Source organism: Diadema antillarum, unplaced genomic scaffold (genome assembly GCF_040938485.1).
Source record: "Diadema antillarum isolate AM-2024a unplaced genomic scaffold, OU_Dant_1.0 seq00000786_RagTag, whole genome shotgun sequence".
NCBI lineage: Eukaryota > Metazoa > Echinodermata > Echinoidea > Diadematoida > Diadematidae > Diadema > Diadema antillarum.
Genome location: NW_027271674.1, coordinates 76,618 through 220,796, shown reverse-complemented (window position 1 = coordinate 220,796; position 144,179 = coordinate 76,618). Strand labels below are relative to the sequence as shown.

The following is a 144,179-nucleotide window of genomic DNA, read 5'->3' as shown; positions in this document are numbered from 1 at the left end:
TGATGGGACAAACTACCACTTCCGAGACGATCTGGATGTAGCTATCTTTCCGAAGCGCAGCTGAGGAAAGATAACGTACACATTCAGATCGCCGAGGAAGTGATAGCTTGTCTCATTGCCTGAAACTAAAAGTTGATTATTTGCTTTATATTCCACATCTAGGGTCCTAGAAATTCCCATTTTATTCCACATCTGAAACCGTTTTAGCTGTCTTTAGGTATCCCTAAGGCTTAGGCTACGTGTGCGCGTAGATGACATAACAATGAATTTGCTGCGAGCACCGCGCGGCACCGAAGTGAAAGTGCGTTGCACTGTGTACTATCAAGTGACCTAGGTCACATGATAGTCCACAGTGCAACGCACTTTTATTTCGCGCGTACTCATCTTGCGTTAGGACTGTGTGGACTGTGTGGACTGTGTGGATCAGCGAAACAAAAGGGACTATCAACATAGAGTGTAACGAACTTTTCTTCTCAGGTGATGTGATGGGCAAAACTACGCTTCATCACGTGATCAGCTCTGGACCAATCCTACTGCAACATTCTTAGTATGTGGAATATAACAATGCTTATATCTATTGCACTCTTCTCCTAGATTGGACTGACAACAGCGTACCGACTTCTGATAACCGGCTCAATGGTTTCGAGCATGAGCGTTCTCTACGTCGCTCTCTACAGGTACATCAATGTTCGGGTGGATCCATTCGGAACACGCAAGCTAGTTACCAATTTCCGTTGCGTAGCAACCTGCGCTGCCGCCTGGTTGATCTTTGGTTCAGTGTTCGCGGTAATCCCTATTCAAGACAAGGGAACTATGTTGCTGATGTCGATTACTCTTACATGCATCATCCTACTTACTGGAGTGGCCTACTGGCTGATCTATCGCGACATATCGCGCGATATCCGGAAGGAGAACATTCATCGCAACAAACAAAAGTTGGCCGAAAATCGACGCGTGCTCCGCACCTTCGCGCTAATTATCATTACCTCCGGGCTCTGCTGGAGCTTGGCGTGGGTTTTCACACTGGTGTCACTTGCCAATCCGGCCACACTCTTGTACATGTGGATTGTCTGGCTGACCCTGCTTGCCATATCAACAAAACTCCTCATCAACCCGATGATCTTCTGGTGGCGCTCTCATGAGTTCAGAGCGCTTTTACCGAGATGTCAGCTTCTAACCTCTCAAAATGTAGTTGATGTCGCCGTGACCCTGGATCCGGTTTCATCATCTCGTCGCTAGATTTAAGCTCCAGCTGAAGAATTGCATCGTCGTAGAGAAAACTTTACTGCTAAAATAGTATTTCTTAGTTATATTTGCAAGGGAAACATGACTCAGTTATAAACAGTGATATAGGCATTCAGGTATAGGAAAATCCTCAATTTGAATGATATCGTTTCAATGTTCCACAACTGATGTCATACAGCATTATAGAAATAAAGTTTAAGTTCTCTTGAATACCTAAACTTTAATCGTCTTCACGTAGTTGTCTACTGTCAACAAAGAAAACGTTACTTTGAAGATTCATTTTAATAAATGTACTGGTACATGTACTTGAAAATAACGGATTTATTTTTTTTTCACCATTACAATACAAAATAACACCATTAACAATTATTATTTTGATAAAGAATAACACCATTGATAATATTTTCAACATTACGGACAACAGAATATACAGTGTAAATAATATTCTTGCAAATCTATGTATACCAACAATGATTATTGAAGTCAAATAAAAAGAATACTCGTTAAAAAAAATTGTGTCAGACCACATCGTATGGTTGAAATGACAGCGGCCTGCGTGAGAGAAAGTGGTAGTCAAAAAGGGAAACGGCAGAGTGAAAGTGAAAGAAGTAGAAGTACAAGTGGAAACATTGTGCCTGAAATTGTGCAAGGTGAATCGTGTCACAAATGATCAAACTGAAGCATCGAATCCTGTGCAGGAACTCGTGGGTAAATAAATCGAAGTTGAGTAAACCATCATAGAGCTGCATAAAAGTATACATATTTTTAGTTCGTTATGCTTGATAGTTTATTCTTTACGGTACGTATAGTGATGCTGAAAGGGTAGTGTACTCGTCATAAAGCCTACAGTAGCACTCTTCAATTCTGCTAAGTTCTTACATTGTAATCTCCCTTGCGTTTCTGTCACATCTCCAAACAGCCGAATGAAGCTATGACATTTTAATTGATAATTTGCATATCATCTCAGCTATAACCAAGTCCGATGTTCTATACATAATTCTTACGACATAGACCTGTTTGTTTATACGCTACATATTCCCTAAAACAGGATTTGTTGCCATGTGAGTAAAAATGCAATATATCTGTCTCTCCCTCAATGAGCTTGTCAAAGACCGTACAGATAGGCCGTGATTTTTTTTCCTTTTAATATCTGTGCAGTATTGTAAAAGATATTGTTTACTTCAATTATATTTTAGGAATATTTTATACTGTAATATTTACACCTGGATTTTTGTCTGTTTGTTTGTTTGCTTGCTTATTTTGTTTTTTGTTCAGTCAGTAGAGTTCATACTGCTTAGTCTCCTCCTTATAAACTGTCTGAATAAATAATCAGCAGAAAATTTAAATGAGTTGACTCTTTTAAATTTGTATTGCCGTGCTAAGAGGCCATATACGATACGTAGTACACGTATATATGCATATTAAGGGACGGGGTTCAACATGGGAAATAATCCTTTCTGAAGGATGCGAAGTGACGGAGAAGGATATGGTTTTGGAAGGTATATATATATTTCCTCCGGTAGAATGAAAAAAAAAAATATTATGGCCATTAAAAAGCTGGATTATAACCTTCACCAGTCATGAAGGAAAGTCTCTGATCTACTTGGTGCCTTTACTGACTTTTTCTTTTACTCGTATACCTACCACCTATACCGAGTTTAGCACCATCCTTCTTGGGTTAGTGTTGCTAAAGATATCAGTCATCTCTTCCAGGTTGATCTTCTTTTCTTTTTCTGTTCTTTTTGTTGTTGTTGTTGTTGCTATAATAATAGGTTTGTGTGACTAAATGAGCGCAGGAGACGTTGGTCGATCTAAATCCCAAATACGCAAAAATGTTTTATTTTTGGTTGCAAGCAAATGTTCAGTAAAGAGGGAACATACAAGCAAGGTCCATAGTGACCAAGAAGAAGGGAGAGTGTTCCTGCTTATTTTCAATAGAAGATCAATAATATGATACATTCTGTGGTTCAGGTATTACGGACGTAAGAAATATGCTGTGCACTTCTTTACTTGTAAAAAAAACAACAACAACAACCCAACAAAATACATGTTTTCTCATTCTAATGTACTGGTGAAATAATTTCGAAAATTTATACTTAGGCACAGCGACCGAGCACGGGAAAAAAATGTGTGTGTGTGTGTGTGTGTGTGTGTGTGTGTGTGTGTGTGTGTGTGTGTGTATGTGTGGGGGGGGGGGGGGGGGGCTGACTCTTCCCACGGAAGGGACCTTTGGGATTCGATGATATGATACATAGTTTTGGTAAGATATCTTTTGGGAAATTTCAATCCGAAAAGTACGCCTATTCGTCGGGTTAAGATCTCAGGTAAGAGAAAAGTTTGAGGAAAATGTAAGGGATTTAAATTTTTCGTAATTTTCTTGTGTATCAAGTATGCATTATCCAATTACGTTATTTTTATCCAGGCATCGGAATATCGGGGCATAAGAGTTCAGCCAATAGCTGAAACCTACGGCCGGCTGATGTTATGTTTTCTTGCCCTTATGTTTGTCTGTCTGTCCGTCCATTTGTCTGTCTGTTTGTATACATTCAGTAAATGACGACTTACATTATACCCGATTGCCATTTCTTTACAATGAAGTCGCCTTCCATTAGAAAAGACCTTCAGTCAGTTTTTCTTTCAAGAACGGTTAGGTTTATTTCCTTTCCATCTGTATGGATACAATAAAACAATTTTGGAGACTAGAATGGCATTAACAGATTTGTTATACAAGGGGCGTTTATGGGGACTTTAAGTGCATGGGGGAAACCAAGGGACCTGAGAAATGGTAAAAGTATGAAACACCACTGCTTCGTTTTCGGTTCAATGGTCATTTTGCTCCATTGTGCTATACAGTCGCAGCAGGCCAAATTCAAATAAAGATTTCTTCTCGAACTCCATTAAATATTCACCAGGTATCGGTTATCTACTTCTGTCCTTATTGGCACGAATTTGCTGGTACATTGTGTATTTCTGACTGACATTTTGGCTGGAAATTACACTCGTCATATGAATTTTAACCTGAATCAAGGTACCTACATAACTAATACTAAGATATCATATTCTAGTGCCAATAGTCACAATAATGTTCACTAGTTGATTGATAGGCAAAACTGCAATTTACTGTCAATAGACGCTGGATGAGGGGGGGGGGGAGTTTTACATCGGTGAGCATCATGATTTTGATTGGCTATATATCTCTGCCTTGGCCCTTTTAAGCGGCAACGAACAAGAAAAATGTCGTTGCCAGCTCTCAGAGATCTGCTTTACAATTTGATTCTTATTACAGTTGAATGACAACTAGGCCTATTTATAATGATTAGCCGTCACATGTTGACAGGCAAGCAAGCCCAATAAATGAAATGAAAAACCACCAGGATTATTATTCAACATGACATGAAATTCATTACGTTGTCAACTGCTGTGATCATTACTCTTCATTTGTGGATTTCGAATGTGCTCTTGCAGGTTTTGATGACAATATGACTAGTCGACTCTGTACAGCCCCAGTGAATATTTTCATTTCTCTGGTTTTCCCTTATTTTTCTTTCTTTCTTTTTTTTCAGCCCTGCAAGCAAGAGAAATATCAGTGATTGGCAGTCAATAAGTGGTATACCGGTTTATGCATTATGAACAATCAAAACCAGCTACCGTGCTAAACATTCAAGTAAATGAGCATCGCTCATCTGTACTTGTCCTATTCTGTCACACGGTGTTTGAGGGTTGTTGAAAAGACAGTGGGCACAGCGGTGAAATAATTTCTATTCTGCTTTCTTTAATTCTTTCGTAGAACATTTTTGTTTTGAGTATGGCTTTTGATAATCAATCTGGCTACAGTTCAGAAAAGTTTGACGTTACAACTTATGCTCCGGATATTCCTTTCTCCATTATCGTCGTCATTGTTGCAGGGGGCGTCACCCTCAATGTAGCCATTCTATGTACCATCATTTTTCGTAAACCGGCGCGACAACAACACAATATTTTTGTCGCTAATATGGCCATCGCGGATGTTCTAACTGGAGCTTGCTTAGTACCAACTGTGATGATAGCTTCAGTAAGTAATAGTCGCATGATATTGAGCGCATTAGCGTTCGTTTTGTGTGTCATTTTTTGATCTGTGATGGGTGCCGATTATACACTGTGCACTTTTTTTTTCGGGTGGGGGATGTTCCTTGTGTGCATCTATGACTACTTCGTTGTAGTAAATCACGTCTGTGTTTACCGTGTGTAATTAATGTGGCAATTGCATTAGTGTGTCAAGTGAGTGTGTGTTTTTATTTCTCGTATTTGGAGTGATAATTTGATTTATCATATTGTGATACTGTTTATAGGCTTATTGGTTCAAATTTTGTGTATACATGGTATATGGAGTTTGCATCAAGTGTTATTGACAAGGTTCCATGACATTTGGCCTTGCAACAATAGCTACCTTGAAATTGTACTATTCTGCTCGCTAAGCCGAACAGAAATTCTACTCTCAAACGTAACCCTATAATAATCTTAATTGTTAATTTCTAATTGGAGTAAACATCATGTCTTGGGACCATTTCAGGGCCGGCGGAGCGTTTTTAAAAGTGGGGGGGGGGGGGGGCAATTCCGGGTTTGATGAGCTAACAAGCCAAAAAAAAAAAAAGTCCTCAGCTCATCTCTCACCTTCCACTTCCGGGTTTCTTCGGCTGACAAGCAAAAAAAAAAAACAAAACAAAACAAAAAAAGGGGGGGGGGGGTCTTCAGCGAAAGACATAACACCTTACCGCACTCACACTTCAAGATCTCTATCTATTTCTTTTTAGTGCCACTTACGTACTTCAGGATTAAAAAAAAAAAGGAGGGGGGGGGGGCAAAATGATGCCACCTTATATATTCGTTTGTATGGTGCACAAAAAGTGGAAGGAGCTCCCACGCCACCCCCCCCCCCCCCCGGTTCCGCCGGCCATGCATTTATATCTAAGATTAAAAAACGTTGAAAAATATCACTGGAGAAAATAAGACTTGAGCAATTGTCGCAGGGGCAAATGTCATGTCACCTATTGAAAATGTCTGAGGAATACTTATTGAATTGTATTGCATATCAATGAATGATGAATTATTATTTTCTTCACTTTTCATAGATTGCACTAGAAAGTGCGTACCGACTTCTATTTATCGGCTCGATGGTTTCGAGCATGAGCGTTCTCTACGTCGCTCTCTACAGGTACATCAAGGTTCGAGTAGATCCATTTGGAACACGAAAGCTAGTCACCAATTTCCGTTGCGTAGCAACCTGCGCTGCCACCTGGTTTCTCTTTGGTTCAGTGTTCGCTGTAGTCCCTGTTCAAGGCAAGGGAACTATGTTTCTGATGTCCATTATTCTTACATGCATCATCCTATTTACCGCAGTGGCGTACTGGCTGATCTACCGCGACGTATCGCGCGGCATCCGAAAGGGAAATATTCATCGCGACGAGCAGAAGTTGGCCGAAAATCAACGCGTGCTCCGCACCTTCACACTCATCATTACCACGTCCGCGATTTGCTGGAGCTTGGCGTGGGTTTACACATTGGTGTCGATGGCGAATTCCGCCAAACTATTATACATGTGGATTGTCTGGCTCACCCTGTTTGCCTTAGTCGCGAAACTTCTCATCAACTCAGTGATCTTCTGGTGGCGTTCTCATGACTTCAGGGCGCTTTTACCGAGATGCCGCATGCCAAAACTAACTCCTCGGAATGTCGTTGAGGTCGCTGTCACACGATATGGCGTCATCTCGTCGCTAGACTGTTATAAAATCCAACTGGATGAATACTTTGTCGTAGAGATTATAATTTACCGGTTACTCCTATGTAGCTCTTACTTGAATATTTGAAAAAACACTGGACAAAATTGTTGAAATAAACAGTGACACGACTGCTAGGAAAAACATCTGCAGAAGGACAGGCAATTTGCCCGAAATTTCACGTTCTTCGAATATTTTAGTTATTATTACAACTGTAGGTCTCTAAACCTCTTTTTGACTCTTTGTGCGAATAAACTCTTCAATGTGAAACGTCCTGGTCGGGCCCCTGAATCACCTTTTTATGATTATTATAGTATGAATGAATAAGTATAATAAAGCATAAGTCGAATATATGCTCTGCAGACATTGATTAATCTTTAATTAACTTTGTGTATGTATGTGTGTGCGTGTTTGTATGTATAGGCATCAATGCACCCATCATATATACGTCGGGTTTTGGCGTGGGATCAATGGTTGTAAAATGGGCTATGAAACGCATTAATGTCATCCAAACTGAGAACGTGTACAGCGCCACCTGCTGCCGACATTGTCGCTGCTGTACAGCGTTCTATACGACAAATGAAAGGTCGGCAACTGGACGATGTGAGGATATCGTGTTGTAATTCAGTAACACAATGAAAGATGTACTGCCTGTTCTGCTTGGTAGACATGATATATGAATACATGCACTAGAGTATTATAATCATAGCATACATATTCATTGATACCATGAACTGGTTTTCCTGTATCCCACTATAATATATCCATTCTCTAAATGGATCACGGCTGCCAGTGGTAGATTCAAATGTTGAATGTTAAACCCCTTCACAAGAAACACCCTAGAGGAAAAGCAATCAGCCAAATAAAACAAAACAAATAAACAACAACAAAGAAAGACATTGGCCTTTGAAGACTATTCTAAAGAAGATTTCTGGCAGGCTTTCTTTACTGCAGAAGAACACAGGTTGAGAATTGACCAGTACTGTTGTCGAAAATTTCAAAAAAGTCTAAAATGCAACTAACACAACAAAGCATCGACAAATAGCATCCTTAGTATAAAAGTATAAAAGAATAAAAACAAGACAAAACAAGCTAAAACAAAGCAAAACAAAACGAAACTAAACAATGATAGTCTAAATTGACAACAATAACAACAAAGGCAAAGCTAAAACAAATTACTCGAGTAAACTCAGAGGCAGATATATGGTCCTAACTCGGTGATTGGTGTTTTCGAGATAGACTCTTTTCAATGTGATTAGAGTGCCTTGCATTGACGAGTGAAAGATAACCATGAAACGGAACCGTACTTTATATGCATAATATAATCACTGCGCAAGATATCGCTATAATACACCTTTTTATGTGGTTGGATTATGGAAGCTTTATATCAAACACTGCTCAGAAGAGAAGATGGCTTACGAAAATTTTCGCAAAAGTCATGGTTTGAATGAAGAGCAAACAATGCAAATAATTGTGAACCATAATGTGCAGAATGTACAAGCAATCAATGCAAAGTATGTTAGAGAAGTTAAAATGCACTGGAAGAAAAAATAGGCTCAGTTTCTTGCACCTTTACCAGTCAGACTGGGAGCATCATGCCGGTGCCATTTTGTACCTTTCAGAGGAGAGAGGTGCAAAGTACACTGTACACCTTTCACGGACAAAGTAGCTGTAAGCTAGCAGCACCTTTGACGTGCTCCCATTGTGACATTGTTCTAAAAGGTACAAGCTGTATTTTTTCATCATCATTATAACATCTTCTTCCCATTGTTGTCCATGCATGACACTATGGACTGTTTGGCTTTCTATCCAGCAATGACGGACCGAAATTTTCCATTAATTGCTTCAATACTGCTTTCAGCAGTGTCAAAGTCATCCTGAAAATGGAACGACATTGCACTGTGCAACATATTTGAGGGTAAGTATAATATTTCGTTTGATCTGGTTGTTTTGCTCACGCCGTTGAGAGGTTTCCCTGCTAGAAAGAACACAGGGTCCTACAGTGTAAAACACAATGTGAAACACAGTGTGAACACAGTGTGAACACAGTGTGAAATTTCTTCACACTGTGTTGAATTCGAGCGTTTTGAAACCGTGAACACATTGTGCATCGTTGATTAATAATACTTATTATTATGAATCATCAATTCACAGTGTGAACACACCACTTCTATGTGAACTCTCTGTGAAAACTCACAACACAGTGTGACATCATGTTCACATTCACTGACATTAGAATTGGAGTGTTTTCACATAGTCGACTATAGTGAACACATTGTGAACACACTGGAACATTGTTTTCTTTCCAGCAGGGTTTTCGCTGGTAGCAGCTGATATTGCTTTTCATTACACTCTCTTCTCCAGTGTAAAAATTCCCTACATTTATTTATTTATTTTTTGTTATATAGTGCAAAATGGTAAAATGAAGATTTCGATACGGTAGAAACCTTGAGCCAGAGTAATAAAGGAAGATAAAAGAACTTTTAATCCCCTGTTGCAAAACCATTTAATGGACATAATAACAAATAGTGAGCCTATTTTCGATTGGAAACAGAAAGAATGGCATAACAAAAAAAAAACAACAACAACAACCATACACTATCGAAATATCGGCCTTGTGTCTATGTATTTTGGCGAAATATTCAGTTGATTCCTATTATATTTAGGACAGCGTGGAACTTTATCAAGAATGGAATATTAAATGTTCTTTGCCTCGAAGATAACTTTGCTCGACAGGGATGATGGCAGAACTCTAGTCAGTAAGAGTAAGCGATATTGACATTCTTGATAGTCTCTAAGGATTTCAGAGCATGGTTAAAAAGAATGCAGTTACATGTACTTGAAAGTATCAGTGCAACTACCAACTGCTTTCGAAAGACTATGTCGGATTTATCTTCGCACTTCCATACACTTCATTGGTGGAAACGGAGATGAAACAAACTTGTAACACTGGTGTATGAAAAAACTTGTTTATTTCCTTTACCAAACAGTTACGGGTAATTATGCTCAGCAGACTAACTAAAAAAAGTTCACCGAAGTCACAATTTAATGTAATTTCACTGCATTCTATTCCATTTCGTTTCATTTCAAGTCGTGTCATGTCATTTCTTTTCAATTCATTTCATTTTATACATTTCTGCGTTTCATCGTATCAGCAGTACTACAAAAGCTAGCAAATTTGCTGTATAATTGTATGCATATTGATGCATTGTCATTCAATACATAATGCAGCGTACGTCTTACTGATTCAACACTTTAGAGCAAAGAGAAAATAATTGGAATGTAGCGGACCGTATTCACTCTCCTTATAGGAATAGCTTCACTGAGAAGATGATCCTATGTAATGACGTTCGAGCACGAAACAAATAAACTATCGTAATGTAAATTGTTGATTTTGCCACTCATTGAGAGACAAGAGGGCCAGAGAGCAATGAGGAAGACCGGCAGGTAGTGTATTTTAAATCTGCATGATGGTATGATTTTATTTAATTCTGTATGCTTGATGTGTGTCTACCTTATGTAGTTTTGAAACTTCTTTGTCCATCTTATGCTGTTTATATAATATATACAGAGTGGCCTGACAGCATAAAATGTACAAATTATGTATATTTTATACTGTCAGGCCACTCTGTAAAAAGATTTGCAATAAATAAAATCATAAATAAATAATTAAATAAATTAATCAATTAATCAATTAACGTAAAATGGTGTGTGCGTTGAATATTTGTGATGGTGTCTTGTTGAGTGATGGGGTTGAGCGGAAGCAGCGCAAGCTGTATAATACATAGGTCAGTATGATTGTCCAGGGTGTGATGGAGCAAACGCACTGTTTTAAGCTCAAAGTGTAGAGTTCGCAGCCCACGCAATAGCTTGTTAAGCCTATTCACAACAAAAGAAGTGAATTTCTGTTTTATATAATATTTCAGATATTTTATATTGATATGTATCCTCAAGGAGAGCGAGATTGTGACACTAGCTGTCTTCACAGGGGAAAATCCGACATATATTGATAACACAAATCTTGGTATGGTATGTTTATGGTATGGTATGGTTTAATGTTCTCGCAGCCAAACGGATGAATTGCATTATTTTGCTCACAAAAGAATAATACAAAACAAATTTGATGAAAACAGAATATTTCCGAATTTGGAATTATTCATCACTAGTGCTCTAAATATGACTAATTAGTGTCATTTACAATCATTATTGATTACTAACTTCATTACATTTACTACATTCAACACACAGTGATGCATAAACACAAACTGAAGAAAAAGAACCCATTTACTTCTTCTCCTCACATTCTAGTCACATTATCCCCTTCCTCCATCTCTCTTACAAACACATACACGTATAGGTACACTCAAACGCACATGCACATAATCATTCTCTCTTCCTCACCCACCACGTAAACGCATACAGACACATACAAATTATCATTCTCTATCCACGTGGTAATTATTGATCATAACTGTACATTCGTCATGCGTAAGCTGTATTTGGTCTCATAAAACTTACACACAGTCAAATGCAAATGTAGTGAATGTTTTGTTGGAGTAGCTTCTTGAGTGCATGATAATTTCATAAGCATAAATATCATAAAATAGTCTGATTTACTTTCCAAAGTAGAGAAATCTCTTAACTAGGGACGTTCTAAATACCAAAACTTATTTTACAGAGAAAATAAAATACCCATAGTGTTTTATATGTTCTTAAGGACGATAACCCGACACTATATTTATTGATTTCTTCTCTCTTTCTCTCTCTCTCATCCAAGAACACATTACTGAGATGGATGATATCATTCGAATCGAAAAATTTTAATCGGACAAAGTGGCTGGTTTGCACTTTCAATGTGGCTAGCAATAAAGCACACTGACATTAAAAAAAAAGACAAATGTTGTGTGAAAATGTGTCAGTAACGATCATGGAGATGAATTGCATTTTTAATTGTCATTCCACTCGGTTAGTTCTCATATGGTCATAAGACCGGGGTAATTTTGAACCTCCGTTAGTCTCTGTATCGTTAGCCTTTTGTCAAGGCCGGGCCTTTTCGTGAAATACTTTTATTTGTAATTTAGCATTTCATACATATATTATGTATATATATATTTTTTTTGTATTGAGTTTGTAAGCCATGTGTTGTGTTTTTTTCTCTCTTTTTTTGACTTACTGTACTTTTGTATTAAACTTTGTATGTACTGTATTTTGTATTGTTTTTATGCAGGACCCCTTTGTAAATCACTTCTTTGACTGAAAGGGCTTTCCCGTGAAAATAAAACGGAATAAATAAAGATTAATAAATAAATATGGCCCTCTTGCTGTTACGGGCGAGTGATACGAGCCCAGTCGAGCGCGACAGCGAGAAGGCTTTTTGGGATTTGTTTCACACGTTATTTTTCATGACACATGAACCCTACTGAATATTCATATTTACGGCGTTCCGGTCGACCAATGGAATGGCGCGCTCCCCACATTCTCCACCTTGTTCACAGTAAAAACATCGGTGTTAGATTTAACACCACGACTGTTAAATCTAACACCGATCAAACTTCAATAAAGGACCACACCCACAGGTGTTAAAAATGCACTGTGATGGTGTTGAAAAGTGTTCACCTGACACTTCGTGGTGTTAATTTGACACTGTACCTGGTGTTATTTTGACACTGTACTGGTGTTAATTAAAAAAATGACACCACATGGTGTTGATTTGATATTTGCTGGTGTTGATATCAATGGTTTAACACCCGTCCAGCTTCAATAAGGGACCACACCAGCTGGTGTTACTTTGGTGTAAATTTATTTTCACATTTTTTCAAAAATCTAGTATTTTAATGTAGAATTCTTGATCGTCTTGTTTAAATTAAAAATCAACAAGAAGTGCAGTTACTAAGAAACTCTTCAAAAAACAGTTTAAAATTTGGAAATGACACCCGTTGGTGTTAATTTAACACCATAAATGAGCACCGAAAATTTAACACCAGCTCGGTGTTCACTATTCAACACCGGACTTTTTGCAGTGTTGTTGTCATGCCTCTTCGCATGCATCACTGACCACCCGTGAAGGTCTGCGGCAAGCATACAATTTCGCCGTAGGCCCTATGCAAATCGGGCTCCGGCAGACAGATACCGTGATTGGTCGATTGGTCGGGGAGCAAAAGTCGGTAATTCAAAGGGCTAACAAAATGATGCGAAGCAGATCTCAAAAGGCAATCGCACTACCCTACTCAGCTGGGCTCTCTTCATAAAACAGGGAGAGGGCCTTGACAAAAGGCTACAACATCGATGAATTGCGCTCTTGAAATATTTGCGTTCTTGAAATATTTGGGTGTGATTGTGCGTGTGTGACAGCACTCTTTTAAGTGTGTGTGTGGGGGGGGGGGAGGTATGTCAATGATGTGGTTTCTTTTGTTGTGGAATATTCATTCCTTTCTGCAAATATTTAAAGAATACAATGACATAATGGAAAATACAATAATGATGGTAACATAATGTTTTCGGTACAATTAGATTTTTCATTCAATATCTTAGAAATTTCTCATATTTTCTTATTCAAAATCATGTTGTAAATAATGTTACACAATAAGAGTACAAATTGTATCCCAATGGCGCAAATACAGAAAAGCCCTGATACTGGGTGTTATTACCCGTGTCAGACATCGGAGCTGTAGTTCTTCGAAATTGTATTCCCCTCGTCTTACGCACAGGATTGCGCACCAGCAGGGATAAGAGGAGTGAATTTCTCTTTTTATTCTCCTCTTTTGCAAATGCCTATGGGATATGCGTGTAAAAAAGCGAAGGTGATATAGCATCCGGGCACTTAAAAGCTTCCAGTGAGAAAAATTTGCTGTTGATGACAGTTCCTCGCAGAGTAGTTTCGCGACGAAGGAAAAATTCCCAAAGGGTTACCACGTAAAAATAAAGGACGATCCTTGCGCGTACACGTGAGCTGACTGTTTCTACACACGCCGCGTACCTGAGCTGTGCATAGGGGTGTATAGCGCGCAGTGTGGTGTGGAGTTCGAGCTGGCGCCGAGTGGAAATTCTTACCGTGGATTGGGAAGTTGTTAAAAGTTTACTTTTAATGATTTATTTTGCTGCTCAAGATGCCTGGAATGGGTCTGGGCCTGGACATGGACTGTCTACGTACTTTCGGGGAATACGACAGTAATTGCCCTCACTAGAATTGTATTGTCTTTGTCTTCGAATCGGGCAATGCAATTCTAGTTCAGGCTAGGACGTATCCCCTTCAAGGCCAGTCCATATTACTATTGTTTTATCCTGCCAAAATTAGCAAAAACGCGTGCTGCATTACATGCATCGGAAAGGTTTGCACGTAGAACAAGCATTGTTTGCTGACTGTTTCTACACACGCCGCGTACTGAGTTGTGTATAGGGATGTATAGCGCGCAGTACAAAGTGGTGTGGAGTTCGAGCTGGCGCCGAGTGGAAATTCTTACCGTGGATTGGGAAGTTGTAAAAAGTTTACTTTTAATGATTTATTTTGCTGCTCAAGATGCCTGGAATGGGTCTGGGTCTGGGCCTGGACATGGACTGTCTACTTTCGGGGAATACGACAGTAATTGCCCTCACTAGAATTGTATTGTCCTCGTCTTCGAATCGGGCAATTATATTCTAGTTCAGGCTAGGACGTATCCCCTTCAAGGCCAGTCCATATTACTATTGTTTTATCCTGCCAAAATTAGCAAAAACGCGTGCTGCATTACATGCATCGGAAAGGTTTTGCACGTAGAACAAGCATTGTTTGCTGACTGTTTCTATACACACGCCGCGTACTGAGTTGTGTATAGGGGTGTATAGCGCGCAGTGTGGTGTGGAGTTCGAGCTGGCGCCGAGTGGAAATTCTTACCGTGGATTGGGAAGTTGTAAAAAGTTTACTTTTAATGATTTATTTTGCTGCTCAAGATGCCTGGAATGGGTCTGGGCCTGGACATGGACTGTCTACGTACTTTCGGGGAATACGACAGTAATTGCCCTCACTAGAATTGTATTGTCCTCGTCTTCGAATCGGGCAATGCAATTCTAGTTCAGGCTAGGACGTATCCCCTTCAAGGCCAGTCCATATTACTATTGTTTTATCCTGCCAAAATTAGCAAAAACGCGTGCTGCATTACATGCATCGGAAAGGTTTTGCACGTAGAACAAGCATTGTTTGCTGACTGTTTCTACACACGCCGCGTACTGAGTTGTGTATAGGGATGTATAGCGCGCAGTACAAAGTGGTGTGGAGTTCGAGCTGGCGCCGAGTGGAAATTCTTACCGTGGATTGGGAAGTTGTAAAAAGTTTACTTTTAATGATTTTTTTTTTGCTGCTCAAGATGCCTGGAATGGGTCTGGGCCTGGACATGGACTGTCTACGTACTTTCGGGGAATACGACAGTAATTGCCCTCACTAGAATTGTATTGTCCTCGTCTTCGAATCGGGCAATGCAATTCTAGTTCAGGCTAGGACGTATCCCCTTCAAGGCCAGTCCATATTACTATTGTTTTATCCTGCCAAAATTAGCAAAAACGCGTGCTGCATTACATGCATCGGAAAGGTTTTGCACGTAGAACAAGCATTGTTTGCTGACTGTTTCTACACACGCCGCGTACTGAGTTGTGTATAGGGATGTAATAGCGCGCAGTACAAAGTGGTGTGGAGTTCGAGCTGGCGCCGAGTGGAAATTCTTACCGTGGATTGGGAAGTTGTAAAAAGTTTACTTTTAATGATTTATTTTGCTGCTCAAGATGCCTGGAATGGGTCTGGGCCTGGACATGGACTGTCTACGTACTTTCGGGGAATACGACAGTAATTGCCCTCACTAGAATTGTATTGTCCTTGTCTTCGAATCGGGCAATGCAATTCTAGTTCAGGCTAGGACGTATCCCCTTCAAGGCCAGTCCATATTACTATTGTTTTATCCTGCCAAAATTAGCAAAAACGCGTGCTGCATTACATGCATCGGAAAGGTTTTGCACGTAGAACAAGCATTGTTTGCCAGAGTACTAAAGTCAAATTACGCAAAAGTATTCTACTAAAGCCCTTTTTTACACTTGTGTTTCTTTACCCCGGACTTTCTCTGACCCAGGACTATCGTTAGTCCCGTACCAATTTTTTTCAGCTTTTTACACTGGCCAATAGTCCCGTACTATCTCTTGTCCGGGGCTAAGGAGAAAACTGACCTTTTTACACTCATATTTCTTAGCCCCCGCCGGACTTTCCAAACCACCTGAATATTCATGATTACGCTGTGTACTGTACACGTACACGCACGCACCGGCAGCACTTGATTACCTCGTTTCTGATTGGTCAGTGAGGGTCGGACTTCGTCTCCGTCGCTTAGCCCAGAATTATTTGTTCGTTCTGTTTACACTCACTTGCTTGGCACCGCAATTGCGGTGCTAACCCTGCTATTTTGCAGGGCCAGATAGTACCGGACTATCGGTGGGGCTAGCCCACTTTGGCAAAAACGAGTGTAAACAGAAAGTGGGCTAAGGATAGTCCCGTACCAACCGTAGGGCTAAGGGGGGGGGGGGAACTAAGCAAAAATTTACAAGTGTAAAAAGCCCTTAAGAGAATGAAGGGAACGTATCAAATGAATTGTACTGCATTTGCTTTTTTCAGAAGCAAGATTGTACACACACACGCGCACATACACACACTTGCATATATATATATATATATATATATATATATATATATATATATACATATACACGCATTCGTATCACAAAGCACATCAAGATGCCGATTGACCGAGTCCTTTTGGGAAAAGCAGTTTGTTGTGATGTTTATGCATACCAAATTTTAATAAGGCATTATGATTGAATTTTAATTCTATGTTGATATCAAATTGGAAATTTGCGATCCTACACAATGGTCATTGCTGGATGATGACTTGGGCTTCAAATAGGCAACTGCATAGAGATTAAGAGTCATACACCATCTTAATTAATGACATATTATTATGGAGAGAATGACCAATGAATAGTTTTATGTAAGTGGCTCATTTTAGAAGGAATTGCAGTTTTCACTTCAGTTATCTAAATTCTCACAAAAAAATATTACAGTAAAACATTTACATGGCATTGTGAATAAAAGAAGGTTTACACTTTACTAGAAAATGACCGTTTATGAAAAAAAAGGATGTACGGAAGGTTATCATAATACGTCTTAAAAGAGTGTTTTATCTCAAATCATTTCGTATCATTAATGTGCGTGGTTTATGTTTGTGCGTGGATATTACAGGAGACATTGTTTCTCTTACTGCAAAAATCGTCTTACACGAAAGTATGATAATGTCAGTCTGTCATGGGACATATGCACTCTCTGTCATTAAAGTGAAAACATAGTTCTGGTTATATAGGGTTTGAGAACCCGTCTTGCATTATTTCATATTTGCTTGCAATATATTAAAAAGAGTCTACCAAGAAACTTACCTGATTGACGTGGTTTGCCGGGACGATGAGTTGTTTTCGACAAGTGTTGGATGGAGTATTTTGAGATCAAAAATAAAAGTCGATATACCGACTTTTATTCCGGAAGGATCCAGGCAAACTCTGTCTAAGGGACAATTTGGCCCCATTTCAGACAATTTACACACAGTTCGTGATTGTCATTAATTATTTCATACATAGGCGCAAGCTCATTTTGAATGCCCGCCAAAGAGGTGCGAGTTAGCCTGACCCCGATCGGGTAAGTTCTGATATTGTGAAAGTTTTTTTGGTTACTATTTCGCATTTTCGTCGTTACCCAATGAATATATTGTTATTGCGGCATTATTCCACACATTTCCTTAGGCATAAGGCTTCGGGTACATTTTGAAGCGAAATTTGACAATTCTGCAGACGTTTTTACCTTTAAAAAAATAAGATCACGATTTCGGGCTCAAATGACGACACACCGTGCTTTCTTCATTCAGTGCTTATGTGATGCCTGCCAAGTCAGGGCATATTTCGAAGCACGAGCTTAAACACATAGACAATAACCTGTTGAAAGCAACCATCCTTTCTGAATATCTCTATCCATACTTCCATACTTTTCATCTATTCTGGCAAGTTGTGTCATGTTGTTGTGTTTCTTCTGTTTTGTCCCGTCCTGTCGTATATCATATTTTGTCACAAGTGTTTGTAGTAATTCATAAGTTTTGTGAGTGCTTCACAATCTACAAGCTTTGCTTTTTAGTGGACCTCTCTATTCTTTCTTCCTTTTTTTCAACTGAAGCATGACTTTGTATTATTATTTCATTTGCCAGTATGCGCTCTTATGATTATCGATATCATTTGTTTATTGCAAAGGCAAATGTTTTTGTTTATGATGTAATACCTGATTTATCTTGTGTTATGTTTTTTGTTGAAAGAAAAAAAAAGAAGAAGAATGAAAATAAATGAATTGAATTGAATTGAAATTGAAATCAAGTGCTTATGTATAATATGCTTTCGGTAAAATCAAGCAAGGTTTCTGAGAACAAACGCATTATTACATAGGATAAAAACACAAGAAAGCTGTCATTCTTTGTAAATAAAACAGACATCCAATGACTATTTCTCTCTCATTGTTTTAAGACTGTACATGACTACACAATTTGTCAAATTACCCATTTGAAACCAAGACTTCACTATGTCATAAACATTTCAGTAAAATTGAAAATATCCCACTTGAAGTGAAACGGAATCTAAATTATGTTATTAAGCCAATATGAATTGTTTCTCCCAAAGGACTCATTTAGTTTGCATTTAGCCATGATATGTAATGCGAGTGTGACAGTTTGTGTAACGCACGTGTGTTTCAATATTGTGAGTGTTTACTATGTTTGTGAATGTGTAATGTGTGTGTGTGTGAGAAAGGGCTCCTCGGAGGACGACCGTAATAATAAACTGAACACAATGAATTATCGTTTCAAATCAATTGTGTCATCCGACTCTTTTATTTGAATAAAGTCGGTGCAATGTGGGATATTGTCTCCCGAATTGTATTACAAACTCACCGAAAATGTTCTTTCCGGGGAAGAAAAAAGGCAAGACAAAAAAATATAAACAAATTGCTTCACAATATCCTAAATTCTGATAAGTCCGTACATAAAGCACGTGCATTTCTACGAACGAAAACCCCCTATGAAATAAAGTCCCTATATTACAGGCACGTTCACGTTGTCGATAACTGCGCGATGACTGTATTGCTCAGGCAAAGCCGGATACTGGCGTCGGATAACCGGTTCACGCCAGGTGGCTAACGCCAGCCTGCTCCTGCAGTCCGTCCTGGCGTTGAAGCGTTTACAGGTAGATTCAAGATTCAAGATTCAACTTTATTTTCACTTCCATCAAATAAACAAAGAAATTATATACATTGCATATGTACAGGATATTTGACTTGCACAACGTAATTTGACAAGGTACATATGAAAATGAGAAGTAGATGCAATTACTTCTTTGTTAATATATACATTTTAAAGCGTATAATATACAAGTCAACTAAGGATGAGGATGGAAGTGGAGGGTCTCACTAAAAAGCAGAGCTTGTACGATATGGGACCCTCAGAAAATACACAAGACAGCAACATAAAACAAAATAAAATGAACCGATGTCAACTGACATCAAGATGATTGGGAAGGGAAAAAGAAAGAAAAGGGGAAAAAAGAGGGGAAAAAAAGGGGAAAGGGGGGGGGGGAGACTACAGCACGTGCCATCGTGGACGCAAGCAATCTAGATTCCATGATGTAAAATAAGTGATGAAATACAAGCTGGATTGAATATAATGCAAAACATTTTTTTTATACGTAATTATGTTGGTAAGAATGCAGGATAAAAAGAGAATAAACACATCATTATATTTACAACACTTAGAATATTTAGGTAGGTGTGGCAGCACACGCGTGGCCCGATACACACGGTCGATAGTCGTGGGCAGAGCGGGTTGATAGATAGAGTTGCGACACTGGGGTACAAAGGTCACGTCAAATAGTTCCCCCTGGTCGTCGATGTCGACGAATTATTTCTACAGGGTTTTCACATAGGCGCGCAGTACCCGGACCCAGCGGCAGTGTGGAGATACCATTGTTGCTTGCGACGGGAGTGTGACTTGTTGAGAAAAATGTCCTGTTTTTACGGCAATCATGTAAACTTAATGAAGTAGAGAAAGGAGTACTTATTGTCGAAGTTAAGGAAACGGATGTAAACAACCGGAAAGGATGAAATATTTTCAGAGTTGTTTTAACACTCCTGGATGATGTTGATGGGCGAACGTCAAAATGTAAGGACGGAAATATCATATAATCCCACTCCTTTACAATTGTTGTTGTAATTCAAAATCCCGGGTTGTGGGTCTTTATTGTTGTCATGACGACAAGGGGAAGCTATTTTGCACTCTCGCGCAAAACCCATGCGCAGAGCGCGTAAGTCTACTTTGCGCGAGCCACGGAGCAAACTAACAATGAATGCATTGTTTGCGTCATAATAGGGTACGCGGTTTTCTAAGGTCTTATCGACATCATACGACCAGGGGGAACTATTTTGAGGGATTGACCAATCAGCAAGAACTTCCGGTGTCGCAACTCTATCTATCAACCCGCTCTGGTCGTGGGTATGTTTTAGTTCGGTGGTACCGTCCTGTCCGGTTCGCGAAAAACGCGTCCGGTTCGCGGGTGTCTGCCTGTCTCTGTCTACAGCTGGGTGTGTGATTACTCGATGACTCGATGACTGGGCGGTATCCGACTCCGGATACGTCCTCTGGACAAGTCCGGATACTCAGTGCCTGGATAACGGACGGCTATGAAATATAGCAACAAATCACTTGTCAAAATACCACCCTATCTGTAACTTTTGATCCTCAACTCCTAATACAACATTGGTGCTTACCCCTGCACTAATGTATTAAGATATATCCAAATATAGCCAGCTGAAACTATCGTCACAACAACTTCCTTCTTACATATTCACTTTAATCTTTCTTGCGGAAGAATCCAAAAATTTGTGTCACTTTTCGGCTTCCTGTGCAATAAATTGCTATACAATGAAATACAAAGGCAATATCTTAGCAACGCACAAAGCTATCGCAACCTCTGCAACTGATTGGAAAATCACATTATTGATGGGGTGGTTACTGAATATCCAGCGATCAAATTAATCTACCAGGAGTACAAATCTCTCCCATTCACAATCACTTCTTACTAGCTTCCGTTTCTAACTTCACATGCATGTTCTTTACACTGTGTCTCTCGTGTTTCTAAAATTCACATCCTAATTTCACAGAAAACATACTTTCTCTTAACATTTTTTGTTTTGTTTTAAAGAATATTTTATTCTTCACCAATGGGAAACATAATATACAAACAAATTTAAACAAAATTCTCTGGACCAATTTCATAATAATTTTCATCAATGGATACAAAGTTTATACCGAAACTTAATATCAATGTAACACATTTTGATACACTCTGATACATTTTTTTTTTCACAATCCATGTACACAATCCATTATACACATCTCTTCTTTTTATTTTTACACTACTAATCCCTCATTCTCTTTTTAATTTCATTCCTTCATTACATTACAAATTTTATTAACTAAATCACTAACCCAAAAATAATTTCTTTTCAACATTCATTCAATCCAACTTAAAATATCGATATCCATTGCTTGAAGTTTATTGTTAAAAAAAACACACTCACAGCCCCCCCCCCCCCGACCACCCTATACCCCGTCCATTCTTCCTCTTACTACCCTACCCCATTCCCCCTCCCCCTTCCAAAACCCTCCTCACAACAAAACCTCAAAGGCAACTGAAACCTGCGTGTCCTGACATACATTATAACACGTGTATTTCAATACGAGTGCGTGGAAAGGCATATTCTGTTGGATGTGCAGCAGACCCCACTCTATTAAATAAGAGCAAAACAAATTCTCAATTCTTTTTCCAGTTTTCCCACTTTTGAAAAATGTATTGACAACGTAGTATACATATAACTGCTAACTTTTTTTCTTCTAACTTATCCTGCTCTACAGACCTTTTAATAAAATGTTCCGATGGGGGTGTCTTATTTTTCCTTCCCCAAAAAGCAATTTCTTCACCAAAATTATAACATGGTTAACTAAATAACTAATTAACATTTTTTTTGTTTTAAGGAATATTTTATTCTTCATCAATGAAAACATATACAAATAAATTTATACAAAATTCTCCGGACCAATTTTATAATCCTTTACATCAGTGAATACAAAACTAATACCAAAACTTTACACCAGTTTAACATGTTTTGATACACTCTGGTACATTTTTTTCACAATCCATATACACAATCCATATATAAACATCTCTTCTTTTCTAGTTTTACATTACTAATTCCTCAATCTCTTAACAGTTTTATTCTTTCATTACATAATAAATTCTATTAACTAAATCACTTACCCAAAAAATAATTTCTTTTCAGCTTTCATTCAATCCAAACTAAAATATCAATATCCATCGATTGAAGTTTATTATTAAAAAACAAAACAAAACAACCCCCTCGCAACATTAATTTCTGAATCGATTCACAACTACTCCTTATCGATCCTCTTACGTGTCGTATCATTATATGAACCACATATCATATACGTATATCAATATAATTATGCAGATCGTAATAATCCGTAATATCGTAGTTATTAAGATTATCGAAAAAAAAAATGACCATCGTAGCAATATTACCATAAACAGAAATCATCGTTACGGATTAGAATCTCATTGCTATTTCTTTTACTCAAACGGTCTCACTTTTGGCGTAATGCAAACAACATAACCGTCTCACTAATATCAGACCAGTTCTCTTTCTGGCTTAAATATTTTTGGCTCATTACGTACACAAAACAAGCAACATTTCGAGATACTTTCGAGATCATCATGTGGTGTATGCTTTATACTCTTTAACTTTAACATTTCTTTACTGCCATTCTAATCAATTCAGAAAAAAAAACCTCTTCTTTCCTACCGGGTACTAAATTGAGTAATAATACCAAAGTCTGCAAAACGTACAGTTTCTCGATCCCTTTTTCTTTTTGAATGTCCGGCAAGCGGTGTCCACGGGCGAGGGGAATGCACCAAGCGACGCAGCCGAATTAACGCAATGATGCTCAGGCCCTGGTCTTGGCGTGTCAACCCGTCTGCACCTTCTCGCCAGCACGACTCACAAACAACTGTTCACTCTCTCTTCGATCACACTTCACAACCGCACCCTAGCCACACATTCCTCTTATACATAACATTCAAATTTGTTCGCAAAACCCGATAAGTCCATTTTTTGAAGATTTTGAAGTAAGATATTTGTCATAAGTACAAATAATACCTTTTCGATGATATATTGGTCACTACATATGAAGGTACATTTTTGAAGCTATGATAATAATAATAATAATTGATATTCAATTCAATTCATTTATTTTCATTTATTTTCATACTTCTCATTTATGAACATTACAACAGAAACCAGACAAGTTCTTTTACCTTGTGAACAATGTGCAGAAAACAAACAATATACATGGTGATAACACAGTAATTACATGTAATGATAACTGGTCAAAATCGAAATCGAAATGGGGTTGATCAAAGAGAAGTATGACGGGACCTACATGAAAGCTAGCTTGTTTGGCTGTAAGCCCCGAGTAATCAGTGTTTGTGAAAAAGAAACGGAGAACGGATAGAAGATAAGACCAGAATGATGATGTAAGGTTGCCAAATTTTATGTAATAAAAAAGAAGAAGAAAAAGAAGAAGAAGAAAAACAAACAAACTATACATTAATATGAACTTACTGTGACCGAGCCATCATTATTATACAGCCTACTTTGGTATATATACTATGAACTATTGTTGCATTAAAACTTTCACCAGGATATGATCAGTAAGACACAAAAAGTAACATGTACAACTATTAAGCCATTTGGTGCCTGCCGTCAAGCTCTGCATAGAAGGTTAGAGAGGGGTATAAAGAGGGAAAGAGGAAGAGAGGGAAACGAAGTAGAATGTGGAATTGCTAATGATGAATTCAGAGAGCCCGATGGCAAGACCCTAAATGGAATCTGCAACGTGTTGACAAAATGTTTGATTGGACAATAACATACCACAGTATTACATAAGACATTACGACTGTTCAGTGTCTGCAAAATATGCACTCAATAAAAACTCTTTTAATTTACGTTTAAAGGAATATAAGGACGAGCAGCTTGTTATTTCGGGGGAGAGGTCATTCCAGTATCTAGGGCCCGTATACATTATCGTTTTTTTAGCGAAAATTGTTCGAGTACGTGGAAGGTGAAATGCGTCACTTTGGCGGGTAGGATAATTATGAATCAAATAGTTTTTTCTGAACATGCTAGTAAAAACACCCGGTAACTCGTTGGCAGAAAATTTGTACATAAATATGCCGACGTTGTAACTGAACAGATCTGATATTTTCAGTATTTTATTTTTCAAAAATAAATCATTCGTGTGGGACAAATATCCGACATGGTTGATATTTCTGATGGCACGTTTTTGAATACGGAACAGTATATCAAGAAGATTTCTAGTTGCATTCCCCCACACAAGAATACCATAATTAAGGTACGGAGTAATCAAAGTAGAATAAAGATTAAGCAGAATTTGACTTGGAAAAACACTCTTAAGTTTATTAAGAACACCCGTATTTTTAGAAAGAATATTACTTAAATAACTAACGTGGGATTTCCAAGATAAATCACTATCAATAAAAAGCCCTAAAAATTTTATACTACTGACTTGATTTAATTCAGTTTCATTAAACTTAATATGAAAAGGAAGGGTTTTAAGACTATTGCTAAAAAGCATACAATGAGTTTTATCAATATTAAGTGACAATTTGTTGGCGTATATCCAAGATTGCACAGATTTAAGTTCTTTATTCACTGTGTTAACAAGAGTATAAGGATCTCTGTGTGTAAAAAACAGATTGGAGTCGTCAGCAAAACATATAAAGGAAAGAATTGGCGAGGAACTAGGAAGATCGTTAATATACAAAATGAACAATAGTGGGCCTAGTAAGGAGCCCTGTGGAACACCACATGAAATTAACTTTAACTGAGAATCACGGCCATTTATACTCACAAATTGTTTTCTGTTTGATAAATAATCTCGAAACCAGTCCAAAGCCTTCCCACGTATACCATAATGTCGTAGCTTGTAAATCAAAATATCGTGGTCAATTGTGTCGAAGGCCTTCGAAAAATCAAGAAAAACTCCAATAGTGTGGGAGACATCATCTATAGCATGAGCAACTTTATGGATAAAAGTGAGTAAGGCATGGGTCGTATTTATATGATTTATATAGCGCCAAATCCACTCTGCAGAGTGCTCTAGGCGCGGAAGGAAGAGAAAGTGAAGGAGATAAAGGACATACAAATATCAAGTACATGTAATGAGTAGTCAAATTGAGGCTTTAAACAAGTGAGTTTTTAGACTGCCTTTAAAGGAGTCTGATGAAGAACAATTTTTTACGGCTGAAGGTAAGTTATTCCATAAAGTGGGAGCAGCATGGCCAAAGGTACGTGTGCCCCATATTGTAGTGAATCTTGGAATTATCAGAGAACCGGAGTTGGATGAGCGTAAAGATCTAGCAGGGATGTAATTATGGAGTAAGTCAATGTTATACTGAGGAGCAGCGCCCTGAATGCAATGAAAAGTCAAAAGTAAAATCTTAAAAATAATGCGATCTTTGACTGGTAACCAATGAAGTGATCTCAAAATAGGGGTGATGTGAGTGTGCTTCTTGGATAGTGTGATGATGCGTGCTGCCGCATTTTGAAGCCTCTGTAGCATGGAGAGCTGAGTTTGTGGTAAGTTAAATAAGACAGAGTTTCCAAAATCGAGCCTAGAGGATATCAAGGCATGGACTAATTTTTCGGTAGAAATATTTTCTAATGAAGCCGATATTACGAAGTTGGTATCTTACAGATCTACAAATGCTAGAAACTTGATGAGACATAGTCATATTACAATCTGGCATTACACCCAGGTTGCGACAGGTTTGGGACACACTAATTGACATGCCGGAAAAAGAGATGAAATTAATGTCAAGTTTACCTAATTGTGTCTTCGAACCAAACATTAAAAACTCAGATTTATCCGTATTCAATTTCAAAGAATGTGAGTTCAGCCATGAATAAACATCGTTCATTGCATTCTCAAGCTGACTCAAAGCATGTAAGGCATCGGCCTGGTTAGGTTTGAAAGACAAATACAATTGAATGTCATCAGCGTATATGTGATAATTAATTTTGTGCTGGCGCAATATGTGTCCCGGCTAACAAGATAGATGGAAAACAAGGTGGGCCCGCCCACAGAGCCCTGTGGAACACCGCATTTGAGAGGCATAGCATTTGATTTACAGCTGTTGACATACACTGCCTGTGAATGGCATGAAAGGTAAGATTTAAACCATTTGTATGCCTGACCTTTTACACCAAGAGATTGGAGGGTGTTTAGCAAAATTGCATGATTAACAGTATCGAAGGCGGAGGACAAATGAAATAAAATCAAAGCAGTGACATTTCCACGATCCATTTCCTGTAGGATGAAGTTCGACACATTGAGGAGAAGGGTTTCTACGCTATGGTAAGGACGATATGCGGATTGAAAAGGATCAAATAAATTATTAACCAAGAGATAATCTGTAAGTCTGGAGAAAACAATCCTTTCCAAAATTTTAAACAAAAATGGAAGGTTACACACGGGGCGGTAATTTTGGAGTGAATCTGGGTCTAAGGAAGATTTTTTCAAAAGAGGCGATGCAGATTTCAAACATAAGGGGACGTAACACTGATCAATACTTAGGTTCACAATCATTGAAATAACAGGAGCGAAAATGGATGAACAATCTTTTATCAATACAGTGGGGACTGGATCTAAAGAACATGACTTGGGAGGTAATCTGCGAAGAAGAGCTTGGACCTCGTCGGGATCAGTGGGCTTCAGGGTTTCAAGGGAAGCTGTCGTGAGGGGCTCCTGCGCCGATTCGTCTGGACAGAGACTGTTACTGATAGTCTCTACCTTATTCCGAAAGTAATCGATGAAAGTCTGGGCCATTGCAGAACTGTCCGTGTGGGACGGTAATGGTGAAGATTGCTTTCGATTGAGAAGGCGGTTGGCAACGGAGAAGAGCCGTTTGGAATCTTCGCCACAGTCTTCGATGAGGCCCACGTAATAAGATCGTTTGGCCTTCTTCAGCAGGGAGTTTACCACATTCTTCTGAGCACACAATAATTTCCTGTCAATTTCACTTTTACCGTTGGAAAGCCATTTGCGCTCGAGTCTCCTACGTTTCCGCTTCGCCGCTGCAATGTCAGAGTTGTACCAAGGACAGTCAGTGCGTTTCCTGATCTTTCGAGTCTTTGCAGGAGCATGTATATTGAGGAGTCTGCTGAGCACTGAGTTGTAATTTTCCACAACGCAGTCCACACTGTCAGTTGGGGAAGACATCAATTTGCAGCTGACAATATCCTCGGCGAATGCTGTCCTGTTGATTTTCTTGATATTGCGGCAGGTGAATTCAGACATAACACGAGAAGGCTTTACAAACTTGAGCAAGCAGGAAACTGCAGAATGGTCTGAGATACCGGAAAAGACCTTGGGGCTGGAGTAGAGAGCATTATCAGAGTTTCGCACCATGATGACATCCAGAATATGACCCTTATCATGGGTAGGAGATGAGACGAGCTGGGAAATGCCATGGCCACTGATGAGATCATTGAACCTCAACGTATTTGGGGATGATCAATAGAAGCAAAAAAAAAATATTATTCTCTTTATTTTTCTTGACCTTTAATCGCAAATATCTCCATTTGGCAAATATGGACTTATCGGTTTGTGCGAAGAAACTCTTCAAATCATATTCAAATCATTTTCTCCAAAATATTTGTCTATCTATCATAAACTCCCTCTATTGGCAACAAAACGAAATCTTATCTCTCATCAATGACAGATTCATTTTGACAGTGTGTTAATTTTATTCCTTGTGTGTTTGTCTGTTGCGACTTTTCTTCTGAAAAAAAAAAACCCAGAAAGAAATAAACAACATATTATGTAATGCCTCTCGTTTGAGACATTAAAAAAAAAATACACTTCCATAATGAACAGCTTGGATTTATTGCGTTTTGCAATAAAAAGACATTATGAATTCATTGCATTTTGATAAAATATCATTAAAATTCATTGATTTTCCTAGAAATCTTGCATACTTAGATTTTAGCTCAATGTGTGATTTTGATATTTTCATAGAGCTCAACAATCAAGAAAAAATATCATGGGTTTTATTCTTCAAAAAATATTCGAAATAGAAAATCTTATTTTTCTCTATTCAGTGAAAAAGGATTTATCGCGTTTTGCAATCAAACTCTTCATTAATATCCATATATACGTATATATACGTATATACCGGGTGTCCCAAAAAAAAAGCGGAACGGTGGATTTTCAGTACCTTGCGTTCTAAAAGTGAAGAGCATCTTCCGTAGAAGAACATGATAACAAAATCATTAAATTTGGTTAAGCATTTTTTATTCTACGCCAATTTCTGTAAATGCAGTCATTTTCAATTTTTTGCGACTTCTGAGATAATAATTTGGATGTGACACGCGTTCCATAAGGTGAATTGTGTAAGTACGCTGATCCATGTCAACAAAAGATAACGCTTTCATATTGGGCGCGCGCGGGCACACACACACACACACACACACACGGCCACACACACACTGTTTTTTCTTGGCCCGTGCCCACTGTGAAAGCTGTATTTTTTGTTGACATGGATCACCGAGCTTACACAATATTCACCGTATGGATCGCGTGTCGCACTCAAATTATTATCTCATAAGTCGCAAAAATCCGGTGAAATTTGACAATGACTGCATTTTCAGAAATTGGCGTAAAATAAAAAGTACTGAACCAAATTTAATGATTTTGGTATCATTGTCTTCTGCGGAAGATGCTCTTTTTAATGATGTCAAAAAATATATCACTTTTAGAACGCAAGGTACTGAAAAACCACCGTTCCGCTTTTTTTGGGACACCCGGTATTATATATATATATATATATATATATATATATAAATATGATATATATATATATATATATATATATATATATATGTATAACATATTAAGAGCTTGCTTCTAACAGAACTAAATCCATCGTTTTTCAATGGATTTAGCTCCTGACCTTTTGGATGCAAGCTCTGATTTTACTGTATATGTATGTATGTATAAAAGCTATAGCTTTTAACGTTACACAATTGAGAATAATTATGGACTATTCGTGTACGAGAATGAGTAACTGGGTGCTTCTTCAAACCTTGCATAATCATTATCCTAATGATATTAAAAAATTAATGATCTAATCTTTATCTATACTGTGCGGATAGCCTCACATTATCTAGCAAACACGATCCATCTCGAGCCCACCAAACAACGATGACTGGCCGCAGATGTCAGAGCGATTGTCTTTGTAGCCTGGAATGAGGGCGTCCTGTACATGTTTCCTTTTGTGCGTCAGATCCGCCACTGCATTGTAGCTCCATGCTTACACATAAAACACACACACACATACACATGATGAGTATTAGTATAGTGATGAGGGACATTGTGCTATAGTATTATAGGCAACTACATTTTCGGAGGCCGTACAGAGTAAAAGCTGAAAAAAAAATTATGCAACTCTTTTACATTCTTTTTACCGTATTTTTATACCATCAATACAGCAAGCCTACTCAGTATAAGTTTATGATTCAAAAGAACGACGCTTGTTAAGTCCATAATTTAATTATGATTAAAAGAAAGCAAACGACCAAGTCCGTCACACAAAATGAACCCTCAACAAGTAATGTAGGCTTTAAAAAAAATGATGTTAATTTTTATAATAATAATTGACATAGTAATGATTTGTATATGCAATGTTGCCATACCATCATAGTTAAATAGAATATTATTAAACAAATAAAAAAGAAAATAGGGCCTATGAAGTTTTAGGGTTTTTTCTCACAATTTACTCGAAATGACCTCCCATGGACTTGGGTCGTTTTTATATTCAGATGAAGTGTTTGTTCGCAAAATCAGATAAGTCCATATTATTTGCCAAATGGAGATATTTGCGATTATAGGTCAAGAAAAAGAAAATATAATAAGAAATGTTTTGCTTCTTTTGACCATAACTTCAAAAATGTACCTTGTTATGTAGTGACCAATATATCATTTAAAAGGTATTATTTTGTACTTTATGACGGAGACCGTACTTCAAAATCTTCAAAAAGGGATTTATCGGTTTTTGCGAACAAACTCTTCAGATACTCTTACCCATTGGCGGATCCAGGCCAGCAGCTAGAGGACCTCACCGGGCGCATGCCCCCTCCCCCTTTCTATTTTGTTGAAACAGAAGAAATGAAGAGTTTGTTCGCAAAAACCGATAAGTCCATATTTGCCAAATGGAGATATTTGCGATTAAAGGTCAAGGAAAATAAAAAGAAAATGTTTGCCTCTTTTGACCATAACTTCAAAAATGTACCTTTATATATAGTGACCAATATATCATTTAAAAGGTATTATTTTGTACTTTATGACAGAGACCGAACTTCAAAATCTTCAAAAAAGGACTTATCGGTTTTTGCGAACAAACTCTTCAAATAATGATTTATTAGTTTGTGTATTTGTATTGTAAAGTATTTTTTTGTTTTGTGTTTTCTGTAATAATTGATATGAGTAATTGGATTTGGGGAATTGACGTTAAGTTCAGTTAAAAATGAATGCAAACACAGTTATTTGAGTATCAAGGTGTTAATGGTTAATGAGTTGTTTTTTTTTCTAAACAGATGATATGCATAATATATTTATTGAATTTTTATATTGCATTGAATCAATCATAGGGAAATGTGGTGTATTTGTTATTGTTAAAATGTTTACATAATGTCTGTTGTTTGATGTAATTTATACGTTTTTCATGTGATGCATTATAATTTAGCCTTCGGGCTACTACTTTGCATGTTTGTTCCAATAAACCATTATCAATCAATCAAAAAAGATAGGGGAGGGGTGCGTGCCCCCCCCCCCCCCCTTGATTTTGTAAACGCGCCCCCTCTTTACGGACATCTGGATCCGCCCCTGCTTAAACATGGCTAAACTGTATAAACTGCAAATCATATGGATTAAAACGTATTCAAATAATGTGGTTGAGTATTCGATTTATTTTTGCGTAGTATCGAATTACATTAATGATTGATACTAAATACTGTTGACAACAGCTTACTGTGTTAACAGCTCCAGATTGGGGATTCCCGTAAATGTGGGGCTTGACCAGAGTTCTGTCGGCTGTGGGCTTGACAAGTAAAACACAATTGCGCCATCTAGCGGTAGGTCATAGACCGTCTTTTGTCAACAAAATGAACCCTGCCCATATCGGCATACAAGGCACGGCACATAGGAGGCTACGACCATCATTTAGTTTTCCTCTAGAGTGTCTTTCGGCGTATCTAATGGACTAACCAAATGGTCAGGAAAGGTGAATATCGTATATAATGCAAGATGCATCACACATTTTAGATGTTTGACTTTTACTTAGCTGAAAGGAAGGTCAACTACCAATAATGTCGGAACTAACATTCCTCGAATTCCATAGTCCCACCCGTAGATGTGCGTATTATTATGCTGTCAATGAGCAGCCGGGAATTTCGACACACAAATGAAAGTAGTCTACTGAGTACTGTATGCTGTTGTTTAATAGCAGGACGTATTTGTTAGAATATTACCCAGGCAAGTAATTAATTGGCTGCAAATGGATATATTTGACGTCCGCATGATTTGTTTTTCTATGTTGATTTAGGATAGAATGATGATTCTCATGTTCTGAATTAAAATGGAAGGCTGCCTGCTGTGCTGTTACCTAGAGATCTTGTTAGTTAATTTAGTGGTAGCTCATGCATGCATCGTCATGATCACCAATTGTCAATTAGGAATTAGCGTTGCCTACTGTAATTTTGATATGAAGAAGATGAGTGACACTGACAATGAATTCTTGGACTTGGCTAGACTAAGCAAGTACGTGCCAGGTGTCTAGCTAGTGTACTTTTCTAGTTCATAGTCTGTTTTTAGGTAAGGTCAGAGATCTTACTCTTTGTTTTTGACTTTAGCAGCTAGCAGTAGCAGCGGTCTACTCTAAATTCTAACAATAGAACCTATGTGTGCGCAGTACCAGTACAGTACAGCCTGTAGTACAGCACAGCAGGTAGTTTAGCTGTAATAGCCTGACCGGATGCCGTGCAAAGCTTGTCGCGACTCTGTACAGCTGCGACAGGGCTGTGCATATAAGCCAGGTTGCCTAGTCATGTTCATGCAACAATTGTGCACTGCACTGCAAGAATGATCAATTGTTGGCCCCTGGATAAGTGAAGATTGCAAGTAAATTTACAAAATTGTGTCATTATTCTGGTTTTTGAATATTAAAAATCTCATTTCTATCAGAGCTTTGTGTAGGCTGCTATCATTACAATCACAAGTGCTAATGCATGCACATATAAATGCAAAGAGTTCTAATCATATTGCATGCATGGAAAAGTACAGGATTCTCAGATTCTGGGACACAGTAGAAAGCTTGTCTTTTTCCTTCTGAACTCCCAGAAAGCTGAAGCCAGTACCAGTAGAGCAATAAACTCTGCATAAGATGCTGACTTTAAAGGGATAGTACAGTATTGGTGGAGATGAGTATTGGGCTTCTATTTAAAGTTTTTGCAAGATATTAAGAAAATACTTATGAAATAGTACAGAGCATACCATTTTAAGAGGAATTCAAAGTTTATTTGATGAAAATCGGGTTTGGAATGACTGAAACATCCAAAAACAAAGTAAAACAAAGCGATCGTAATAAAATGTGGGTCCCACACTTACTAGAATCGCTCTGTTTTGGATATCTCAGCCATTTCAAAACCAATTTTCATCAAATAAATGTTGAATTCCTCATGGAATCACATGCTCTTTCATATTTTGTAAGAGGTTTCTCATTATCTCACCTAAAAATATAGAAACCCAAAATTAGGTCTCAACCAAAACTATACGATCCCTTTAAGTGCATAAGTATACTGTGCGTACCACTTACACTAGATCTCCATGTGCTGTGAATGCCCCTTGAACAATGAAGCTGTCTAGATATGATGCTAGAAGTAAAGTTGTAGTTATTTTTATTTTGTTCCATAGTCCTGTTCTACCAAAGAGTGAGTTAATCTTTCATTCTTCCTTCTTTTTCTCCTTTCTTGTATTAAACAAAGGTGACTCCTTTTACAAAGAAGTCCTAGGGACTGACAGTTTTCTTTGGTTGTCAACATTTTGTATTGCCACACAAGCTAAATGCATGTAACGGTACATCATAGGCCAGTACCTTCATAGTTCTTTGGTACAAGCAAATGCTACTATAATCAGTTATCCAAGGATCATTCACAGCTTGAATTACAGCACACATTAGATCTTTATAGATGCACAATTGATATAAAGAAACACTTGTGTGGCTGATACAGTGCCAATAGACAATTAAAAGCACTCGGAAGGGAAGAGTTTCTTCATTCGCAAAGCCCACCGTGGTGGCCAGACTAATTCATGAATTATTTGTGAGCAGCTAAATTTGATTTAAGTAGATGTACAGACTGCATTCTATTTCATGTTTAATTTCTAAGCCTGAAATAGACTTTGGTTTTACAAAACCTCGCTAGCAGAATGAAAGCTAAACCATGAATGAGTCTAAATTGGGTTAAAACTTTGGTCTACAGTAGAATATGGGCCATTGTTTCTGTAAGCTACAGCTGGAAATTTTATGTGTGATCATCGCTGTTGACACCACTTTTCCACATATATATGTGGTTTTTCAAAATCTCCAACAGGGCAGGTTCATGCTGGGCAGCTGTCACACCACACAGGAGCAGGATTGGTTGGTGCAGAGGAGGACGAGGAGATAGCAGAGAACCTCCCAGTCCAGGGAAGTATGGATCCTCGAGATGGGGGCCCAAGACAACTATCCCACGACACCCAACCATACCACCACAGTGACGAGAGCTTGCTCCGCAGAAGTTATGGAGGATTCGGGGTCAGCATGCACCCACAGGGCTTCCCAATCAGCTACCGGACCAACGAAGAGGTGGCCCCGCGGGAGGACCCACGTAACTCGATGCACCGGCCGTACGAGCAACGGGAGATGATGAACATCCACCAGCCTGTGGACACGATGAGATGGACACGGGAGGAGGAGCAAGGGTACGAGGAGAGCACAAAGCAGCTAGCTGTTGCGCAGATGATGGCAGAGATGCACCAGGGAAACATGCTGCAGCCGCGTGGGAGCAACCTGATGATGATGGCCAGCCAGATGGGTCAGGGGCGATACCACCCAGAATTTCTGCAGACTGGGGGAAGGATGCTCTTTGGTGCCCCACCTCCACGGGTTAGCTCAGAGGAGAGGTTCCCGTACCAGGCTGAGATGATGAGACAAAATCCAGCAATGATGTTTGGCATGGGTGGACCTCCCATAGAGAAAGGTAGGTTCGAAGAACTCTTCCAGCAGCAGAGGGGAATGATGTTTGATATGGCTGCAAGAAGCGTTGACATGGCCAGAGGGAGTGTTGGGGAGTCCCGGATGCAAGATTTTTATCTGAGCAGAGGTAGTGTGGTTGATCCCGGTATCCGAGAGGGAGTGCACACAAGGAACCATGCAGAGTTTAGTCATCCACGAGTGGGAATGATGATGGGTATGGGACAAGAAACTTGGAGAGCATCAGCAGAGAGTGCTAATCATGGTACTCCTGAAGAACTTGCACATGATGTCGCGCTGGAAGTGGTCCATAGGGACCATCCCAAGGTTGAGGAACATGTCATTGAACATAGTACAGATCACTATATTGAGGGTCCAAGCTTGCCACCAACAGAGGAACATACAAGTTCCGACAGTACTCGCAGCTTAAGCATTATTCAGCCTAATCACAACCAGGCTCCAGAAACTGTTGTTCCGGAAAGGGTGGTCGTGCAAAGAGTTCCTGAGGAAGTCGCCAGTGTCGCCAACCCTGTGCCCATCCCATCTGTAAGTAGCCTTGGAGTGAGGGACAGAGTAGCGGAGATGGTGCTGGAGATGGAGAGGCGAGACAGAGAGAAGATGCAGGAGTTGAGTGCATCTGATGACAGCAGTAGTTCAGAACAGTCAGATTCAGAATCAGATGCTGAAGAAACGGAGGGTGTTGATAAGTCCAAGCACAGTAGTATTCCAGCCCAAGTACCACCCATTCAGATGGACGAATCAAGACAGATCGTGCATCCCGTCGTGAATGAACCCAAAATAGAGCAAGATGGATACTCCCAGGAGAGTGGCAGTGAAAGTGACGATTCTTCTAACGCTGGTGACAATGAACTAGATAAAAACCCATCTTCTGTCAGTTCTAGATATGAAGCTGATTCACCGGCAGCGTCTCCTCCACATAGCCAGGCTGCCTCGACCGCAAACCACACTGTGTCCCATGTACATCCAAGATTGCCACTTAAGAAGGAGCACAGACACATTGTGACTGAAGAACTGCAAGCATCGGAGTCCTCTTCCTCCTCCTCATCCGAAGAAGAAGAAGATGATGAGAAGGAGGAAGACAAAGAGGTACCCCCTGCACCCCCAGTACCGCTGAAGAGAAGGGTGACGCGGAAACTCGGCCGGCGAAAAGCCCCCAACCCAAGACCAAAGAGCCCCAACAGCAGTGACGATTCCATCCACATCCAAGACATCAAGTCAGTCCGCATGCCGATGTGGCGCTGGATAGGTCCCAAGCAGACCAGGAGCACCCGCGTCACCAGGCAGAGTGTACGAAAGGGCAAGCTCACCATCAGATTGGTCAAGAGGAAAGCAGCCTCAAAGCCCCGGGGTAGGAGGCGCAAGGCGCCAGCTTCCAGTGTTCCCGTTACCACCGAGTCTGTTCCGACTGCGGTGCCGTGTGCACATCCGACGTCCAAGCGGAGAGGAAAAGTCTTCCAGAGAGTGGTGATGGAGGACATGGTGATGATGGATGGACAGATCATGACTGTTGCCAAGCGAGGGCGCCCCAGGAAAATCAAACCGGAGGAGCAGGGTCCTCCGAAGAAGGTATAATTTGTCTGTGTGTCTTCGTACACCGACTTATGTGTATCCAAGAATATACATCAAAGGTGGTTACATGCTTACAGGGAATGTCTAGTTATTTTGAAACTACATGTGGGCCCATGGAACTGCAGATCCATATTTTCTAACTGCATTTTAAACGATGTATGTTCCGATGTGCGCATAGTGTACAAAGTCTATGGTCTCCTCTGAAATTTAGTGCATCTAATGTAGGTAAATCAAAGTGTGCTTAATAAATGATGTGCTAAAATCAATGTATCAGGGCACCATTTCATGAAATTTGTCAGCCCTGACAAGTTGTCATTTTCTGACACTTCCGTAAAATCCGTAAAATTGGCTGAGAAGCTCTGCTGTCTGACTGGTTACCATGATGACTGTCAAAAACTGACAAATAAGTCAGGGCTGACAACTTTCATGAAATGGTGCCCTGGTCAGTGTTCATAATTTGTGAAAGTATGGGGTGGGGGATACTGTATACGCTATAATTTTCGCGTACATCTCAAATTTTCGCGAATTGCCGCTGTCACACATTTTTGCGAGTGGTTAAATTCGCGATTGGGGGACCAGAGAAAATATGAAGTGGCAAAGAAAGTGTGAATTTTCAACTTACTAGCAAATAAGAATGATACTAGTTATACACTGCATGAAAAAAAAAAAACTTACCAAACTCTGCTAACTAGTATCAAAGTTAGAATTCAACATTTTTGAAGTGGTTAAGTCCATCGCTCTAGATTTCTGATGAGTGGTCCCCTTGCGATAATGGATTAGCTCTCTACAGTATTCGTAAGTAGACGTGGACGTGCTATATGTACGTAAACAAGCTTAGCCAGTACAGCAATTCTAGTATATGGTCTGTTCGGTAAGCCATGACATGGTACAGTTTACTACTAGTACTGAAATTTTCGTAACATCAAGGCAAGGGATTCATTTTGGAAGGTAATATTTTCGTGTGTTGTTAAATTCGCGAATAGCTCCCGACTCGCGAAATTCGCGAAAATAAAACCCCCGCGAAATATATAGCGTATACAGTAAATGAAAAAGGAGAGAAAACAATTACTGATGGTAAATGCCAGAAAGTTGTTATTGGTGACACTATTCCTGTGAAGTTTACAGCCACAATTCTTTGGATCAAAGAGAGATAATGGTCCATGGCTGCTGTTTGACAAGCAAATTGTTTCACTTGGCACTTTGCTGGCTATCCTTGGTTGCTGTTTTTAAGTGTGACTTAATACTTCAACGTGGCAGATCCATCATTAATCTGTTGAAAATGAGCGTTGAGTATACTCGGTTAGATGTCTGTGGCAAAGGCGTGTTGTAGCAAAATCAGCCCGTCCTCAAAGGGTTAAGAAAATATTCACCAAGTGTGAGACACTCTGGCTTTTGCTCATCATGATGCAAAACTTTTTCCCCTCTTCCCTGTCTCAGGTTGGTAGACCAAAGAAAGTCAAAGTAGAACAAGGCCCACCGAAAAAGGTAAGTACACACGTGAAACCATTGTTACCGATTCCTTGCAATACTGTAAGCTGTTATTTTCACGTACAGATATTTTCAGGAATGGGGAGGTCACAGACATTTTGCGAGATGTTGTTTTCGTGAATTGACACTGAGGCTTATTGTGAATACGCTAGTGCCCTAGCGCATGGCGATTTTTTCGTGTGTTGTTAAATTCACGGCTCTACTGTGAATTGCGAAATTTGTGAAAATTAAACCCTCGCGAAAATAACACATTCACTAATTCTTTCAAGTCATTTGTTTGTTAGTCTGTTGTTTTAGTTACTAAAACAAAATGGGAATTCATACACTGTATGTGTCACAAGTGCCACGTATATACTATCTGCATTGGTATCATTCAGAAAACATTTATGATTCAGCAAATTTTGGTGCAACAGCAAATTATGATATGAGGTAGATTGTAATGAATTGGCAACACTTGTAAACAGTTCAATGATCTGTCAGATTCTGTATTATGCCAAAATATATTCAATAGTGGGTCTTTTTTTTTAATGAATCAGGACGTCTTTGAGCATCAATTCTGTGAGTGGTCAAACATCTGATTGTAAAGTACAGTACTAAATGGAGATATGCATGCACTTCACATTCCTGGCGAGATCAGAGTTAATATTTTTGCGTGTAAAATTATGGACATATACAGCATAAGTGACAAAGACGATATTAGAAAAGTGAATGCAGAAGATATTTTAGTGGCAGGGTTTTAAACGAGGCAAGTCTGTGATGTACACTCTGGCAAGCAAAGTTATTTCCAGTGAAAGAGAGATAGATAGAGATTGGTCAGTCCACGGGGTTGGGTCATCTTTTGTGACATGTACTAGAACTAAAAATCAAGACCTCATTAACCCGTTGAGGACGGACTGATTTTGCTACAACACGCATTTCCCATAGACACTTGCCCGAGTATACTTGTGACGCGTCCTCAACGGGTTAAAACCCAGCAAATATCTGCTGGTAATGACTTCAGAAAAAAAACAGTATCATACCAAGTTGTACGTACAATTTGCTGCTCAGGCATTATGGGTACTGCAATGTCAGACCAGAGAATTTATTGCCAATGCATAAATGTGTTGTCCATGTAACAGAGGTAAGAAAATTAATTTGCGGAGCAGCAAATCCATGAAAGATTTCTCATTCAGACATGAATCACCATAGCAGGGGGCAAAGTTCATATTGCCTCAGCAAAAACTGATCTTCATTGTGAAATTTATGACAAAGTTGATACAATTGTACCTCTGTTACATGGACTTCATGCAATTTGTAGACCCAACCCAATGGATTAACCCAAACAGAGAGAGAGAGAGAGAGAGAGAGAGAGAGAGAGAGAGAGAGAGATTACCAAAATGATCAAACTTATATGACTTTGTTGAATGCCATGCACAATAATGTTCAGATAAATGAAAAAAAAATAAACACTCCAGATAACCAAATGATTCAAAATTTGTGCAGTCACCATCAAGATATCAGTGAACAGATATCACCATGCATGGTAAACAATACATTTTCAAAGTTGTTTAGTTTTTTTTTTTTTTATTGCAACTGATTGAGAAATGTTTACATGTATACATCAACATAGATTTATTTTTATACCACTGCCTGTGGTAAACTTCAGTATGGTACATTTTGTAGGCTTGTTCACTCATTTGTCATAGACTGCTAATGTATTCTTACACAATGCAAAATTGTTCACTCATTTGTCATAGACTGCTAATGTATTCTTTCACAATGCTTTCATGGACAGCAGAATCACACATGGATCTGTAGGGCAAAAAACAACGACAAAAAAAACAGGAGTTAACATTTCGTCATTGCAGCTGCATTTTGATAGTGGAAAAACAATTTTATTCTTTGTTTGTTTTCTCATGGTTTTACAGAGAGGCAGACCTAGGAAAATACAAGCTGATGGGGAACCACCCAAAAAGGTAAACAGTCTGAAAGGAAATGAAGGAACTTACTTGATACTGTATGGTGATGCTAGACGATGTTGCTCACAGTAAAAATAATTCTCTATTTCAAATCATGTAATTGTATTTTTCAATAAAAGAAAAAAAAATCATGAAGCATTTTTGTTGTTGTTTTTGTATGTTTTGGTTCATTAGTGCCTAATGGCACATGTACTTCTTATGGTATATTTTAAGTTGCAAAGACTCCCTCTGTTTCAAAATGCAATGCAATTTTTCCATCATCACCAGCACCGGAGATTACTCGAGGGCTTCACACTAAACTCATTTCCCCTATAGACTGGTCCTGTACTGTTTTTTTCAACTGCCTGCGACAATGTTATTTTTGTTATTTTACATGTCTTCTCGGACCAGTAAATTTAGGGTCCCTGAAGAGTTGCTGGTCCCATGGTGATTTTTACCAGACTGGGACCGTCGGACCAGTGGCAGTGCCCAGCGTTGGATGACTCATTCAGTGTTACTACTTCAGTGCTGTAGAATGATTCTTCTGGGATGTCTTGAGTCACGGTGCCCTTTTTCCTCCCTCTCCGCTTTTTTTCCAGAAGCCAAAGTGAAGCCCTCTCCTGCAGTGTTATGATGTCACAAAGAGAGTGTTCAGCTATTCTTCTTTATTCAAAGAAAATGCAAAGAAACCAACAGCATGGGTCATTTTAAGTGTCACTTGCATACATTATCTGTAAAGTAGGGAATATATAAACTGGGAATGGAAAATTTGACGTATCATTGCCCTGAAGGCTTCACTGAGTACCAACTATTTAAAGTCTTAGCGTAAAGGAAGATGCAAGTTGACGGGAGGGAAGGAGTTACATACGCTGTATGTGTCAGATTCTTGGTTGGATTAAATTCCAGCCACCGTAGGTGTGATATTCCATTGACTTTGATGACATATCAGTTAGGATTCTTCATGAGATGAGTGGAAAGCTGTGCTCTTCTACTCTTCTACCCTCTGTGTGCTTCCTTCATTTCATCTCCATAGGTTTCTGTGTGAAATTTATGCACATTTGACCCATTGGCTCGAAAAGGGTTAACAACAAATTGAAGCTGGACCTCAAAAGCACATCCATATACAAAGTTTGCAATTGCCACCTTGAAAGATTTAAGTAGTCTTAGTGATGTACGCTGTATGTTGTTATCGCTCGCTTGTGGTGGCTTCATTTTTGTGATTGTCCTTGAATTTGCAGATGAGGAAACCAAGAGAAAAGCGAGCCCGGAAAGCTCCCTTGCAGAGGAATATCAAGCTGATTAGGTAGGTTGTGCGAATGATCTTCAGCATAATGTAGATGTAGTAGCTTCACAGACACTTGCAAGCAAACTCATGCACCCAGATGAAGAGATGATAATCTGTAAAGTGAAATGTTATTGTTATTTGAATGTTAAAGTGTTAACACAAGAATGGGGTCAAGTGACAATTAGGATCAATTTAGCCCATTCCTTACTGGAACCTGGTATACCAGGTTCCCAAAATGTAGGCAAGAATACCAGCATTCATGACCTATTCATGTTTATTTGTGTTAATATGCTTCCCATAAAAATGGCTTTGAGAGAAATATTAGAGTGTCTTCTATCAAGATCACTGTCCTTTCGGTATGAAAACTGCATTTGCTGCGATTGTAAATGCATTTTCCAATGTAGTATGCGCGTATTTTGCTATAAACCTCATATATGAAGACATACAGAGTACTTAGCAATCAAGGCTAAGCTCTGTAGATTTTCACGGTTTCGCTGACCCCATTACGGTGTCTCTTCTTTGTAGAACAAAAGAGTTTTAAACACATCAGTGCATTCTCTATTCATACCACTCACCTGATCGATATTTTACATTGTTCGATGGCACATGTAGTTGACTGTGGAAAGGGGGTACATGTATAATGTATTGCTTGACTGCTTTCGCACAGTAGGCAGATTACCAACCTGTCCATTCTCTGTCGAAGAGCAAAAAGAATCTCGTTTGTAGGCATTGAAGGCGCTCAGAGAATGGCAGGAGGAACGGGTTAAGAATGGTTACTGGTATCATTCAGAAACTGACAAAAGAGGAAAATCAAACTGAAGATCATTCACATCTCGGAAGATAAGATTAGGAACCAGGAAGAGACAGATTATGGCTTACTTTGCTTATTCCGTTGTTCCTCTCATAAAGAGAAATTCAGTGTTGGACAGCATCCATTTCTCTCTGCCACAAATTAATGCTTGATCAGGTTGAATTGATGTGGGTAGCATCCTCAGTTTGGCACCCACCCTTCTTCCAGAGAGCTTTAACTTATCATTTCACCTCCCCTGTTATTAGAGAGCTTTAGATTTTCGCGACCTGGACATTCAGAGGATAAAATCCTGTTCTGTGTATGCACAAAATTGCTTATCGAAATCGATCTCGCATCATCTAAGTTTCCACTAGGCGTTTTGGGCCATTTCTGTGTCTGCTCAATTCACTACCAGAGAGCTTCTTGATGCAATGATCATATGGGGATGCCATTTTACTTTTCACAGCTTGCATCTTTGCGTAAACTAAAAATGCTTTGCAACACGACGCAATGAGAGAGGAAAATGCAATAGTTGTCTAAACGTCTTCACCGCAAATCTAAAGTTCCCTATTAACCCAGATCTCCCAGGTAGCCTTTTGTACACTTTGTACACTTTAGTTGAAGAGGGGACAGGGTGGATGGAACATTTTGAAAAGAAGGGTGTCTGAATATGCAGGGAAGGAATCAAACATTTGCTCATTTTACACTGCACCATCGTGTGTCCATTTTGCCATTTTCTTCCACTGTACAACATTCCTACCTGTGGCTCTACATTCTCATTTGTTTGATGTCTGTTTTGATATCCATTCTGGACTTCTTTGTGTTTTTATAACTTTAGGTGCATTCCCCCTCTCTGTCTGTCTTCATCCATTTTTTTTTTCTTTCTTTCTGGTTTCTCAGTTTCTCTAATTCTCTCTTTTGACCGTGAGGTTTGCGCCCATAACGAAGCAACTCTTGTGAAGCTCCGTTAAACAGTTGTTGTACCTTCAACTATTAGACTTTTAACCAAGCTTTTATTCAATGCACTTATTTGACCAGCTGATAATCCCTCTTTTTCCCCCACCTTTTTCTTTGTTGTTTTCATGTCGGTCTCGCAAAGTAGTGTGGAAGCAGACAAGGAGGAGACAATCGAGAAGCCCACAAAGGAGGGACTGCCATCACACAATGGACCCGGTGGGAAGGACTTTGGCTGCCCCTTCTGCGGTAAGGAGTTCCGCTGCGGCTTCCGCCTCAACAAACACATGCAGACGCACATCCCACAGGACGGCTCTGAGGAGAAGGACAAGGGTACCATCAAGATGCAGCTGGCGCTCACCCCGGATCGTGAGAAGCGGATGGTGCGCTTCGACCAGTGCAGCTTCTGCAAGCAGCTCTTCATGGACCTCAAGGCTCATGTGCGGCGGGTGCACAACGAAGCGGAGGAGCACCTGTGCAGCATCTGCGGCCACGTCCTGCGCAACAAGGAGAGCCTCGTGGCCCACGAGAAGCGGCACAAGGTGGTGGCTGCGGGCAAGAAGGAGTTTGTGTGCAAGATCTGCGGCGCCGACTTCTTCTTCCAGACGGGGCTCAACCAGCACTCGAAGCGGCACCTCGTGGAGCGGGCCTGCATCTGTGAGATCTGCGGCAAGGCCTTCAAGACCACCAAAGACCTGGAGAAGCACAAGCTGGTGCACACCAAGCCACACTCATGCCCAGTCTGCAAGAGGCGCTTCGGCCAAAAGTCCAACATGAAGGCCCACATGCGCCAGCACTCGGGCGACAAACCCTTCAAGTGCGACCTCTGCAGTGCGGCGTTCACGCACAACGTCAGCCTGAAGACGCACAAGAAGAACACGCACGGCATCGACTGGTGGAAAGAGCACGGCAAAGTGGAGGAGCGCACACAGAAGGTAGAGAAGCTTGCCATCATGAATGCCTGCCTGGACTACTTCGGCAATACGACTGGCGGCAATAAGTGGGAAGGGAGTGGCCCGCCCCCGCCCCCTCTTCCCCCAAGTTCCAACCCCAACCCCAATCCCCTCCACCCTCTCAACCCCGCTAATCCGCTGAATTCCATCAACTCCATGAGTCAGTTCACGCCGCTCAACCACAGCGTCATGGCGCACAACCCCGTCAACCACCATGACCAGCCACTTCACCAGTTCAACCCGGTGAACACCCTCACCTCCCTGCACCCGTCACACCGGCCTCACACCCTCGAAGACATCAAACCCATTATTTAGGTGGAGTCAGCCCTCCTCTGCATCCCATTGTGGAATACTCTTCGTGGGTCTGCAATAAACAAGCATACAAGCCACCATGTACAGTAATAAATCATTACTATGATTGTCCACCAAGTTTTGTTTTGTTTTTATACTTTTACAATAAGAGTGCAACACTTACCCCAGTACAACCTCCGTCTGCCCAGCTGACGTTACCATTCCAAATGTATATGAATGCAAAAGTTGAGTGGTGACTATTAAAATGACCTGGATGTTAATTTGTGTAGATATGAGATGTAAGCAAGAACAAGATGACTTCTTGCATAGAACATCTCATGGTAATTACTGACGTTTTTCATATTTTGGTTTAATATGTTATGGTGTTTTTCATGGTAGGGAGCCACTCACACTTGTCCGAGAAAGGCGGCAATATTTTCAAAAAAGTTTTTCTTTTTTTTGATCCAATGTGTTCAGCATGCCCAAGCGTGCATGTTTTAGAAATTAAATTTATTTTCAGAAGTGAGTTTGTATTGTTTTGTTCTTTTTCAATATATTTAATACACGTATACAAGAATGAATGCTTGGCAGCATCGGCTGATTGTAGACGCGTGTCAACTCATGACACCCACTGGCCCACGGAGATCAGAATTTAGTTGTTTCTATTGAGGGGTTCTTGTTTTTATTGTACTCGCGTGCTCCGAATGTAACCGGGAACAGGATGAGTGCTTAACAGAGGCTTTAAAAGTGTTTTCCTTTTTTTTTTCTGATCCACGCGTGAAGTGGAATGAGATCAAAACTCAAATCTTGCAAGGGCCGTCACTGATTTGCTCCAAGCCAACATGAAGAGGATCTCTCCGAATTCACAATGTCTTGACATAAGAAGGGTTGACAGTTCTATACCCAACACCCTTGAGCAAGGCAACCTTAATAGTGGCATAGTGGATAAAACTCCCGACTCTCAATCGGAGGAATCCAGTTCGATTCCCGCCCAGTGCTTGTGTCCTCGGACAAGATGCTTTTTACCCACCATGTCCCTCTCGACCCAGGTGTATTTTATAAATGGGTACCTGGCAACACTGGGGTAGGATCCTAATGATAATGGCAGGGCCCTCCGGTAGAGCAGTTGCAACACTGAAGAAGCTACCCTGGATAGATAAGACCTTATTATTATTATAATTATATTATTATGATACAACTCTGCACTTGTCCAACTGTAGACATCATTGACTAATATATGATTGCAATGTTTTGGCCATTAAAATAAAAGGCACACACACACACACACAAATAAAAGCAAATCTAGAGATCAAAATGATTTGATGTGAATTGACTCCACTCAGCTTGTATCAAAACTTCGTTATGAAATCTTGGGGTAGTTTGCTCCTCCTTTACAAAGTTTTTGGGATGCTGTAAAAGCACTCCATCTTTGGCAAGGATTTTTAGGTGGGATTGCAGAAGGTACATGTAGCTTGGTGGCCTGTTCAAATTACATGCAGTTTGCAAATACATTGTAGTACATTTACTGCTTCAAGTTGTCATTCAAGACAAGATGTCAGACAATTTGCAGTGAAATCTTCTTTGCCACCGATTTGACACAGGAGATTTGCATCCAAACTTGCAAGCCAAAGGCTAGACAGTGCTAGCTTTGAAGTTGACTGAAGATACGTCAGATTTTGTCTGTATTTGTTTCTTTGTTTGTTTGATTTTACTGTCAAACTTAAAGCACAACTCATACAGACAGGAAATAGTCTGCTGAAGAAATCATTCGGCCAGACTTCAGTAATGGTTGAATTTACATTCTGTGATATAAAAGCGTGTTACAAAATCTTGATACAGACAATAGCTTTTGTATGCAAAGATACAACTGACATTGATTTGTAAACATGGACTTACTTTTCTTTTCTTTTTTTTTCTTTTTTTTTTTTTTTGGAGGGGGGGGGGGGTTGATATGATGTGAAAAGGTGATATGTGATTCGTCAGTTCATGTTTATTGCCAGAGCATGGGCTCAAAGTCACTCAATATCCTAACCTTATCTGCACATGTGTTGTGTAGCGTCCTTTTTTTCATCAGATTGAGAAGTAGCAGCGTGTCTTTGAATACAAGATTTGCTGTGTGGGCTATGAATAAGCTAAGTTCTGAGTGGGTTTCAAATTCAAGAGTGTAGTAATAATACCCCTCAAGGAGTTTAGAAGGCAGCAACTGGGCACCGTATCATGAAAGGTGTCAGCCCAGACAAGTTGTCAGTCTCTGACAATTACCATAGTAACAGTCAGTGACCAGAGCTTCTCAGCCAGTCAAAGCAAAGGATTTTACTGAAATTGTCAGAGACTAAACAACTTTCTCATGAAATGGTGCCCAGAACAGAAATCCAGAAGATTTTCTTCACTGTGCCAAGCATTTTGATATAAAGTGAATTGACTATATATAGGAAGGTTAAAGTTTAAAGGTTAAATGTTAGACTTTTCGAGAGTTAGAGGGAAGTGCAAATAAAAATAGATATCTGAATACAAACTCTATGAGGCTGTTTGTCATGACATTTGAGAAAATTGACATTAACTTTTCTGTTTACAGCAGACAGCTGTAATATGTTTTGTGTTCTGAGATTTTTTTTTTTTTTTTTTTTTTGGTGTAGTTATGGCCCCCAAAAAGAGTTGGAAGTAAAATATTCTGATTATTCTTGTCGTTTTTCTCCTTGCCTTCACTGAAGAGAGTTATGATTGCACTGTTTACTTTTCAGTATCAGAGCGTTCGTCAAAATCAGTGAGCGAGCCTTCTGATAGATTGTTAGTGTACAGAAAGGCTGTTGAGTTGTCTATTTTGCATAACTTGTGTGACAGTACACTTTACTGGAGTCAAAATATGTTTGTGTTCAATGAATTTTTATCAGAGAAAAACTCTTCCTTCTACCAAGACAAACAAGCAACTCCTTTTCTTTTTTCCCCCTTGTACAGGGAGCTTGTTCATATTGGTGCATGTAGCTAGAATTCAGTGTTTTGTTTCGTTGTCTGTTATGGTGCTAGTAAAATTTTATTATTGATGTAATATAGGAACACATGTTGACTATTTATATTTCATGTTATATTAGATTTTCTATTAGACAATTTTGTACATTCAAAAGTAACAAAAAGTTACTCTAAACTCTTGCATGAGCTTTGCATTTATATATAGTCATACAATACTATGTGTTTTTAACTTGATTTTCTTGCATTTGAATTAACATAAAGAGTAGGCAAAGTAGTTATGAAACAATGGGCAATACCGCCTACATCTCAAATACATTTGTGTCACAAACATGTATAAAAATAGAACTGTAATGACATTTGTATACATGCACTTAAGTGATATCACATATAACTTGCATGAGATAAAGCCATGACTTGCGCAACCTTTTTCCAATTTCACAAACTCATCTGTGTCTCTGAGCATGTGTAGTCGTGCATGCAAATGTTGTTTGGAGGATGATAGCCATTTCTTACAACGATGTACATAGAGCTCGTCCAGTATAGGCTGCTGGCTTAGGATTCACATTGGATTATTTCAACCAGTCATGGAATGTCCTTTTTTTCAGTGTTTGTTTTTGTTTTTTGTTTCTGCAGAAACTCATGTTACCTGTCACTGTGACCTATGGAAAGACTCTCTCAATACCAACTGAGCTGTAAAAATTGAGTACCAAAGTGATGATGTCACAATAGCCTGGGTTCAAACCAGGTGTGAACATGGTTAGCAACAATAGTGTTCTAAACTATTCAGTGAGCTTGTGTAGAAACACTCACCATGGCAATGAAAGGCTATGACATTGCACTTTATTACTCTATGATGGTCTTGTAAATGAAGCAAGGATTCAGACATTTCAAAACTTATGCTGTTATTAATATTATCAAGAAAAGAATATTACGTCACCATGCCAGTAAGCTATTTCTAAAATGGTTTATTCTGTAAAACATGACTGTCATTTTTTTTATTATTATTATTATTTTTTTTTTTTTTGTGGGGGGGGGGGGGATTGTAGACTTTTTGTAGACTAAGTCACCCACAGATTTTCATTGTCTGTAAGCCTTTAACAAATATTTCAACTACACTTTCATCACAGCTTCAGTTACTCTCAACCTTGAAACCCCACCAGCATGTAGGACCATCCTGCTTTGATTTTGTTTGCTTTTGATATTCATACTGGAATTACTGTTCATCACTGGAAACAGATACCAAAAGGTAGACATTGGCTCTGTCTATATGTTGTTTGCCAATTTGGCTTATGGGTGCGTGCATGCAACAGACTGCCAATTTTTTTTTACTTCCATTTTTCCCATCCCTTTCCCCAATTACAGACAGAAGAAGGTCTACAGTCAGTAGAAGTAACTCAAATTTATAGTCTTTCCATACTCATGCTTTGGTATTGCAACTGATTGACAAGTAGTTGTCCTACATCGACTTACGTTGTAATTAAGCACTAAGTTGATCAGTGTCTTAGTAGTACATGTAGCCATGAAAATAGATGACATCTCGACGGAAGGATCTCATCACTTTGGATTATGCTTTGGTATGCTGTTCAATAGAATAATCCATGTCCAGTAGTTTTCTGTGCCACAAAAAATAAGAAAAAAAAAGATCCATCGACCTTCCCACTCTTCCTTACTGTGGATGCCTTGAGTTGAAAATCCACTGAAATGACATCTATCGAACGTCACATTCATTTTTCCTTTGGTCCCAGTGAATTTGAATTTTATGATGCTGACTGGAATACTGCTGTCTGTTTTTCTGTGTATACACTCTTCTTTGTTTAAGCTTATGTCTGTCAAGCAAACCAGTAGATTGGTTTATTTATGTTTTCATTCTTACGTAAAAACAACCCTTGCACACTTATGATATCATTCTCAATTATCCTGATTTCCATTAACCTGTGATGGGCAAAACTCTCTCTTAAGCTTAAATATCTTTAATCAAACCAATTGATGGGTTCATTTAAGTTTTTATTCTCAAAATCAACTCTTGCAAACTTATGATATCATATTAAATTTGCTTGATTTCCCTTAACCCATTGAGGACAGTTTGATTTTGCTACAACATGCATTTCCCATAGACGCTTGCCCGAGTATACTCGGGACTCGTCCTCAGCGGGTTAATCAATGATATGCAAGGTTGCAATACTTCATTATCTTGTAAAAAACCACAACTTCAGTCAAGCTGCTTGTCCTAGGTAACCGAGTGTGTCAAGTTTGACAGTTTTGGCAGCTCATGTTCACAGGGACAAAAATGATGAAGCAAAGTTGGTCCACGGCGATTGTTCATTTCGACTTTGCCAGTTGATATTGCAAGCTCATCTTTACAAAAGCGACTGTACTTCTTGCCAAGTTGGTCCATGACGTCTGCAAATTTCATCTTGCATGGTAACAGTGTGGTATTTCACTTTAGCTACAACAGAGTTACAAGTGCAGCCAAGCTTGTCCATAACACTGCATTTGAAGCTTGGCAATTTGACAGTTCAAGTCTTATCATGGTCTGTGGCAACTATGCACTTCATGTATGTTAGGCTGACTGAGACCATCAGTTTCTGCCAGAGTGCACAATTTCCCTTTTATGTGAGTATTTTTTAATCATATTGATATAATGATTTATCTGTTACTTTTTCGTGATGCTTTTCTCCCTTGGTTTGAGTGAGTCTTGACTTTAGTTTGTCCTTGCTTACTTCTCCTTGCTTTACTTCTCTCTGGTTTTGTATTCTTGGCGATCAAGGAGTTTAGCCATACATGTACAATTATAGTTATCTGTATTTCATTCTTTTGTTGACTTCATGGGGACTGGGATTTCCTTGCTCACAAGAGTTTGAAAGAAGAACTCTTCTTATTATATATTCCCATCAAGGAAGCCTATAATTAGGTGTTATAAAGAGTACGCTGATACACATCATGATGGCCTGTACTTAACAGAAGAAGAACGATGTGTGATAATCACTTCATCCGCACCTTTGGAATAGATTCCACAAGCTCCGATCAAACCCGATGTAAAGCTCTCCAAAGAAGACTACACTATGTCATGCGCAATAATCTTTAAAATTTTAATCCCTTTAAATATCCTGTCTCTCCTCTCTGTCTGTCTGTCTGTCTGTCTGTCTGTTTGTCTGTCTGTCTGTCTGTTTGTCTGTCTGTCTGTTTGTCTCCTCTCCCCCTGGCATGGGTGTTTTCAGTTTTCTTGGGAGGCAAGCCAGGGATGATGATGAAGAAGCTGAAACTTTAACCCATTGAGAACGGTTTGATTTTGCTACAACATGCATTTCCCATAGACGCTTCCCTGAGTATACTCGGGACTCATCCTAAAAGGGTTAATTAAACAAGATGAGGTGACTCCTCAAAATGTCACAATCCACCATAAATTGCCAGTGAATAGCTTACTGAGGGGAATGTATTAAAGCAAAATTGAATGGGCAACCACATTGTTAGCAAGTGAAGCTTTTTGTTTTCGTTTATCAAAATGCAGTTGCGTGATATGTTTCATGAGAGGTTGTTTTCTTCACCCTCGCCTCCCTTCCCCCCTCTTGTTTCTCTCTCCTCTCTCTCTCTACCTTTTTAATGTGCACAGTCTTGCCTTGGTTGTTAAACAACATAAAATTGTAGCCATAGTGAAACTATATTATGCTCTCTATTTTTTTTTTTTTTTTTTCATAGGAGGTAATAAGTAGGAAATGTAAGTCACTGACATATTTTTTGTCTGGTTTGCTATTCAACATGTTGCAATTGTGTGTATGTATGCCAAAGTGACAATGAATACTAGATAAAACTACATGTACTTTGATAGGGCAGTGAGTGATGACAGAGTCTTGTGTATCATAAGCGCATATTGTAGGTGTGTGTGCATGCCTGCTTGTATTCAAAATCTAAGGAATAAGTCTTCTGTCGTTGTCTCTTCTGCAGTAGCATTGATGCCCCCCCCCCCCTTTTTCAGGGCCCTATTATGTAACCATTTTAACCCCTTTAGGGCAGGCTGATTTTGCGATGACATGCATTTCCCATAGCCACCTGCCGGAGTATATTTGGGACCAGTCTTCAACAGGTTTTACCCATGGAAGACAAGTCCCGAGTATACTCGGGCAGGTGTCTATGGGAAATGCGTGTTATAGCAAAATCAGTCCATTCTCAAGGGGTTAAATTTCTATTGGCATCAGCTTGGGATTCTCTTGCGAGTTCAGATGAATGACATTATTGCAAAGCCACCAGGCATCGGGCTCTAATTGGTGCCAGCAGAAGTGAAACCTGTCTAGAGTGGCCACCTCTCTGGTAGTGGCCACCTGTCGCTACAGCCGTCCTTGTGATGGGGAAGTGGTGTGTGAAAGACTGTGTCCCCACGAACCACCTGCTGAGTGCGGCCATGTAATATGTCTTCCCATGGTTAATATTTCACTACGTGTAGTGGCCACTTAATTCTGCATTGGCCCCATCAGGTCTTATATTGGGACAGCCCCTATGGGGACACCCAAAATGTTCAAACCAGCAGAAGAAGAAGGAGAAATAAAACTGGCAATTTATAAAAAGGCTATATAACAAAATATTTGGTTTGTGTAACGGTATGGAATGGAATCAAACCCCCTAACATTGCAATGGTTGGCTAAAGCACAGCCATGAATAAGGACACCTTATGAGAGAAGTTAAAGAAGTTTAGATGGAGGAAAATAGTCATAACACTGTGTAGAAATTATCTTACCGAGCTTCGGATGAGAAAATAAGAAGACAAAAGAATTGTGCTTTTGCCACCACATACTACACACTGTTTGTAGGCTGTATTGATTTTACAAAGTCTTCAAGAAGTTTTTCTGCTGTTGACCACATTTTTTGTTTTTCACAAGGCATGATCCAGGAAGTATTGATTCTAAAAAAATATATGCCATATATTTTGCGAGTCTAAATTTTCACGAATCGGGACTTCTCGACGAATTCGCGAGTGGTTAAATTCGCGATCGTGGAGTCCTGTACTGTACGGAGAAATGTGTACACGTACGTCACATTCATATCGGCATCAGAGTCAATATTTTCGCGTGTTTTTAATTTTGCGAATAGCAGCTGACTCGCGAAATTCGTGAAAATAAAAACCTCACGAAATATACAGCGTATACATTAGTAACTTGTTCAGCAGACATGCTTACAGTTTCTTAGTTGTAGTTTCTTTATATTCCATGAATTGGTAACAAATGCTTGTGTCTGCTTCACATTTTGATTACATATGTTGCACTTTGTCCAATCAACTTGTTAGTATGGCCTTTCTTTTCTGTTGAAGTTTTGTTGTCATCAGTCATGAATGAATATTTCATTATTAAAAAAAAAAAAATCATACGAGGCAATAATTTATAGATAAGCCACTATTTTCATAAATGTCTGTGCCTGAATTCATTCGGTTAGGTTGTGTTTTTATCTCTTCCAATTTTTACTGCGTATCAGCCAGTTCTTTCTGTAGGTTTCTGTTTGTGGCATAGCCTTTTAAAGATGAAGGGATCCCTGTGTAATGCAAGAAAAAAAAATCCAAATCCATTTGTTGACATACTGTCATGTGTGTATAGGTGGCATATGCATGTATCAGAGCTAACCCCATCTTTCATTTGAAATAACAAGAAATGGACAAGTTTTGTCAGTTTGTGTTCATTTCCTGCAAATATAATGAGCTGTATGTCTTCCAGTTGCTGTAGAGTTAAAATAGAAGCCATTTGTTGCCAATCAACACACAGCAGTCAAGCAAAATGTTGTAAAATATGAATGGATGGTGAGAGTCGGTGTTCCTCATCAAATCTTAGAGACAAATGAAAGGGGGAAAATGAAAAGTATGTGGAGGTCCTAGTGATTTTGCAGACCTAACAAAACCTAATGACATTATTGCTTTTGACCATGTCTTCTAGAATCTTGGGAAGAAAATCAAAGCTTGTATTATAGGGGCATTGTGCATCCCTCATTCGCATTGTAGAATTGGGACCGTCCCATGGTAGCATCAATCTTGAAGTTCTTTATGATTTGCTTTCTGTAATTCCTAGATACAGTGTATTAGCTCCCCCCCCCCCCCACAAGAATTATCTCCTAAATACTTTTTTTTAAAACCTCCAATGAACTTTTCCTTCTTAAAAAAACACATCGGTTTCCAAAGGTGGATAATTTGCTGTTGGGAAGTGATTGCTTCCTTTGACTGGAATCACTGGCTACCAGCTATGGTGTAGTATGCAATCTCAATAGACTTAGATTAAGTCAAAGACTTAGATTAAGTCAAATTGTTGTGGAAGTCTACCTGGTGATGCCTTTTTTTTTTTTTTTTGGCTAATTCCAAATTCCAGCTGCTTCATGTGCTTTTACATGCCATCCCAGATTCTCCAACTTTCTGATGTGAATTATGACATAATCCAGCTGATGAGCTTGTCAGTCTCTGTTTTAAGTTGTTCGTATCTCCTCTCATGTTTTATCAGGGAGGGGACAACTTTTCAAAGCCCGAGATGTGTACTTCTTTGCTCCTTATGCAAAATATATTCTTCTAAGAGAAGAAGCAGGACTTGGACTAAGGGACAACCTAGCTGTTAGTCAAGGCCTTCTGAACTACATGTTGTACACTGGTATGCTTGTGTCAGAGAATAAGATCCTTGCCACCTATTTGCTGACAAGAGACACATGAGACTAGGGAGCCATATTGCAACAGAGAGCCTTGGCCTAAGGCTAAACATGCCCTGAAATTTCTTTTGACACCCAACTTGAGTACAGCTGCTGATACATTTGTGAAATTTCCATGACATTGGGAAAAGGAAACTCATAATTATCATACTGTTCTGTATTCTACACTCGTGATTCCAGTGTTTTGTGAACTGTGTGTTTGTTTCAACTTGATTGCTACCCTTGAAAAGTTGAAAATTGTACTCTGCTCACAGAATTTAGATAGCATGTGACTGAATATTGTGTCACAACTTACACTGTGCGCCAAGCCTTCCATTTTCTAGACGAATAAAGTGTGTACTGTTATGTAATATATATCTGCTTATGAATATACACTATGCGTGTCTAAATCTTTAACTTTGTTTTTTATGGAAGACCGATGTAAACTGTAGCTTGCCTTGTGGCAATGTGGGTGTTCAACACTTGTGACGTTTGGTTGTTATAGATGCATGTAGGCTACTTGACTGGTTGTATCGATTACGTAGTCTTGAAAAGTAAAAGGGGAGAAAGCTAAATTATTTCCAAGGCAATCCGGAGATGGCACTGTAACTAAAATGGTCTGTAGAGAAATGTATTGAAACGAAAGCTTTAAAGACTTTCCTTCTTTTTTTTGTCAGTATTATAGATATTTTTATGATTTTTTTCCTTGTAATGTCATGCAAACTTTGTCTTAAGCAATCATGAACTGTCTCTTGCCACGATAGAGAATTTATATCCTTGTAGATTCTTTATTGCCTGTAGAGTATGTGATGATAGATCATGTGAACAGCATAGAAGAAGCGTGGTTAAAATAGCAATATGTATTTAATGTACAAGTAGCAGCTATGGTGGGATGTGTACACACTGTTGGGTATATCGTGTAGCATTTTTTCATGACATGTCACTCTTAACAGCAAATCTTCATTATTAGAAAACTCTGCAGCTGTGCACTGGTTGAGCTAGTTTCAGTTTTGTAGTCTTACTGGATCAAATCAAGCCCCTTTCAAAATGCACACCTGTGATCCGGTAACTTGCCCATTTCTTCAATATTGTTGTCTTATCCAATTTTAGGTTTCCCCGTCATGACAGTGATATCAATGGTGAAAGAGTGTAGAATTTTTCTTGCGTTTGTAGTAGCTGGAAGAGGAATAAAAAAGAGGAAGGTGAAATTGAATGAGGAGAAAAGGAAGAAGAAGAAGAAGAAGGAGAAGAAGAAAAATTTGAAAGGAAAGGAGTAGAAGACAAAAAAAAGGAGAAAGGTTTTACTTCTGATTTTTACTGAAAAAAAAAGAAGGAATTGTGGGAGCCGTTATAACGGAGGTCCTCCACAAAAATGTTTCCCAGGCTCATTTGTGTTTGCATAACTTTGCATTATGTGTGTCTGTCAGTCTGTATCTTATCACAGTTTTAACTCTTCCAGTGTTCAAAAATTCCTTGATTGATTGGATGTATGAAAGGAAACTGATCAACATTGTGACCTGTGTAAGTAAAAAAAAAAAAAGTGGATGCCGATTGGTGCAAACGTAGGGTCATTCAAAATGTTTTTGCATGTATCAGCACATCGCTATTCACCCATGGATGAATTATGTAGGGCCTATACACTGTACATTGTTTAAGAAATTGCCAAGCAATTTATCCATGTAACTCAAGCAGTATTTCATTGTTTCTTGCTTTCTGTTTTTTTGCATAGAGGTAATGATCATATTTCTGCTGCGTTCTTGTCAATGAAGAGATGAAAGGTAATGATAAAATGCAATTTTTTCATAGGTGTGCAGAAGGTGGTGATTGTTTTTTTCATTATTTCCTTTAAATGGTGAAGTAAAGGTAGCCATTATATCTTGCATGTAGAATCTTCGTGAACTACTAGATTGACTTTTCATCATGGTATTGAGTAAGACTATTTTCACCTTCAAATAAATGTAAATGTCTTAACCATGGATATGTCATGCCTCTGGTGCTTTTTCTTAATTTCTTTAAGCAACAATGTGCTTTGCTTGCTTGTAGTTTCTCATTACAATCTGAAATCTTATCGCATAGGACATATATGAATATATATATTATATATATATATATATATATATATATATATATATATATATATATATATATTAATGAATCTCTGTCTTCCTCTATCAGACTATCTGTTTGTATTGCTATCTCCCTCTCTCTTTCACTGTATATGTCTCTGCTGTCTGTATCGCTATCTCTTCCCCTCTATCTCTCTCTCTCTGCATTTCTGTGTATTGCTGCCTTTCTTTTACTGTATACTAGTATTTCTCTCTGTATTTTTATGGTTATCTCCCTATCTCTCACTATTTATATCTCTTTCAATGTACTGTATCTCTCCCTGTCTCTCTGTGTATCTCTCTCCCTCTGTGTGTTGTTTTTTTTTTTGTGTGTGTAGATATATAGATAGATATATAGATAGAAGTAGATAGATGAATAAATAATAAATAAATAAATAAAGAATGAATGAATGAATGAATGAATGAATGAATGAATGGAAGAACAAATAAATGAATGAATAGAATAAATGGGATTTCTTTTTCATTGGGGGGTTCTTTTGCCCCAGATCATTACATGCATTATTCCTGTATATTATAAAATGGGTTCAAGAATGTAGCCAATAGGAAGCGCTGAAATGAGACACACCTCCTTCCTTTACTTCAGTACAATTGCACTGCCTGTAATCCTATGGTAGATTGCCGATCGTCTGTGCGCGCGGCGGCTCCTTTGATGAATTGCATGCATACGCGCTTGTCAATCCTGTAAACAACTTCTAGTTCGGGCTGCCGGCCGGCCGGCCTGTCTTCCCTTGTGCATAACATGTGTGGCGTACGTACGTATACTCTACTATACGTACACTTTGTACAGTACAGTAGACCAAGCGTTATGGGACCGGACGCGTACATGGAGTCACTTTGAAGAGCAAATCCAACGATTTAGCAGGTTAATTCTCACGCCGTTTTCAGAGTATGTTGTCTAGTAGGCCTATATGAGGAGTCTATATCAAGTCTTTAACCCGTTGAGGACGGTTTGATTTTGCTACAACACGCATTTCCCGTAGACACCTGCCCGAGTATACTCGGGACTCGTCCTCAACGGGTTAAGGTAAAGGGTGCATATTCTATGTAAAATAAGTAAGTTTTCATGCGGGAACTTGGGTGTCCGGAAACCCAACCCCCCATTATACTTACACTGTATGTGCGGGACTTCCGCGAGTGCGACGTGCGTAAATGTTTGGGATGAACATCTTCGGACGTCTTGACCCACAAAGGTACGTGAAAAACGCTGGAAAATGATGTTAGTCTTCGAATTTTCGACCCATTTTATAAAACAAATGATGCACAGGATTATTTCGTGGCGTTAGTGGAGGCGTAGCTCACTCTCGGGTATTTACAATGTAGTGCAACATGCACTCGGCTTCGCCTCGTGCATGTTTCACAATTGTAAATACCCTCGAGTGCACCACGCCTACACTAACACACTCTATCCTGTGCATCATTTGTATATTAACTGTGGATATGTTTGAGCTTATGAAATCAAAACATTTTTCACATAAAAGATAACACATGTGTATAGTCGTATTGAATAGTCCATTATGTAAAAGATGCAATACTGTTTGTGTAGGGCCTTTAGTTTGCTCTTCATACAGTATCATACACACACAAAAATCCACTTTTGAATATTAAAGATTTTTTGTAAAACATATAACGTATTTATAATGAAAAAACGATTATTACAGTGCACTTTCACACAAATCATGCAGTTCAACTCAATGGCTGACGTACAAATATTCACTGTATGCGCAGTCATCCATTCTGCAGATACGTTATTGACAGTAATACATGTACTACGTAAGTCATATACAATGTACTTCTAGATACCTGTACATGTATAAGAATTAAGCAAGAGGCAATACATGTAAGTACAAACAATGAAGTCCATCTGATATAAGTGGTATTGGCAAATCATGATTTCATGCCAATGATGTCATACTGGTAAATCTGTAAAATGCCCATTATGAACATAAAAAAGAAAGAAAGAAAAGGCTTGGCTGCCATTCACTTGTATGGTAAATGAAGCAATAAGGCCTACTTGCATGCCACAAGAGATTCAACCCAATTTTTTTTTTTCACAGCATGGTTCATAGGATGAGATGAGTTGGTGTTGGTAGTCTTACATTTCATTAAGAATTTTAACATTACACTTCTTATGTTAACAATCTTTATTATTTGTATATATAATGTATATACAACACACCGAGGCATTACTCACTTGTCAAGGCATTTAATGCAACGACTCTCTTACAGCTGACAACATAAGGCACTTGAGGATGAACTACACTCGTACATGCCTGACTATGATATTAGTCATTGATTTCAAATGATTACCAAGGTATAGTGTTCAGGTTTTTGTTTTGTTTTTTCTTTTTCTTTTTCAGCACAATGCCACAGGATGAGAAAGGATGCATTCATTGGAATGCCAAATGACAAGATGCACTAATTTGTTTGTTTGTTTGTTTTCTTCACTCTCCCCCACTGTGCTAAAAGGACAGATTAATAAAACAAAAGCAGAGTTGTCAATGCCTAACAGAAGCATGTCTTCACATATTGTCAGATCTCATTGCCTTTATTCCTTGATTGCTAATTTACAACCTCTGCAAACAGCCACTTGTACCAGCAATGCTGCACATGACTACTGTAAAAGTGGTTTCTTTCGTGGTCGTTTTATTTTCGCGCTTTTCGCGCTTTGAGGTTGAACCGCGAATTTGACATCACACGAAAATGTTTTGAACTCGCCGCTTCTTACAACGCTATTGCGCACAGGCACACACAAAGATTCTGCGCATTAAGTGTATTGATGGTCAACACACACACAGCGATACCGCGCAATGTAGGTGCAAGCATGTTATAAAGTACTCGAGAGACGGGATTTCAGGTAAGCCTGCCTTTATTGTAATTTCTATTTGATAAACAAAAGAATAATTGGATTATAGTTTGGGTTTTCATGTGCAAAATAAAACAGTTTTTGCCGACTGTGAATTCACAGATTTAGCCGACCACGAATTTAAACACACGCGAAAAAGTCAGCACTGTACGCGAAAGAAACCACTTTTACAGTACTACCTAATTGACAACCAAACTACATAATTGACAACCAAATTCACCTAAAATGTAAACATAATAATCTATTCATAACGACAGTAGTGTATGATATAGGCCCTAATGTAATCTTTGAAAAGAATTATGCATAAGTCTCACTGGAAATAAATCACCAATAATCACGACCAGCAAGTCTGCCCTTGTCCAAATATATTCAATATGGAAGCAATCTTTGGGGTACATCTTAAAGGAGGTATTACAATCATATGTAAATTACATGAAGGAATAAAAAATGTAAAGCAACTGACAGCATCAAAAAACAACATAAGAATGTCACTTATATTTCACAATAATGGCCTAAAGGTGGTCAAAATATAAGACCTTGGACCATTTTGAAGACATCTGAAGTAGATGTACCAGGTTTTAATAGCACTTTATCAACAAGTTGTGTAGGAGCAGCAGAAATGAGTGGCATAGGCAGACATCCAGCGGTCTCAAGGTACATGTACATTAGGTCTATATAAAGATGAGGGGTCTTTGGTATTTAACGCATTGTTGGCTTTAACCCCTTAGCCACTTACAACGTACTTGCCTGTGGCTGCCATCTTGAACAACATTGAACCCCCTGCACACTATCTTGCACACATTGTGTGTGTGTGTGTGTGTGCGGGGGGGGGGGGGGGGGGGGGGGGGGGGGGGGTCATGGTTTATGAAAACTGGTGTAATTCTTTGGTTCCCCATTCCACACTATGTTGGAATTTGACCTCCATGAAGGCAAAAACCACTTTGTCTTAACCCATGAAAGGTAGGGTGTAATTAAAATGAATAGATGTTGACAATGCAAGACATTTCTAGGTTATAAGGGGTTAAACATATAAATAATATATATGAAACAGGTATAGTAAGTGGGCAAGAAAAGAAAAAACTAGCAGCTTGGTTATTGCAACTGTTCAGCAGCTCTTACACGGAAACAGAAATGCTTGCAGCGTACATCACATTTTACAAAACTTGCACATAAAAGAAAGAAGAAATAATTCTTTGGCCATCTGCAGGTCGCTAGCATAATACAATATCAAACATAATATCTCAAGTGGAATGCAAAATATTGCACTTGTTCATGATAAATACTGTATAAGCTATTATTTCCACTAACAGATATTTTCACATACGATGTGGTCACAGACATTTTTGAGATGTTATTTTTGCGAATTGATACCAAGGCTATTGTAAATGCACAATTATCCTTGCACAAGGTGACATTTTCGGTTGTCGTTGAATTCGCGGTCCAACAGCGATTTGCAAAATTTTCAAAAATTATACCCTCGCAAAAATAACAGCTTATACATCAACTCTGTATTCAAAGACTCCAATAGGCTTGTGTGCTGAATGACGGCTATGTCTGCAAAGCAGACAGCAAATAAATTGTGTCATCATCTGGCAGATGTCTGATAAGAGTCAGACCTTCTCTAGCACTAGTCTCACTCAAAAGGTGTGAGACTCACACCTCAAAAACAATAAAGAAAAACACTAAAGAATCCAAAACATCCATTTTCGATGTATTTTCAGCATTAGATATGGAATGGGTTAAGATAGATATCAGTATTCTAGTCCCTCACAAGCCTTTTTCCAAAAGCTAGCATTCAAAGGAAACTATGGATTGCCGGGAAATGATCTAGACCATGGAATCAGTCATACACACATTGCAATCTGCAAAAATCAATCAAGCACTGACCTTGACTAGACTGCATACAAATTGTGATAAGATATTAAAGTACATGCCTCTCCTGATGAAAGGTCTGCTAAAGGATCAAAAGCTCAGGCCCCTTTAGACTCAAAGATATGAACATCTGTATCTTTTTGAGTGCGTAACATGATTTAGACTGACTGAATGTTATGATATACTTTAATTGTCAATAAAATGATGATGTCAATTTCAACACACTTTTGTGTCCTCATCAACCTCTTTTATATTTTGCTCTTCGAGGACACCATACTGGAAGATGAGAAGAAACATGGTGAAATGGCACACCCTGAATGCAGCTAGGAGGGTCAAGGTTATGACCCGCTTCCTCCTACATCCACCCAGGGCACCCAGCAGTGGTCATGGTACTTGGGGTCACTGTTGGGGTCACTGTCCTTTATTTTTGGTGGCACCATAGTTTGACGGTACTCTTCTAGTCTGATCAGAAGTAACTCCAGGATATCTGAGAGGGAAGAAACACAAATATGTATCCATACACAGATAATATTTGATATGGCAGGCCATGACCCAGTGTAAATAAACCCAGTTACAGCATTACGTAGTGCCATCTTGTGTGAATGTACGTACACATTGGCAGCAGCTTATGATACTTTCAGTAAAGTACAGAGAAACTTTTGAGAGATCTGAGGTTAAGTCCTACAAAAGTTGCTTACCTATTACACTGTTGCAGTTTAATGATACTAAACCAGCAAGTCAAAATGCCACAACAACTTTTCTGTACTGAATACAATCATCATAATTACATCTGCCAAGGGAGGAGGTTATGTTTTCGTTACTGTTTGTTTGTTTGTTTGTTTGTTTGTCTGCGTGCAAAATAACTCAAAAAGTAGTTAATGGATTTTGATGAAACTTACAGGAAAGGTTGAGAATTACACAAGTAACAAATGATTAAATTTTGGTACTGATCCGATAATTTTGGGGGAATTTATGAAGGATTTATGATATTTTGACAGGGTCAATGAACTTGGGAGTTCAAGCTACGCATTTCTGAGGTTTTCAAACACGCACTAAAGTGTGTGCTCTAGTTTCTGCTACGGCGAGATGTGCCACCCAGCTAAGGGTTTATGACGTAACAAAGGTTTTCTATATTGGAAAATCGGGCGATTGTTCAGCATGTACAGTGTATACCTATGGGTGGAAATCACAGATCTCTATGGAAGAGCCCAAAGAACTTTTCCCCAGTGGTTGAGAGGAGAAACATCTCTTTGGGAAGAGCAAAATCATCAGTGGAAAGTAGCTGCTTGGCAGAGGTCTGCACTCTTAAAGTGCTTTTCTAGTTGTATTATTTTGTATTCATCACTGACCATCATTCATGCTATCATCATTTTCACTAGCATGAGACATGGTACATGTACAACCATGACATACCAGTACCTTACATTCGTGATGAAAGATAAAGTTTAGGCCTATGTATTTTCTCTAATTTCCAGAAAGAAGTAGATTTCTCTGTTCCTCCCCGTTTTAAGTTCCTCTCGTACCAGCACTGGTAATCATCTAAAAAGAATATCAAACACATATTAAGTTTATTGCTCTTCCTCATTTCTTTGTTCCATTTTCTACTCCTCCTGAAGTGGTTTCCTGGAGGATTTTTACCAAACTAACCTTGGTTCCAGTCTGCAATGTTATAATATTCACATGGGTCATTGCGGATGTTGAAGAGACACGGTTTCTTCAAAGGCTGGCAGTTTTCTGATGCGTTGGACGGCTTTGGCGGACAGCTGACAACGAAGGAGCCAGGGACAGGCTCTCTGGTTTCAAGCTCCTCTGTAATAAAAAGGTAAAGATTAGGTTTGCCTGACATCTAAGGGGAATAATTGTGACCCTGCATCACAAAACGAACAAAAAGTTGCCAGATATGGAATTTTAGTTGAGGGCAGATTCTTAAAGAGCAGACTCTAACCTTTAAAATGATGTATAACTAAAGTCAAATGGACTTCCCTAAGCTATCTAAATACTAGAAAGGAAGTACACACTCTGGAAAAGTGTGAACTGAGGCTCTGAAGTACAGGGCCTATTCAAGCGCTTAATCTTAACCAAGCCATGCGAGCTGTGCAATGAAAGGGACAAAACACAGGAAGTAAACCACTGGAGGAACAACAATGAAGGGATTACCAAATTAATCTGATATTGAGCATGTTCTATTAACACATTCAGTCTGTATAATTAATGCTAACATTCAAAGCAGCAGAGTTATCCTTTCAAAAGTTATAGACTTGAAAGGGAATAGCAATTTCAGAATGTCATGGTCAAAGGAGGGATAATATCCCGATCTGATGGCATACGAAAAGACAGAATCTTGGCTCCTTGTGAAATTCATGAAAATTTTTGGTTTTACAGTTTCTATCAAACACACATAATTCTCTCCTTTGGGATGCAAAAGACCAAGCTATATCCACAATAATCTTCAGAAGAATTAAGAGGAGAATCAAAGAAGTCCCCACTGGCCCAGTACTTACCCAGTGAGACACCCTCTGGAGGATACCAGCTCCCCCAGTAGTCCCCGTAGGACATTCCAACAATGACCTTGTACTCCCCAACAGTCAAGGCTGAGAAGTTCCTAATAGGGTCAATATTGTGCAACACCTCTTTCCTGGGAGACGGCTCCCCGCTGCATTTGTCAGTGATCAAAGTTAGAGAACGATTCATAATTAATTGATGCGATTATGACATTTATATTCATTGGTGTTTATCATAATCAAGAAGGTTGTGGGTGTCAAAAGTACCATTTTGGAATATGGTTTCTTTGATTATTTTTGTAGGTATGGTGAAACTTGAAAGTGATCAAACTTTATGCAGCTACAAGCAAGATACTTATTGAGGAGGAAGAAGAGGAAAAGAAGGAGGAGGAGGAGGAGGAAGAGGGGGGAGGAGATGGAGAAGGAGGAGGAGGAGGAGGAGAAAGAGGAGGAGGAGGAGAAGGAGGAGGAGGAGAAGGAGGAGGAGGAGGAGGAGGAGAAGGAGGAGGAGGAGAAAGAAGAGGAGGAGGAGAAAGAGGAGGAGGAGGAGGAGGAGGAGAAAGAGGAGGAGTAGGAGAAGGAGAAGGAGGAGGAGGAAGAGGAGGAGAAGGAGGAGGAGGAGGAGAAAGAGGAAGAGGAGGAGAAGGAGGAGGAGGAGGAGGAGAAAGAAGAGGAGGAGGAGAAAGAGGAGGAGGAGGAGGAGAAGGATGAAGAAGAGGAGGAGGAGGAGGAGAAAGAGGAGGAGGAGGAGAAGGAGGAGGAGGAGGAGGAGAAGGAGGAGGAGGAGGAGAAGGGAGGAGGAGGAGGAGGAGAATCTCTAGCTGTGCACATACCGTGATAGCATCCCCCAGACGTCCATCCCGTCCAGATTCCTGAGCTGACCAACGTCGCCCCCCGCCAGCCCATAGAGCGTTGGTAGCCAATCACACACATGCATCATTCCCTCGCTCATGCGGCCCGGTTTCTCAATGGGGGCGCCCCAGACGAAACCCACTCCCCTCACACCCCCTTCCCACGTTGTGTCCTTGACTCCCCTTAGCGGCCAATTATTGGCGTGATTGTAGTCGAAGCCATGCGCTGGACCCCCATTATCCGTGGTGAAGACTACAATAGTGTTGCCATAGAGGGCACTCTCCCTCAGTGTCTGGGTGATGTTGCCTATCGAGTCATCCAGTGCCGCCACCATTGCTGTTGGGGATGCAAAATAATGTTAGGAGATGTTTCCACACACATGATTAATTTCACAATCTTATTGCACTCTTTTGACAGAGACAAAAAACAGCAATTACAAAAAATTATGCACATCATTATTTTTTTCTGTTTATCATGCAGTATTAAACATGAATCATTTATCAATACAGTGTATATGCTGTTACATGACAATTCTGTTCATATGATGATATGCACATGATCCTAAAGAAAATTGGTACTCTTCTGTTCATTTGATTCCACTTTTAATAATCTATGACTTTAACCAATTAATGGGATGGGATATATCAACCTAACAACAGAGTGGGTTGTCAGTATTTCAGTGGAATCTCATCGTAAAGATGACAGATATGTGATAAAAATAACCGTTAACAAGGTAATTTTAGAGATCCCAACTCTCTATATTGATTTCAATAATTATTGTACTTTGATACAGTAAGAAACCTGATACAACAACATATTAGGCAATTGATGGTTTTTGGCTTCCCATTATTGAGTATATTTCTGTACTACATCAAAGTGTATGTAGATCTTGGAATTTACTTTGCTCAATTTTCACTAATAAATTATGTTCATTTCTGGTCAATTTTCCTTTGTTTGAATATATTAGATGTTATTCTGTAACATCTTCTCATTACACCGAGACACAAGTTTGTCACATATTTCGTACGTAGTACATAACATATCCATCCATATATATATATATATATATATATATATATATATATTTCTTCTTTCTGTGCCTTGTGTCTCCTGCTCAATCCATGTTACATTGTTCATTAATGGATAAAGAATGTTGAAAAAAAAAAGAAGAAAAAAGAAAAGCTTGAGCTTTCCTAGCTGTCAAAATCTTTTATTCCCATTGGTAGCATGTTATTGTCCAATGTCTACAGCATTTTACGACAGCAATTTCATGAGGGATAATTATACACACCTGCAAATATTCTCCTATTCTCATCTGTGATGTTTGGGAACTTGAGGTAGTAGCGGTGGGGGGCCTGTAGGCGATGGCCTGGATAGTTAGCACTGTGCACAGCTTGTTGGGCGAGGTAGATAAAAAGTGGCTGTAAATGAATAAAAAAAGGCAAGAAAGAAGAAATAAATTACTATACCGTGTACAGGGGCGGATCCAGGAATTCTGTAAAGGGGGGGGGGGGGGGGCGTGGCTAATATTTCTGGTGCCACTTCCGGGTTTCATTTTTTTTTTTCTTTTTTTTTAACGAAAAATAAAGGAGGTGGCGTGCGCCGGTTGCGCCCCCCTCTGGATCCGCCACTGCATGTATGTTAATTTAGATATGAAAATACATTGGTTATAATCACAAAAATATGTCAGGTTTTGAAACTAGTTGAGTATTGCAGTAATCTCCACTTTCTTCATCATCATCTGCAGCAAATGCTACTAACCTCTTCTGGGTTGTGGTTCCGAATGATGTCTTGGGTCCTTGCAGTGTAGAGCTCCGTTGAGTACTGGCCAAACACTGGCTTGTAGACTGACCCACTGACATGGAAGTCAAATCCAGTCATTGTATAGTTCTGCCAAAGTGGACAAACAAGCAATTGTTATATAAAAGCTGTGACTCTAACAAAATAAGACACAAAATAAAGATAACATAAAGATAAATACATGCAAACCATTCTGGACAGTATATAACATATTGTAGAATGCAACTTTTAGAAAAGGCTCAGAGTATCTACCGGTATGCACAATATAACAGGTCTTCCCTGTACATACAATGCAATAACACATAATTTCAAACCTTAAATCAAGGGTAATATCAAGGTTTTTGAAAAATGTAAGAATTTTTTTTTGAAAAAGGAAAAAATTCTGGTGATTTTAACACATAGTCTGAGCAACATGTGCACAGACTTATACAGAAAAGACAAACAGAAAATCAGACTAAAATCAACAGCATATCATGGCTGTTTACAAGTAAGCTTCAAAAACTTACTAACTACATGATTTCTTTTTTTACTATTTTTTTTTTTACTCTGAGTTTTGCAGGTTGTGAGTCTTTAAATCTTGTACTGTAAACAAAACCACTGTTAGATATTCCATAGGTGACAGGATAAACATTTGTTGACATTTAAGCATCTTATCTTTTTTGCTATGAGCTTGAACATGGCTTACTTTGATAAATCAGACAAGAAACAACTGCAAAAGGAAGAAAAAAAACCCAACAACACAAGAGCAACAAAACCTAGAAAAGTTTTTTCCTTACACTTCGCACAACTTGAGTTTCATGGGTGTAGTAGTCTTGCTGCCCGGAGTAATATCCAAAATATGACTCAAATCCACGTTGGCTGGGTATGTGCTCTCTGGTATAAAACCCTAAGTGCCACTGAATGTGGGAGGGGGGACAGACAAAATCAATGTAATACAGTGTTAGTAATACAAATCTGAGAAAGGCTCTCTTTCTCCTTTACTCTCCCCATAGCATTAAAGGCTGATAAGTTGCATTTTATATTCCAGGATGACCATCACCCTAAATCAAAATGTGACAGTGCATCACAAACAAACAAAAAGTTGCACCCCTTGATTTTACATGAGGACTCAAAAATGTGAAATGGGTCAACCAAGTCAATATTGGGTTTTTCATATTTTCTGAAGGAACTACCCTTCTTCTACACTGTTTTAAAGGTTGGGATCATAAAATGAATGGGAAAATACATTTTCCGCAACTTTTCCACAACTTTGAAGAGTAGCGAGACGGGTATTGACGCCCATTTTCATTTCCTGATAACCCCTTTGCACACTCTTCACTTTCAAGTCTAGTAACTTTTGAAGAGATAATGCTACTGCTTTGAAAGTTGACATTTATCATGGACAGAATGTGCTCTTAGAGCATATTCCATTTCAGCCTAATCTGATAATGTCTTCATTGTTGTTGCTCCAGTGGTTTTACACCCTGCTTTTTGTCCCATTCATCAGATTTAGCACAGTTTGATGGAGATTAGGGCTTGAATAGACCCTGTACTTCAGGGTATCTTTTTTTGAGTTCACACTTTTCCAGAGTGCAAGCTTTCTATCCAATATTTAGATAGAGTGGGATAGTCCATTTCAATTGAGCTATACATCATTTTAAAGCTTAGAGTCTACTCTTTCAGAATCTGCAACTTTTTGTTGGTTTTGTGATGCGTGGTCACAAATACTAGATAAAAGGGAGAGAGAGAGAGGGAGAGAGAGGACAAAGAAACAGGGTGGAGAGTTAAAGGGCCCTTGATGTTCCCCTTGACTTTTACATTGCATTGTACTTTAAATAACCTCAAACAATATACAGTCTGTGAAAATGTGGTAGTGGTTTGGGCCACATGCTTTGCTGTGAATACTGTCTTGTGATGTGTTTCTCATAATGTAATGTCTCCCACATTTCATTAAGGAGGCTAGCTGACCTGCTGGACTCAGAAAGAAAATTGTCTTCTGACATGTTTTTCTATCTTTATGATTGTTTTGTAGATCATGTAACGACATGGGTGTTCACCCTAACTAGGCCGGGGGGGGGGGGGCCTCCGAGGCCCCCCCTCGACGTTCCGCGCGATGTATCGCAATCGCAAAAAGGTATCGCCGCGACGTTTCATGACTTTTTTCTTTCGAGTCTCCCGCATCTTTTGACACCAAATTTGCGACGCCCGGGCGCGTGGTTTCGAAGTTGCGCATAAATATGTACATGCATGTCAGATAAAAAATTGCTCAAAAACGTTAATTCGTGTACAATTTCAATGCAAACTGCGCGTACTGGCAAATTTCATAAAAGCATGATTATTTGGGTGTTTTATTGATTGAAATCAATGAATAACATATTTTCTTGTTCGAAGCGATGTCGCGGACACATTTCATCGAAAAAACAATGAAAAACATAAAGTCGAAAAAACAACGAAATACATAAGAAATTCAAAAAAACAATAAAATACTTCAGAATTTTTCTGATATCACAATCTTTTTTTATTACATTTGCTAAGGACACTAAAAAGAATATTTACACAAAAAGTGTGCCTGTTTTGAGCTTTTTTGTGTGATTTATACCAAATAATCTGATTTTATGCATCATCATGCATAAATTAGCATAATTTAGCATAAATGATGATTTAAAAAAAAGTCAACTTCATGGTATTTTAGATTACATCATAGGCAATGTGTGTGCCAATTTTCGTCGCGATCACGCGGTCGACGGCCGAGATCTGGAGGAGGGGCCTGGGAGCCCCCCCCCCCCCCCCCCCCCCCCCCCCCCCCGGCTCTATCAACTACCTAAATAGCCCGGCCTAGTTAGGGTTAAATCTAATACCGATCAAGTGTCAATAGAGGACCATACCGACAAGTGTAGAAAATATGTATTGACACTTAGTGTTGAAAAATGTTAACCTCGCCCTTCACTGCAGCTGATGATATTATGACATTGTGCTGTTGTTAATTCAACAGTGACAACAGTTGATTCAATATTGCTGCTGGTGTTAATGCCAAAGCTAAAACACCAACCCAGCTTCAATAGGAGACCATACCAACTATTGTTACTGTGAACACCAGCTCGGTGTTTCATGTTTAATACCCATTTTTTTTTTTTCCAGCGTAGCATGGGTGATGTATTTGGGATCACATGCTGTTGAACGAGGGTCACAGAAAACTCTAGAGCTGTCTCAGCTAAGTGGTGACTACTGTACTTCAGTCACACTACTATCACAGAGCAGAGAAATTGTGTCACGAGTACACTTACTTTTCCAACCATGTGAGTTCTATAACCAAGTCTTCTGAGATACTGTGGCATTGTAGTTTCATTCAGTCCGAGGGCGTATGGCATATCAGCAGTAATTGTTCCAGTCTGAAGCCCTATGACAAAGTGTATCAGAAGATGTAGAATATGTACGTTTGAGTTAGCAGACATAACAATTCAATTCACTACAATTTTTATTTTCCATCCAACAAAGAGTGAAACAAGATATAAAATAATATTAAGCATGTGTGAAACAATCACATGGTTTGACTAATTTCAATCAAGGAAAAAAGAATTAAAAAAGAAAAAGAGAAATTCTCTGTACAGTGCACTCCCGTTATAACGAAATGCTCGGGACCAGCAGTTTTCTTTCGTTATAACGAAATTTCGCTGTAACCGAACAAATACAATATATAACGAAAACAAGGAAGCCAAGCATATATGATATTCTGTTTGTTGCATACTTGTCATACACTGAAAATAAAACAAGTAGTTATTCAATTTCAGATTATTGTATTACCATAACGCAAGTTCCCCTCGAAAACAGTGCGTGACACACCAAGCGAACACACAGTGATGCGTTCGCCCATGCAGAGACGCTATGCTTGTTCCGCTACGTATTTTCGAAAGCGATCCTCAGTTCGTTATAACGGAGCACATTTCTTTTGTTTTTCTTTGTCAGTGGTGCTCGGAAAAGACATCGTTGTAACGAAAATTTCGATATAACCGTGTTCGTAATAAGCGAATTTTGTACCATAGACTTAAATGGCGATAATTTTGGGACCAGAAGTTTTACTTCGTTATAACGAAATTTCGTTATAACCGTGTTCGTTGTAACGGGAGTCCACTGTATTACCAAAATATGTAATTTGGGTTATCAATGTAACTGACTCAATTTGTTGCTGAAGGTTTGTCTTACCTGTAAGAGTAACCTTTTCTTTACCTGTTGTCAAAATTTGGTGGCCTGTCTTGTATAATATTAGCAGTTTTTCTTTGTTGACTTAATTGCTTGACACTTTGCCACTTATACCACAGTTTGGGTTTCAAATTTTTTCGTTCTTTCTTTACTTGTTAAATTTGTTTATATACGAGTGGACATTGGTCTGACCATGTTGAAGATATAGACAGGTCATGCAGCTCAATGTAAACCTGTGTGGATGGGGTGTCGTCCGGTCATGATGGCACTCCTGGTCGGGGTACAGATCGGGGTGACGTAGTAGTTTGTCAGCATCACCCCTTCCTGGGCCAGGGCGTCTATGTTTGGGGTGGGGATCTGGGAGGAGCCATGGAAACTCACATCATTCCATCCCTGCAGGTGGAGCCAGAGAGAGAGAGAGAGAGGAAGGAGATGGGGAAGGGGGGGGGGGGGGGGGGGGGAGGGAGAGAAGGGGGATATGAAGGGGTAGATGGGGGTTGGGTCACAGGAGAGGGATCATCATTATATAGTCATGTTACCATTCAGATTTAATTTAAAGTGAAGTTAAAGTTGGCTGATTTGAAGGATGAGAATATCTAGGGAAGGTTACAGTCTCAGCCATGAGGACTTTGTATGCACTCAAGCAGTTAGCTAATTTTTAAGGCATTTTGACCAGGTTTCCAAAATTGTGTTAAACATTTTGTATAGTTTTCAACAAACTTCAAAAAAAGAACCCTGAATAATATGAGGCCCATAGTAATGCAATTATCTTGAATGCTAGAATGTGGTGAACGTCACCCCGACAAGCACTGACATACTTGTCCATAAAGGGGTGGTACAGTTTTGGTTGAGATTTTCCAGACAAGTGGAAAAGACCACAAAAAAAAAACAACAACAACAGCAACAACAACAAACCAAAACAAAAAATACATATATATTTTCAAGAAATTGCTATTTTATACAAATCGTTTTTAAACTATGGGCTATCAGTTAATGAATCACCTAATATTTGTGACAGTAAGATCTATCTAAATTAAAAGTACCTTACCTCCAGCCGTCATTCGGCAGCTAGAGCACACAAACAGTATCTTTGTTCAATCCACGCAACAACATTTTCCATTGACATATATCCTTTTTTTGTGTGTGTGCTTTTCTGTATCAACTGTGAGTTCGAGTGACTGTTTGCCCTAAACAAAAACAAACAAACAAACACAAAACTACCCCAAATCTGACTTACCAGGTCATCTGCTACAATGAAAATGATATTTGGTGGCTGAGCTGCAAGACTGCCTGGAAAGAAGACTAGCAGGAGAGTGAAAATGAAGAAAGACACAGTACTGCTGACTGCCGACTCCAACATGGTTTTGCCAGTACAAGGCTGTGTATTAGGTTTCAATCCTTACTGCTCATCCCTGGATAATATTACAAAGGACATCTGTGCCTGTGAAATATACCATCAAGGATGAAAAGAAAAAAGTATTGTTAAGATGCAGTTGCTCTTTCACTGATATTGACAAAAGATCTATAACTACAGGGCCGGCGCAGCGTTTTCAAAAGTGTGGGGGCCCACTTCCGGGTTTCATGAGCTAACAAGCAAAAAAAAAAAAAAAAGGTCCTCAGCTCATCTCTCCCCGTGCACAAAAAGTGCGAGGGCCCGGGCCCCAACGGCCACCACGGCTGCGCTGGCCATGAACTAATGGCACAGGCCAAATATATGTTCCACAATAAACATGATGTATAATCAGAACAGGATTTTCTTTAACAAAGTAACAGACAATTTTAACCCTATAAAAAGGCCGGGGGGAGGGGGTTGAATCGACCTACCCCCTTCCCCTCCCCCCTTGCCATTTTTCGGGACTACTCAGCTCCACCGTGCGGAATGTTTTTTTACCGCGTCGTTCGCTGACTTTTTACTTTCAAGTCTTTCGCATCTTTTGACACCATTTTCGCAAAAATCGCGCATACTGTTACGATGCTGCACAGCCCTTTATACATGCCTGTCAGACTAAAAATGGCGCAAAAACGTGATTTTATGTGTAAAGTCTATGCAAATGGAGTGTTCTCTTCTTATTCATATGATTACTTTCACTTTCGTAGGCTGAAACTGATTAAAAACTTTAATAATTATGCTTGAAATAGGTTCTGTCACAAATTTTGTGAAAATAAAATGATAAAACAACAGGTCGAAAAAACAAAGAAAAACATAAAAAATTCAAAAAAGGTTCTACATAAGAAATTGATTTTGATACATTTTTTAGTACATTTAAGTTAGGAATGCTAACGTTACAAAGAATGCTATCACCAAAAGTTAGGAATCCAGGAGCTTTACTTTCTGATTTAGATCAAAATGTATGATTGGAAAGAGTTCCTTATTTCCCCCCCCCCCCCACTAATTTGCACAAAACAAATAAATCCCTACTATTTTTTTTACTAATAATAAACTAAATAAAGGTTATTAATGCTAGGGTTATGTCTCAAAAGGAAGTCTTCCCATAAATGGCAAAACCTTTATTATGTGATATGCCATCAGCATATCACCTCTTGTGATTATCAAAATTGTTATTTTTTTTAATGTATTTATTCATTCTTATTTCTTTCTTCCAGATTTTGTTAGTTGCACTTCTATCAGTTTTCATTATTCAATCATCATGCAAATTTCCATGATCATTAACATTCATACGAAGATTCCGTTAGAAACTTTTCCATGACAATCAGTCATGCATGCCGTCACGTACATAGCTGCCATTTTGTGTTTTTCACATTTGAGTCATATAATTGTCCATATCTTCCTAACTAAACATCATTTTCAAAATTCCTTCAATAGACATAAACTTCAAGTCCATATCTATTGCAAGATTGCAAGCATGACTGCATGCGCATCACGAAGCACACGTACACGTACGTCAAAATTTTAACCCGTTCCTTACGGGAACCTGGTTTACCAGGTTCCCGTGGGAGCAACTGATATACGGGAACCTGGTTTACCAGGTTCCCAAAATGAAGACAAGGGTGCCTGTTTCAGTGGCCTAAATTCATGTTTCTTTGTGTTAAAATGCTCAGAAAAGTGGGTTTGATAAAAAGATCAGAGTTTACTCTATCAGGATTTATTCTCCTTCTGTTTGAAAAATGCATGTTTTACAGTATTATGTACCTTTTCCTGATTTAGTTTTCTGCTTGTTCTGCTGTAAACTCGTACGAACATGTACATAATGATCAAGGCTGAGATCAGTTACAAATGCGGGTTCGCTGACCCCAGTCACCTCATTCAGGTACCTGATTTTGTGTCGAACAAAAGATTCTGAGAGCTCATCAGCGCACGCTCTATTCATACTTTGCACCCGATCGATATTTCCATTGTTCACTGGCACGTGTAGTTGACTGTGGAAAGGGGGAAACAATGAACCGCTTGACTGCCTTCACACAGCTGGATTACCAACCTGTGTGCCTCTCGGTCGACGGGCGAAAAGAGTCTCGTTTGGGGGCATTAAAGGCACTCAGAGAATTGCGGAAGGAACGGGTTAAAATGCTCAAAATTCAACTTTGATCAAACAAGAGTACATGTCAGGCAATTTTGAGCATTTCAAAAATTTCCGCGCGTGCGCATTCGTGTGCGCGTCTTATGTGTGCGCAGCACGTATGGATCGTAGAAATTCAGTTTCTTTGAGTGGTATTGACTGACACTTCGTAAGGATCAATATCCATTCAATTTTAGTCATTTCTGACAAATAACAAGGTCGTGCGAGCAAGTAAAAGTTAGAAATCCGCGCACGCGTCTATGGGCAAATACCGTATGCAAAAATCATGATATTGTTTATTGAGCTCTAGCTCTTCAGAATGCACGGTGACCACCATTTTTCATTACATGTATAGAAAGCTTATGAGTTGTAAATGTGATTTGATGTAGTCATTTGCCCATCCGGATGTCATGACGTTATCATAACGTCATCCCAATTCAAAAAATTGGATTTGAAAAAATTGCAAAACGTTTTTTTAACTTTACATACCATGTTAATATCTCAATAATTTTTTTTTTCAATTTTCTTTGAATTTTGAATACTATGTTATAGCTGAATTATTGCACTATCGATAATATATACAACACTTTTCTTTTTGACAATTGTATCATGGTCAAAACTTCGATTGAAGTTTTGTTTGTCAAACTTAATACTCTGGTTTACATGTTATGTCTATGGGAATTGAATTTTGTGAAAATCTGGAATTGACATGGTAATGTTTTCGGAGCTGTAGCTCATTTATCTTTGATCAATTTTCTCTGAACTTTCAGTATGTTATAGGTGAGACTATACGCTTTTATATGCTTGCCATTTATTTATTTTTATCAGAAGCCGGAATCATGCTGAAATTTTCGATTGAAAATCAAAATTCGGATTGGATTTGGAGAGATTTAAAGTTCTATGTACAAAGTCTATGGGAACCTTTTTAGCTCAATCGGTAAGGCGTTTGCCTCTAATGCAAGGGTCCCGGATTCGATCCCGGTCGCGGCATTTCACTTTTCTTTTTTCTTTTCTTTTTTTTACTTTAGCTTTCTTTTTTCCCCTTTTGCTTTGATAATTTGGATAAAAGACATACACAAATGCTTATATTTTATGTGATTCACCATCGTTTCTTCTTTTTTTTTTCTCTGTTATGAAAAATATGAATGAAATAAAGAATAAGAATAAAATTAAATTAAATTAAATTAAAGTCAATAAAAGTCAATAAAGTTGAACAAAATAGAATATAATTCAATAAAATAAAACAGAAAATAAAATTATATTAAAAAAATGAATAAAATTCAATGAAATTTAATCTACTTATTTTTCATTTGTAAGATTCCAGATTTTGTTGGTTCGACTTCTATCAGTTTTCATCATTCAATGATCATGAAAATTTCCGTGATCATTATATTCATATGAAGTTTCAGTTAGAAACTTTTCACAAAAATCAGTCATGCATGACGTCATGTAGGTGCCATTTTGTGTTTTTCACATTGAGTCACGTAATTGACCTTATCTTCCTAACTAAAATTGGGGCGTGGGGGGGGGGGGTAGGCTAATCTAGTTGGGGGGGGGACATAAGGAACTCTTTTCGACGAAAATTTCAATTTCTGCCTCTTTTTTGTATGCATTCACACACACACACGGGCACAACACCTTTGACACAGCAGCTAGCTGCCCTCCCCATCCCCCCCCCCCCCCCCCCCCCCATTGCCCTTCGTAGCAGCTTTGCAGTGAGGAGCGTGCGTGAAAGCTTACAGAGCAAAATGCTTACCATTCACTGTCAAAGCTGTCGAGTGTTCCTTATACTCTAAACGTATTGAACTGTGTCCAATAAACACTCAGCACTTGAGTACAAAAGCAGTTATTGGGTTCATCAGAGCGCTTCCAGAACTTCCGCTGCTTCAAAGGAACCCAACGTATTGTTAAGGCGCCTATTCTACGTACCTTTATACATAATGTATTGTTGTCGAAAGCACACAGCATGCACACACTCCGTACTCTTGAACTAGGAAACACACAGTTCGTCACATGACTTCAGCACCCTTGCCTTGTTGTCAGGTGATCAGTTGACTAAACAGAGGAGATAACCTTTTTCATGGCGTTTGCTTTCATTTGCAAGTGAAGTTATTTAAAATTGCTTTTTATTCGACCATATTTCACAAATGTATTAACAATATGTAAGTTTCAGGTATAAAATCATATTCACAGTGCAAAAAATAGAGTTGCTCATAGATATTTATTTTTTTTCTAAAGCAATGTATCGTAAATAGATATACAAAAATGAATGACTGGCACTGAGACAAGTCTACAGCTTACTACGCACGGTATCTCGAAGCTAGCTCATGACTCGCGCTCATGCCGTTGAAAAGAAGTCACATCCAGACGAGGTCAGATCAAGGTAATTATCATTTTATGGCCTCATTCAGATAAAAGAGTTTATGGTTGATTTAGACGTCTATTTACTGAAGATCTAGAGCCAAGTTCGGAATAATCAGTGCACTGGCACTGTTACAAAACACTGACGCTTCCGCTTTCTTCCATTCTCTTCCTGACCTGTCATCCCGACATCAGTCATGTCGGAGGTAGGTGCGGGGCTGAGGGGGCCAGGCAAAGCGTGGTCACTGTGTCTGTGGAACTATTAAGACCCCGCGTACAGTAGACTACTAATAGGCGCAGGCAACCCCAACAGGTGTCATCTCAAGACCGATAAATCTGCATTTTTTCGGTGGCTTCTCGTAAACTTTACATGTAGGGCGTACGGTCGGTATTTCCTACAGTCCGACCGTACTGATTGCTTTGGCCCTTTGAACAGTTTATTAACATGATTAAAGTCTAGGCCTACGGTTACTACCAAAAGAAAAACAGTGAAAAACTGGCCACCAAACAAGACGTTCCCGCGTTGACGTCGTTGTTCGCTGCCTGGTGGCGTGTGCAGATGATGTATTGATGAGTCTGGAAGAATCTGAAGTTTCTGATATAGAGACAGAGACCCCAACCCTCCCGTTTTCGACGGGAGATCTCCCGCCGAAAGCCCATTTTCGCAAAATCTCCCGTTCTCCTGTTTGAGATTTGATTTCTCCCGCCCTGGCTCTGTGTCTCGCGGTGGAAAGGATTTCTTACTTATTGCTATCGTATGTTGAAAAAATAAGCCTTAGATCATGTAGATAGCACCAGAGAACATCTAAAACCCTAGGAACTTCGCGCTTCGCACACATCAACTTGGAGTCTCCCGTTTGTTAGGGGTTTCGGGCAGGAGAATCTCCAGATCAGAAGGTGCTTGGGGTTGGAGTCTCTGTATAGAGAGGAACAACGACCTTAACCCGATAATTACTAAACGTGGTCGTTAATACTAGGTCTCAAGTCTATATCAGATATGTGACCGTGCACCACAAAACGAACATAAAGTCGCACACACTGATTTTGAGTGAGGACTGAAAATACGTCACTTATTACGTGAAATGGTCAACCTATCCGATCTTGACTTTTTCATATTTTCTGAAAGCAGGTCTTCTTTTACATTATGCTAAAATTTGGTATCATAAAACGGGCGGGAAAGTGTGTTTTTTTAGCAGTTTATCTCGAACATTTTTGGTAGAATAGTGTGATTACACATGTAGGTGTGTCTTTAGAGTCCCGTTTCCATTTCTCAAAAACCTTGTACACACTCTTCACTTTCAACTCTAGATTTTGAAAGGATAGTGCTACTGCTTTGAAAGTTGGCGTTAATTATGACATGCTTAATTTCAGTTTGATCTGATAATCCCTTCATTGTTGTTACTCTGGTGGTTTACTTCCTGTTTTGTGTCCCATTCATCACACAGCCAGCACAGTTTGATAACGATTAAGTGCTTGAATAGACACTGTACTCTAGCCTCTTTTCTCAGTTCACACTTTTCCTGAGTTTGTGCTTTCTTTCCAATATTTAGATTGGTTAGGAGAGTCCATTTGATTTGAGTTATACATCATTTAAAGCTTAAAGTCCATTTGATTTGAGTTATACATCATTTAAAGCTTAAAGTCTGCTCTTTCAGAATATGGCCTTAACTAAAAATACATGTCTGGCGACTTTTTTTGTTTGTTTTGAGGTGCAGGGTCACATATGTAAAATTGGGAAAAGAAAAAAGAAAAAGAAATGCAACTGTAGTTTAATTGTCCAGTATGTTTGACCTTTGCTTTGGATTATAAAATACAAATGTTGATTTCATGATTTGATCCCATTTACACCTTACATGTGTGTGTTTGTTGACATTTTTTTTGGTAAATTTATCCACTTTACTTACTCTACTGTTAGAGCTCTCTTCTGCACTGTTAGCATGGATGGTTAGTGTTAACTATAGAGTTCTACACAGCCCAGTTGCTGGGCTTCGCATGGCGTCTGGTCGGGCTCCTTCACTGTAAGGTGTGTCTACTTTATCATCGTTTTGTCATTTGTAATTTTGACTGTCTTCGTGGAGTCACTTTTCTTTTCGTCATGATTCTGATTTCAGCTTCAAGTGGTCAAGTGGTAGGCAGGACACACTTCACTGGACGCACTTGGTAGCAAAAGTCTGAATGCAAAATGGCACACGAAAGATTGGACACGTGGTTCATGACCCTCCTGGCCACAGTTACCATGGCAACAGCTTCTGGGCCTGTGTGGGCGAATGGAGCATGGCGTCATCACCACCAGAGTAAGGACCAGACACAGCCCCACATAATCTTCATCGTCGCAGACGATCTGGTAAGAAGTCAAGTCCCATTTGTTTGTTCGGTCCTGATTTCTTATTTGTTTTTTCTTTTTTGTTTTTGTTTTTGTTTGTTTTTGTTTGTTTTGTTTTGTTTTTTTGCTTTAACATGATATGGGGCATGAAAACATATACATAGTATATAAAAAAAATCTCAATGTATATCGCCAAAGCACCACATTCAGAAGCATGGCCTAAGGCTAATTTTATTCACTGGTCTGTGTTTTCATCTAATGCCTCTTAGACAGCTTAGTAGTACAAAGTACAAGTGCACATTTGAAGAGCAGGGGTGGGTGGGAAAAGATATCTTCAGGAATATGTGTGTGAGTGTGTTGATATAAAGTTGTGCATGTATATCTGCGTGGATCTATCTGTCTTTGCTTTTGTACATCTTTGTACTTGAAAGTTCTGTATACATGTGTCTTTGTGTCTGTGTAGTACTATTAGTCTACTAGTAGTACTAGCATACTCTACCTGGGTTGAATTTCATGATTACAGCGTAAATGTAATCAGAAAAAGCAACCAAACAATGTATTATGTTGTACGGTTACAATTAATACAAAAGGTGGCAAAGTTTAATAGGTACTGGTAAACAAAAGTGTGGCTTGCTTTGTATAAGAATAATTGCGATCCTGCAGTGTTGTAATTTTGCTACAGGCTGAGCTGTGTTTTCTGGAGTCAGAATGCTTAGATAACAAGGCCTAGCCAGATCAATATCTTTCCATTTGATTTGACAGCATTCCACTTAGAATGAAATTAGAGAAAGTTCTGTACTATAGTCCCTCTTATTATGTTTTAAAAGACAGGGAATATCTCTCTCTCTTTCTCTCTCTCTCTCTCTCTCTCTCTCTCTGATATGCTCTCCTTCCAGTATTAAAACATCTGTAAGGTCATCTGTGCCCCCAAATGCTAAAATTTCTAAGTTCTGATGAGTTCTGATGAAATCCTAGCCAAAAAACTCCAGCGGCTCACAGGAGGGATGTCAAGGGTGATGCCAAAGCCGGCAGAGATCTAGAACCTTGCTTTAAGTTTTAATTCATCTGATGACTAATAAATCATTGAACAGTGGACAGACTGTCATTTGTTTGTTTGTTCATTTTTCTCTGTCCTTCAGGGCTGGGCTGATGTAAGTCTCCATGGCTCCACTGAAATCCCCACCCCAAACATCGACAGCTTGGCCCAGGAGGGGGTCACCCTCACCAACTACTACGTCTCCCCAATCTGCACCCCATCCAGAGGGGCTATCATGACGGGCAGACATCCCATTCACCTCGGTAAGAATGACTGTATTCCCCTTTGTAGGGGAGCGTAGATTTGCAGCAAGGAGACGGGTTAAAACTCACTTTTGACTACGGGAATTAGAGCTAAAAAATGCCACTTTGACAAAAACATGATGCTGCCTGCAGTGAAGATAGCCCAACAGCCAAATACATGCAATCCTCAGAATCATCATTTGCAGTCACAAAGGATATTGGCTATTTCAAATCGTTTTGTTGTTGGTTGTTGTTTTTTTTACGTTTCCAAACCCTCTGTCTTTTTTTGTTTGTTTTGTTTTGGGTGGGGAAGCAGGAGGAGTTGGAGGCAAAAAGGAGCGTGACACAATTCCCCATGGGTAATATATTCTGGAGAATATTTTGGGGTTGACTGTGGTTAGATTTAGTGTTGCATATCATTTACTTTTGTTGTTTGGTTCAGTGTTCCACTGTGTGAGGGCTTTTCTTTTTTTTTCAGGTACTGGCCAGATAGTCATTAAGACACATGTAATTATCGTGAGGAAATTTCCGGTACATGCTATATTTTGAGGTTGATTTGCATCTACCTTGTGTTGTAGGTGACAGTTTCTGGAACAACCACTTATTCTGTAGCTTATCACTCACAAGTTCTGAAACCCCTCTCCCTCCCCTCAAACAAAAACAAAGCAAAATAGAAAAAGAAAACAAAAGACAAATACAAAAACAACACGGTATAATGGTGCTGATGATTAAAAAATTTAGCTCATGTGTACTCTGGTACAAATGACCTTAAGTAGTGTTTTCTCAGTTGGTTATAGGCACTTCACTCATTTCAAAGTGATATAATGCATTTAAGCTTGCCTGATGTGCAATTCAGGGAATTCATGCTCACAGAAAAAGAAAAGGAATTAACTTGTATACAAAGTGTAGACCAGGTATCTAACCAGAATGATCTATCAAGCACATTTGGAGAAATATCTATTTCTTAGTTTCACATTGATTGCATGAATACCAGGTTTGCTGTCATACGGATGTACTAGCAAGCCTCATTCATACATGTATGTAGGTTAACATGAATTAAAACCCACATGCCTGCTCGTACAAATGACCTTTTTCTGCTCGTGCGTAAACTGGAACTCTGATTGGCTTGCTAGTGTGGATACATGGATGACTTCACCCCCATTCACATCCCCTAAAACATTTTCTGTCATGTCCAGGACTTCAGCATGACACCATCGGTGCTGGGGAACCCTACGGACTTGGGCTGAATGAAACTACGATGGCCGACCACCTGAAATCCCTGGGCTATAGGACGCATGCCATTGGCAAGGTGAGGCCTGGAATGGAGGGAGAACACTTTATGTTAATCATCATCGAGGGATGTACTTATGGTTGCATTTTTATTCCAGGATATGTGTATTAGGTGTATAATGGTCTGCCATCGGTACATAATTATTGACATTTACTGCTATGGTGGTGATGGCATTGAAAAAATTAAGTAGTCCTGATGCTTTTGAAGGTAAAAGTGATTGTCATCTTCTACTAAAAATATCTTTCTGCAAATTATTAGGGTGAATAGACAAACTCAGTTCAGAATATCATTATCGCTTTTTATTCTTCAGTCATGGAATAGCCAGATAAAAATGTGGTTATCTCTCCAGTGAATACCTCTGGAAATCTGTATCAGAAGTCTGTTTTGATAGCATGTGAAACTTTCACTGTTTATTTGTAAACCCAGCCAAGGTATTGTATGTGTCCTATTAATCCAACATGATTAAGTGGTAATTTCTGGATTCTAATAAAGCATGGTATGCAGCCAGAAGTACATTGTACCAGTATGCCTCTTTTTTATTCTGGCATCTCATGTTCATATATTAAAAATATTGCAGTTTTCTATGCCCCTCTGTTGACTTGACTGTCATATGTATACAGAATGTGGATCTGTTTCAGTTAGGCTTGATGCAGGTGTAAGTTTGTGAGCGTAGCTTGCCTTCTCTGTGTACTCAATGGCTGAATTCAATCCTCTGTGATTACTTCATTTAGTGGCACCTTGGGTATTTTGCCGAGCAGTACATTCCAACTCGCCGAGGCTTCGACACATTCTTTGGCTACTACAATGGCAGAGGGGACTACTTCACACATGAAGACCATAAGGTGAGTGTGGATCACGTCCACTGGGTTGAGGAAGAAAAACTAATGAAAGTGAAATGATAGTAACCTGTTGAGTCAGAATACAATTTTGATGTAGAAATTGTCTTCTGGTCTTCATTAAGCCTGGCATATCTGAATTTAGCTTTGTATCTGGGAATTCACTTATTGAGGAAGATTAAGTACCAAGATATTAAAATATTGCACTGCCATTTCTGTGTTTGTAAACTGCCTACAAAATACTATTAAAGTAATGATTGATTGAAATGAAAGTAAGAAAAAAAGGATACATCTTCAAATTGCAGAAATGTTGTTTCTTTTGGCAATGCATAATTACTTCAAATAGTACCATCTGTTGTTGTTTTTTTGATCTCACATTATGAGTATAAAAGCAGGGCATCTATCTGATGGTTGATCGTGATTATTTCATACTACTGTCTGAGAATGGCTGTAGGAATCTTTAATAGTGAATGATAGACCCAGTAGATATTACTGAGTGTTCTACTATGCAGAGGTAAACTTTATTTTTTTTTGAAAATGTTTTGTTGCCACCTCTGTTTTAGGTCATGATGACAAAGGTTGAAAGTCATGAAGGTTAAAGGGGATGGCTAGTAACCGATCAGTGGGAATCAGTGGGAATGCTGAGGGATGATTGTTCCAATCCTTGTGGGATTCATTTAAGAGTACATTATATATCTACTGTTGTGTGAAAATCATTTGCTTCAGAACGGTCTCATATTCAAGTAATGTGCAGATTAATGCCCCGTCACTGACCAGGAACGCTTACCTGGAAACATTAAACTGCACATTACGTGAATATGAGACCATTCTGAAGCAAATAATTTTCACACAAGAATAGATATATAATGTACTCTTAAATGAATCCCACAAGGACTGGAACAATCATCCCTCAGCATTCCCACTGATTCCCACTGATCAGTTACTTGCCATCCCCTTTAACAGAGGTCACATCTTATATCTCATGTGCTGGTTTGAGAGAAGCTACATGAAATGAGTTCTAAATTTCCGGCTATTCAACCGTCTCTAATGACATTTGAATGTCATGGCAACTTACAGAATATATCAATCTTCAGAGAGAAAGCGTGTCTCCAAGTGAAATGTATGAAGTGCATTAAATCTATTGTTCACATTTCGTAAAAAATCCAAATTCAATCAATATCACTAGACAAAAACATTGCCAAAAGCACTTAGATTGCAATTAAAAACATACAAATGTGTACCCTTCAAAAGTAAATGCAGTGATATGAAAGGAAACATTCAACACAAAGCTATTTAAAGTAAACGATGAAACTATTAGGCCTAGTTCATTTATGAGAGTGTGAAATATGACGCAACCAACTATTAAAAAACAAAGACTTGTTTAATAGTACTAGTGGGTTACTATGGTTGAATGTGTTTCATAATTGTGTCACCGTAAAGTGTGGGAAAAAAGATGATAAATCTGATTGCATTCTTTCACTTTTTGACACTCTTGCAGAACAATCAAGCTGGCTATGACCTGCATAAAAACGGAAAGCTGTACAGGGCAGCCTTTGGACAGTATTCAACTGAGATCTTTACATCTGAGGCACAGGACATCATTAAATCACACAATTCTTCAGAGGTAAGAAAAAAATAACTGGTATTCCTGATTTAAGTGATGTTTCTTGGTAATTTATGAAGTAGTGTTTTGTGGGATTTGCCAAGAGAATAGAAGAAACAGAGAGAAATGTAACAATATTACATCTCATCAGACAATGAAATGACTGACATGAGTGAAAACTTTGAAAGGTTAAAGTTGCTTTGGAGGTCCAAAAGTTTCCTCTGTATGAGGAGGGGGTGGGGTTGCATGGGAAGGAGAATATTCTGTAGTTTTAGTTTGAAGTTTCACCAGAAGTTTTGTGAAAAGTTTTCAGAAACTTTTCAATCACTCTAGCATAACTTTGAGAACTTGTACTTCACAAAATTTTGCCAGTATGGCCATGGCTTTAGATTCCCCTGACCTTTGTCAAGATGTATGTCAGAATTACCATGAAATGTGATAATAACACATACACTGTTAATTCATTAAGTGCCAATGCACTTGCTGAGACCAGGGTTTCATCAGTATTCACTTTTATAATCCCACCAAAAGCCCACTCAGGTATAGCAAAGTGCCATTCCCCAACAAGCCATGGTAATACAATAGGGATTAGGAGGATTTAGTAATCCGTATTTATTTTCCAAGACTTATGTGCCAATATCTAAGGATACCAGGACACAAGCCTAGAAGCAATCAAAGCATGCTATTAGCTCTGTATTTGCCATGGTGGAAACCCCTGTGAGCCACATTATTCTGAGACACGAAGGTATTCATGCTTTGAGAAAGAATTCTCTTTTTGTCCCCGCCGAACGAGTTCGAGGAGGGGACTATGAAACGGGCTCCGTACATGTGTGTGTCCGTGTGTCCGTCCGTCCGTGTGTCCGTCCGTCCGTCCTTGTGTCCGTCCGTGTGTGCGTCCGTGTGTGATCAAAATGTTCAAAATGCTACTCCTTCGCCATTTCTAACCCGATTTTGATTCTGTTTGCTTTATATGATAGCACTACATGGGAGCTTTGAAACTTCTATACAGAATTTCAGTTGTGACCTTTGACCTTGACCTTTGACCTATATTGTACATTTTGCTACAAAATGCTACTCCTTCGCCATTTCTAACCCGATTTTGATTCCGTTTGCTTTATATGATGGCACTAGGTGAGGGCTTCAAAACTTCTACACAGAATTTTGACCTTTGACTTCTTTGACCTTTGACCTATATTGTACATTTTGCTACAAAATGCTACTCCTTCGCCATTTGTAACCCGATTTCAATTCCGTTTGCTTTAAGTGATGGCACTAGGTGAGGGCTTCAAAACTTCTACACAGAATTTTGACCTTTGACTTCTTTGACCTTTGACCTTGATTTTTGACCTGTATTGTACATTTTGCTACCAAATGCTACTCTTTCGCCATTTCTAACCCAATTTCGATTCCGTTTGCTTTATGTGATGGCACTAGGTGAGGGCTGCAAAACTTCTACATAGAATTTTGACCTTTGACTTCTTTGACCTTTGACCTTCATCTTTTTACCTATATTGTACATTTTGCTACTAAATGCTACTTCCGGCGGGGACATATATTACGCACCGCGTAATTTCTACTTTTCCTTGTTCCAATTTGTAAAACTTCTACAAATTTCTGTTAAGCTGGACATAATAGTGAGCAAAGTTAAAGAGGAATGCCAAACTTTGCTTCCATATACCATGTATGGCAATTTTATTTTCAATTTTTCTTTTGAATAACCAGTTGCTACATTACTGTAAAAGCATGACTTTTTCACATAAAATAGTGACAGAAACTTAGAATGTACACGCAAATCTAGATGGGAACACCGCTTGATAGTCAATCACCACATAGAATGCAAGCCGTATGTGAGAGGAACAAAAGCTTGAGAAACGCTTTGATTGTACCGCGGGATTAGCGATTTATCGATCGGTTTTGGCAGCTTTGTTTGTCTAGCAGAATATGTGAAGTTGGCACGCCGTCGACTGAGTCGGACGTGCGAACGTGGCACATAGAGAGTTAAACCCGTTGAGGATGAGTCCCGAGTATACTCGGGCATGTGTCTACAGGAAATGCATGTTGTAGCAAAGTCAGTCCGTCCTCAACGGTCAAAGGATTAATTCTTCTATTGCACTCACAATACTGTGGAGCCAAATCAGGAAGACTAATGCAGCAGCTAATTTGGTGTTGTTATTTTTGCAGCCCATGTTCCTGTACTTAGCCCACCAGGCGGTCCACGCTGGCGTTTATGGAAATCATCTTTTGGAAGCGCCACACAAATACATCCAGCGGTTCCCCCACATCAAAAATAGTGGCAGGAAGTTGTATGCAGGTGGGTGATTGGGACGTACATCTATAGAAACCAAATGTCCATTCATGTTCTCATGAATACGACTTGAGGTACACATATGCATGTGGCATTTATTTCAGGATCAGAATTGAAATACAAAATGTACCTGTATTTACGTGTTCTTAAATTAGCATCCAACTCATGAAAATTGTGAAAATAAGACCCTGCAAAATATATGGCATATACTGTACTTTGGTTGCAAGGCCAATGGGTCATAGGCATTAGTTTGACTCTGTGCTGACCGTCAAAGACTATTATTGTCAAAAATCTAACATATTCATGCAATTTGTGTTTCTCTTGCATAGAGTTTAATGAACCCTTGTATTACGTTTATTTTGTTAATGTTTGATCATTTACTCTTATTGTCTTGCAAATGCTGAATAAAGAATAATAATTAATAATAATGATGGTAATAAAAAGCCTCTGTATGTTTTCCTTACTGTCAAAGCTATGGTGTCAGCACTTGACGACTCCGTTGGAAATGTCACTCAGGCACTGCGGGAAAGTGGTCTCTATGAAAACTCGGTGATCATCTTCACCACGGATAATGGCGGCCCCACCAATGGCTACGACGGCAACCACGCCAGCAACTGGCCCCTGAGGGGGTGCAAGCACACCCTCTGGGAAGGGGGCGTGAGGGGCACCGCCTTCGTCCACAGCCCCCTGATTGCGTCGCCACGGCGATTCAGTGACCACATGATGCATGTGTGTGATTGGATGCCCACGGTGTATAGGTTGGCAGGAGGGGAGCCTAAGAATCTGACAAACTTGGATGGATTTGATGTCTGGGATTCTATATCTCTGTAAGTTTTTGGTGAAACGTGGCAGATTATTACCCTTGTTAATGTTGTTTAGCAGTTACTAGGCTAAGTTGGTCTAACTCTCTGTCTACATGACCCAGGTTCAATTTCTGGGTCTCACTGAGCAATGTTGTCTGTAATTTTACCGCCCCCTCTTTTGAGAGGTACATGTAAGACACTCTGCCCTTCAGCTAGGACATTAATTGAGGGTCTTGTATGTAAGAGTCACAACCCATGCATATAAAAGATCCTGCTTCTTTCATTCATCACAAAGAGCAGTGTGCATATTCCGATGAAGTGGTCCACCTCATGTCCAACTGGAAACCATGGCAGACCAGCTACTAAAGCTGCTTAGTGGTTATCAAGCCATTTTCTCGGAAGGAAAATCAAACAAAGAAAAGTGTTGAGTTTTAGTTATTCCTTCAATCACTATCAAGTTTTGACTGACCAATTTCCCTTAGTTTTTGTGAAATGGATGTGAAAATGCAACTTAACCATAAAAAGGCCAGGGGTGGGGGGGGGGGGGGGGGGTGGGTGCTCATTATGCTAGTAAATTATAAATATTGTACTGTCTCGTGACTTGAGGCTGTTTTGTTGTCATTTGCTTCTGAAAAAACTTGCAGGGATGTGCCATCTCCAAGGAATGAGATCCTTCACAACATCGAGCCCTACTACAACTACTCCGCCATCAGGCTCGGTGACTACAAGCTGCACTATGGAGACTTTGATGGGGGTGCCTACTCAGGCTGGTATCCACCACAAGGTTAGACTCAGAGGGTGGGGGATGGGAAGGGGTACTCTGTGGTGGGAGTAGCCACTGATCTCTATAGAGTTTTCATGACTTATAACACTGTTAGAACAGTTCTCAGAATACTGCTGAACAGCTGTGTTAGCGGTGTTGTAACTCATGGACTAACAACAGAAGTTACAACAGAATGTTCAGAATACCACCCCAGGAAATAACATTTTTGAAAGTGCCTGTGCAGCAAATTGCTGTATGTGTATCACCTAACAAAAAAAGTTTGGTGAATCGGCACATGAGTCATAGACTGCTCGAAGTGCCTGTGTGCTGCCGTCATAGTGCTATTAAAGCCACATAGTAAATATAAGAGTAGCAAAAAAGCTGCTGAAAATTGCTTATCCAATATTGGTGATCCGATGGAGTACATGTGAAAAATGGAGTCAAAAAAGGGCTGAGCTTTCAATCCTAGCAGAATCTTTATCAGAGGCGAAATTACAGACAAGTAGGGAAAGCAATCACATACAAGTGTATAAGGACTACGCACACCAAGCTCAGTCAGGGCGAGAGCTAGGGATGCAGAACAAAGAAAACAAAAGGGGTGGATTAGAAGTCAAAGGCAAGGAGCCCAACAGGTATAAGGGAGGGGGATTATTAAAGCAAGGGGTGAACAGACAAAAGGCAGTGGTGGGCCAGTGATGATCCCATGGATAATAGGAGGCAACCTGTTAAGGATGAAGATAAATAGGGAGGCAACATCAAACAAGGTAAGGAGCAATAGAAGGATAAAGACTTGGAAAATAGTGAAATAGCAACAATGTAAAGTAACAAGCCCTATAATCTAGTTTACAGAGATGTATAGGAGTGGATTTATAGGAGTGGATCGATAAAAAATCCAGACAGGAGAAATATATGCGTATATATGTACGCGTGCGTATTGTACAAATAAATGCAAACAAACAAAGAAAAGTATGTTTATGTATATGTGGAAAAGGGATGTGACCCTGCATCACAAAACCAACAAAAAGTCACCAGACATGGATTTTATGTACACCTTAGGGCAGATTCTAAAAGAGCATATTTTAAGCTAGAAAGAAAGTACACACTCTGGAAAAGCATTAACTGAGAAAAAGGTTCTGGAGTTCAGGGTCTATTCAAGTGATTAATCTCACCTAACTGTGCTCTGTGCAATGAATGGAACAAAAAAAAACAGGATGTAAAACTCTGTGGCAACCACATTGAAGGAATTATCGGATTACCTAAGCTGAAAATGTGCATAGTCTATAATAACACATTCTGTTAATGACTGTAATCAGGTACCAAAGTTCAAAGCAGCACCACCATCCTATTGAAGTTTACTGGTGTTGATAATGAAAACTGAGTAAAGGGTTTATAAGAAATGAAAGGAGGCCTTTAGGACAGCCTACAATTGTATCACACTATTCTGCAAAAAATTGTGTTCTGTAAAAGCTGAAATAGAAGAATGATTGTTCTTTCAGAAAATATAAGAAACTGAAATTTGACAAGGTAGACTCATTTCTCTTATTTTGAGTCATCACGTAAAATCGAGGGTGTGGGACTTTCTGTTGGTGTTGTGTTGCATATAAGTCAGACATAAAAGACAGTGTAACTCTGACAAGAGGAAGGAGCAAACTGGGAATATGAAGTGTACATTAGGAAAATGTGTAAAGTAAAAAAGGCAGACTCAAGAGCTCTTTCTTCCTTTTATGATTTTTAGTTTCCCTGTGTTTTATGCAGGTGAGGAATCTTCGGAGACAGAGAACAAGCGGGTTCCAAACTCCTTTGTGGTGACGTGTCCCTCGCGGCCGGAAAATGCCTCCACGAATTGTAACTACACCGCGCACCAGCCATGCCTGTACAATATCAGGGAGGACCCGTGTGAATTTTACAACATTGCTGAATGGAATCAAGGTGATTAAGAGTAACTTTTGTCTAGCCGCTCATATGCTTTAAGTTCAATTGTACAATGAACTGCTGTATTTTTTCCACCATCACAAAACTACTGTGTGCTAGTAAATTCATATATAGATTGATGAACAAGAAAATCAAATTCATGGCATTGGTACAATGCAAGTTTGAAGTTGACATTTTTCATGAGGTTTATTAAAAAACAAGAATCTCCTTTCAGATGAGCCACATGCTGTTTGTGGCAGGGCATTCATAGCAGAGTGTGATCTACTTGATGTACAGTATATAATTTGTGTTTCAAAATGCACTGTACATGCAGTTCATTTGAGGTGATTTTTAAAAAAAAAAAAAGGTTCTCTCAAAACTTTTCCAGGCTTACGCGAAAGAAGCATTGAATTTCCTAGAGACATACAATTGTGACAGTTAAACAATTGGAACATGTTCTGTACAGTTGTTTATTTGTCATTCACAAGTTTACATTCTTTGTTAGATTTCTAGGATGAAATATAGGAATATTCTGAAATCTCAGCAGCTAGAGATTGTTCACTTTATCTGTTTATGTAAATAATACCTTAACCTTAAGGTGCAATTACTTTTGCAAACATCACAATTTTGCGTGGTTGCAAGATAATGTCTCCCAATATCATGTACAAACTCTCACAATAATACATCTAAGAGTTTTGTTAAAGCAGAAATGAAAACTAACCCATATCGCTTGAGAATAGTGTACTTTCCTTTTGCACCAAGAATAACAATTGGAATTTTCTTGGGATCTGAACAAGTGCACTGGAAATTTATAGTATTGTTCCTTCGCCATTGTAAAGAAGTTTCCAGTTTTATTGTTCTCAGGAAAGATCAGAATTGCCTACCTCTACAATATAATTACCAGTTTATGAAGGGGATCTGACTTTCTGGGTTGCAAAGATGACATTCAAGCTTTAATGGAAACCCAGTGAAGGTTGGATATCAACAGTTCTCATAACATGCATGCTGTGTGTGTTTGAAAATTCAAGTTCCTTGTGTCTCATTACAATGAAGAAACTCACACGCTGTCTTCATCTCTTCAACAGAACTCGTCGAGCTGATGACCACGAGGCTGGAGCAGTACCAAAGAACAGCGGTGCCGCCCCGCAACAAGGATGTTGATCCCGAGAGTAATCCCAAATATCATGACCACGCCTGGGTTCCCTGGGTGAAGCTTGATGACAATTCGATCAGCCCGGACTTATGATTTTAAGACGTCTTTGTTAAAGTCTAAAGAACATTGTGATTCGTAGAGTGGGAAGGCTGACCTGGTTTGGATAGTTTGAGAATATCCGTAACAAATTGTGTACAGCTGTATCACTGTCTGTATGTAAGTACACACGCATTGAAATAATCTCCACTAGAGGCGACCATTACTGATGAGTGCATACTTTGAAACACACGCGGCTGCATTATGATGGGCATTATATGTGGTTACGAATTGACCCCAATGTACAGCAAAGGAAGACTAATTCAATCAGACCACCCATGCTACCAGGTCTTTCATATTCATTTTATTTCATTTATTTCATTTCCAACAAGAAAAAGCAAATTGCAGTGTTACAACACACAAAACCGTTCTCATTCTCTAGTGGCAGCAAAAATAGTCACAGCCCACTCATTTCGTCCATGTGGTTAAAACACATTTAAATTTTCAGTAGGCCTAGGCATTTTCACGATGTGACCATCATGAACTCCATGCTCTTCGCCCCAGCCAACCTAATTTTAGCACCAGATGAATCATCCATCCATGAATCAAGGAGGCTGGGAAATCTTTCATGCAAATGTTCTAGACTCGATTCTGGCACTGAATGTGCCAGAGAACCTGGGGCATGCACAATTTCTTCAAATGAGGTCCCTACGTTGCAGTCTATGTTCTGGATATGAAATTGAAAAGCCCTTATTTACAATGTATCTATAGGTATCAATAACTTGTCACTCCCCTGTTATTAATCAGCTTTATTCAACAGTAACTTTTACACTTCCTCTATGTGTAGGCCCTATGCATATTTCAGAGTTTTCTGTCTCTAAACTTCTTTGTTATCTGCCTCAACCCTAACTTACCTGGGCTATTTTGTGAGCTTAAAGTGCTGGGGGGGGGCATGATGCCCCCCCCCCCCCCCCCCTTATGATCTCAGCCGCGATTTGCGCGTTCGTTACAAAAATTGGCACACACGTCACTCATGATGCAATCTATAGGGCTGTGTTGTTAGATTTCAATAAATCGCTTTATTTTATTTTACATGAATTAATTATGTTAATTTATGCATACAATTAGAATTTGGCTGGAAATCATTAAATAAAGCCCCCAAACTTCAAAATTTTTTGCTTGAGGGCTCTTTGGTGAATTCTGATGTAATTTAGGTTAAAAAAAAAATTGGTATCAATTTTAATTTCTTCTGTATTTTATTGTTTTTATAATTTCTTATGTATTTCTTTGTTTTTTTTACTTTTTGTTTTTTATTGATACAATTACAAATTTCAGATAGAAACCTGATTTGCATTGGTTTGTACACAAAATCACGTTTTTGAGCAATTTTCAGTCTGACATACACTTACATAATGTTGCGTAACTTCGAAACCCCGTACCCGGATGTCGCAAATTTGGTCTTAAAAGTTGCGCAAGGCTTCAAGGTAAATTGTCATGAATCGCCATGTGGATGCGTTCTCGCGTTGCGGAGATGTCGTGCAAAGTGTTGAGGGGGGGGGGGGGCCATTATGCCCCCCCCCCCCAGGTAAGTTAGGGATAAATCACCCATGTCTGTATCACTCTGTGTATCTACATCTGCTTGTATGTATTTCTGTTATTCTTTTTGAACCCATGTGTTTCCCACTCAGTTTACCAGGTAGGTGCTTTACATCCATGTTATTGGCCTTTATTAGTCACAACTGATCCTATGCATAGATTCTTCTGTGTTCTTTAAAACAGCTGTGAGCCCACTTCATCAGTAACTTTACTACCTCATTTAAAGGCATAATTTACCATTTTTGCAGATGAAACAAAAACCCAGCATTAGTGCTTCAAAATAGTTTAAAAATGCGAGATAGGGATAGAAACAACCAATGTAAAAATTTGAACCAGTATAATCGATGTTAGGTATTGTTAAATATACAAAATGTGAACAATAGTTATAATAAAAATGTTTTCAAACTAAACTGTCTAAAGTTATAGTTTAATGAGATAAACAGTGATATCCCCATATATTTTAGGCTTTATTGCAAAAATTTTACATGGCAGGATGGCTGGGATGTTTTGAGATATAAATTACCTACACATATGCATCAAATGTGATATCTTAAACATTTTTTTAAATCTCTGCTCCCGAAGGTAATAAGGACCTTTATTTAAGCAAGAGGCTGAGATACAAGGCTTGTGGAGCCCAGCTGAACAGTGTTGTGTGCTTGTATGTAATGCAAAGTCAAGAGGGCAAGACCTTTAGAAACTTTAGAAATGTGTTGAAGATGATTGATCTTTCAAAAAATATGAATTACAATACTAAAGATTGACTCTGTTGACCTACGCTTTATCTGTGTGTTCAGTCCTCACATAAAGTCACGATGTGCGACTTATTGTTTTGTGACGCGCTATCACTTGATAATATGCAGTCTTAGCATTTAATTGCAGATATCTACTATAATGTGAGTTGAACAATTGTTCTACTTTAACTGTGAATAAACAACTTGCTAATTATTGACATTGATGTGCATTCCTGTATATTCATGAACACTTCCCAGTGTTTGTCATGTATAACTACCTTTATTTATGTTGATTATACGTGTATTTTGATGTATTGAATCATAATCATTTTACAGTTTATATAGATAGGTGTGTTGAATCTGTAATGACATTATTGCCACTTATAACAATATTGTAAAATTTTGTTCTTACAGTAAGTATGACAATTTGAATGTAGAAATAAAACTTCATCAGAAGAAAGCTGCCCAAGAAAGTCATTAGATGTCAAGCCCAGTCGTTGGTTGCCAGTAGCAAGCCATAATGCTAGAAGTACTATTGTAAAAGACTATCCATAATATGTTTTGTTAGAAAGTGGCAACATCTTGTCTCCAAAATACTGTTGTTCTTTTTGTTTTTATTAATGTTCTGAATGTTTGTCTGTTTGTTATTGTAAACCCAATTGAAATCATGATTGCGAATCAAACTGTTCATTATTCGCTCAGGCTCCAGAAAAAAAAAAAATGGACTTGCAAGGAGTAGAAAGAGATTGTTATGTGCATTATGTATATGGAAGTGGTCATTTGAATGCCAGTATAGTTAATAGTTAAGGATGCTTGTTATGTACTTTGTGGGGTTGAAGTCGTGCAATTTCTGTCCTCAAAAGTTTTGTGCTCTTGCTCTACTTTCAAGTGAATTCCAGTCATGATTTGTTTGGTGCTTATTATCACAGTATGTCTTCCTTTATTGTTTTGTAGGCAAATATTGTACAGCAACTGCTCATTGATATCTTTATACTGTATACAAGCAATGAGTTATTTAAAGAATATTGAAGTAGAGATGTCAAAAAATGATGCAGAGATTACAGTGTCATTGGACTACTTGTGTTTGTCATCAAATGCCATGTTTTCTACAAAAAAAAATAAAAGTCCATTTTGTGCTGTGTGACAGCAGTATAAGGTGTACATTATGTATGTTATATATGTGTATGTATGTGTGTGTATGTATGTGTGTGCATGAATGTGCATATGTTGCATGCATGCTTGTGTGTATGAATGTGTATGTGGGTATCTACATGTAGGGCCTACGTTTTCACAGTAGGACTTAGGGGGCCTACATATACAGGTAACTCACAAAAATGTGTGTGTGTGTGTGTCTTTGGGCAATTTGCAAGATGATGACATTCTGTTTTGATGATATCATTCTGTTTTGCTGTACAATTGTGTTTGTGTGCTGTTGTTGTTTTTTTCTCTCTCTCCCTCTCTCTTTGTAATGACCAATTTTTTGATGATTGGAATGCCAGGAGTTCTCAACCGAAACTCTACCATCCCTTTAACCCTTTAAAGCCATGTTAGACTTGAACTCTGCATTATTATTATTATTGTTATTATTATTATTATTATTATTATTATTATTATTATTATTATTATTATCATTATTATTATTATTATTATCATTATTATTATTATTATTATTATTATCATTATTATTATTATTGTTATAGTTATTATTATTATTATTATTATTATCATCATCATCATCATCATCATCATCATCATTATCATAATAATGATAATTGTAAGAAGAAGAAGAATGATAATAATAATATTAATGATAATAATACATAGATAAATAAAAATCACGATTTTAGCCACTCACAATTATCCTGATGTGCCCTGGCTGGTCTACACATGATATGGGCTCTTGAACAGAACAAAATAAACAAACTTCATGAATGTAATCAAACGATGTACTATGTTTTTGTTTCAGTAAAAGTTGAAAGTTATTTGACAAGGCCGCTTGAAACCCACTTGATTCAAGGGAAATAATACGCGCTTTCAAGAACACACTCGAGAGAAGGAAGCTTGTTTGTAGTTTTTGTGCAAAGATTTCCTACCATATGATTGCAGTTTACACTTCGCATGGTCCGCTGTGACTGTTACGGACAAAGTCGTAATTATACAAATAATCTTCTGCACGTTGTACCCTGACACTATAGCTATGCATTCTCTATACACGTATTTCCGCGGTTTCGAAATTTTTGTTTAAAGGAGACCTCCGGATGATTGTCATATTTTTACATTTGAACCACTACAAATTAGTTAAAGGGATAATACAGTATTGGTGGATATGAGAATTGGGCTTTTAACTTTTCGTGAGATACCAAGAAAACACTTATGATATAGTACAGAGTAATCCATTTTAAGAGGAATTCAAAGCTTTTTTTTCTTTTTTCTTTTTGATGGAAATCGGGTTTCGAATGACTGAAACATCCAAAAACAAAGTAAAACAAAGTGATCGTAATAAAGTGTGGGTCCCACACTCTATTAGAATCACTCTTTTTTTGATATCTCAGCCATTTCAAAATCAATTTTCATCAAATAAACGTTGAATATCTCATAAATTTACATGATCTTTCATATTTCATAAGAGGTTTCTCATTATCTCACCAAAAAAAAAAAAAAAAAAAAAAAAAAATGGTAGAAACCTGAAATTAGGTCTCAACCAAAACTGTAGGATCCCTTTAAACTGAGGACAGAGATTCAGTATTTATGATAATTGGAATGAAAAATAAGAATATTTTTGAAATTTATAACAAATTGCAATGAACAAGGATGATGACATGGCAGGTTCCCCATGCATGCATGACTTGGGGCTCTTGGAAGCAGAACAAAAGAAGAAGGCATGCATGATTATACACAGGTGAACTCGCAAGCAAGCGGTATTGTAATGGAATTATATTGCTACATTTTCTGGAATATGTGAACCTCCTATGTCATCATCCTTGTTCAGTGTACTTCGTTTAAGGTTTTTCAAAGTATTGTTTCTCTGATCTAGAACTACAATGAATTCCACAAATCTATACATGGAGCTGTTGATTTATGTACTACATGATGTGAAATTATGAAAATCGCCTGGAATGTCCCTTTAGGTGTGATATCTAGTTCATCTAAAGTAAACACACATAAACGCAAGAACGATATTTTTTAGTTCTTTATAAAAGTACCGTTAAAGGTATTCGTCAAAATAAAAAAACAAAGAAACACACAAACAAAAAGAATACCTTCTCTATATACTCTCTTTCTTTCTTTCTTCCTTCCTTTCTTTTGGATAATGCGGTGATTGTCGATGCCAGATGATGATATCGTCAGAGGTAATGATTTAACGAGAAGTGAAAGTGAAGATGATAAATGAGAAGGGAAAGTGTCAGAAGTTCATGGAGTAAGAATGTCATAGCTGAAACTGCCGATGATTGAAAAGTAAACTGATTCTACAATATATCCTCTAACAATATCCCTCTCTGAAATTTTGCGCCAGTGGGGCATTTTTATACCGAGCTAGATTAGCGTAATCATAATATATCATGTGGCAGACAGATTGCATTTTGTGGATGATTGCTGGTTCTTTTATAGATAATGACATGCCGAGCTCATTCTACATTCTTGTCGATAAGACACCGGCGTTCTCAAAGACATTTTCTGTATAGGCCTATCTGTTCCTTTATGTGAAGCAGAAATTTAAGCGCACCTGGCAGCCGTATGGGTATAATACTTAGAGGCTTGCCCGAAACAGTAGGGCTTCCATCGCACTCGCAGTTTAGCTCCAGGTATAGGTCTACTTGAAAAGTGCTTCCATAGCCATGCCAGAATAAGATAGGCCTAAAACTATAGAAAATAGAAGAACGTTAGTTTTGTTTGAAATATAAAGTACAATTGAAAAAAAAAAATGTTTTGCATCAATGCAACAGTGATTTTAGTTACCAGTGGCATGAATTAATCGTATGAGATGATTGTGTCACTTTTGTGAAAGATGTGAAACAAAATAATGCCGACTAATAGGACTTTATCATGCATGCATCAACATGGAGGCTTCTCATAGTTCATTTCAATAGCTGGCGCCCTATTATATCGCATTTTAAAGCTATAACTCTGTATGGATTAAAAACTTAGGTTTTCAAATGCAATTCACCCTCAGGGTTTGAAATGCTATTTCGGGAGGCTATGTCCCTCGACTTCTTCTCGGGACTTATAACCTCCCTCAATAGCATTTCAAACCCTTCGGGTGGAACATTCGGTATGTTCCCTCCTCCGCCAGTCATCATCTATCACTATTATTACCTATAGAGGTTGTTTTGCGAGGCAATTGCAGTTGTTATTTTGCAGGGTCAAAGGTCAGCAGTCAATATTTAGTTACGAAGTTAGCTGTACTTCAGTGGGGAGTTTGTTAAGTAAAGAGAAGAGAGCTATTGATATTATTATCTATTTCGATGACCTTTTCCCACTCGGACTTTTGCTGGGGAATTTATGTGCAATTTTGAGAGTAAATCGTGTTTATAATCAGTATGATCAGTACTAAAAAAACATTTAAAAAAAACAATTCATAGAAGGTCGAATGGATATAGGTGCCTGCACATAATATGAGGGATTCTAAAAGTCGATGCTGTGTACAACTTTCTTCTTTATTGTATACAAATTGCTAATTTCATGTTGTATGCCTAAAGCAGGAAGTGGTGTGGATTCCCGGCAAACACCTTAACCCCATTAATTGTGCCAATGAATCAAATATCCACAAATTTCACACATAAACCTATTTACTGAAATGAATATGGAACATAAAGGTTTAAAGCTGCCTTCCCTTGGGATTAAATGACTCATGAGAATTCATTAATTCTCATGACAATTGTCATGAGAATTAATTAAACTGATGTCCTTCTCAGTTTTCCCCATAATATGGGGGAAATATATTATTGTAGACTGGTGTATTGTAAGCATGTTGGCGTACCGCAGTGCGGATCCAGAGGGGGCGCAAGAGGCGCACGCCCCCCCCCCCCCCCATTTATTTATCCTTGAAAACAAAAGAAACATAAGAAAAAAAAAAGAAATGAAACCCGGAAGTGGCACCAATATATTAGTTGCACCCCCCCCCCCCACTTACAGAATTTCTGGATCCGCCCCTGCTACTGAGTATATCAATCAGTGCCAGTGCCCTGTATTCATAATAACGGTAATAATTCATGGTATAACGGGCTGACCCTATGTCAGAGAGAGGAGCTCAGCACCCTCCACCCCCCTAGCTGTCTGTTTTCTCGTTCTGTCTTCACCCTTTCCGCTATTCCTCTATCAACACTTCTCTTCCACGATGTCTCTGCCTACTAGGCTAATAATAATTAACACCTAGGCCGATAAGACAACTAGAGGCGCCTGACCCCGGGAAAGGCCAAGACATCACCGGCGTCGGCGGGCGGGTCCTATACCTGCTTTGCCGACGGGAACGGCGTAACCCTGCATTTCTCTCGATGCAGGAGTAGGCAGATGACATCATTTCCGGAACCCTGTCCCCTTCCTTCCGATGTATATAATATATCATTGTAAATATAAAAATAAATGTAATTTGGTTTTTTGTAAATAATTTAAAGTATTTTAGGTTTTTATAATTAAATTTCAGGCATATCTGAATAATTATATTTTTTGGAGCAAATTGCCCACCCGGCAGAGAGCTCCACAATCTAAAACAGCAACAACAACAACTGTATTCATAGTCGGCTTAAAGCTATAACCCCTGATGGTCCCTGTGCCACTATTGTTCTGGTGAAATTCCTCCGCATCACCCAGGGCGTTGGAAAAGGTTCCTTTCAAAAAGGCTGTGAGATTATCCTTTTGAGTTATTGTATCTTTTTTGTTTGGTTCTTACTGCTCGGGATAATACTAAAGCGCTGAATGAATTAGCCTCAAAGTCCAAATTTTATAGAATTGCAGTTCCCTTCGTCTAGGCCCCTATGATCCTTCAGAATCAGTCATTGAAATAGAGTCAGGCGACTTAGTTCTAGGCATATATACATCAGGACCTGTCAACCTTCTTTCAACAAGGAGGGTTGCGGGGCTCGACTTCACATTATTTTCCGAAAGGCTTTCACCTGCTCTTTGATTGATCGTCTAGCAGTGTCTATAGTAACCCCAAAGTCAGACCATCGATAGACATAGACTGTCATAATAAATCAGCAGTAAGTCTATCCCATAGGGCGTACATGGCGACGAAAGTTGTAAGACATACCAGTTGAGAGCTTGTAAACTTTCGGAGATTTTTTCATTGCCATCAAAACTGTAACATTTTAATCATAAAAGATATGAATTACCAGCGCAAGTTAAGTCTGGATAGGCCCTGTTTATACACTCAGCATAAAAAGAAAGTAAACACTTTTTCAAGTTTATATTTCTCATAGAATATTTGGCGAAATGTTAACGTATTATACACCATATTATGAAAGGTATAATTTAATTGGCTATCAGATTTGTAAGTCAATAAAAAGGGAAACTTTATGCATTAGTGAACATCTTTGTTTTTCTCTTCCAAGGCACAAAAGTGAAAATTGCAAAAATGATCAAGTTGTCATTCATGCGTAAATGCTCTTCCATGTAACAATAAGAACAAAAGATAAATTTAACACAATAAAGACTATGGATTCAGTTGCAAAATATACCTATGATTTCTATAATATCTTTAAAGCCCAAAAGATCAATAAAGGTTAAAATAATGGAAAAAATTAAGAATATTCTGTTAAATCCAATGATTCAAATGAAATGAGAGAAGAAGCATGCAATGCTAACAAAAACTGTAGAATTTTGAAGTGATTTCTCGAATTCGGAAAATTGCAAATTAAATATGGTAATTTGTCTCGTAAATTCTTGAATTACTAAATTGAATGAATGAAATAAAGATTTTCTGTTCATTTGATCATCTTTTCGCCCTTGTACCCCTTGTGTCACTTGATTGGAGATTGAGTTGAGAGAAATTCTCATTTTCCGCCCTGATGATTTTTATTTTAAGTTAAAAAAGAGATAAAGAGAACGTCAAACTTATTTTTGCCATTCATTTATGCCTCTCATTGTATTAAACTGGTCTTTTGCTATCATTTGCAAATGAAAGACAATATGTCAAATTTTGCATTTTTTACTTTTATGCCCTGGAGGACATAAACGAATGTGTTCACTAAAGTTTGATAGCAAATTAAATTACCTTTTATATCGTATAAAATATATTGATTTTCATGAAAACCTTTTTTGAAAATTTTGAACTTGAAAAAGTGTGTACTTTCTTTTTATTCTTTTTTTTTTTGCTGAGTGTATTTCTGTATCCATGTGGTAATAAGTCGAATTGCGAATTACACCAAAATCACAGGAAATAATGGTTTAGGCCTCCTTGATGACGTGTTTGTACATTAATCCCTCACGCAACTTTTGATGGAAATTGATTTAAGTAAGTAAGATACCAGGAAGCGTTATAGTTGAATTGTATAGTCCTCAATGTCGCGGGACGACTACAGATTGCGGTCCGTCTCGTTTTAATATACAATGTATAAGCCTACTTAAAATTCGCCAGTCAAACGAATATCGGGTTCATTCAGTTTTAGTATAATCTTGGGCATTTACAACCACTTTGTCGTTTAAATTAATTTCGGATCGATCGAATTTGTAGCCATGTCTTTGAAATTCGTGAAAAGGGGTATTCCATCGAAATTGTCATTTAGATAATGGGCGAGAGCAGGTGACGTTATTGCGAATATAGTCCCCCCCCCCCCCCAGGCAAAACGACAATAATATATTACAGCATCGGTTAAATTCATTTTGGAGCAATCACACTTCCTTCGAGCAATCAATTACCACAGTAGCTATAAAGCCTATGTTTTGATTTCATCCAAGAATCATTGTGGACATGAATGTGTTTCCATTATTGTTTCAATTAGGCTTACTCATTGTTCTGTATTTTTCGTGCGTAATATCCACGTATAAGTGCAATAGGCATATGAGGTCGTCATTAAATATAATTATTCCCTAGCGGGTTATTTTTTTCCATATGAGTATTTCACCTATTGAAACAAAGTACATGCCAATTTTGTATTTGATTCTGAATACAGTAGGCTGTTGTGATATGTTTTGTTTGTTTGTCTGTTTGTTTTTTGAATGGCGAGCACTTTTGTGGGATACTCGATCTCCAACGATTCTTGCAAGGAGTGTGGCGTCTCTCTGAACCACCTCCCAAAAGGCATGTCATCCTAGACTGCACAGTGGGCCCAACACCCGCTCTCCTTACGATTGTCATTATGTCTACGTTCTATGATATTTTGCTGCAGTCATTCAACTCATTTTTTATTTTTCATTTTAGATGGGGGGGGGGGGGGATTCTATCTGTGGAAGAAAGTATTTTGATTTTGTCATAACGATTTCATGCGTACGATTTATGGACAATATTAAACAAACTGAACTTTGATACTGAAACCACAAAGGCCAATCTATGATGCGTCATGGTCAACTCCATGCGTGCCATGGACCCGCGTGCCAGTAATAACCCACAGACCTCTAGTAATAGACAGGGAGGTGAGAGAAAAGTCTCACCTCCCTGGTGTATTCATCGTGCGCCGGCGCCACGTTTTCCAAAGTGGGTGGGGGGGGGGGGGGGGGGGTGGCCGGGGATCACTTCCGGTTTTCATGAGCAAACAAGCAAAAAAAAAAACAACAAACAAAGAAAGAAAGAAAGAAAAAAGGACTTGAACAGCGCAACTTCAGGTGCCACTTCCGGGGTTCTTCAGCTGACAAGGAAAAGAAGCAAAAGGTCTTCAGCGCAAAAACAAAGCTTTAACGTTTTCACACTTCAAGGTTTCCATCTATCTTTTTTTTTTTTTTTTTTTTTTTTGGTATCACTAGTAACCTGGTGGGTGGGTGGGTGGGGAATCGGTCTGGTATCCATGGAGTGGCGTCGCGGCTCGAGGCTCTGATCCTTAGAGCAAATACTATGGAACACAGAAAATCCTGATTCGATTGCCTGATGATCTCGTGACGGCTGCTTTGAAAATCATCGCATGCTGCTTGCCTATACTACACAGGCAGGCCATATGTTTGATTTGATAACCACAACTTTTACTTGATGACTCTATATCTTTTATCAAATAATAATTTTCTTTCAATTATCTATTTGACGACGTTGCAAAGACAACCACCCCGTTATCTATAATGATGTAGGCCTACCACGGCCACTTTTGGGCGATCCACTCGGGTGCGGGAGGTTCATGATTATTTCCGAATTTGTGTGTAGGTAGGCCCTATCTAAATAGGATAACAATGTGATAGTAAGCTTACGAATTGACAGACTAAGAGAACCATCAGAATCAGAAATTATTTTAAATGTTAAGAAATATAAAGATCAAAATAAAAATTAATTCTTGACTGTGATTATCAAGTGACAGTCATGTGACAATAAAAGAGACAACCACATTAAAAGTGATTAAAAGTGACGATCAAATACAGGAGCGGATCCAGGAAGTCTGTAAAGGGGGGGGGGGGATGGCGCAACTAATATTTCTGGTGCCATTTCCGGATTTCATTTCATTTTTTTCTTTTTATTTATTTTATTTTTAACGCCAAGGGGGAGTGCATGCACTGGTTGTCCCCCCCCCCCTCCCCTCTTGATCAGCCTCTGAAATAGAATGTGACAATAATCACGGTATAAATATGTGACGATCACAGTATTTATCAAATTATCCTGACTTAAAAGTGTCAATCGAAGAAATTGAAAGTGGCAGGCTTATCAAAATAGTGACCGTTATCAGTAATATGTAAGTGTCAAATGTTAAATCCTGTTATTCTGAAAAATGGGTCTCATAAAAGTGAACATAATCAAATAAAAATGTATCACCATTGTGAACAAAAAAATGCCCTCGTCTTATCCAAAGTGAACATGATCATTAAAAACAAAAATGACCACCATCATATCAAAATTCGTATATCATATTAAAAAAAAATAGTAAAAGAGGCAGTCATCAAAGAACGAGTGCAATGGTTTTCATCAGAATTGGCAAGCGAGAACTTAGTTGATTGTTGCATGAAAACACATTTTTGAATGGTCTGTGCTATTTTGAAGGTCTAGCCATCAAATAAAAAGTGACGGTGGTGGATACCAAAGTACATTACAGGGCCGGCGCAGTGTTTTCCAAAGTATGGGGGCCCACTTTCGGGTTTCATGAGCTAACAGGCAAAAAAAAAAATAATAATAATAATAATAGGTCCTCAGCGTCATCTCTCCCCGTCCACTTCCGGGTTTCTTCAGCTGACAAGCAAAAAAAGAAACAAAACAAAAAGGTCCTCAGCTCATCTCTCCCCGTCCACTTCCGGGTTTCTTCAGCTGCAAAAAAAAAAAAAGGTCCTCAGCTCATTCTCCCCGCTCCCATTTCCGGGTGTTATAATTAAAAAGGGTCTTCAGAGAAAGTACTCCAACCTTTAAAATACCGCCGTCATACTTCAAGATCTCTATTTCTATTTTAGTGCCACTTACGTACTTCCGGGTTTAAAAAAGTGTGGGGGCCCAAAGTGATGACACCTTATGTATTCCTTTGTATGGTGCACAAAAAGTGTGGGGGCCCGAGCCCCAACGGCCCCGCGGCTGCCCCGGCCCTGCATTACATCAAAAGTAGCCGGGATAATAATATGGATAAAACCAGAGCGTACGCTCTTTGGATAATGGTTGCCCTTTTGGCTTTCCATACAAGTGCGTCATTTTAATCACCACTATGCACAACCGTAACCGTGCACAACACGGAACAAGCTGCATCCACAGAACTCTTACACATAGAAGAATCACACCCATTCACAACCCGCTGAGCTCGGTGTCGCCACCGCGCACCCCGGATGTGACGCCTCAGTGCACACGCCGCCATGTTGCTTAGCGGTACCTCCGCAGCTCCTCGCGAGTACGGTACGGTCAACTCACTGATCGGACAGTATGACAGCCGCTATAGCCCTTGATATTTACTTGAACTTGTAAACTGTCAAACTGGTACTTCTCAATCCAGCGTTGACCACAGATTCACGTACTCATTTATGTTATTTATTTCACACTCTTCCCTGAAAGTTGTCTGTATTGAAACAGGTGGTTTTTTTTTCCCCTTTCGGATAGATCTATTTGACTTCGGAGACGTGATCTGCTTTGGTATAAAATAATCTAAGACGCGCGCCTGTCCTTGTCTGTGTCCTGCCATTTTTCTGATACCCCTCTCAACCCTATGTCTTGCATTTTCCCCCCTCCAGTGATATTGTAAGAAGATGTGTGTTCGTGCTTTTGATTTTTCTCCCATTAAACAGGTCAAATTAAATTTCCAGTCAGTCCAGTTGTAAAAATCAATGATTTGTGGATATGATCATGTAATACATCTTCCCCATCTGACACTCGTTCAACATATTAGAAATTTGGAAGACAACACCACCTTAATTATCTATATTCCTGCTGTTATCATTATCATTAGTAGTGTGTAGTACAATGTAGTTACCACTATTGCACATATTGGTATAGGAAGCAATATGCCTATAGGCATGTATACACTGTATATCTGTATACATGAAATAAAACAGAAATCGAGTTCATGCTAATCACCGACAATTTATTTCACCACACCAATTTTTGAGCGATTTGCAACAACACTTGAGAAAGAGCGAATCGCTCAAATATTTGTGTGCTGTAAATAAATTGTTGGTGATCAACATGAAATTGGTTTCTGTTTTACTTTCGATATCATGATATTGCTGCACCAACATGTAGACTACCTGGTACTCAATCAATATTATATATATATATATATATATATATATACAATTATCTGTATAATATATATATATGAGATTAAAACCTAAAATGGCATTAAAACGCTATATCCTGGCGAGGAAATTAAGCGCATGTTTATATATATATATATATATATATATATATATATATATAATTATCTATGTGTATATATATATATATATATATAATTTTCTATGTATATATATATATGTATTCACACACTCACACACACACACATTACAAGCATGAACTCCTTTCAAGATTGTCTTCCCACAAAAAACAGAAAGTTAAGTTGGACAGAGTTAATTTTCCTGATTTTTTACAATTTATTTGACATTTATCAAGGTCAAAGTTGATTGCTGAGAATCAACCACAGTACAGTGATATACCATTTGCTTGAAGTACACGTACCATTATCAAACCTAATACGGCGGCTATAATCACAGGCAGTACATGCGTCAGGAACATATTATGCAAATGATAGGCAAGACCACCAGTGTCGCAAATTTGTGACAACTATTGTAATCACAAAATCAAATGCATATACATCTATAATGGACATGCAATAGGGCGACGACATAAAATTCATGAATAATGAACACTGTCTGGCAAGATTATCTAAGGCAATACATCAATATAGTGCACAATTTCACTTGCCCTTGATAGCTTCAAGCGCGATTCAAAAAGAAAATCCTAATGAGTGTAAAAACGCACTATGGTATAGTATGAAAACATATTGTGTTGATCCGCATGCACTATGGCAATATAAATCTACGAATTATGAACACTGAAAAGAACACCAAAGGCATTCCTGGCAACAGTATTAAAGGCAATACATTTGTAAATGTAAGATTTCACTTGTACTTAGCTCAGCATGATTCAAAATTAAATCCTTAGTAATGAGTTTAACAAACACTATCCCATACACTGTGTAGTATGAAAACATAATTTGGTAACAACATGTAAGCAAAAAAAGTATCACAGATATACAACAAATGTTGTATATCACGAAAGCAAATGCCTGTATAATCAACTATCATGCAATATAGCAACAACATAAAATCCATAAACAATGAACACTGTCGGGCAAGAATATCAAATGCATTCTTGGTATAACAATATCAACTAAAGGCAATACATGAACATCTGTATAATGCAAGATTTCACACGCACCCGTTTGCTTCAAACGAAATTCAAAGTGAAATCTAAAGAGTGTGAAAACATACTACACTGTATCTCAAAGTATGTACATGTAGGCAAAACAAGTGTCACAAATAAGACAACTACATGTATTGTATATCATGAAAGCAAATGCATGTACAATCACTTAGCATACAATATGGCAGCAAAATAAAACCATGAATAATGGACACTGGCAAGAATATTAAAAAAAATATCAAAGGCAATACTGTATACAGTAATCCAAGATTTCACTTGCACTTGTTCGCTTCAAGCACAATTCAAAATGAAATCCTTATGAGTGTGAAAACATATGGTATAGTACAAAATGTTAACGTGGCAACAATATGTAGGCAAGACAAGTCTCGCAAATACATGTATGACAAATATTGCATATTGCGAAAGCAATGTCCCGGGGTTACTTTAATACTAGAGTACACAGTCAGTCTAGACAATCTAGTATCTAAACGACTGTAGTGTTGTCACTGACACTGACACTGGCCCACCACTGCACTGGTACTGTGACTCTAACTAGCTAGACAAGAATAAATCTACGTGTAAAGTTTACACCCATAAGCTCAAATTTACATAAATTTACACTTTTTTCATGTACAAAGCTGTTTGCCCCAACACACAACGTATAGAGTGTAATATAGCCCCAGGGCCTAAATTAGGCCTACTTGATCTTTTTTATTTTGCATAGTAGTTGGTGGTAAACAGATATGTCGACGGCAAACACAAAATCCAGTGTCTGGGACTACCTTTGCTACTGCGCTCACAAGAAAGCCAACATACGACCGATCCGCCTAATTAAACGTTACTTGGGGAATTAATTTACTTCTTATTCTCATCATGGCTTGGTGTCAAACTTACCTGTTTCCAAATCCTTTTGTCAAGTGATTTGTGCAGTTTACAGCCGCACAATATGGCATTCTAATGCCTCGCTCAGGGTCTCGGAAACACGGTACAACATGCAGTCACTGTACGTGGATAGCGTCTGCTGGGATTTGCACGCAAAAAAGTTCCGCTAAGCAAAATGGCGGACGTCATGTGACAATGAGTCGAGCGACGGCGACAAAACGGGTGGCGAGTGATTCTTCTATGTGTAAGAGTTCTGTGGCTGCATCCCATGCGCTGCATATGCAAGCTAGCTAGAGATGTGATAGCTAGGTGCATGATCCTGTCACACTCAGGGCTCACATCACATGAGGAAGGTAAGTATCCGACACTTTCTCTGTTGATATGCTTGTATGTAATGTGATCATGATCATTCGTGATTTTTAGTTTCCAGGCGCGCGTGTATGAGTTAGACAGTTTAATGACTTGTTCAATTTGCGATCGAGAACCTCAAAGCTCAAAGACTACGGTTTCAATTTTACTCCGTGGCCGGCTGGCCCGTAGTCGGGGACACCTAGCACCGCACCTGCACTCTGCTGCAGCTAGGCTGCGGCGGCTGCGTTGGATCGATCGGACCGGGTAGCGATTTTTAGGGCTCTCGCACGCGCGCACAGTGCGTATGTTCCGCGGAGACTTACCTAATCCTACGTCTGGGCCCCGTCTTATAAAGATTAAAGTCTTGTGATTGATTTTAATCAATCACAACTTAACAATTGAATGCAAATCCATCTTATAAAAAAGTTATGATTGAAATAGATTAAGACGGAGAACGTACTGCTATCAATCAATCACAGGTTGCGATTGATTGCAGCTTTCAATTCAACAAGAGACTTTGACTCTTTGTTCACTTGTGATTGATAGTATCACAACACAAGTTTTATAAGGCGCCAGACGGCTTTATTCCCCTCTAACATTATTGAGGAGAGCCGTAAAACTAAAAAAAAAAAGGACAACAACAGCAGCAAAAACAACAACAACAACAACAACAACCCTCCGGCGGACAGACGGATTTTTTCCTGTCTATGCGATCAGACTCAGACTCCTGACTTTACCGACAAGTAGGCCTAGCTAGATCTAGAGTAGTATGTCTAATTCCGCGAAAAACTTCTCATTTATAATAATGACATTTGCTGGGTCAGTTTTTCGCTTCTTTAATGACATTTGCTGGGTTAGTTTTTCGCTTCTTTAAAGAAGCGAAAAACTGACCCAGCAAATGTCATTATTATAAATGAGAATTTTTTTTGCGGAATTAGACACTAACTGTTAATACTTGTCGGTCAAACTCGTGACATGCTATAATAGTATAAACTTTTAATACAACAATCCACATTAATTTTCTCTGTGACCACTAAACAGTTACATGTGGCTGTGAACACTCCCTATCCAATATTCGGTATTAAACGGTAAATCAAAAATCCACTTCCGCTGAAACTTTTTTTCGAAATACAGTGTCTTCCAGTAATTTTGTTGTTCATTATACCCCCACCCACACATAGTGTGTAGGGGGGGTATATAGGAATCACTCTGAGGTCGGGTGGCCGGTCGGTCGGTCGGTCGGTCGGTCGGTCGGTCGGTCGGGCGGGCGGTCGGGCGGTCGGGCGGTCGGTCCGTTGCAAAATTTGTGGATCGAACTCCTCTCTCATTTTTTGAGCAATTGACCCCAAATTTGGCATGTGTGACCACTATCAAAGGTAGATGTGCAAGACACCTTTTTCGTTAGTATCGCGTAATGCGTTGCCATGGCAACGGCATATTTTCATAAAAACTTGTGGATCGAACTACTCTCTCATTTTTTAACCAATTTGCCCCAAATTTAGCATGTGTGACCGCTATCAAAGGAAGATGTGCAAGACACCTTTTTCGTTAGTATTGCACAATGGGTTGCCATGGCAACGGCTAATTTTAAAGAAATCTTGCAAAATGTTGTGGATCAAACTCCTCTCATTTTTTGAGCAATTGACCCCAAATTTGGCATGTGTGACCGCTATCAAAGGTAGATGTGCAAGACACCTTTTTTGTTAATATCGCATAATGCGTTGCCATGGCAACGGCAAATTTTCCTAAAATCTTGTGGATCGAACAACTTTCTCATTATTTGAGCAATTAATTTCAAATTTGGCATGTGTGACTGCTACCACAGGCCGATGTGCAAGACACCTTTTTCATTAGTATTTCATACTGCGTTGCCATGGCAACGGCAGATTTTCATAAAAATCTTACAAAATGTTGTGGATGGAACTACTCTCTCAGTTTTGTGACAATTCAGTTTGAATTTGGGATATGTGATCAATGTACTGTATAGTTGTGCCAAAACAACTTTGGTTTGTGCGTTAAAAAATCTGTTACCATGGCAACGGCAGTTTTTTTTTAACCAATCATACAAAAATGTGTAGATAAATCTCACTCCTTCAGTTTTTGAGCATATGGCTCAAAAATTGGCACATATGACCACTATGGTACGTAGATGTGCGTACTTACTCTTTCGTCATTGTTGATCAATACGTTGCCATGGTAACAGCATAGTTTGAATGAAAATCAAACGAAAATATTGTGGATTTAGATTAACTCCTTCAGTCTTTGAGCATTTGGCTTGAAATTTGGCACATGTGACCACTATAGTATATGGATGTGTAAACTTAATCTTTCGTCAGTGGTGAACAATGCGTTGCCATGGTAACAGTTTTTTTCACCGAAAAGCTTACAGAAATAATGTGGATTCGGCTAACTCCCGTAGTCTGTGAGCATTTAGCTTGAAATTTGGTACACATAACCACTGTGGTACGTAAATGTGTAAACTTAATCTTTCGTCAGTGGTGATCAGTGTGTTGCCATGGTAACGGCATATTTTGAATGAAAATCATACAAAAATATTGTGGATTCAGTTAACTCCCTCAGTCTTTAATCATTTGGCTTGAAATTTGGCACATGTGACCACTGTAGTGTATAGATGTGTAAACTTGATCTTTCGTTAATGGTGAACAATGTGTTGCCATGGTAACAGCATCTTTTCACTAAAATGCATATAAAAATATTGTGGATTCAGATAACTACCTCAGTCTTTGAGCATTTAGCTTGAAATTTGGCACATGTGACCACTATAGTACGTAGATGTGCATACGTAATCTTTCATCATTGTGGATCTGTGTGTTGCCATGGTAACAGCATATTTTGAATGAAAATCACACAAAATATTGTAGATTCAGTTAACTCCCTCAGTCTTTGAGCATTTGGCTTGAAATTTGGCACATGTGACCACTATAGCATATAGATGTGCAAACTTAATCTTTCGTTAGTGGTGAACAATACGTTGCCATGGTAACAGCATCTTTTCACTAAAATGCATACAAAAATATTGTGGATCCAGGTGATTACCTCAGTCTTTGAGCATTTAGCTTGAAATTTGGCACATGTGACCACTAGTACGTAGATGTACAAACTTAATCATTTGTTAATGTTGATCAATGCGTTTCCATGGTAACAGCATATTTTGAATGAAAATCATACAAAAATATTGTGGATTCAGGTAACTCCCTCAGTCTTTGAGCATTTGGCTTGAAATTTGGCACATGCAACCACTATAGTACAGAGATATGCAAACTTCATATTTCATCATTGTTGAACAATGTGTTGCCATGGTAACAGTGCATTTTGAATGGAAATCATACAAACATTTTGATTCTCCTAACTCTCTCTGTGTTAGAGCATTTTGGCTTCAAATTTGGCATATGTTACCTCTACATTACGTAGATGTGCAAAAAATCTTTTGTCAGTGTTGAAAATGTGTTGCCATGGTAACAATATATTTTGAATGAAAATGATACACTAATATTGTGAATTCAACTAAGCCCCTCAGCCTTTTATCATTTGGCTTGTATGTAACGGCTATTGTGCAAACTTCATTTTTTCTTAATGTCCAACATTGTGTTGCCATGATAACACACAATTTTTAATGAAAACCATACAAATTGTCAGTTTATTTATCTTGCTCACTCAGTTTTTGAGCACTTGACTTGAGATGTGGGACATAACAGTGAGCAATACATCTATTCACTTTTGAACAGTGCATTGCCATGGTAACATTTTTTGCTAATAAAAAGTAAAAAAGAAATTAGTCCTGGTTGAGCTAATTCCCTCAGTTGTGGGTGGGGGTATATTAATCACAATGAGTGATAGTTCTAGTTATTCAAGCCCCTAACCGTTAAAAATCTCAAATTATTAGAGTGTAATGATTGCAATTTTAACTTACGGAATATAGAGGTACCAGGTACACTCTATGTAGGGCCTACCACATAACTAGTTATAGTAGTTTGTATCATATTGTGTTTATATTCCCTCTTTTCTTATCAAACAAACAAACCAGAAAAATAATCTGACTGGCATGACTGAAGTGTGCATATATAGGAGGTAAGTTAATTGTGTCTGTACATCCTTATGACATGCTTTAAAAAAAATGATAAAAGATAAAGTGAATGCCCTGGAACCACGCTAGACGGGCATACCTGAATGATTAGTAAAGTGTGGAGCCCTTCAGCTGTATGGATTTTACCCCAACACAATACGCTCTAGCATGCCTCACTGACTTCACTCTGTACCAGGACTCGTTACTTTTTCTTTGCAACCCTACAGTGTGTACATCTTAATAGGGATGTAAGAATACCGGTATGTGTTTGTCATTCATCACAGACGCTGATTCTTCACCCGTCTTCCATCGCCAAGGGTCTGGCACCGGCAGCCATGATGATCCACTATGCTGGGTTCAGGGCTGCGTTCCCGTCTCTTTTGTGTCTCCTTCTGGTCCCCACGCAAGGCGTTCTGGCGGCCCAGCCCCCAAATATTATCTTCATTCTTGCCGACGACCTGGTAAATATTCTTGGTGTCGTCGTTGTCTTGACTTCTGTAACAGCATTGTTTGTACGGTTACCCTTTTCTTTCCTTCTTTTTCGGGGGGCGGGGGGGGGGGGGGGGAGGGAGGTTGCCTCATTATTATTGCATGATTAAACAAGATGTGATTATTGGTATAAAGCATGAAGTTTGTTTTTGGTGTGCTTAATTTGAGCAAATTTTGCTTCTGCTGAACTGAATGGATGCAGAATTTTCAAACTCGCAAATATTTGTTTTAGAACTAAATATAATGTTAGAACTTGTACCAGTACAGAACTTATAACTCTTATAGTATGAACTTGGTCAGCAAGTGGAGGTCATGAAATTTGCCAAGTTTGAAATTTCAGTTTACACTTTTACAGTGCATGCATTCCTATTTTTGTATTGGCTTGAACTGCTGTAACAGCAAAGCCAAAAATGAAAAACGAACACTCATTTAAAAAAACAACAAAACAAAACAAAAAACCTTTAGACATAGAATGAGAACAATTACAACTGGATATCAAGTTTCCTTTTTGTGCAATTGTGACGTTGGTCATCATAGAAATGATAGAATTTGACATTCCAGCTTCAGTTAAATATCGTCTACCCACTTTACTACCACTTGTCCAATTTCTATTCGTGTGAAGCTACAAAATCAGATGTTTTGTTGCAAAGAAATTCGTGCTCAGCCTCACAGTGGAATAACCTCTGAAACAACAAATCTGGTAACCTCCAATGATTGAACCTGTCATCTCATATACAATAGGAAGGAAAATTCCTATTCCCTAGTAAATAGGACCATAAACAACCAAGAGCCTACATGCCCAATACATCTTTGGCACATAGGTTGTGTGGTAGCTATTTGAAGTGCACAATTCAGTGCTCAATAGACAGTTGTCATGGCCCACTGCACTGGACAGTCTTGTTTTGGAGTTTTATCGTGCGACCTGATACTCCCACCACCCCCCCCCCCCCCCCCCCAGACTTTTTTGTCTTAATATGTGTTTATTCCACTAAATCACCTCTTAGAGTCAATGGTTCTTGTTCACAAAGATGCAGCAATTCTGTGTCTTGAACAGTGTTGTGTGTCACTGCCATTGATTGCCTGCAGTACAACCAATTTATGGCGAGATAGTACATTGTATTTTCTCATGCTTTTATCCCTGGTAAACATTGCATATAATCTTGTAAGTCGTAGATTAGGAATATTATACAAATGTACAACTACAGAATGGGGATAAGAGTACATTTCATTGTTAACAAGAAAAAAAGGTCCTACAATGCATTATTGATAAATATTTGATGTTTTTTAAAGATCAACTTACACAAGTACCTGCTATACCTCTTTCAAAACACTTTGCTCATATACCAAAAACACGTACCATATTGTTTTGGTAAATTGCATTATGCAGCTTTCATTTTGTGCTTACTAATATGCCTACATGATGTACATGTATAGGAAGACATCTGCTCTAGAATAGAGAAAATGCTTGATTTCTGACCTCATTAAAGATAGAGTTTCTTGTTCTACTGCTTCTATAACTCATTCTACTACTTTCCACTATCACTATCTACTGCAGCTACTACATAAAAAGTACAACTACTGGTACAGGTAATGTACCAAATAGTGCTACATCTACTGCTACAGGTACGTCCATTGGTAGAAGAGAGTGAGAAAAGTTTGGTAAAGTAATGGGACCTTTGACATTTTATTCCCTCCCTCCCACCCTCCCCTCCCCCTCCCCTCCCCCTCCCCTCCCCTTCCCTCCCCTCCCGCTACCCCCTACAGGGATGGAATGACGTTAGTTTCCATGGCTCCTCCCAGATCCCCACCCCAAACATTGACGCCCTGGCCCAGGAAGGGGTGATGCTGACAAACTACTACGTCTCCCCAATCTGTACCCCGACGAGGAGTGCCATCATGACCGGACGACACCCCATCCACACAGGTATTGCGATGAGGAAGTGATCAGGCGAAGGTCATGTACCGTATGTCCCTCCCGAAAAATGACAATGGGACCCTCTGCATTTACTTTTAAAAATAGTGAATCAATCCAAATACAATTTCAGGGTATGAAACTATTTCTTATTACCCACAGGTTACAAGAAAACCCCATCAATTTGCTCCAGTGGTCAAAGAGAAATGAGGAATTTTGTAGAGCATGTCAGAAATCCCTTCCCTCCAAGTTCTGTCCATTGTGTTAACACATTGCTAGTATGCAGTTCCAGGAGCATTGAAATTGTGCTAAACTTTACGGAGTCAGACTCGTGACATGCCATACTACGATCCACATTTCTCTGTGATCACTGAACCAAATTTTATGGGGTTTTCTGCAAAATATAGCTATAATGATAAGACTCTAAATTAGCATTTAGACAGTTCAATCATATTGGAAGTTATCAATGTGAAAATCCGATTGTATGTGTTGTTGTTGTTGTTTTTTTTTTTGGGGGGGAGACATACTGTACATCTCCGCTTGGCAAGGAAGCATAGCTAGATGCGTCTATAGGAAGATGATATGACAACTGTAGATGAGCAGCTTGCTGGATTTATAGCATGGAATATGAGTGCACTGTAAAGCTGAGCATTTGTCCTGAGATTTGGCAAATGTGACTAATTTTTAAATGAGCAAAACACACCTTTAATCAATGTATGTTGGGCAATGCATTGCCATGGTTCTTTTTTTAATGAAAAAATACAAAAAAGATAGCTTTCTATTCGAGTACTGCCCTTGGAAGACAAGGTATTCTACAGAATTTGAAGCACTGGCAAGGAGTGCACGAAATACAAGTACAGATGGAGTGTTGGATTAAAAACTTGCCTCATTATATGTCTTGTTTTTTCATGAACAAAAATGGATGTGACAGGGCCAAATTTGCAGCCAGTGTTTTGACTTTTTTTGTTGTTTGTGTTGTTGTCTAAATATCCATGAAAACCTACCAATCCGTCAAGCCCATCTGCTTAGCCGTATGATAAAATATGGTCAGTTTTACAGTAAAGGGTGTAACTTTGATGTGGCAAGGGTCAAAAATTAAAGTTGTGTTTCCATTTCTATCTTTGCCTTTATTTTATATAGGAATGTCTATATTTTCAATATTTTGTCATTCCAGAGCTTAATTCTTAGGCTAAATATGAAAAATGAAGTGACTATTATGGAATTTTAGATAAATTTAGGTAAAAACAACAAGAATGTTTTGGTCACCCACAGCAACCAAATGAAGGTAAATGGTGGATATAATGCCACTTTTCATTTGCTGTGAACATATATTTGAAATATCAAAACACTTTTCTCCCAACAGATATTCGCTCTTGCAATTATTTGGATGTGAACTTCAAATTCCAAGGTAAAAATGGTACCTGACAAACTATTTTTAAGTTAAAAGAATGTTCTAGAAGCAAGAGCCACTCTAAACATAGCCCTAAATTATCTCTTGGTAACAAACATTTATCAACCCAAATCCCAAAGAAATTGGATTATTTTTGACAAAGTTGAAATTTTCAGACTTGTGAGTTTCGGAGGCTTCAGTTAACAAACTAGTGTGTTTCGGAGGCTTCAAAACTGCTAACACAAAGTTCTAGTCCTGTATTCACTTAAAATAATAAAACTACAGTAAGCAACTATCACTACATGCTAGAATAACAACAGAGCATCAATAAAATGTGAATAACAGTATACAGATGTACATTTTATGGCAGTGCATAATGTTTACCCTTCATACAAATTGTACTTATTATTATAAGGAAATTGGCCTCCACAAAAGTGAATAACAAACTGTGTACACTTTGAGCAATGCTCAGTTCGAATTTATGACATTACATGAGGCAATATGATTCTAAAGGAAACTGCAACAGTAGCAATAAAAGTACACTGATTAGGAACATCTTTTTTTTTGCGGATTAAAGTTAGCAGCAATGCATGTTTCGGAGGCTTCATCATGACTGTTAACATGCAAAAATGGTCCATTTAAATGTGATATGAAGTACATTAATGCAGCTAATTATTTCCAAATAACTAACAATGTTGTAACACGTAAAATAGTATTTATTTGTATGCAGAAAAAAGACTTTCCAACATATATGTTAAGAGACAAAGAAAATATTTAAATCTCCATGCTCAGTTGTATACACTGTATTTGCATACAGTGTATATCCATGACTTTGGCAATGCAGAACATGATTAGGCTACACACATGTACAGCTGTATGCATTTGTCAAACTTTTCATCATAAAGCAGTAAGAATTACTTTCAATGAGTTAGAACTGTAGCTATAGACTTAACCCTAAAAAGGCCGGGGGGGGGGGGTTGATTCAACCCCCCCCCTCGACATTTTTCGTGACTACTCCGCCGCGCGACATTTTTTGACCGCGCCGTTCGCTGACTTTTTACTTTCAAGTCTCGCGCATCTTTTGACACCATTTTCGCGAAAATCGCGCATACCGTTACGACGCTGCATAACGTTTTATATATGCCTGTCAGACCGAAAATGGCTCAAAAACGTGATTTTGTGTATAAAGTCTATGCAAATGGAGTTTTCTCTTCTTATTCATAAAGATATGATTATTTTCACTTTTTTAAGCTGAAACTAATTAATTTTAGCATAATTATGCTCAAAATAGGTTCTGTCATAAATTTTGCGGAAAAAAAATGATAAAACAAAAGGTCGAAAAAACAATGAAATACATAAGAAATTCATAAAACAAGAAAATACATAAGAAATTGACTTTGATACCAAATTTTTTTCTCAAGTACACTGTTAGGAATGCTACAAAGAATGTTTTCACCAAAAATTAGGATTCTAGGAGCTTTAATTTCTGATTTAGAGCAAAATATATGATTTTATGCATATATTAGCATAATTAATTATTATGACGAAAATTTCCATTTCTTTACGTATAGCTTGGTAGATTACGCCACAGGTAATGCACGTGCCAAATTTCATGGCGATTGCGCGATCGACGGCCGAGATCTCGGGGGGGGGTTGAATCAACCCCTCCCCGGCCACAGAACACCCAAAAAAGCCCGGCCTGGTTAGGGTTAATGCAAAGATTATGTTTGCTTGCTTTATAAGTGCAGTTTGTGGGATGCAGTATATTGACATAAACCACCCATTATAATTGTTTTATCCCCATACATGTGAAATCAATTTCAACTGTTGATGAGAAAGAGATAGAAAATAGACTATTGATTTTGATGGCATGACGGTTAGATTACAACATAGCATTGTAAAATATAGAAAGGGGAAAAAAGGCTTATAAACATTCTTTTGCATATATGGACCATGCCTGATATCCCCTACTATAGCTATCAAATGCAGTGATCATGGTCACTGAACAGCAATCTTAAACACTGATCAGCCATTCCATGTAAGGGTCATCATCAAATTGACATCATCAAAATGGAGTTGGAATAATCAATATATTGGTGATATTATCATGGAGCTCAATAGAAACTGAAATGGTCAAGATCCCAATCATCTTTTTGAATCGCCTGTTGAAAAGATAAATGTACATACCCTACCCATGACTGTGTATGAATTTGAATTAAAAAAAAAAAATGTTCACCAAATGTATTGTTCCCTATAATATATGATAGTTAGAATTTTACTTTTTTTTCTGTTGTATATAAGTCACCCCTGTTTCATATCATTTTATTTTTTATTTTTTTTTTATTCTTCAAAAGCTTCTTTTTTTAGTTATGTTATAAAATTCCAGTTTGTGTGACTCCTGTGACAGCTAGGAGGCCTGTTTTTGAAGGTACGCATTGAGAAATTGCTAACAGAACTTTTACTGTTTCTAAAAATGACAACCTTTTTAGCAAAAAATTAAAAAGCAGCAAATGTGTTTAAATATCTAAGTTTGTTAGAAACCCACAAGTTTGTTTTAAATAGGACATAAACCCACAGACTACAGTTTTAACCCTTTGAATTTCAAAATAGTTAGGGGCTTGTAACTTTTTCCAGAAAAGCCAGGACTAAACAGATTATAAAGATTTCAATCATTTCAATATTGTTCTTCATGAACATAACTTCTCCAGTTACCCACTCATGTAAACTACATGTACCCCATGGCAACAGGCTATTTATAAGTAGAGGTCTATGTCATTTATAAACAATCCTATCCCGACCATTACTGTCCATTTACTGCACTGAGAACTACATCCGCAAACATGTCATAGAGTCTCACACATGTTTGCGAAGAGATGTTTCGTAAGACAAGTTACATTTTGTTTAATCAAAAATAGTCAAGTGGTCACTGCCAGCATAATAAAGTATGGAAAATAGGGTATAGTATCAAGATTGTGTTGCACCTAGCATGCATCAAATCTGACATACAGATTGACATGAAAACCTGTCTGAATGAAGTAATCAAATGTCAAATTTCCAAAACAGTACCCTGTGATCCAAGTCACACCACAGAAATGATAATCTGCAAGATGTTAGCTATTTTCAAATCCAATCACAAATTTATTGATTACTTACTGTACTTTCCTCCAAATAAGTATTGGAAATGAAAGCCAAAGAACTTGTTAAGAAATGGAAAGCTGAAAAAGTCAAGATTTTAGTATGGCAAAAAAAATGCCATGTGAGTAACAATGGAATGGATTTGTCAATGGGTTATAAATGGACATGTAAAAGATTGTGTTTCGAAACTACAATGTATTACACTCAGATGATAGTGAGTCGAAAGTGTAAAAATCCAAAAAGTATATATTCCACCATTTGCTCTTGATCATGCATAAAAGATACAACCTTAAATTCAAAAGTAATATATTTCTTAGTTAAGTGTATGCTTCCCTCTTGAATAACCATCTATTAAAGTCCTTGAATCTTCAGGACAGGAATAGTGTTCAGTTCTTTAAAAAAAGTGTATTTAACACAAAATAATCAAGTAATTGTTTGGTCTTCATTAACAAAGTCTAACCAGTCAAAAGAGTGATACAAATATGGTCACAACACTTCAACTTCTCTCAAGAGTAAAAATGAGTTATCCAACTTAAGAACATTGATGTATCCACAACTACTTGCTTTGTTGCACTACTGTTGCATGATGTGGGCATGCACGCAAGCTGGAAGTCACTTTCATTATCTAGCCTGTTCCATTGTTTCAAAAGGAAACCTACAAAATAAATGCTTTTCATACATTTAAACAACTATCTGCACCTTGCCTGAGGAATCATTCAGTCTCATTCAGTCCAAACAGTTATTTGATAGACTTAGAATTACAAAATTGTAATCAAAACATTCCATTTACATGCTGTTAACATAAAATGAAGCCTCCGAAACATCTGGAAAATTAATTTGGTGTGCCGTATGTTTTTATGAAAATCATGTATGTTATGTAGAAAGTGATGGGTAAATTGTGTCTTTTTTGGTTGATATACACTGTTTAAACATATTTGTGGGGCAACATCCTCATCTGCCCATATTTTATTGCTGACTGAAAAGGTGAGTTATGTGTGACACGTCTGCACTGTTTAAGAAAAATAGGTAAATCGTATAGTAAATCTATATTGGTGAGTAAACAAAGCCACCAGAAAACTGAATGTGATTAAATATCTTTAGATATGTCATAAGCGATCATTGGGTGGGTGAACAATAAATGTAATTTGATCTTGTCCAGAGAAAATCACAAAAATGCAGTGTTAACATCCTTTTGAAGCCTCCGAAACCACTTTTTCTCTATAAAGTGTATTAGCTCAAAAAATTATTGCAGTATCATAATGTTTTTATCATTTTTGTTGTCTGTCCATGTCTGTTGATGATTTCATGGCATAATTTGGGGCAGACACTCCAAGAATTTATCAGAAATGTCAAATTAGATGTTTTTGCTGTTTCGGAGGCTTCACGTGTTAACGGAAAATTTGTATTGTCTCCTATTTTCAGAGAGTTTGGCGGATCTTAACTATTTTTGGTCTATCAGGTTAGGGCCCCATATCCTACATTTTGACATATAGATTACAACTGTAGGTCACTTCTCTTATCTATATTCATATTATTTGACTAAACACTTTGTTTCGGAGGCTTCAAAACTGCTAAAGGAAATTTCACTTGATGGAATAAAATTATCACAAAATTTCAAATAGCCCTAGAATCAAGTAAACTTTGATTTAGGTCTAAAGTTTAGTTGTACCTTACTATTTTCAGCATAAAAGAAAGTAACCAAAACACATCCACTGATCATTACTGTCCATCAAAGTTTGTAAACAATTGTTAACGGAAAATGAAGCCTCCGAAACCTCAAATTTGAAGTCATAGTATTCTAAAACAAAGGGCCAGATACAAACCAAACTAATTTGGTCATTTCAATTGACCATACAACTATGCTTTTAACATAAAAAATTAGATCTCTGCAGTTGCTGTAGAAAATTATTAACATTTCAAAAATGCTATATAAATTTCAATGCAACAAAATAGTCAATTTTAGGGTACATATGTGACTGTCAAAACAAAACGCATCAATACCTGGACCTGATTATGCTACCCAAGGTGGCTACTCATAAGGTGACTCACATGGGAAAAAATCTTTGAGATCTGTAAATCTATGTGTTCAGGGTGGGCCAAAAGGCTAAAAATTGAAAGTTACACCCTTTACCGTGAAACTGACCATATGCTTTAGTTTGCATATGATAAAATATGCTTTAGTTTGCCTTGAAGTGGTTTGAATGTCATTAAATTGCTACAGTTTTCCTATTGTGTGCATGATCTGTACTGTCCAATACACACTTGGGGATGATTGTTGTCAGTATCACTACACTACATACTAACCAAGCAAACATTTTTTGATTGAGAAGTCATAATTGCATGCATGCCTGCTATTTGTTAAACAGATTGATAGATTTATTGAAGTTAACGATTGAATGAATGGAGATAGTTCAATGTACTGACAAATTCCTGTTTTCTAACTTTTGCTAATATGCACAAGTTTTAACTAAAATTAGCTTTATGTATTAGAAGTATTTGTTGTCCTGTTGTAGGAAATCGCATGTGCACCTTCCAACCATCTGTGTATTCCTGATGGGCTGTACACTTGCTTTTGAACTCATTGCTGACACCTTCATTAACATCAGAAAATTGTCAAAGGTACAATACATTTTATAATAGAGACATCACCAATGTTCTCTTACCTCTTCACTATTGATGGCCTTGCTAATACACAGAGAACAGAAAATAAATGTATCCTACCCAAGGCTCGACGTTTAACCCGTTGAGGACGGACTAATTTTGCTTCAACATGCATTTGCTGTAGACACCTGCCGGAGTATACTCGGGAATCGCCCCCAACGGGTCAAAAGCTAAATGTCCGGCCACCACTTTTAACTCTGTGTGTGCCACGGTCCGTGTGTGCCACATTATTCTGAGAGAGAATGCAATGCATGAACGCGTTTGGGAAACATTCTTTTTAGAAAAGCCATGATAGAGAAGTTTCTGGTAGACATGCATTGAGCAAAGTTAGGGGAAAATTTCAAGCTTTGCTGCAAAATGTAGATTTTATGACCAAGCTATGAATCCATTCCTCTCACAAACAACCAGTACAGCAGTAGCTGTGCTATTTGTATGTTGTTTTCCAGGTCTGGTAGGCATGACCTTTGCAGGCACATCCGCGACAGGAAATTAGAATTTACTTGAGAAATTCCTATGGAACACTACTACCTGATTCAAATACCCTGCAACAAAAGCCACATTTTGAGTAATAGAATAGCGGGTGACGCTCTCATTGTACAATAGCATCTAAGGCACTTGGAGATTTATCGATCGGACGAGATTGTGCGTTTAAGCAAAATATATGCAAACTTTAGTGTCGTTTGAGTCAGGCCTGCGAACGCGGTACATATTACAGAGTTTAAAAGAAAAGATGCATGTTGGTGACCAGATTGGGCCGCCAAATTTTATGGTTGAAAAGAAAAAGCTAGCATTGAGCCTTGCATGCTATAAAAATGCATCTCTTTCCCCGTCTACCTATGTTGTATTTTTTCTTTCCTATACAGTGCATACCTGCCTAGATGTGTACTATGTATCCACCTAACTTTCCATAGTTCTCTCTAGCCCCTATCTACACACTGCATGTACGTATTTATCTGTAGCTACAATGTTATGCCCACCCGTGCTTCTCAACCATGTTTCAACCTGAGATCTACAAACACTACTTGGTTCCTACAAACTTTTTGGATTCCCATAGTTAGATCAAGTATGAATCTTTTGATTTCTTTAATTTTGGCCGACATCATAACCCACCTGTGAGACCTTCGCGGCCCATGGGTTTAGAAACATGGTACATTGTATTATGCATTGTAGCTTTAATTAAAGATACCAGTATTCATCATACCAGTAAATTCCTATTCCAAGCTTCCTGCTTCCTATGTGCCTGTCTATCTGAATTGCTTATTTACGTCGATGTAGGGCAATTTGTCAATCAGTTGCAATGAAAACATCTCGACGGAAGAACTTCATAAATTTGAATATTTTCACTTTTCTTTCTAATTAATAGAAGAACGCTTGACTTGCCTGGTTTCAGAAGGCAAAGGGAATAATCAAGTGACATTTTGAGGAAATGTACACTGTTTTCAAAAAATAATTTTGGTGTAGTTTTCTTTTTTTATACAGTATATTTCCCTTTTACCGTACTACCCATGGGACATCATGCACTGTAGTAGTCTTCTCATCCAGCGGTGACAGTGCAGATAATCTGAAAATTCAAAACTTGCGACGGATTGTCTGATTTTCCCAATACCTTCATTGATGTATACTAATATTGCTGCATTCACTCAATCCACATCCATGAAGATTGACATGTCCTTTAAACATTTCATTGCTGTGCTCTTTAACCCTTTACAAGCCCACTTGCACAAAATTTCCACTAACAAGTTTGCACACTCATGTGACCATTTCAGTGAAGTGTCAAGTAGGACCTACCGCTCTCTCGCTTGGATCGCTTTAATACCAACAGGTCTTCTGCATGGCGTTATAGACACTTCCAGTCCATACGGGTTAGGGTTGGAAGAACAGATAATGCCTCGGTTTTTGAAGGAGCAAGGGTACAGCACACACATGGTTGGAAAGGTACATTTACTTTTTAATCAGTCATCATATTTTGTTGTTCTTACATATATTGCATTTCTTTTAGTTCCACCCATTTTGGCTGTTTATATGTGTTATTCTTCTACACTGTATTTATTTGATTTATTCGTTTATTCCTGCTGTTATTCCTTAGAACTTGTGTCAAAGGTCAAGATTGGCAATGGTTAGCCCACGTGAAATGCAAGAATCTCAACCTCAGTATACACGGGTGTTTGACCCGGTGAAGTGGTCCCACCTCACATCCAACTGGACCCCATGGAAGACCAGCTTAACGTAGCTGAATATGGCCTATCCAGCCATCATCTCCGATGGAAATGAAAAATGAAACGAAACAAGGAAACCTCCAGAAAGAAATGGTGAACAAAGTTGCAGACACGCAACAGTACATTATGACCAAAGCATCTACATTTATATATTTGTGAAAAGTTTTGTCATGATTTGATTTTTCAAATTAATCAATATATCTTGCAAAGGTGGTTAACCAGTGCCATTCTTTGCCTTTGATAGAGAAGTGTGGAACAGTAGAATGCAGGATTTACACACGTGTGCCTTTCTGTTATTATGCACATTGTATGTCTAGGACTTCAACACGTTACTATAATAGCTGATGAACCTTATGGTCTCGCGCCTGATGAGACCATCATGCCGCAATATCTTAGGCGTCTCGGCTACCAGAACCACATGGTGGGAAAAGTAAGTGCGAATCTCACGCAAGACCATGCAAAGTAAACTACTTGGTGTCCATAGAATATTGCAGTGTGATATCATACCCATTCCTCATCAGGGTGCTGGCTCTTAACAAGCTTGTGTTACTCAAAATGTCTGTGAATACAGTGGTTGCTATTTTAACTACACATGTATGTGCCATGGTGTATACCTCTTGTGTGCCATATTATTCTGAGACAGCAACTTAGTTATGCTTTGGGAGAACATTCTGCTTTTCAAATTGATGGTAATTTTATAGATTTTTGTCACCCTGACCTCAAATGAACAAAGATGAAAACAGGATGCCGAGCTTTGCTTTGTTTAAATTGAACGAGAAATCTATGATTATTTTTCTTTCAAATGACCAGTAGCTGTACATTATTGTTGTGTACTTTTGCATGTAACAGTGACAAAAAGTTAAAATTAACTCATAAATCCAGTAAGGAACACCGCTTCATATTCATTCACAACATTAAAGGGGATGGCTAGTAACTGATCAGTGGGAATCAGTGGGAATGCTGGAGGATGATTGTTCCAATCCTTGTGGGATTCATTTAAGAGTACATTATATATCTATAGTGTGAAAATTATTTACTTCAGAATGGTCACATAATCGAGTAATGTGCAGTTTAATGTTTCCAGTTTAGCATGCCTGTACAGTGACTGGGCCTTCAACTGCACATTACTTGAATATGATATCATTCTGAAGCAAATAATTTTTACACAACAATAAGTGATCTCTTAAATGGATCCCACAAGTATTGCAACAATCATCCTCCAGCATTCGCTCTCTCAACAAATGTAAACTGTGGGAGAGAAATGACCCCTTCTTCACCATCTTTCAACTATGTTTCACTCACCCCTATAAACTGACATTGGTGTATCTAACATTTCTACACATTGACAAAAATTATTGAAATTGCATTTTAATCTACAGTAAATGAAATGAAACAAAGATAATGTGGATTCTCAATTAATTCTAATCACTAAATTCACTGGGAGTTTGATACGCATTTTGAGTATTAACTTCACCATCAAATTCAGATGTAATGTATATTGTTGAATGTTTCCATTATAAAGAAAACAATTATGGCAATTTATGTTAGAATAAAAAGAAAATCTTTAAAGGGTGTGTACAGTTCTTGTTGGAACAAGGATTTAGCTTTTAACGTTTTTGCGAGATATTCAGAAACTACTCTAGAGATGTCAAAGAGCATGCAATTCTATTAAAGGGGTACCAAAAGTTTATTTGATGAAAATTGGTTTTGAAATGGCTGAGATATCCAAAAACAAGGTGAAACAAAGAGATCCTAATAAAAGGCGTGGCCTGTCGCCTTTTATTATAATCACTTTTTTTGATATCTCTGCCATTTGAAAACCAATTTTCATCAAATAAACGTTGACTCCTTCTTAAAAAAACATGTTCTTTCATATTTCATTAGAGGTTTCTCATTATCTTACTTAGGAATGTTCAAAACATGAATCCCCACCTCAACCAGTAGGCCTACTGTACAGTCCCTTTAATTCAATACAAAAAAAGTAAGTTGTACACCAGGTGACTGTCAGTTTTACTTTGTATAGGACACAGAACTCGGAAGTATGGCTCAATGTAGGTTAGTTGCCAATGAACTAACATGAAAATGTGCCTTTGGATTCTGAAAAGCTCTGTGAAGGGTTGAAGCAAAGCAGTGTTTCAGAAGTACACTCAAAACCCATCAATCATGAAATGTCCTGGTGTGACATACCTCCATAGGTGTTCTTATCCATTAAAGAGTCAACCATAGCTTTCATTGCCTTCTTCTCTGTGGTAGATGACATTCTTTACTTCAGGTATAAATACCAGGGTCCCGTTGCATAAAACTTTTTTTAGCAACCTTAAAAAATTCAGGTTGGGATTTGCCCAACCTGAATTTTTTAAGGTTGCTAACATAAGAATGTAAAATCCGTTGCATAAAAACTCTGGTTGGGAGCTTCCAACCGGAATTTTGTGATTTCAACCGGAAAAAAATCCGGTTGGAGTTTTATGCAACGGGCCCCAGGAATATTCTACTTTGATTGCTTTTTGACAGTGATTGCTATGAACTTCAAACTTTAACTAGAGAACATTATACAAATAGTGAATGGTCACGAGTGTGATGGTACAAGATTTCACTTGTGGTGAAAGATAGAGGTGCTCTGTTCAACGAGGTGAAGCCGAGTTGAATAGTGCACCTTATCTTTCACCATTGCAGTATGAAATCTTGTTCTATTGCATTGTTTAGTGCGCACGACAAATACTTGTTTATTGTGACATCAGACCTGTGTAATGGAACAAAAACTTGGGGGTAAATCGTGAGTTTAACTCAGGAGTCAATGGAAATGGGCGACGTCGGCTATGCGCTATCCATTTTTGCTCAAACAAAATTGCAGCATGCGGTGGAACTTCTCAATCAATGTCACATGATGGGAAGTCAACGAATCGCAAAGCTACATTCTTTTTCGGTGTTGTATGATAATGATCTCTGTTTCTAAAGGGCACTTGCAATAATACCCTTACTCACCTTCATCAGACCAATACATTCAAAGAGTTCCTTTACAATTGGACAAAATGAAAATGATGAAATAACATTATTTGTTTCCCCTCTGTACTCCATCTTTTTATTTATTTGTTTTTCTGCCAAATCTTCTAGTGGCATCTTGGGTTCTTCGCGGAGGATTACATCCCGAGCCGACGTGGCTTTGATTCATTCTATGGATACTACGGGGGAATGCAGGATTACTTCACTCATGAGTCGACTGAGGTGAGAGAAAACCACCTCTTTCTTAATACAAACAGAGATGGCAGGTGTGATTTTTTTTTTTTTGTATAGGATTTTAGTCTAGGATTTTTGTTGTTGGTGTTGTATAATATCATTCGTGCATGTACTTTATATTGTGTTCGAGAAACTGTCATTATCAGATGAATTAAAGTCAAATTGACAACTTTTCCCGATTTGAATCATGTTTTCTTTTTCTTTGATGGAAATGAATAAGCTGTTGCATTGAATTGAATTGATTTGAATTGAATGGAATTGATTTGAATACATGGCTCCCAGAAAATTATCAAGTGGGTGAGAGACCGGTCCGAGGAACGGGTCACCGTATCAAGTTCAGTATTGCTGACAGACCAGTTTTTATATTGAAATATTAAAATTGTGTGATTTTTACTTCCTGGGGAATTTAGCAAAGTCTGTAATTATGCAGTTCAAATGTTTGTAGATGAATTCCAGTACTATACTTGTTGTCTACACTTGGCACAGCAGATGTTGCATTGTCGGGCAGATTTTTGCAACCTTTTTGCAACAAGAAACATGTGTGAAATATGGAAATGTTCGATAAACTCACCAATCTGTTTGTTCTTTAAGTGTTAAAGGGATTCTCAATAGTGAAAAAGGACATGACATAGGTCACCCCTGTGCTACATGTTTGTATCATTTCCACATTTCCCGTACTAGCACGATATGCTGGGATTCGACTTTCACGTCAATGGGTCGGTCTACAAGCCAGTGTTTGGCCAGTACTCAACGGAGCTCTACACTGCAAGGACCCAAGAGATCATTCGGAAACACAACCCAGAAGAGGTTAGTAGCATTAGCTGCACATGATAATGAAGAAAAAGGAGATTACTGCAATACTCAACTAGTTCCAAAACCTCATATTTCTGTGATAATAACTGATGTTGTATTTTTGTATCTAAATGTACATACTCATCATTGTGCCTATATGTAGATACAATTTTTACTTTGAATGATACTTTCTTCTTTTCTTGGCAGGATGCCCTCAAAGATATTTGATCAAGTGTCATAAATGTCACGCCGTTTTGTGTGTCTTCAATTTACTCCTGTGCAATCCATGAGGTCTCCTTTTGTACTACAGCTGTACTCTTAACTGTGAATGTTTGCTCCGATAATGAGATACTTATGTTCTCAGTATGGGCAACAGCTTCCCTGTACTCATCTGGAAACTTTAATTGGTGGTTCGAGTTTATCTGCCTTGGCCGACAGAGTACAAAATATGACCTCATCTGCCATTGTAGCTTCCTCCAGTGCTGCCTTTATGGATTGTAAAGTTGTTCGACCCTGGTTGTACAAAAAATATCTTACAGTTAACATTATCCCCAAAACATTAACTGTATGTATATTAACAAGTAGATCTGAGAGAGCCGAGAGTCCATATTGTATAAAATGCCATTCTTTTCTGTTGATCTATTTTATAGACATTATATGCTAACCATATTTTTACACGTTTTGTTGTACATATCTAACTACTTCTTTCAAAACTGGATTCTTTCGGCTTCTGATTGCTGTTTCAAGGTGTCTTTATTATAACTTCATCCCTCATCCATCTCTATGGCTTTTTCCAATGTTACCTTCACAGAATATGAACCTGTAAAGCCCAGGATGTGCATGGAAAAAAAGAACAAATTGTCTTTTAATTGGCATATTACTGTTAAAGGGATCGTATCGTTTTGGTTGAAACCTAATTTCAGGTTTTTAACATTTTTTGTGAGATAATGAGAAACCTCTTATGAAATATGAAAGAGCATGTGATTACTCGAGGAATTCAACGTATATTTGATGAAAATTGGTTCTGAAATGGCTGAGATATCCAAAACAGAGCAATTCTAATAAAGTGTGGGACCCACACTTTATTACGATCGCTTTGTCTTACTTTGTTTTTGGATGTTTCAGTCATTCCAAACCCGATTTTCATCAAATAAACTTTGAATTCCTCTTAGAATGGGATGCTCTGTACTATTTCATAAGCGTTTTCTTGGTATCTTGCAAAAACTTAAAAGCCAAATTCTCATCTCCACCAATACTGTACTATCCCTTTAAAGCCGACATTTTAATGCATTCCAAGTAATTTTTCGCACACTTGGCAGGGTGAGAGAAGCTCAAAGGTGTTTTTATTTCATGGAATCAAGATGTTTTTGCATTTTATTCAAACATGAACAGACAACAAGCAACAATATTCATATGCTTTTATTTCTGCGCTAGTTTCTAGTTGCGCGAAATGCGCTAAAATTTCAACACCGCAAAAATTTAGGATTTTACAGTATCCTTGAAACTCGTGGTTGTCCATGCCCCAGTACTTCTTCCAAAACTGAATTCTTTCACCTTCTAAATTTTAGTTGATATGAAATTTATGATCATATTATTAGTGTTTGGTTCATGAAATGAGGATATATGCAGAAGTTTAACAGGTCCTCCAGAACATACATTACCATGGCCAGTTACTGATTTTGGATAGTCACATACTATTATAGTAAATCAAATCATGGTTCACAGCAGCGGTTTACTTTCTAGGCTCAGTTTGAATCAAACTTAGAGTTGAGACTTAGTCTATGGTCCGTGATAACTTATACCAGTTCCCTACGGATGCATTCCTTGAGTGTCTGTACTGTTCATGATGTCTGTGTATTTTGGTTATCAATTGCAGTTATTTCCTTCTGTTATGTCTTTTTTTCCCCCCTGCCAGCCTCTCTTCATTTATCTAGCTCATCAAGCTGTGCATAGTGCCAATTATCTTGGGCAATACCTGCAAGCTCCTCATAAGTATTACACCCGATTTCCAAACATCACCGAAGAAAATAGAAGAAAATTTGCAGGTAAGTCTACAAAATTTCTATTTGTGCCGCAGAAGAACATGCACAAAGTGTATGTACGTTCCCTGAGGAAAAAAGAAACCAAACAAAATGAAGAAAAACCACAATTAATTGGACCATGATATTTGTATACAGGGAAAAAATGAAGAGAGATCAGTGTTTACAAATTGATACCCTCCACCAGATTAATTTCTCACAACACAAAATATGTCAATATGATAGTTGCCTTTTCTTTCTTCTTGTTGCAAAGATTTTCCATTGTGAGTAACATTAGAGAATAAAAACTCCATATGGCAGGTTTCGAAATGCTGACGTTTACAGAGAGTTGCCTTTGGCAGTCAGCAACACAGGAAAGAAAATAAAGATTAAGTAAGGATATCCATAGTACCCTGTATAATACTATTATGGGCAGGTCAAAATTCATGTGATTTAATTGGTAGACTTTAATTCATGTAGTATGACTACACAAAGAACAGATACAATTACTGTAGATCTCAAAAAAAAAAAAATGTTGAAAGTGAAGCATATTTCATTAAAAGGAGAATGGCACCCAAATATTTACATGGATTGTTTAAATGCAGCAATATTGGTAGAACACATCAGTTAAGTCTGAGGAAGATCGAACGTTCCATTCAAGATTTATAAATTTTTAGACTTTCAGTGAAGTCTGAGGAAGATTGGACATTCTCTTCAAGAGTTATACATTTTTTTTTTAAAGTTTCAGTGAAGTCTGAGAAAGATTGGACATTGTGTTTAAGAGTTAACAATTTTAGAGTTTCAGGGAAATCTGAGGAAGATTTTAAATTCCATTGAAGAGTCAATTTTAGAGTTTCAGTGAAGTCAGAACAAGATTTAACATTCCTTTCAAGAGCTATGAATTTTAAGACTTTTAGTCAGTATAGTCTGAGGAAAACTGAAATTCTGTTCAAGAGTTATACAGTTTTTAAGTTTCAATGAAGCCATCACCAAATGAGAACACTAGAACAATTTGCATCATCACTGCAGGGGGAAAATCTACAGAGAACATACAAAGAGAATAAATCCCTTATTTTTTTCCATTTTTCTAGCATAACAAACAAACATTTGACTTTAAAATGTCTTTAAAAAAGCAGGGGGAAATAATACCCTACAAATATGTTGGTAACAAGTGAAGGAAACATACACTTTTCTATTGAGAGAGAGATAAAAAGAAGAAAATTACTGTTTCGAATTGCAATTTTATGTGTACAACATATTCTTGCATTCACTTACTGCACATATAGTTGTGTATTGTGGGCACGATATTCATTTTTAAGTTTATTTCGTAACAAAGTTGGAGTGCTGTTTGAAACAAGTAGAAAAGACAAATAGTGACATTTTGATACCTGCAGCTATGGTATCTGCACTGGACGACTCTGTGGGCAACATCACGCAGACTTTAAAGGATAGCGCCCTCTACAACAACACCGTTATAGTCTTTTCCACCGACAATGGCGGCCCGGCGCACGGCTTCGACAGGAACTACGCTAGCAACTGGCCACTCCGGGGGGTCAAGCACACGCTGTGGGAAGGAGGAGTCCGTGGCGCCGGACTGATCTGGGGGGCCCCCATCGAGAAGCCAGGCCGGAGGAGCGACGGTATGATGCATGTCTGTGACTGGATGCCAACCCTGTACGAGCTGGCAGGAGGGGATTCGAAGCAGCTTAACAACCTGGATGGGATGAGTGTGTGGGGAATGCTGTCCAGGTGAGAATGAATGGCATAATAATGTGCAGGATTGGCAAGCAGTCAATAAGAATACCTGAGGGATATTATTCATTTGGAAAAAAACATTGTGTAACAAGGTTGAATTTGTGTAAATCTAGTCAAATGTTGACCGACATATCACATGATGTGTCAAAATTTTGATCTACAATTTATGTATCCCACAGGCCTATCTCACATCTCTTGTTTATTTTTTGTGTTTGTTTGTGTGTGTGTGTGCCTCTGCCTTAAGGTGTTGCAGAAGACATGATGCTTTTTCAGGTTGTCTGTCCATCCACCCATTTGTTAGTCTTTTTGTCCATAATCAATTTGTGTGGACAGTGTAACCCAACAGTCATCTGAGGTATCCTGAGTGGACAATGTTGTGCCCATCAAATTTTGGGTTTGCTCCATATCTCTGAAATGGCTCAAGGTACAACCTCTATGAAACTTAGTACATGAGTTTACATAATATACATGTACTGCCTGACACCGACGCTCTTGGGAATTTTGGAGACATGGGTCAAGGGTCAAAGGTGAGGTTAAATCTCACATAGCATCTGAATAAGGGCTGGTCTGGAGGTATTTGCATATTGCTGTTTTTTCTGAATTGGAAGGAATTTCTTGGTGCCGTGTGGTAGAGATAAACAGCAAAATGTGCACCAGAAAAAAAAAAAAGTTGAATGTTCTTCCACCGTGATACCATGAAGGTCAAGCCGTTGAGGACTGGCTGATTTTGCTGCAAATTGCATTTCCCACAGACACCTGCCCGAGTATACTTGGGACTCGTCCTCAAAGGGTTAACAAAAAATACATAAAAAAACAATATGGAAACACTGTGCCAGTTATGATGCCTATCTCATTATGTCAGATATCATCATGGAAAATGTGTGCTAACAATTACTTGTTTCTTCCCTGCTTCCACAGGGACGAGGAGTCGCCAAGAAATGAGATTCTGCACAACATCGACCCCGTTGGCAACTTCTCCGCTCTGAGGATTGGCGACTATAAGGTCATTCAGGGGATAAGCTACAAGGACAAGTGGTCAGATTGGTATCCGCCAGAGGGCGTGTCAGCAGGTAAACATATATTGCAACCAAAGAGACTCTTCTCACTACCCATAGAGGGCAACCAGCGCTATAATGCCCGGCTGTGATTACAATGGCGGGTCCGCCTCCCCTTTAATTTTTTTCTTTCGTTTTTGCTTGTCAGCTGATGAAACCCGGATGTGGCACGAGAAAATACCAGTGGGGGTTATTGGGCACAAGGGTGACTAGGTATAGCATTACTTGTAAATGTCAGAACATGGTGCTTCAATCAAATTTGTTTCCATCCAAGTTTTCATGGGATATGGTATAGTGGATTATGATTTTTTATGCCTCCGCCACGAAGTGGTGCCGGAGGCATTATGTTTTCGGGTTGTCCGTCCGTCCGTTCGTACGTACGTCCGTCCGCTTTCGTTTATGCGATAACTTGAGTAATATTTACTGGAATTTTACCAAACTTGGTCCAAGTATGAAGTATGATAGGGCAATTATTTGATTAGATTTTTGGTGATATCTGCTAAAGGTCAAAGGTCAAGGTCAAATCATGAAATTGTATCCGTTTACGCGATAACTCAAGACTGGATGGAGCAAATTTCACCAAACTTTGTTGGAGGATGATGTATGATGGGACAATTACTTGATTAGTTTTTCAGGGAAATTGGACAGAGGTCAAAGGTCAAAGATCAAGGTCAAATCCTAAAATTTATCTGTTTACGTGATAACTCAAAACTGGATGAAGCAGCTTTCACCAAACTTGGTCCAAGGATGATGTATGATGGGACAATTAGTTGAGTAGATTTTAGTGACATTGGCAAGGGGTCAAAGGTCAAAAGGTCAAGGTCAAATGCTACAAGTGTTGCAATTTCCCCCATATCTATGCAATGCCTGAAGGTATTTTCTTGAAACTTGGTGTGGACGTGTACTACTGCGTAAAGATTCTCCCAGAGAGTTTCATGTCATGAGGTCAAAGGTCAAAAGGTCAAAGGTGAGGTGAAAATGTTGCAATATCACTTTTCTCGCAAATGGTTCGATGTATCTTCATGGAACTTGTTACATACGCATACTACTGTCTGGCAGGGATTATCTAGGGAATTTAGGGGTCATGGGTCAATAGTCAGGGGTCAAAGGTCGAGGTCAACTCCTCAGAATTGTACTATTTCCCTCATATACTAGTATGCAATGCTTGCATTATTAGTTTCAAAACTTAATACATGCAGTACTGTATACGCTATAATTTTCGCGTACATAAATTTTTGCGAATTGCCGCTGTCACACATTTTCACGAGTGGTTAAATTCGCGATTGGGGGACCAGAGAAAATATGAAGTGGCAAAGAAAGTGTGAATTTTCAACTTACTAGCAAGTAAGAATGATACAAGTTATACACTGCATGAAAAAAAACTTACCAAACTCTGCGAACTAGTAAGTTAGAATTCAACATTTTTGAAGTAGTTAAGTCCATCGCGCTAGATTTCTGACGAGTGGTACGAGGGGTACGAGTAAATACAGCGGCAACCAGCTGCCCCGAGCATGTAGTCCCAGCCCCTAAAGTTGACGTACAGTACTTGAAAAGACGTAGCGGCATGCAAACGCAAGTGCTAGTACTAGTTTTGTATACAGGTAATCAAGGGTGACACGCCGCGCGTTTGTAACGTTGTGGCGCAATGAAAAAACAAACAAAAGAAAGTGGAATTTCTCACAGAAATAGTATTGCGCCGTCTACTGTTTGGAACATTATAGCATGCATACCATTCACTGATCGTTAATGCATAATTTCAAAGTTTTACTCGAAATTTTCTTCATGGATTAGAGATCAGTGTAGAGTTATAGGTGCTGTCATAAATACTAAATTTTCAACATCCACAAATGATATTGGTATACTAGTATTCAACTAAGATAGATAAAGATGTAAAATAATTTGTATGAACTTACTTATGTGAAATGAATGCCGATGAAATCCTGAATAGAATGACAAAATACTCGTAGTGGTAGATCCTGCCCGGAGAGCCAAATCATGATGGATTTCCACAATTTATACTACAGTACCTACTAGTCCTCACAAAAGTTATGAAAATAAAGTCACAGTGAGTTAAAGTTTAACACCGCATCCAAACGATGAATTCATGAAGTTGAACGCCTCAAAGATAATTGTAACTGTAGAACGGTAACTTTGGAAAGTCAAACATATTTACAGGACCCCGATGGAGAACATTTTAGTTCTCCCAGTCTCCCTCAGCATCGGAGTCATCCATTGCAGGAACGGGAGCATTTCTAGCTTGGATGACGGCATCGGCGATTCTGGTTACTTCCCACCCTTTGGTGATGATCTCCCTGTCATGCCGTAGGACGTCATGGACGGCCATGAGCCACTTGGCGTGCACTGGCTTCAACACAGATGTGCGGAGGTCAATGTCTTTCGCAACGTTTCCGATCGCTTTACCGTCTTCAAGTCCAACAGCTACCATTTCTGCGTACCATTCGTTGAACTGAGAATTCAGTTCTTTCTTGTAACGGTTGTTCACCGTGGCGTCGAGCGGCTGTAGCAGATCCGTGCATGCAGTGGGGACGTAGACGAGAAGGGCACCCATTTTACGCAACAGCTCCCTTACTTCATCGCATGTGTGCGCCCTGAAAACATCACAGATGACGAGTGGAGACGCAGGTGACGACAACCTTTCTTGAGTTTTCCTCACGTAGGGCTCAATCACACAGTCAATGTACCGGATCATTGATTGAGCATTCGACCAGTGAGTCTCCGTATGAAAGATGTCCCAGTCTTGGGGGAACTGAACGTTCGGATGACATTTGTCAGTCTTCCCCTGGTACAAGACTTGCGGTGGCAAAAAGTCTCCCGCCAGCGTGCAGGCCAAGAGAACGGTGTATTGACGTTTGTCGTCAATTCCCTTTAGTGGCACCTGCCGCTCCCCCTTTTTCTCCATTGTCCACTCTCCCCCTGGTACGATGTTAACACCTGTCTGATCCCAATTGATGATGAGATCGTCGGGAATCTCATGGTGCGTTACTCTCCTCCCTATCCTCCGCCAAAACTTTCCACCAATTTCCTCGCAGTCACTGGGCCTCGTCTTCACTCCCTTCGTCCCCTTGCGCTTGGTATAGCCCATCCTGTCCAAGAGAGACCTCGCCCATGCCCTATCAAGATTGATGGACCCTCCGTACTCAGCCAGGACTGGTGGCTTCTTGTTCTTCAAGAGCCCTTTGGTTCCAGCAAGGACGACTTTCGCTGAAACGGCCCCCCGGCCTCTCGGATGCTGCGTATGTATGCTTGAACATCCTTATCATACTCACCAAGTAAAAGAGGCCGCCCATGCTCCTGTCGAGGCAGGTCAGTAACAATGGCACCTGGCTTAGAGTTCAACACCTTGAGATAAGAAGTGCGCATACCTCGAACAGTGCTCTCATTAATGGGCTTTCCCAATGCCTTTGTGAACTTCCTGCAAGCAGCGGCGGTCCCATTTTCTGCTGCAAATCGTCCGATCTTAGCACGAAGTTCAGCCGAGTAGGCGCTGTACATCCCACATTGCTTCTTCTGAGCTTTGCTGCCATCACTGGTGTGAGATGATCCTCCGCTTCCATCTTCAAGTGCCACGGCCACAACAGCTTCATTAGCAGCCCTCACACTGGCCGGTTCCAGTCCATGGTTTGCAGTAGGTTTTGGAAGCAAAGGATTGTGATTTTCACTCTCCTTAATTGGCTTAAAGTAGCGATACATGTTTACAAACTCTGAAGTCACAACAAATCACGGAAGGATTGAACTGCAAGCAGGGGGATGCAATTTACTAGTACTCGTACTGTAGTAGGCTACGCAAATTTATGAATGAAATGTTCACAACTCAAATCAAAGAACTTTCCCACGCACAGACCCTGGGGGCAGGCCCGGTGCCTATACATACGATAATAATTTGAACAGGGCACACACCACTATCAGATGGGTATGATGGTTTTTTATTACAAAGGAATTTCATATCATCAAAGCGTTTAGTAGTAAAACGTTGCCTTCAGTTAATTAAAATATTTTATTTTCCAGAAGCTCATAACGAAGACATAAAAACCCAGTAAATTAGTAAGCCAAAATTTGGATTTTGTGTTCGTGGTACTAAACTTTACCCCCCCTCCCACCCCCACATACGAGTAATGAAATTTGTGAATGAAAACAAAAAACTGTGTACACTACTACAAGCGTAATACGTAAGCTGACATCACATTTGAGTGCACACACACACTCAGCAAACACGACACTAGTAATGTGCACAATGTACACACAACGCCGCCACAAATGATGAGAATTGTGCATGTCTAAGTGGCCTTTTCCAAACGCTGCGAGGGCCCATAGGTGAGCAAACTTGAAGTTTTGGATGAAAAAATACAACTAATTATCGATCATGCACTCAATTTATTTGTTGAATAAATCAATGATCGTATAAACACGTATAATTTCAAAAGTGACAAATTTGAATTAGGGAAGAAAATAGAATAAAAACTGAGTACAAGTTTACGAAACCCCGAAACCAGTCAGACACACAACAAGTACACACTAGTTCGAGTTTCAGTACGGCGCGTGCAGTGCTAGTGAGGCGCGCGCTGGGTGGGCCGCGCGGGCTGATGCCAGTCAAGCTGGCTAGGCATCGCATGACCAGTTCGTGTCTTGGGTGTATTCCAATCATCAAAAGGGATAAAATTATATTCTGTGTACTAGTATTTTGAAAATGCATTGAAATATAATTTAATCAAAAAGAAATATAAGAAGAACAATATCTGTACAAATAATTATCATGACATGTTTAGACGACCCACATACTGAAAGTTCTTCGGTTACGAGTACTGAGTAATACTAGTAAGTTTTCTACCCCTTGCGATAATGGATTGGCTCTACAGTATTCAGTAGACGTGGGCTAGCTAGCCCGACCAGCACAACGGCGCTGTTAATACTGTACGCTGTGCGAATGCTACTTACAGCGACTGGGCTGTGTATAGACGTGGACGTGCCGTACGTAAACAAGCTCAGCCAGGGTATGGTCTGTTCGGTAAGCCGTGACAGGGTACCGGTATACTGAAATGTTCGTATCATCAAGGCAAGGGATTCATTTAGGAAGGTAATATTTTCGCGTGTTGTTACTTTCGCGAATAGCTCCCGACTCGCGAAATTCGCGAAAATAAAACCCACGCGAAATATACAGCGTATACAGTACCTAATGGAGATTCTCCGGGAAATTTCCAGCCAGAAGGTCAAAGGTCAAAGGTTAAGGGTCAAAGGCCAGGTTTCAATGCCCCCCCCCCCCCCAAAAAAATAATAATAATAATAAAATAAAATAAAATAAACAAATCTATTTTGTACCGTCATCACACTCTTTTCTCATACCTTGGAAATTACTCAATGCATAAAATTCCCCAAAATATGTGTACCTGCACTCTTAGAAAATTAAAGCAAACCCAGTTCAAGACATTTCTGACAAACCTGTCATTTCAATATTTTGCCAGTTATGTGAAACTGTCATGGATCACACAATGTGAAGACATTGTACTATACGCCTATTGGGAGAATCATGCATTATGGCGGAGGCATCAGTCGCCATATCGACATTTCTAGTTTTTATTTATATTTTTGGGGTATATTGAAGGCAAATAGAATACTACTTTTTTGAAATCCGTGCCAGAAACTCTCTTACCCAAGGTGAGATTAAACACTTTGGTATAAATTGGATTCATGAACACTCACAGATTGTGATCAGTGTAATCATTTCAGAGCTGGCGAGCTACGCCATTACAGCAGTGCTAAGGGTGCCAGAGTTGAAAAAAAAAAAAAATGATTTGACAAGACATGCTGAAGTTTTTGATAGATGATTGTAAGATGGTATTTGTAATTTAACCTGTTGAGGACAGACTGGTTTTGCTACATCACGCATTTCCCCTAGACACCTGCCCAAGTATACTTGGGACTCGTCCTCAATGGGTTAATTCTCTTTCTTTCCCTGTGCAGAGGAGCTTGATTTCCAAGATCCTGTCCCAAACTCCTTCGTGGTCAGCTGTCCACCGAAGCCTTCCAATGCATCGAGTAACTGCAAGCCGCTGGAGAAGCCATGCTTATTCAACATACGTAATGACCCATGTGAATACTACAACATTGCAGACTGGAACCAAGGTATGTGGACAGTCCAGTTTTATTTTTTTTTCCCCCCAGATCTGTCTGTGTTTCAGATACTTTCATGACCAATTCAAATATGACTTTTGCCTATAAATTATTCTAAATCCTAAAAGGCTTGGGGGATGGGGTAGGAATCAGCCCCTTGTGGCTTTTTCTGAACAGGGAAGAAAATCGTGCCTTGGCCTTTGATAATGAGTCTAGGGCGTCTTCTGATACTAATACTAATACTTAATATTTTCAAAAAACATCATTGTTTTCTCTAAATTATGTAATTATGCCAATTTATAATTTTTTTTCGACATTACATTCTAAGCTCTAAATCCCTAAATAAAACTTCAAGTGGGCTTATTTCTTTCTGTAATTATATCTTTTAGTATCATTAACGATTTGACATGAAAACATTGCTGAGATATCAAAAACAGATTGCTTTGTGTATCTTTGGTTTTGGACATCTCAGCCATTCCAAAACCGATTTTCATTAAAAAACAAACAAACAAACAAACAAACAAACTTAGAATTCATATCTTAGATTAGTATGCTCTGTACTATGTCATAAGTGGTTTCTTGGTATCTTGCAAAAAGTTAAAAGCCCATTTCTGATCTCCACCAATGCTATACCATCCCTTTAGTGTTTATAATTTGTGTGTGTGTTGTGTGTGTGTGTGTGTGTGTGTGTGTGAAATTTGATTTATCATGCTTATTGTAATTTGTGCAAAGATTTGTGGAAGAATTACCAATGTCCCCACAAACATTGCATAATCAGTACCTTTTCCATTTCCACCCATTGCAGATATCCTCAAGGAGATGTTAGCCCGACTGGACGTTTACAAGACCACAATGGTCCCCCCGCGGAACAAGCCTCCCGACCCCAACAGCAATCCTAAATTCCATGACAACTGCTGGGTCCCCTGGGTGAACACTTCAAGTGTAGGACCCTGACGACGAAAGTGCGGACGGGATGTAAGGGATCCCCGTTGCTGACACTCCAGTACTATATGATTTGGTCTAATTTAGTTCTGCAAAAATGACACAAGCCATTGAAAACTTTCTAACCCTTAAGACACCCAATGATTATACCAGAGGTACACGTAGAAATGGAAATCATAGTTCTCATATGCCTAAAAAAACTGTTGAACTTTGGTTTAAAATGTACGCATGTACATGAGAAATGGATTGAATAATGGTGTAATAACACAACATGACCATACAATCTGAAATATTAGCCAGAAAAAAATACTGCAGTGTCAGAGCATACCTGGTTGTAGTCGCTGCATTTTTTTTTTTTTTTTGATTGATTGATTATTGAAAATGGATAAATCAGGCCACAGCAGTACACATCAATCTTTTGCACTACATGTAGATTTAATCGCATGCAGCTTGTTGGAAAGTACAAATCCTAGAACATGGTAGACCATTAGGTAACACTTTACTAACTACTGAATGAGGAGAGTGTTTGAGGTATAAAAGTCTTATGCATTCTATAAACATTATTTTACACTTTTGATCTCAATATACTCCAAAACAACTCGTTGTCCCAGCAAATTCTGTCAGACAAACAAGTTTCCTGTCTTGGTAGACCCTTTTGATGTACTGCAAGCAATATTCAAAATGGAGGAAGATGACTTGTTACCCTTTCTGAGAATAGCATCATGTTTTGCTTTGAACAACCATAGTGCAACAAAAAAAAGTGTATTTTTCTATTCTTACATGTACAGTATGTTTATCAGAGACAGTCATATGAGACTTATATAAAGCTGTATTGTTGTAATTGCTAATGAATTAAGTAGAAAGAAAAGGCAAATGTCAAAATGGTGGAAAAGAGATCATGAGAAAGAGAGAGAGAGAGAGAGGTAGGGGATATACAGAGAAAACTGAGAGAAGATTGTATGCATGCCGTCAATCCCTCGTTTGAGGCGAGACCCCACTTTAACGAAGCTGATGGTGTGCTATACCCCCCTAACGATTCTTCGTTTGAGAGTTAGGAGTCGAAGTATTTTTCCATTGCAAATTAACTTTCTGCTCAGGCGTGACAAACCTAGAGGCCAAGCCAGGGTTTAATGACTACAGCAGCTGTCGTATTACGTAAGAGCATGATAAGGATATCTGCCTGTGGCAGACCATTCAAAGTGAACTCAATTTTCTCTATCCTTTCTAAAGTTTTCAATTTTATATTTTATTGAGAAATTCTATGGTCATCCATTTTACATTTCTAACGAAAAAAATTGACCCGTAAATAACGAAAATACAGGAATAAAAAGGAGAGCATTGCCAGTTTGCCGGTGCTGACAATGTGTAATGCACACGTACACACACGTACACACACACGCACCATGGAGCTACATAGCCCATGCCAAAACCAAAACAATCTCCTCCTCTCGCGGTGCCCCCCCCCCCCCCCCCCCCCCCCCCCCCCCCCCCCCCCCCCCCGTGGCGCTGTGGCGATGACTGATGCTTAGATTAGGCCAGGGTCAAGAAACAGGTGTTTTATATCTTTGGTTTTTAAGTCATTGATTGCCAAGATATACACTGGCATTATTTACAGGGGTGTAGCCTCTTCAAACGAGAGATTTGCGTCATGATTAGGATATGATTCTGTGCTTTTGAAATCACATGTGTTGGGTCTTATTTTGTTTGTGTGCAGACAACCTTGACCTTTTGTGCTGATGTAAAAAGTGAGTGTAATACTGCATTATTAAATATGCAATTTTGTAATAAATACATTGTAATTCTATTTGCTGTTTTTTGTTTCGGCACCCTGACCTGAGTCTGTTATGTATTATGTCTGTGCCTTGTGTCTCCTGCTTATTCCAAGTGAGAGCCCATTCCATTGTAAACATTGTACTACATAATAAAAGTCCCTTTGTTTGCATTACTTGTTATGCAGCAAATGGTTATGGCCATAATATCTGATCGCCACGTTTATACTCCTTCAAACAAAATCCCCAAATTTGAGTTTGTTTCAGTGTGAACATCGGGTGATATTAGTAGACTCGCAATTAATGCACTGTCACGCTTTATACACTCTGTATTCCACAGAAAAAAGTCTTTCCATAATCATCTTGCCAGGATGTCAAATGAGTTCCATCTATACCTCCACTGAGATCATCAAATCAGTAATAAAATCAGTCCAAAATACGTTCCTTATACATGTTGTTACACGCTGGTCGAAGATGTCTAAACTCTTGATAGTGACTTCAAAGAATGGATGCTAGATTACTGAGCATTTTTCACTTTTCTCCTTCAAATTTTATTGATGAAATCAGCAAATAAATCATACAAATCATAATGATTATTTACACGATTATACAAAGCAGCATATAGAAAAATATAAAAGCCATAAAACCTGAATTCAGAATTGCAACACAGCAGTCTCTCTGTTGAAAATGGAATATGTATCAAACCTTCAGCTTATGAATGTAATGGGAGATTGTAATTTTTCCTTAGTGTATGAAATTATGTCCTTGGCATATTTCAGGACTGGTGAGGTTTAGATTCCACGATAATACTCTAAAAAAAAAATCGAGTTAAAATATTCACTCTTGAAGGAGTGAATACATAAAAGAGTGAATCTAGAGTGAAGTTGGAGTGAATTTTGAGTGAAAATATTCACTTACACTTGTTTTAGAGTGACCTCAGGGATCACTCCAAAATCTTCGAGTGATCCCTGAGGTCACTCCAAAATGAGTGAAAATGAACATTTTCACTCAAAATTCACTCCAATTTCACTCTAAATTCACTCATTTTCGTACTCACTCCATCAAGAGTGAATATTTTCACTCGATTTTTTGTGTGTAGAGAATAGGTTATTATCAAATTTGTAACAGTGGACATGATATTTGAAGGCTAACAAAAATTTATAATTTATCACCTTTACCTCCACACATTTTCTTAAGCGGAGAAAGTGTAATATTCGTAGGATGGTCTCTGATTCACTCTGAGTAAGAGCTCATCTTGTTGAAAAAAAGAATACCACAGGGCATTAACAGAACATAAAAATATGGACATTGGTTTCAGCTTCCATCTTACAAAATGACCAGGAAAAGGGGGGGGGGGGGAATGTTCTCTTTTCAATTTAGATAAAAATGCATTGAATGCAAATGCCGTATGGAAAAATATGAAATAGAATGATCTATGAAGACTGTCTATAGTGCAAATGAAATTCAAGTCATACACTTTTCTCTCCCTGTTAGTGTTTATGTTAACATTGCCAGCACGTGGACAAGAAATCACGTAAAAAAGAAATCCCACTCGCATGCATTCACACAAAATTACGGTACAGTATTTATACACAACTCATTACTTTCTCGATAAGTAACTTCTTGATAATATCAGCGTGACCAATGTCTAATTTAGATGTACAAATGAACCTATGTTTTGAACAGGGCTCGACACTAACTTTTTTTCCTTTGGTGGTCTAACTTTGGTCACCAGATTTACATTTTAGTTGCCCGAAAAAAAGAAAAAAAAAAGTAATTGGTCCGAAACCAAAAAAACTCCTAACAATCCACTTTGAATCTTAGTTGCCCGATCGGAACAACAAAAGATAACCTCTGTGGAAATTTGATAACCTCTGTGGGAATTTGATGGCCCAACATCATCTTTATTACGTTGCCCCGATCAACGGGCCGTCAGACCATATTCAGCTATTAGGCCACCGGACCACCACTAATGTCGAGCCCTGGGTTAAAGTTATTCTATATGCCATGGGGCCTTTAATGTTTTCTTGTAAAATCCTACTATGGTCCCTTGTCGATTTTTTCCTGTGTCTCATTATTTCTCAGGTTGTCATTATCATAAAGTTAGGAATACATATTTATATACATTCATATACATATCACATGTCTGTTTATGCATAGGATAACATGTTATTTATTTTATGCGTACGTATAAACATAATACAAGAGAAAATGCGTAGTTTCTATTGTGTCATAAAATATCATTGTGCAGTTTTAAGTTCCTGAAGAGAGGAGATGGAACGTTTGTAAGGGCAGGCATTTTTGGGGTGGGGGCTGCCCAGCCGTTCCTTTTCCACTAAAATTAGTATCATTAACTACTTTGAAGACCCGCACTTTTGAACATTGATGCGTGTCTCCATTATTTTTATGAAAACTTATGTAGAAAATAGGGTTACAGTTTGTCATTCCCAAGATTCAACAGTTCAAAAATAGGATATGGTTCGGTATTTCGAAGGTCCGTAATCTGAAAATGAAGAAAAAAACCCGGACGGTTTTTGGATTAACAAACCTTCGGAATAACATCAGTTCAATTCAAATTCAATTCAAATGAATTGATTTGGAATTTACAAATGAAATACAGTAATTTCTTTTTATTTTCAAGACAGTAAAACATACAGGGTGTACATCCGGATATCCCTGAGATATACGTGTACAGATTGAAGAAAAGAATAAGAGAACACGTGAATTAGGAACCACTTGCGATATAGTGAATCAAATGATCTGACTGAATTATGGCCCATGTACTGGGAGTGTAAATGCAGAAGACTGTTGGCAAATAAGTATATACAGTAGCTTGAAGATATGACAGCCTTAACGCCACAAACATGCGAATAAACAAACCCTCTTTAATTTTTAGATTTTATAATATTATGGTATAGTCAATTTGTGTGTTTTGGAATAATGAACCTTCGGAATAATGAACATTACCCTGAAATAGATCTCTATTCCCTTCAGTGTGACGACCAGACGTCACAGTTTTTAAGATGAATGTGGTTCCATTTGCATATGAAACTGCGCTGAATTGGATTCGACTTCGATTGAATTTAGCCGTATAAAATATCAAATTTTCTCTTCTTTTTTTTTTTGCTCACAAACGCCATTTTTCTGATGATTTACGCACATTTTGATATCGTACCTTCTTTGTGATGGTCACCGACTGACCCAGAGTCGTGATATCAGATTGCTGATCACAAGCCAAGCAAAATGATTTAATTCTTTATTTGCCTCTGTTTTAGCCTATGGCAAAAAGAAACTTATTCCAAGTAATTAGTACCATATTTAATCATCTTTACAATGTTAATGATTATACTATGAATGCGACTTCTGGTTGATAAAACAATGGAAATCATTGAATTTACAATAGTAATGTATAAGAAAAAACAAAGAAATACAAAAGGATAGGAATAAGAAATGCATATAAGGATTCATCCAGTGAAACAAGGAATTTGAATATTCATTGTTGTGCGAAGTGAATAGATGTGTTCAAGTTCAACCATACTTGTTTTTTGATCATTTCTAGATTCTCATTTGACCAGCTACAGCGAATAATCAAGCCATTTTTGTCGAGCCCACCAGAGGTGCGGGGAGACTAAGGGATCGCCTGCGGCGTCTGTCCGTCTGTCGTCCGTCCGTCCGTCGTCTGTCCGTAACGCTACAAAAAATTCAATAACTCTTTACTCTGGGCTTCAATTGCAATCAAACTTCGAGGGAAGAGGGGTCACACAAAGTTTCACATTTTACCATATATGAAGGTCACCTCAAGGTCAAAGCTCACAGGCAGCGGTCAATGAACTTTAGGGCCCAATGTTAAGTTTTTATGGCGCGTTTCTATTATGGGTCATAGCTTTTGATTCATAACTCCATTTGTGACCAAACTTGGATGGTAGATGTCCCTTGGGGAGTGGATGGTCACCACAACGTCAATGGTCACAAGCATGGGTCCATGAACTTTTAGAGCCCAATGTTAAGTTTTTATGGCGCATTTCTATTATGGGTCATAACTTTTGATCCATAGGTCCGTTTGTGACTAAACTTGGATGGTAGATGTCCCTTGGGGAGTGGATGATCACCACAAGGTCAAAGGTCACAAGCAGGGTTCAACAAACTTTTGGAGCCCAATGTTAATTTTTTATGGCGCGTTTCTATTATGGGTTATAGACTTTTGATCCATAACTCCATTTGTGACTAAACTTGGATGGTAAATGTCCCTTAGGGAGTGGATGGTCACCACAAGGTCAACG

The 144,179-nt window shown here is 38.6% G+C and overlaps 4 protein-coding genes across 4 annotated transcripts; 3 read left to right on the top strand and 1 right to left on the bottom strand.

Moving 5' to 3' along the window:
- The first annotated feature begins 31,407 nt into the window (after positions 1 to 31,407).
- LOC139739186 (uncharacterized) lies at positions 31,408 to 43,910 on the top strand. The gene is made up of 6 exons (XM_071649801.1): positions 31,408 to 31,526; positions 33,892 to 36,119; positions 37,560 to 37,607; positions 39,518 to 39,565; positions 40,786 to 40,850; positions 42,725 to 43,910. The coding sequence occupies exons 1-6, from the start codon at positions 31,514 to 31,516 to the stop codon at positions 43,842 to 43,844; spliced, it is 3,522 nt and encodes a 1,173-aa protein (XP_071505902.1). The 5' UTR covers positions 31,408 to 31,513; the 3' UTR covers positions 43,845 to 43,910.
- A 16,261-nt stretch (positions 43,911 to 60,171) lies between these two features.
- On the bottom strand, positions 60,172 to 75,016 carry LOC139739184 (arylsulfatase I-like). Its single transcript, XM_071649798.1, has 11 exons — positions 74,894 to 75,016; positions 70,860 to 71,063; positions 69,856 to 70,015; positions 68,710 to 68,822; positions 66,223 to 66,342; positions 65,408 to 65,536; positions 64,938 to 65,067; positions 63,628 to 63,982; positions 62,795 to 62,946; positions 61,941 to 62,102; positions 60,172 to 60,780 (listed from the first exon to the last, which is right to left on the bottom strand). Exons 2-11 carry the CDS (start codon positions 70,980 to 70,982, stop codon positions 60,632 to 60,634), a joined length of 1,593 nt encoding a protein of 530 aa, XP_071505899.1. The 5' UTR covers positions 70,983 to 71,063; positions 74,894 to 75,016; the 3' UTR covers positions 60,172 to 60,631.
- A 466-nt stretch (positions 75,017 to 75,482) lies between these two features.
- LOC139739185 (arylsulfatase J-like) lies at positions 75,483 to 90,586 on the top strand. The gene is made up of 11 exons (XM_071649799.1): positions 75,483 to 75,520; positions 77,610 to 77,842; positions 78,961 to 79,120; positions 80,296 to 80,408; positions 81,122 to 81,232; positions 82,725 to 82,850; positions 85,011 to 85,140; positions 85,607 to 85,961; positions 86,582 to 86,721; positions 88,456 to 88,629; positions 89,697 to 90,586. Exons 2-11 carry the CDS (start codon positions 77,681 to 77,683, stop codon positions 89,855 to 89,857), a joined length of 1,632 nt encoding a protein of 543 aa, XP_071505900.1. The 5' UTR covers positions 75,483 to 75,520; positions 77,610 to 77,680; the 3' UTR covers positions 89,858 to 90,586.
- A 20,124-nt stretch (positions 90,587 to 110,710) lies between these two features.
- LOC139739183 (arylsulfatase I-like) lies at positions 110,711 to 138,279 on the top strand. Its single transcript, XM_071649797.1, has 10 exons — positions 110,711 to 110,866; positions 112,659 to 112,818; positions 122,526 to 122,638; positions 125,320 to 125,430; positions 126,124 to 126,249; positions 128,150 to 128,279; positions 129,647 to 130,001; positions 130,926 to 131,077; positions 137,039 to 137,200; positions 137,994 to 138,279. The coding sequence occupies exons 1-10, from the start codon at positions 110,741 to 110,743 to the stop codon at positions 138,140 to 138,142; spliced, it is 1,584 nt and encodes a 527-aa protein (XP_071505898.1). The 5' UTR covers positions 110,711 to 110,740; the 3' UTR covers positions 138,143 to 138,279.
- The last annotated feature ends 5,900 nt before the right edge of the window (positions 138,280 to 144,179 follow it).

What these genes read in the sequence shown, in the direction of transcription:
- LOC139739186 (XM_071649801.1), top strand. An exon ending in ATGGGGAACCACCCAAAAAG is followed by an intron (nt 39,566 to 40,785) that starts GTAAACAGTCTG and finishes TTGAATTTGCAG; the next exon opens with ATGAGGAAACCAAGAGAAAA. An exon ending in AGGAATATCAAGCTGATTAG is followed by an intron (nt 40,851 to 42,724) that starts GTAGGTTGTGCG and finishes CTCGCAAAGTAG; the next exon opens with TGTGGAAGCAGACAAGGAGG.
- LOC139739184 (XM_071649798.1), bottom strand. Translation starts at nt 70,982, where the DNA reads ATGTTGGAGTCGGCAGTCAGCAGTACTGTGTCTTTCTTCATTTTCACT. An exon ending in GAATAGGAGAATATTTGCAG is followed by an intron (nt 63,983 to 64,937) that starts GTGTGTATAATT and finishes CATCCCCAACAG; the next exon opens with CAATGGTGGCGGCACTGGAT. An exon ending in CATTGCAGACTGGAACCAAG is followed by an intron (nt 60,781 to 61,940) that starts GTTAGTTTGGTA and finishes CTTCCCTCTCAG; the next exon opens with ATATCCTGGAGTTACTTCTG.
- LOC139739185 (XM_071649799.1), top strand. Translation starts at nt 77,681, where the DNA reads ATGGCACACGAAAGATTGGACACGTGGTTCATGACCCTCCTGGCCACA. An exon ending in AGGCTGGTATCCACCACAAG is followed by an intron (nt 86,722 to 88,455) that starts GTTAGACTCAGA and finishes TGTTTTATGCAG; the next exon opens with GTGAGGAATCTTCGGAGACA. An exon ending in CATTGCTGAATGGAATCAAG is followed by an intron (nt 88,630 to 89,696) that starts GTGATTAAGAGT and finishes TCTCTTCAACAG; the next exon opens with AACTCGTCGAGCTGATGACC.
- LOC139739183 (XM_071649797.1), top strand. Translation starts at nt 110,741, where the DNA reads ATGATGATCCACTATGCTGGGTTCAGGGCTGCGTTCCCGTCTCTTTTG. An exon ending in ACGACACCCCATCCACACAG is followed by an intron (nt 112,819 to 122,525) that starts GTATTGCGATGA and finishes TTGTATGTCTAG; the next exon opens with GACTTCAACACGTTACTATA. An exon ending in GTGTGGGGAATGCTGTCCAG is followed by an intron (nt 130,002 to 130,925) that starts GTGAGAATGAAT and finishes CTGCTTCCACAG; the next exon opens with GGACGAGGAGTCGCCAAGAA.